At 46.1% G+C, this 144,179-nt stretch overlaps 6 protein-coding genes and 4 long non-coding RNA genes across 11 annotated transcripts; 6 read left to right on the forward strand and 4 right to left on the reverse strand.

Annotated features, from left to right (window-relative positions):
• Positions 1–4,251: 4,251 nt before the first annotated feature.
• LOC135385227 (uncharacterized) lies at positions 4,252–8,090 on the forward strand. Its single transcript, XR_010420361.1, has 3 exons — positions 4,252–7,919; positions 7,979–8,011; positions 8,071–8,090. It is a non-coding gene; the product is annotated as an uncharacterized LOC135385227 (long non-coding RNA).
• A 71-nt stretch (positions 8,091–8,161) lies between these two features.
• LOC135383154 (uncharacterized) lies at positions 8,162–8,443 on the forward strand. The gene is made up of 4 exons (XR_010419699.1): positions 8,162–8,186; positions 8,242–8,271; positions 8,328–8,354; positions 8,413–8,443. It is a non-coding gene; the product is annotated as an uncharacterized LOC135383154 (long non-coding RNA).
• An 8,622-nt stretch (positions 8,444–17,065) lies between these two features.
• On the forward strand, positions 17,066–29,969 carry LOC135385229 (uncharacterized). 2 transcript variants are annotated; one of them, XR_010420365.1, is made up of 4 exons: positions 17,066–18,240; positions 27,944–28,631; positions 28,964–29,165; positions 29,423–29,969. It is a non-coding gene; the product is annotated as an uncharacterized LOC135385229 (long non-coding RNA). The 2 variants fall into 2 exon arrangements; XR_010420364.1 differs by lacking the exon at positions 17,066–18,240 and having other exon boundaries at positions 27,024–28,631.
• A 240-nt stretch (positions 29,970–30,209) lies between these two features.
• On the reverse strand, positions 30,210–30,767 carry LOC135384341 (uncharacterized). The gene has a single exon (XM_064613546.1). The coding sequence runs from the start codon at positions 30,765–30,767 to the stop codon at positions 30,210–30,212; it is 558 nt and encodes a 185-aa protein (XP_064469616.1).
• Positions 30,768–36,344: 5,577 nt separating this feature from the next.
• On the reverse strand, positions 36,345–37,093 carry LOC135383155 (uncharacterized). Its single transcript, XR_010419700.1, has 3 exons — positions 37,043–37,093; positions 36,816–36,935; positions 36,345–36,489 (listed from the first exon to the last, which is right to left on the reverse strand). It is a non-coding gene; the product is annotated as an uncharacterized LOC135383155 (long non-coding RNA).
• Positions 37,094–51,168: 14,075 nt separating this feature from the next.
• On the reverse strand, positions 51,169–51,888 carry LOC135384342 (uncharacterized). Its single transcript, XM_064613548.1, has one exon. The coding sequence runs from the start codon at positions 51,886–51,888 to the stop codon at positions 51,169–51,171; it is 720 nt and encodes a 239-aa protein (XP_064469618.1).
• A 4,650-nt stretch (positions 51,889–56,538) lies between these two features.
• LOC135384343 (uncharacterized) lies at positions 56,539–57,798 on the forward strand. The gene has a single exon (XM_064613549.1). It carries the CDS (start codon positions 56,539–56,541, stop codon positions 57,796–57,798), a length of 1,260 nt encoding a protein of 419 aa, XP_064469619.1.
• A 5,703-nt stretch (positions 57,799–63,501) lies between these two features.
• On the reverse strand, positions 63,502–81,192 carry LOC135384344 (putative nuclease HARBI1). Its single transcript, XM_064613550.1, has 3 exons — positions 80,650–81,192; positions 80,330–80,404; positions 63,502–63,594 (listed from the first exon to the last, which is right to left on the reverse strand). Exons 1-3 carry the CDS (start codon positions 81,190–81,192, stop codon positions 63,502–63,504), a joined length of 711 nt encoding a protein of 236 aa, XP_064469620.1.
• Positions 81,193–84,371: 3,179 nt separating this feature from the next.
• LOC135384345 (uncharacterized) lies at positions 84,372–87,758 on the forward strand. Its single transcript, XM_064613551.1, has one exon. The coding sequence runs from the start codon at positions 84,372–84,374 to the stop codon at positions 87,756–87,758; it is 3,387 nt and encodes a 1,128-aa protein (XP_064469621.1).
• A 39,833-nt stretch (positions 87,759–127,591) lies between these two features.
• LOC135384346 (uncharacterized) lies at positions 127,592–128,650 on the forward strand. The gene has a single exon (XM_064613552.1). The coding sequence runs from the start codon at positions 127,592–127,594 to the stop codon at positions 128,648–128,650; it is 1,059 nt and encodes a 352-aa protein (XP_064469622.1).
• Positions 128,651–144,179: the final 15,529 nt, after the last annotated feature.

Below are 144,179 nucleotides of genomic sequence, written 5' to 3' on the forward strand. Positions count from 1 at the left end.
AATACATCCCCAAGCGGGGAGTTTTAATCGTCATTTACCAACGATCATCTCACCTATCAACTTTCTACACAAAATGGGAGCTGCATGGAAGCTTTTCACTCGATGTTTTGGAAAGGAATATCATGATGAGCGGGAGACGGCGGACGAGAAAAAATGGCGACTTAAACAAGAAATATATGAAGCAAAAGCAGAAGCTGTGAGGAGGTTCCTCGCACACGAGCGTCTTATAGAAATGAAGCGTCGTTCCGCAAAAAGTCAAGACGATCAAATCGATTGGTGAGATGTACAATAAATCCATTTCTCACATCATCACTTATTCATTGTCTCATTTACTTTTGCATCGTGATGTCTGACGCAGGTCGATTTGCTTTTATCCACCCTGCAAGGGTTATTATTTGCGGTCCTTCCATGTCGGGTAAAACCTATCTCGTTCGTAACATTTTAAGAAATCTTACAGTATTCACTGTAGTCCCAGAGCAAATCTTTTACGTTAGCAAATATGATGCGACCTGGCAAAATGAATTCGCAAATGATGTTACATTCCAGAAAGAGCTACCAAAGACATGGGATGAGAGCGTGCCTACTTTGATTATAGTCGACGATCTCATGACTGAGAAGAATGTGATGCAAGAAATGGTTCATCTCTATACGAGAGCATCACATCATAAGAACGCATCCATTGTTTTTCTTTGTCAGTACTTATTTCACAACGACGTCAACTATAGAACATTATCTCACAATAGCACATATATAATATTATTTAATAATTTAAGGTCACGCACGCAGCTGGAACTTTTAGGACGCCAGATCTTCGGCAAAGCTCAATTACCATACTTTATCAGTGCATTTGAGCAGGCAACAGAGAAACCATTTGGTTATCTAGTGATTGACCTACACCCTCTGACGCAGTCTCAATTTCGTCTGCGAACAGGCATTACTGGAAACGTTCGACAGTTTGTTTTCTTGCCAAAATGAAAACTCTGCGTCATCATTTAACTTTTCTAAAAGTCCTTGCAACATGTACACCTAAAGAGCGCGATGAGATTTTAAAGGAGGCGCCACCTCATAGCATAGAAGCTCTTTCTGAAGTCTGTAAGAATATATTGAATGGTAATATTAAGCTACCGCCCAGATTGTTCAAAGAGCTGGAAAAGTATAAACACACCATTCGATACATTGCATATAAAACGCTGCACAAATCACCAAAAAGACTAAGATCATTCCTCTATCGTCAGAGGGGTGGATTAGTGCCACTAATCCCCTTATTACTCACGGGATTAACCAGTGTGCTCGGTGGTGTCGCAGGTCGTGCTCTAGCAAAGACGGTAGGTGTCTAAAAAATGGCTACAAAGGTTGAGGTATTGACTCCTATCGAATCAATTCTGGAATCTAACGAAAGCGATGATATTAAAGTAAAACGAATGTTAACTGCTATGTACTACATTATAAAAAATCATCAGAAACCATCTAATGAAACAGAGCCAGCATCCACAGTACAGGAAGAAAAAAATGATGAGTCACTTCCAATGGGACGCTCATTTGATTACAATTCGCTTCCTTCTAATGTCAACATTAAAAAAGTAAGACGTGTAGTCTCAGTGCTACCTAGGAGCTTGACTTGGAATGATAAGGGAGAAATCATTCATAACAACCAAACAATCGCTGGTTCTAATATAAAAGAATTGGTGTTGCATCTGTCCGGACACAAGAAAGGGAAGCCTGCCTGGTACCGAAAAGTGGCAAAGTTCTTGCAGCCACACAAAATACGTCAGAAGAGGAAAGCAAGGAAACGTATACTCTGGGAAACGTATAAATCGCCCCAAAGAACAAAGTTGCTTTCATCATCATCATCAGATGAATATATCACAGAAGAAGAATGAATTATAGGGATCCAAACGCTGGTTTGGGGGGGGTTGCCCGATACTGCAGAGGTCGAAACATCTCTAAGAAACAGGCAATCGAAGAACTACAGCGAGATGATGTCTACACACTTTACAAAGAAGGAAGACGTAGATTTAAGAGAAGAAAGACCATCTCACTGCACATCGACGATCTTCATCAAGCAGACCTGATTTCATTCCTGCAGTACAAGAAACAAAATAAAGGATTTTCCTTCATACTCATTGTGATAGACTGCTTATCAAGACGACTCATGGCTACACCCATTAAGACCAAGCGTGGTGAAGATGTGAAGAAAGGATTGATCAAGCTCTATAGGAGTCATAAAGCCTATCCAAATCTCTTGCAGGTAGATAGAGGGCGAGAGTTCTATAACAAACATGTGAAAGCATGGTGTAAACGTCACTCAATACATATGTATAGCTCTTTTTCACCCCTGAAGGCTGCGGTCATTGAGAGGGCGATCAGGACTATTAAAGCTAGACTTTATCGTTATTTCGCCAGTAAAGGCCATCACAAGTACATTGCTGTTCTCCCAAAGATCATCGCTGACTACAATTCATCATATCACTCGACTATCAAGATGGCCCCGAACGACGTCGATAAAAATAACGAGATTGAAATATTCAATAGACTTCACAGTAAAAATGACAACAAACCAAACAAGATTACATTGAATATCGGTGATCAGGTGCGCGTACTCACAAGTAGATCAATTTTTGACAAGGGGTACATTGGGCACTGGTCCTTAGTTGTCTACACGATCACACGATACAAGAACTCGGATCCACCAGTGTTTTACATAGCTGGACCAGATGGGGTCGAAGACGATGCAACTTACTATGCCAATGAATTGCAACGTGTAGTGAAATCGCAAGACGACCCATACCCGATTGAACGCATAGTAAGTCGAAAGAAAATAAACGGTGTCACACATTATAAAGTGAAATGGCTAGGTTACGATGACTCATTTAATTCCTGGGTTCCAGCCCAAGATGTCGCGAAGTTCTGATTTTTACATGTATCTCCTATCCAATGATTGCATGGATATGCACCCGAACAACAGTCTCAATGACTTTACAATCACTCTGAGTGCACCACTACAAGTGAATGAAGAATATGAAGTTGGCCTGCATGAACTTTCCATCTCTAATGTATTCTACAACGTTCCACGGACTAACGATGCTACTATACATATTACTTCCAGAAGCATTATTGAGCTGCATAAGGAAGTTGTTGTGATAACGACTTTGGAACATGCGCTGCAAGATTTTTTAAAAGAATTCAACATCGCATTTGGTTATGTTGATGGAAGGTACACATTCCAACTACCTCAAATAATTCGTTCTATTAAGTTTTTGGATGAAGAACTGCAACAAGCCATGGGTGTGTCCACTATACAGGGTTTGAAAGTTGCAGGTGCAAAAGTTCCACGTCAGAACATGTACATGGGAGAGGAAGCTATCTCAAAGATGCTTTTAAAGGAAGAGGTGACTATCATTACACAATATGCTCCAATCATATTCATACCAGGTCGCCCTATCACTGTCACACTAAATCGCTTCTTTAAAAGATATGAAATCGATGGAAAGATACAATTTCAAAACAATACCTATACATTATTGGTCCCACGTCTCTTTGTTATCCCTGAACAACTCAAGAGACTCCTCAAATTAAACTCCAGTAAACTGTTAGAAAATACAACACAATACATTGGAGATCCATTTACATTCAGTTTTAGTGTTGTTCTAGAAAAAGTAATACTTGCAAGGGAAGAAGTCCAAATTCCACCAAATTATTACGAGACACCACGTTCGCTTCTACAAGCTATCAGAGGTGTGATAGGCAGCAATGCTATACTAACATACAATGAAGATACACAGCTGTTTACTTTCACTCCACTTGATGGAGTAACTATAGATCTTTCTGAATATTTGAGTAATATGTTGGGTTTCGCACCAATTCAGTCTATTGCAAACACCACCACCGGAACCACACCACTCAATCTTAAACCATTGTTTCATAATTTCGTGATTTATTGTGATATTATCGAATCATCTCATATAGGTGCAAAAAAGTTTCCCATTTTGAAACTCGTCCCATATTTACATAAAGATGATCCCCAGATTCATTACAGCTTCCATAACGTGCAATATTTGAAGCTGTTACAGAATGAAATCACGTCAATTTCGATTAAGTTGTATGATGAGACAGGTCGTCCACTTCATTTTAGAGGACCAGGTCGTACAGCTCTAGTTCTACACTTCAAAAATGTATCTTAAAGAAGTGCCGGAGATCCATTATGGATTGGGACTTGGTGATTTAGTACCGTATAAAGGACCTCTTTTTCAATCTGGGAATGGCTTCTTTAGTTCTTTGCGTAAGCTAGCATTGCCACTATTGCATCGTGCAAAGCCTTACATAGCCCGTACTGCGATGAGCGCAGCGAAAAATTTGGCGAAAAAGTTATCTGAAGGGCAAAACATCAAGCAAGCACTGAGAGCAAGCTCAAATGAATTAGGCACACAGATTTTGAAGGACATTGCAGGCAGCGGACATCGAAGGAAAAAGAGGAATAGAAGAGACATTTTCGATTAATCCTCTGTAACCATGAAATAAAGAAGACACTTTTTTTTCATATGTTGATGTTTCTTCCTTATAAAGAAAAAAGGTTTTTCTATGGAAAAGGGTCGCACTCCGAAAATGGCGACCAAGAGGGGTTAGAAGTCGGGACAATGGGTCGCCCCCTTTCACCTGTAGAAAGTGTGGCGGACAATGCTTCGAAACGGCCATCGCATTCCGAAATACAGGTGGCCCCAGGTAGGGCTGGCTTGTGAGGGTGTTGTCAAAAGGTAAAAGGGGGATTGGAGGACAATGATTCCAATCGTGAACGGGATCGCATTCAGAAAAGTGGTCGGCGGGGGGTTAGAGGAGTGGAACGGCTGATGGTTAGCAAAAACGGACCATGCTCGCCAGCGGACAATGTCAAATTGTAGGGGGACTGGAGGACAATGATTCCAATTGTGAACAGGATTGCATTCTGAAAACAGCGGGTCAGTGGGGGGTTAAAAGTGTGCATCAGCATCCAAGCTGGTTAGAAGTTGAGCAATGGGGCGCCTTTCACTTGTAGAAAGTGTGGTGGACAATGCTTCGAAACGACCATCGCATTCCGAAATACAGGTGGCCCAGGTAGGGTTGGGTTGAGAGGGCGATGTCAAAAGGTAAAGGGGGATTGGAAGAGTCTTTTTGCTCGGGTAAGATGCTAACAAATAAAGCTATGAGGAAAGCATTGTACCTTTTCATTTGCAAAGATGTCACAGGTCAACGTTGTACACGCACAGTCCCAGCTGGCTTTGAAGGGGGAGTGTGAGTTATTCAACATACCTCCGACCCAAGTTTCAATAGAATCATGCGAGGCGCAAGTTTATTATCCTGTTTCTACAATCAGCGGGGGAGAATCGACGATCGAATGGAACATAACAAATCTCTCAGACTTGTATCTCGATTTATCATCTCTGTATTTTAATATAACTATGCAGATATTGAGGTCGGACGGGAGTGAACCAATTACCCGAAGAGCAGATGGTATCACTGAGGACATTGTATTCCCAGTCAACAACTTGGGTGCCGCTTTATTTAAATATGTAACCATTCACTTGAATCAACGTCTTGCAAGCAGCAACTGTTTGAACTCCTATCGATGTATGATTGATACCCTACTTCATACGAATACTCATCTGCAGAAGACTTTAGATGATTGTGCAATGTATACATATGATACAGGAGAGCATGCAGCAAATGATCCAGTCGCTCGGGATGCAAAGTTGCGCATAGCTAGGACAAGTGGGGGGAAACTATTTGAAATTGTCATGAAAGTTAACACAGACCTCACAAACCAAGGGAGGCTTTTGTTACCCGGTGTGGGGGTTCGAGTGACTGCTCTACATAATACGGATAGCTTTAGATTGCTAACTGGCACCAATGAAACTCATAAGCATCAATTGAAAATCCACAGCGCGGCACTTGTAGCACGCAAAGTCAAAGTTAGCAACTCAAGTTTTATTGCACACCAGAAAGCCCTTAGATCATCCCCGGCATGTTACATCATGCGTGGACTAGAAAGCAAAGTCCGCTCGCTTTCGCCGGGCCTTCATGATGCAATCTTTGAAAACTTATTCCCTGATAGAATTCCTGATCAACTTACTGTATGTCTAGTTCGCACCGAAGCTTATCAGGGTGATTACAAGTCGAGCCCCTTTTGTTTCGAACATTTTAATGTTAGTTCTGTAACACTATCAGTTGATGGACACAGGAAGCAACTATCCTATGACTGGGAAAATGATCTGGGTAGAGCAAGCTACTACGAATTCTTGTATCAACTGAATGAAAAACATGTTGAGTTGAGTTATGAAAAATATAAAAAAAATTCCTTTATCATGCATTGGAACTTGAGTGCTGACGAAAGTTTTGGTTCCTACTTTAATCCATTGCGGAAGGGCAATTGCAGGATTGAAATGAAGTTTGCTAAGCCATTACCTTGCGCAGTGTCGGTTATACTTATTAGTGAAGCACCCAAGATTTTATCAGTTGATGGTGATCTTGTTGTTCGAGTGGACTAAGCATGAATGTGTTTGATCTGGAATTATTGTTTTCTCTGAACCATGAAACTTTGAATCTGTATCGCGGGACCTTCGCAATTGATATGGTACCAAGTTTAACGACAGAAGGGTTTATAGTTATCAATACACACCCACACGACGGTCCAGGAGAACACTGGCTATTGTACATGAGAGACAGGAATGACAAGTACATCTATGTGGACAGCTTTGGTCTACCACCGATTGAAGAAGAGCTGCTAGATCTACCTGTTGATCAGTACTGCGAGAAATGCATTCAAAGCATTTACAGCTCACACTGTGGACTTTTTGTTTGTTTCTTTGCTTCCCGCCTTTGTAAGAATTACCAACTCAAGAGCATTGTTTCCTTATTTGACAATAACCTTGTACACAATGACCTCAAGATAATAAAAATGATTGAAGAGGAATACCTCATTTAAAGAAAAATGTCTCATTTTATTTCTTCAATGTACAGACCTCTTTCAGATAGTCCTCCAGACTCGACACCTTGCGACAACCATCTTTCTTGCGACGCACGATGTATTCCGAGTGTTGGATGTAAAAGTTTCGAATTATTGGTCGCTTGAGTCCAGCATTAAGTATGGTTGGAGAGATATTGTCACCCTGACGATATCGTCGCAACAAGTCACACTTGATGGCGACGAAGCGTTGGAGCCTCCGACTAATCTTTCCTCGTTTCGTCCGCATCGGAAACGGGAGAATTTGCATAATGAGACGAAAATCGGCCTCTGGCCCGTTGCAGTTCAGATAGGAGTTTAATTTCATCAAATCCTTGTACATCAGCCATTGTACCGTCAAAGCAAATCGTTCACTGGGCTTCATGGTTGATCCGAGCTTGGATGGCAACCGAGATAAGGTCGGATGTTATTGTCTAGCCAATGAGATGGATTCGATGACCACAATCCACCACAACGACAGCGTCGCAGATGCTCATCATATTGTATAAAGAAAGTTCTGGGTGGTGGCTTCAATGTCTTCACAAGAGGAAGATCCCCCGTCAGGAGACAATCAGAATCTTAACAAAGAATCACATTTTTAGAGAGGGAAAAACGGGAAAACTTTCTATACATACAATCGTCCTCGGAGACCGCGTAGCACTTCTGCGCTTCCATCGTCGACTGTGAGGGGGATGTTGAAAAGGAATCCGATGGAGAGGATGTGCATACTTTCCCTATTGGTTGCGTTTTTCCTTAGTTTGCAATTGGTTGTTTACTACAAAGACTTTTGCTACATGTGGATTTCTCTAGCCCACCATCTTGTTGCTAAAAGTTGTTTATACAAAGTAGGAGAGGATGTGATATGATAATGAGGATGCGTCAGCTTTAAAAAATGAAGATTTGGTTCCTAGAGCATCACTTGGAAGCAATATGGCCAACGATGGTGGTAAGTTTTGATGGTTTTTACCTTAAAGTTAGGTTTCTTATGAAGGTTGTCTTTCTCAGTTTTCTCCAGTTTTGAAGATGATGATGATAGTGGTGAGTTTTGGTGGTTTTTCTCATCAAGTTCATTTTCTTAAGAATATTATCTTTCTCAGTGTTCACGTCGAGCCCTGTGTTTTACTTCGAAGATGGTAAGGAAATGGTGAATATGAAAAGCGAGAAGTATCTAAAGTTCCATTCTTTTCAGCGCCTGAGTCGCCACCACCAAGCTGTATGTATTAGCGACATTTCATAGATTTCATGTTAATATATGAGTTTCATTTCAGATGAATCAGTTTGTGTGGTATCAAATGAAAGTACGTACCAGCATATGACTTTGATTACTTGATCTTAATAGCAAATATCTTTTTAGATGATCACAGGGTACCACCACCAGACAGTGAGTATAGTTATAGATCCTGTTTCCATGTCTGATCTTAATTGCAAATATCTTTTAGATGATCATCGGGTACCACCTCCTGACAGTGAGTATAGTTATAGATCTCGTTACCATGCTTGATATTAATAGTTGTTGTCTTTGTTTTCAGACTACCCGGCCCCCCCTATGCAGTGTATGTATTAGTGAACATTCTCTTTCAGGATATAGTGTTCCAGTGGCATATCGTTTTTATGTAGCCGATATTAATAGTTGTTGTCTTTGTTTTCAGACTACCCTGGCCCCCCTATGCAGTGTATGTATTAGTGAATGTTCTCTTTCAGGATATAGAGTTCCAGTGGCATATCGTTTTTATGTAGCCGATATTAATAGTTGTTGTCTTTGTTTTCAGACTACCCCGACCCCCCTATGCAGTGTATGTATTAGTGAATGTTCTCTTTCAGGATATAGAGTTCCAGTGGCATATCGTTTTTATGTAGCCGATATTAATAGTTGTTGTCTTTATTTTCAGACTACCCCGGCCCCCCTATGCATCGTATGTATAAGTGAATGTTCTCTTTCAGGATATAGTGTTCCGATGGCATATCGTTTTTTATGTAGCCGATATTCATAGTTGTATTTGTTTTCAGACTACCCTGGCCCCCCATTTTCAGATTACCCTGCCCCCCCTATGCAGTGTATGTATTAGTGAACATTCTCTTTCAGGATATAGTGTTCCAATGGCATATCATTTTATGTACATGATGATATTCATAGTTGTTGTCTTTGTTTTCAGACTACCCCGGACCCCCTATGCATTGTATGTATAAGTGAATGTTCTCTTTCGAGATATAGTGTTCCGGTGGCATATCGTTTTTATGTAGCCGATATTCATAGTTGTTGCATTTGTTTTCAGATTACCCTGCCCCCCCTATGCATCGTACGTATATGTGAATGAAAGTGTGGATGTTGTTCTTTAATATTTAGGTTCTCTTTCAGATCATTGCTGCTACTGCTGCAGTGAGTCATCTGGTTGGGTAAGCAATGTGGCGAATGCTGATTATATGTTATCTTTCAGATCCTGACGCCATTAGGGACATTATTCGAGAAAGTTTATTTCAATCATTATTTGATTTGCTAACTATGGAATAAAAATATTTTCTGTTGTAGAAAATGTGTACTGTCTTGTATGTTTCTTCTGTTTCAGGTGTGAAGGTTTTTCCGCTGGGGTTTTCTCCTTCACGCAGATTGGCAACATAATTGGCAATCCCCAGCACCATTGGCTTTAATTAGCATTACTAAGCATCATTGACTTTAATTGGCATTAATAAAATATTTTTCACTTGTACAAATGTGTATGTCTATTGCTTGCATGTCTTCAGGATGAAAGTATGCTATGTTAAGTGCGGTAGGAAAACTCCCCGCTTGGGGATGTATTAAAAGATGTGGAAAGGGAATAAGATGTATTTTGCATGTTCACGCATGTTCAAACGCGAGAAGGAAACCCCTCTCTACGCGACGCGCGGCCGCGAAACGCGCGGGGCGGTCTTGGTGCGTGCTCCTCCTTGGCGCGAACGCTCTTGCTCCAAATACCTTCCTATCTAGAGCGGTGGGGAATGATGGTCACCATGCTCTTTGGTTACCACGCTCTTCCCCGCTCTACTACTAGATATATATAGCGGCTCTCAAAATGCTTGAGGAAAAAGAAAAGATACATATGCACACACACATCTGAAAAAGTAAAGCACCAGCACAAGGAGGTAGGAATCATTGGTCTACAACAGAGAGCTCCATGTTCTACAGGTTGCGTACCTGCCAAGAGTTTCCTAATGGCACAAACAGTGAAACCAGATTTTGGCAAGCACTGTATTTCTTTAAAGGGAGATATATATATATATATATATAGCGGCTCTCACAATGCTTGAGGAAAAAGAAAAGATACATATGCACACACACATCTGAAAAAGTAAAGCACCAGCACAAGGATGTAGGAATCATTGGTCTACAACAGAGAGCTCCATGTTCTACAGGTTGCGTACTTGCCAAGAGTTTCCTAATGGCAAAAACAGTGAAACCAGATTTTGGCAAGCACTGTATTTCTTTAAAGGGAGAGAGAGATATATATATATATAGCGGCTCTCACAATGCTTGAGGAAAAAGAAAAGATACATATGCACACACACATCTGAAAAAGTAAAGCACCAGCACAAGGAGGTAGGAATCACTGGTCTACAACAGAGCTCCATGTTCTACGGGTGGCGTACCTGCCAAAAGAGTTTCCTAATGGCACAAACAGTGAAACCTGTTTTTGGCAATATACAAATGAGTCACAATAAAAAAACTGTACCAGAAAGGGAAGACACTACACAGGAGGAACTGTTACGGTGTGCAGGCGATGCAAGTGGTAACACAGACTATGCATGCATGTGATGTACAAACTCAGACATACACTAGCTGTGGGTCAGGTGACGACTTGCGCAACAACTGACGGCTCAGCTTTGTTCAGGCATAGTCTGGTATTGCACCTTTTGCACATTCATTATGCCAACTTGTACCCTTGCTTTGTTCCTCTGTTATTTGACCCAGTGACAGCTTTCATTGACTTAACAGGATCAAAGTTGTCATTGGACGAAATTAGAGGGAAAAAAGCTGGGGCACAAGTTGCATAGTGAAAGTGCAGTAGGTGCAGCATCAGATTGGGCATGAATGAAGCTAAGCCGTTGCTTGTTGTATAACACTACACTATACTAACAGTGTACGAGGCAATGATCCATGCTGTCAGTTTTTGCAAATGGGGCCATATACCGTTGTTGACAATCATTCCAACAGTAATTACATGTTGGTCATTTACAACTTGTCTTGTTGATAACTTCTTCACTATCCTCCATGTTTTGAGGAGTAGAATGGTGCTACGGAGTAGAGAATTTGCCAGCCAGCCTTGTCGGCTCTCTCACGTGCATGCCGCAACCAAGTCTGTATTGCCTTTTGAGTCTCTGCCACAGTACCAACATCAGAAGTCTTGCTGACAGCATCTGCAAAAATGAATATATTCACTGAACTGCAAGCACTTTGCAATACTTAGACCACTCAAATAATTACTGTTGGGATACCTGGCAATGAGCGAGCTGATCATGCTGCTACGGCTGTGCTAACAAGTGACATAACCCCTTTAGAAATTCCATATCAAGACCTCAAACTATGTCTAAAAAGATGCATCAATAACGACTGGCAGACATCTTGGGACCAGCAAACCAATAATAAATTACACAGTATTAAGCCCAATGTAGGCACCTGCTCACAAGGTATGTCCAGTCGACTATATGAAGTGCTATCCTCTCGCCTTCGTTTGGGACACACATACTTGACGCATGGGTATCTTCTACGAGGAGAAGACCCACTGGAATGCAACCACTGTGGGGAACAGCTTTCGATCATTCATATCCTCATCACGTGTCCAGCGTACCAACATCTTCGTCAACATCATTTTGCTCCCTCTTATAGAACCTTCTTGCCCCTCCACCCAATGCTTCTGCTGGATGATGACAGCTTTGTTCCTTTTGAGAACGTGTATAGGTGTTTTAAAGATGCTGGGTTTTTAAAACATCTGTAATTTTAAATACTAATGCAACAGTTACTCACATTTTAGTCCTACACATGTACTTTTTAACTAACTAGTCTTCAGTGGTATTTGGCGCATTATGGCCTTTGTGGCTGATGCGCCAATAAAACCCGAATCAAATCAAATCAAATAATTACTGAAGAACACTTTGGCAAAAATTTTTATTGTAAGGGTATACAAATATTGTAGATTCTTGTTCCCACTCTTAGCGCATGCCTTCACTTTTTAGATAACCGTGCCATGTTTCGCTGCAGTGACCTGTAGGATCTTTTAGGTAGGAAACAGCAACATGTTCTGGGCGATTTGGAATTCGAGCACAGTGCCTAATTCTCCAGCGCTTGGACATGCTTCCAACAAATGGAGCGGGTGTTTTCAACACGGATGGAGCATAACCTGCAATCTGGAGCATTCAGAGGCATTCGTAAATGTTAGTGGTCGCGAATGTATCGACTGTGTGTGCCCAATTCACGAAATTTTAGGGGCGTGAAATAATAGGGTTGTACAGTATGTCGACGTACACACCAGTCGTCTCGTCTCACTGGCGTCACCCCCGGCGTCGGGAACTTGGCGCCTCCATCGCCTGGCAACAGCCGCAGTAGCCCCCTCCTGCACCAACGGTTGGGTCGCCGCAGGAGGGAGACCCCCACGTATAGCTGTGCGTGGCTTTCCCGTGTCTGGGGAAAGGGGGATCCTGGCAGTTGAGTAGACTCGGAGGTTGCTTTGGACCCTTCGGGGCCCCTCCGGGAAAACAACACACTGCTTTGGCCCCTGCTTCCCATAGACGGGTGGTCCTGGAAGGCCCGGCCAGGACTATTCAGCTAGTCGCCATCTCTCCTTTCATTGCTTTCTCTTTATCTTCTCCCCCGTTTGCTCCCTTTCTCTTTTCACCTACTTTGGCGGCAAGGGTCAACCTTGGGCAGTCTTTCACCTTCAGAAGCTGCACGTGGGTATAGTGTGAACGTACCTGCTACGGCGCTAAGCGCGGTCCCCTGGTTGGGCTCCGTGGTGGGCGGCAGGACTTTTGCACCGAATAGTTCCATTATATGTATGGCTTCTAATTCTTTATCACCCAATGATCGGAGACTGAAAAGGTCCCGCACCGAGCATAAGAATACTTCCCTATACAGACCCGAACCTGAACCATGGTATACAAAGTTTCTCGGGGTACCCTCCAAAGACGAAACAAAACCACTTTCGAAAATGTCACCATTTGCAGTTCCTAAAGCATTGGAAAGTGTAGTTGGCAAGAACTACAGCGCCAAGAAGCTGAGCAGTGGTGACATTCAAGTCCAAGTGGAGAACCGAAAACAAAGTAATGCACTGTATTCCCTCACCCACATCGGAGAAACAGCTGTAACCGTAAGCTCTCACCGCAGTTTGAACTTCGTAGGTGGTGTGATATTTGAGAGTGAACTACTTGAGTGCTCAGACTCCGAACTTGAGGAAGGGCTGGCTGACGTGGGTGTAGTCTCAGCAAAACGAATCGTGATGCGCAGAGATGGAAAAGAGATTCCCACGAAACACGTAGTCCTGTCTTTCAAGCTCCACAGTCTTCCATCAACAATCAAAGCTGGCTATCTAAACTGTCATGTGAGGGCATATATCCCAATCCAAGACGCTGCTACAAGTGCCAGAAGTTTGGCCACGGTTCGCATGTGTGTCATGGACAGGCTGTCTGTGCAAGGTGTGCTGGCAAAGACCACTCGTCAGAGACATGCTCAAATGATATCCGTTGCACCAACTGTGAAGGTAGCCACCCCGCGTACTCCAGATCCTGTCCTTTCTGGCAGGAGGAGAAACAGGTTCTCAAAATAAAGTTTGAGCAAAACGTCACGTACCGAGCGGCGAGAGCCCAGCTACAGTTCCAGAAGAAAGGAACTTTCTCTGATGTGGTGCGCAGGGGAGTGGCACCACTCAGAGTTTCAGTGGAGACCCAGACCTCTGGGCCTCCACACCACACTCCCCAACTGAAAGAGAGGGTCACAGAGGTGCTTCCTCCAGTGGCCACACAGCCAATCACCCAGGGAGAGGCCGCCACAGCCTCAAAGGAGGTTGTTGTATCTCCCTCCGTTTGGGACGGGATTGCCAAGGGCCTGTCCCAAAGTACAAGCCAAGACATGGATGTCGATGATGACGACTGCTTATCGCAGAAGTCGTCATCGAGTCTTCCAAGTACTACTACTTCGTCCTTGGGCAAAGAGCAGAGAAAGAAAAACACCGGCAGAGGACGGGGTCTGAAAGGCAAAGAACAGCAAAAGGCCCCTCCACCAAGGATACAAGCTCCTTGATTCTTTACATTCATGTTTCCACATTTCACGGGGTCTTCACGTTTTCAGGTTGCATTTCAGTCCTTGGTGATCCCCTTCTTCTGCTTACTCCTAATGAGTTCCAGTTGCAAGAGTATCGTTCAGTGGAACTGTCGTCGTCTTCTGGGGAATCTTGATGACATCGATGATATATCAGTCAGACACAGTGCTGTCTGTTTCTGTCTTCAAGAAACTAATCTGAACTTTGAAAATCCATGCCACCTCCGACGGTGGAACGTATACAGAAAAGACCGAACGAATGCTGCACGTGCTTCTGGAGGTGCGGCCATCCTCACGGCGAGAACACTCCCCACGAGAGATGTCCCACTTTCTACAAATCTTGAGGCTGTTGCAGTGCAGATTTGCACTGACCGTGGGATGACGGTGTGTTCTCTGTACCTGCCACCATCAGCTAAGGTCGAAGAAAAACAACTTCAAGACCTTCTCAGACAGCTGCCACAGCCTTTTGTGCTGCTTGGAGATTTTAATGCACACCATCCCCTGTGGGGTTGTTCAAAAGTTGACACACGAGGTAGGATGTTAGAGAAAATGCTAACATTTGCCAATCTGCCTTCTCAACACATGGAGTGCAACACATGTCAATTCGGCTTCACAGACTTTCTCAGCTATTGACATTTCACTATGTAGTCCATCTGTATTCCAAGACATTTCATGGACAGTTGCCGACGGTCCTTACAGTAGCGACCACTTCCCTCTTGTATTAAAGTCAATCAACTGGCAGCTACCCTCACTACCCGACCACCCCGTTGGAAAACACAATTTGCCGATTGGGGCTCCTTTAAACAAGAAGCCATTCTGTCAGCAGAATCACTTCATGGACTCGGCATTAATGAAGCAAATGACACCATTACAGACATTATTATTAACGCAGCCACTAAATCCATTCCGCAATCTTCAGGTCGTCTCCCTAGACGCTGCAAGCCCTGGTGGACGAGTGATTGTGCGAACACCAGACGGGAGCAGAACCAAGGGGATGAAACTCGCGAGTTCCTTTGCGGACTAAAGTGAGGCGCTGCGAGCCTTTCGCGTCATCAAACGTCATGAAACGTCAAAATTTTTACGTCGAAGCACGAGTTCTCTACCGAGAGCATCCCATTGGCTCCTGCGGCCGCTCCTCTGGTATGCGAGCGCTCATTGGTCGGTTTGAAATTATAACCTCTTCGTGGCGCGGGAAAGCCGGCACCGCCGTGTCTGGGGTGCCGGAGCGGCCGGGGAAGGTCGCCGTAAAGTTTCGAAATATATGGTGCAGCAGGGACGCACGCAAAGCATCTTTGCCGGTGCCGCTTTGGATGGTTTTTAGTGCCCGTCGATACCGACTCTGCAAAAGTCGAATCCTCTTGGATACTTCTGCAAGTAGATTCAGTGATAGATAAGTGGAAGGCAGGACTGCTTCGCTTGCTTGCCGCGACAACGATTCAAGAAGCATCTGTGTTTTTCCACTCCATGGCAGGTAAGTCAGTTCCTATTCCATTCTGCTGCTTAGAGTAACATAGCATAGCACCGCACCTGTGGCATATACGGAACATTTCGGCCGGTAGAATTTTTAGTTTTCACATTTTCTGATCCCTGTTCTGGCCTTTCTTGCTCAGGTATCAACTAGGTACTGCTCAACTCATATCTGCTTCAGAAAAGCATCTGCATGGACGCAATAGAATGGGTATGCCACTCTGAGTGGTTGGAACATCATCTTTTGGTTTAGCAGCAGCACAGGTTCCTTTGTGACGGGTCAGCCTTGACATGTGCCACTACACAAGCAGCAAAGGAATATGGACATGTTTTCAGTCATGCTGGATTTGTGAATGTGTGTGCCTGTGCAGTGAATTTACTGATCTACTGTGAAATCTTCCACGTGAGACATATCAGCTAACAGTGAAGGCGAAGTTGCTTCGGCATATATTACTCGAACTTCAGAAACAATGTTCATGTGAAGTTTGTGTTTCGCGCAGATACAGAAGGCTGCATATGTATGATTTGGAAATACCAATCCCGAAAAATAAAGCACCTTGTGCAACAGAAAGAGCCAACGCTTCCGCGTTTTATTTATTTCACTGGATGCGAACGAAAATGCAGAACCGCCAAAGCGGGGGAGAGAACAGAGGGGAAAGGAAAAAAGAACGCCTCGGTAGCGTCGCTTTACGTCACCCGTCACCCAGGGAGACAAAATGAAAGAAAGCAAAAAACTTCTCTACCGAGGCCCAACGATTGGCCCGACGTCAGAGGTCACGTGAGTTTTTCCCGACAATAGAAATATACTACACGTTCATTCCCCTGGCAGAACCGTGCATGGGATAAGTTTAGACGATACCCAACCCCAGCAAACTTACTCGCTTTTAAAAGAGCCCGTGCGAAAGCAAGGTGGACACGGCAACAAGCGAAACGGCAATCTTGGGAAAATTTTGTATCCACCTTAAATAGTAGCACTCCATCCAAGTTTGTATGGGACAGACTGAAAAAAATCAGAGGCGACTACAGGAGCTTCTCTGTTCCACTTTTGCAAATAAATGTAATCACGTGTCAGAGCATCGAAGACCAGGCTGACGCCTTAGGTGAACATTTCCAAAACGTTTCCTCTTCTGCTCATTACACACGGGAGTTCTTGAAGTTCAAGGATTCTGCCGAGAAGTGCACCCTGTCATGTGATACTGGCGACAACTACACTTACAATAGGCCTTTTACCATAACAGAACTTTTAAGAGCACTGAGCGTTTCAAAACAGACAGCTGCAGGGCCAGATCGCATCACGTACTCTATGCTGCAGCATTTAACACCTTCATCGCTAGAAACTCTTCTATGCTTCTTTAACTCTCTCTGGAATGAGGGCTGTTTCCCGTCCCGCTGGAAGGAGGCGATCATCATTCCACTGCTAAAACCAGGGAAAAGTCCTTCCAGTCCAAGCAGTTACAGGCCTATTGCCCTTACCAGTTGCTTAGGAAAAACTTTTGAACGTATGGTGAACTGCAGGCTTATGTACTACCTTGAAGAAAATGAATGCCTAGACCGATATCAGTGTGGCTTTAGAACTGCATGCTCAACAACAGACCAGCTATTACGTTTGGAGACTGTTATTAGGGAGGCTTTTGTCAGACGGCAGCATTGTGTATCCATCTTTTTCGACCTCGAAAAGGCGTACGATACCGCCTGGCGGTATGGCATCCTTCGTGACCTACACTCTTTTGAGATACGTAGTCGACTCTTCCGTTGCGTTGCAAACTTTCTTCAGGGGAGAACATTTAGGGTGCAGCTGGGAACTGTACAGTCCCGCCTGTTCACACAAGAGAATGGAGTCCCGCAGGGGTCTGTTCTAAGCGTAACACTCTTTATTGTAAAGATGAACTCTGTCGTCCATGCAATTCCACCGTCTGTCACATACTCCTTATATGTGGATGACATTCAAATATCCTGTTCTTCCACAAGCGTTTCTAGGTGTGAGAGACAGCTCCAGCTCACCATAAACAAACTTTCAGACTGGTCCACCAAAAACGGTTTCAAGTTTTCTCCTGAGAAAACTGTTTGTGTTCCATTCTCAAGAGTGAGGGGTGTGTTTCCTGAGCCTACACTCAGAATGAATGGCCAGGATATTACTGTCATACCTGAACACAAATTCCTTGGTGTCATCTTTGACCAAAAGCTCAATTTCGTGTCTCACATAAAAAATCTCAGAGTCAAGTCAATGAAGGCCTTAAATATACTCAAGATCTTGTCGCACAGGTCTTGGGGTGCAGACCGGGAAGTCCTGCGTCGTATTTATATTTCCGTCATTCGCTCAAAGCTTGACTACGGGTCTTTGGTTTATGGCTCTGCACGGAGGTCTGCGCTGGCGATTTTAGACCCGGTTCACCACCATGGTCTCCGTCTGGTGTTGGGAGCTTTTCGAACATCACCAGTTGAAAGCTTTTATGCAGAGTGCAATGAATGGTCGCTGGAAAAACGGAGATTTTGCCTTGCCTCTACGTATGCAATGAAGGTGAGATCTTACCCGCAGCACCCTGCCCTAGCCTGTGCCACAGAAACCCGTTTCCAGCAGCTGTTTTTGAACAGACCTTCTGTCATCCCTCCTTTTAGTATGCGACTGTCCCTGGAAATGGAAGCTTACGGCTTCCCTTACCAGGGCAGGGTGACTCTAGTGGCAAGTGGTGGGAGGCTTCCCCCATGGCAACCACCACCAACACACAACACATCGTTATTAAAATATAAAAAAGCAAGAAACTTCTACAGTTGTGCTCCAGCAGGAGTTCTTATCATTAAAGGACAGTTTTGGAGACCATGTCGCCCTTTACACGGATGGCTCTAAAGCGGGCTCAAAGGTTTCCTGTGCAATGGTCACAGGCACGTCTGTTGTGTCTCGCCGTCTGCCAAACACTTTTTCCATTTTCACTGCAGAGGTATATGCTGTGATCCTTGCTTTTAATCATGTGTTACACTCTCACATTGATACGTCAGTCGTGTACATTGATTCCATGAGCTGTCTACAAGCTATATGTAGCTTACGGAAACAAAAGAACCCGTTTGTGCAACAGGCCCAGCATTTATTCAGCCAAATTGCAAACAAAGGTTTCTCTCTAACACTCTGCTGGGTGCCAAGTCACGTAGGTATACGTGGCAACGAGCAAGCCGACAAGGCCGCTGTCGAGGCACTGTCCGGCGACCTCGCATTTACAGAAGTGGCAGCTGAAGACTTGCGCTCAGTCATACGAAAGACGATTAATGAGAAACGGCAAAAACAATGGAACACACAGAACACTAATAAACTCCATCTAATCAAACATGACATAGGCAACCCCACACATGCTTTCAGTAACCGGCTTCACGAAATTCTGTCAGCTCGGTTGCGTATTGGCCACACCTACCTGACACACGGATTCCTTTTACGGGAGGAGGATCCACCCCAGTGTGTGCCTTGCAGGGAACCGCTTTCTGTTCTGCATATTCTGGTAATGTGCCCACTGCACGAAGTTCACCGTCGCCGCCACTTTCCCGCCTTTTATAAATATAACATTCCCTTCCATTCCGCACTTTTGTTGGGTGATGAGCCCCTGGTTACTTTTAATTGTGTATACAATTTTTGAAACGATGTTGGTTGCATCAAGTACTTTTAAACTACATTTTAACTGAATTATTCCCCTTTTTAAATAGATAACATTTTATCATTGTCTTGGCGCATAATAGCCGTAGTCGCTCATGCGCCAGAAAAACCTTAATCACTCACTCACATTGCTTAACTATCTGAACGTAATCTGTGCTGACTGCAGGTGACTCCGGCTATCCTGCGCAGCCATGGCTGCTCACGCCATTCCAGGCTCCCTCAAACGAGGGAGAGGAAAGATATAATTCAGCGCATATGAGGACACGGCAGGTCATAGAGCGTGCTTTTGGACTCTTGAAGTCACGATTCAGGTGTCTCGACAAGTCAGGAGGGTGCCTCATGTATCCCACGAGAAGGACGTGTGCCATCATCGTGGCATGCATAGTGCTGCACAATTATTGCATGTGTCACAACATCGACCTCACGGATCCTGTTGGTACTTAGCTCTAGTCATGCACTTCCTGTGAACTTAAGGGGACTCTAGAGAAAAGAAAAGACACAAACCAGCCCACATGCCAAACAGTGTCAAGTGGTTCGTTCGCTGAAAAGGACTGAAACTTCAACCCAAGTTTAGGAAATATTAATGGGGTCAAATGCAAACCGGTACTTGTGCAACAAGCCATTAGTTACTGTTGGTTGTTTCCGATCACCCACAAGTGTAACACAAGAACTAACACCCTGTTCTCTTTTTTCGTACATGCAGATTATGATCTTTGTTGCCAATGCGCCATTAAAACTCCAATCATCATCATCATCATCATCAACATGCAGAAATAGAACACAGGGAGAGGCCGGAATATCTTGGACAAGACATGGCTAGTGGTGTTGCTATCCGAGATAACCTTGTGCGACGGGTATTCATGTAGTACCATTATTTTCTACATAAACATTTCAGTGACTAGGAGATGAGTCCTTTAATGTAACAGTTGTATGAATTGAAAATGAACAGAAAACATAATGTACATTTGCAAATGGGAACGTCATTCTTCTTTAAATCATTGAAACTCATTGAAATCTTTATTTCTTTCAATACGTCCCCCTGGAAACGTCTTCACTTTGTATTTATACTCTTTAATGGCCAGTAGCCTTGTTTGAATACTGTATAAGTGCTTAAATTCGCGGTCTCAATAATTCGCGAATTTGTGAGAAGCCAGGATCAGGCAATTATTCGCGGGACCTTAAATTCGCGGTACCGCGCTGCGTCCACCCTGCATCTTAGGGGCCATCCACCTTGAACTTCTTGGAAGAAGCTAATAAGAGGTATCACAACTGGGTAACTCGTTCAATTTGTCTTGCTTTTGAGCACTTCTGACTGCAAGGGATGCGATTAGGGGGTCCTACTCGGCTCGTATCTGTGCCATTGCCCAATTGCCCTGTCTCCCGTCGTTCCTGACATCGCATCGAACAAGTGCGATTGGCACTTGGTAGTGATGCGACAACTTTTCCAAAGGTCTATACGCGTGACAGAGTGCATACGCGCTTTCTGGATGATCCAGGCTTACAAGGAACCGGAATCACGGGAGGCTTACATGCGCGGGATTCGTACGTGAAGCCGAGACTACAGTCGCCAGTAGCGGCGGCGAACTGAACACTTTGTTCACACTTTGAACACTACATAGTTCTTTCACGTATTTTTCTGTCATTGGTTCGAACATTTCGCGGGACTTTAAATTCGCGATAAAAGGGCGTTCGCGAATGTCGCGAAAAATAGGTCCTCGCGAAAATTACTACTTATACAGTATCAACAAGTGTTGCGAGGTGCTGCTCCATTTTTCGGTGTGTCTGCGCAATTTCGCTGGCTTCGCTGTGCCTTGCACTCTGTGAGGCAGTCCCTGGTGGTGTGCATAAAGGACACGATAGCCACAATAAACAGTCCAGGTAAAAAGTAGGTAAAACTCAAAATAGTGTATGTCTATGAATAGTGTCAATACATCTGGTAATATTTCAGAAGGCGATCAGCTTCCACAAAAGACATGACACAAAATATGTCCACCTCTGTGTGGTCGTGTCTCCACAACAAGTGTGCTATCAGCCAACGCCTCCTCTATAAATAGAGGAGGCGTTGTATCAGCACTCTGTGTTGCTGGTGTAGCTGCTGCTTCCTCACGCACAGAGAATAGGCTTGTACCGACGCTTGCCCGTGATGGAGCGGAAGCCAGTTCTGCATGTTAACGATGAAATGTTATTTTGCATGTTATTTTCAGATCACATACACATATGTGTAAGTTGCCTTTGCGCCATTAAAATCCTAATCATCATCATCATCATCATCATCACACATATGTGGGGTAGCTCAGCTCTCACACAACTAGGCTGTGATGGACTGTGCTAAACCCTCCTTCTGCTGCATCCGAGCGTATAAGAACCGCACTGCCTGAAGTGGTGTCTGCAAAAAAAGAAAAAAAAAGAAGCATGTGAGCTTTAAAGGACAAACCATGCATGATATGTCAGCTATAGTGAAATGGGAAGCATGACTTGCCACTGGAGTGGATAGTGTCGTAGTTCAGTATCATATCGCCTGAAATACACAACATTAAAAAAAACATATTACTTGTGCAAAGAGTACGCTGACATCGGGAACCTTCCTGCAATTGATTTTCTTACCTCCCACACCTAAATCGAAGCTACCACCAATTCCAATAACAGTGCTTTGATCCAAGGTGCCCACGACCCTCTCTTCTAGCTGCGTCAGCGGAGGTACTTCAGCAGCACCTCCGCCAGTCTTTCCTTGGCTACGTCTGGCGCTTGTGCCTGTGTTGAAATAAAATATTTGAAAAACGGAAACACCGACTTCTTGAAGTGATGGTGAAGGGGAACTTGCACTTAATGTGTTGCTCTGCTCCCCTGCTCCAATCTTGCACAGTGGTCAATCCACTCATGTATGCCCTCATTCCTTACCTTTTTTTTTGTTCAGACTTTTGTAATCGCTCCATTTCTTTTTCACCTCGGCCGGCGTCCGCTTGATGGCCGACACGGCAAATAAAGTATCGGTAATGCGCGTCCACGCATTACATTTTGCTACAGAGCCATGGGGACCATCCCCCGTAGCGTCAATGGCGCGCTTGTTTGCTTTGTAATCTTCAACAATTGCTTCTATTTCGCGCTCTGTAAAATTGGGTCGTCGAACGCGCTTCGGTTGTGATTGTGCAGAAGCCATTGTCAAGGTTGCCCACCGAAAGACCGAGAGGGCGAACAACTTCGTCTTCTTCTAGCGGGACGACTCTTATTGGTGTGATTGCAAATTTTCGTCATCGTTACCATAGCGAAAACATAGTCTCGCACCCTTTGGCTGTTTCTCTCCGAGGTACACTGACAGGAAGCGAGCAACTTCCTCTTCCTCGTCAAAGGGGGTACCCTCTCCACTACGATAGCTTTGTGAATCGCGCCTACGACGCCGTCGTACGCGCGTCGCAGGCTACGACGTCGTAGCGTATCTTAGCGTAACTTACGATCGCGTTTGTGAATCCGGGGTCTGATGTGCAGTATGTACATCCACAGACGCGCATATGTACGAAGAATCGCTCAATCTCTGGTTTCAGGACGTGGTGCACACACACAGAGAAAATGACAACATCGGAACTGATGTGAAAAATACATGTAGGGTGTACAGGACAGGTGAACAGTTAGTTAGGGTGCTACGGGTTCGTTCTACGTGGACGACAAAGGTCACATATTTTTTGGCTCAGATAAACCTTCATTTTTGCGCTCCTCTTTTTCAGTTCATATTTGTTTTGGGTATTTCTCTTCGTTGACAAGAAATTCAGAAAGGCACCTGTAACAAAATTTGAAGACAATGCATGAGTTCAGTTCTAGAATGAATGAACGACGGAGCCTATATACATTCAATAATTTAGACATATACAACACTATAGCATTCCACTCAAAAGCAAGCGCTCTGTAACGAAACCATGATCAGTGTGCTAGATTTACACGTTTGCAAGATAGACTACACAGAAGGTACACGTTCCCCTATATACCTGCGTTTCAGTTAAATCCTTAGGCTAAATAATTCGCTAATTAATAATTCTTTCCTTTTTACAATTATCTGGCCGATACCACCAACAAACTGCAGACAGTGTGAATGAGTGGCACGCGTTCATTATTTAAATAAAAAATCAAATGAGTTTCATTATAAAAAAAATTCTGAAACAGGATGCTGTCGGCATTTAAGTGGACGCATTTTAGAAAAAATCTGCCCCGAAGCCTTTGTTGCAGTTGTTGTTGCGTTTGTTGTTATTTGTTGCAGTGACTAATTGGTGTCAGTTTACATACTTTTGTTCCCAAGCAGCACAATGTACTGAAAGTCGAGTGCAATAGGGGTGGACGGGTAGGTGGAAGACCTTGAACACACTCTTGAAACTAAGGAACCGTGATAAGACACATACCGTCCACCCCTATTGCACTCGACTTTCGGTACATTGTGCTGCTTGGGTTGCTGCTGGTTGCAGTGAAGCGCAAAAAGAACACTCTTTCACTCCCTTATCCACCACTGAGTTATATCCTTACAACAATGAATTACGTCATTTTCCGCTTGATTGCGATCAGCCGTGACAAGATATGTGAACACAAACACGTAACGGTACCCAATTTAATGCCGACAGTGCCCTGCTTCAGAAGTGATGCTTTTTATGAAAGTCATTTGAATTTTGCTTTAAATAATCACCTCCTCCTACTCATTCACGCGCTGCGCAGCTTGTAGGTGGCATCAGACAGATGCCTGTGAAACAGAAAGTTCGTCGAGTGATGCACTCGTTCGTGAATTATTTAGCCCGGGGATTTAACTGAAACACCCGGTATACGTGTCTCCCTCACTCGCAGGGCACACCCAGAGATTGTGTCAGCTATCACAACGACCTTGTTAGCTAGGGTCTAACACGTGCAAGCTCCAAGTTCCCTTTGAAGAGATACCGATTTACTCCGCATTTGCTTATCCCATATTGAACGCAAGTTAAGGTAATGGAACATTTCAGTAGGGGAAGACAGACATGAAGGGGACGAGCCAAAGCGAGTCAAAATAAACATACCGGGTGTCCCATGCACTGAAATCCCCCGGCTTGGTAATTCGCGAACAGGTGGAGCCATCGAATAAATTTCTTTTTGGTAAAGATCCTTGGGACATCAGCAATAAACTTAGTAGTGAGCAGCTGATTTACATACGCTGACTAATTAAATAAACATCCTAACTTTTAAATTTTACTTTGCACGCCTATGGAACCTCTGTTTTACGCATCAGGACAGAAGAACAAGAAAAAAAAAAACGCATTGACACTTAGTGATTTTTCCGAGTCATTAATCGGTTTCGGCTTACATATTTCTTGCGTGTAGCGGTGCACCAATGCGCTTTCTGGATGAGGTATCCGGCTGTCAATTTTGTGTCCATCCGCCTGGTTGACACACGGGGGTGACGGAAGATAAGGAACTTCCGGAAGACCGCAGGAGACACTTTTGTGTTCCTTCTCGTTCTCTACTGGCTCCGCCTCCCGTTTTCAACAAATTGGGCGTGAACGTTGTGATTCGGGATGATGGTTCTCTAGGAGCGTGCTATGTGGTGTAGTAAACTTATAAGAGGGTACCCCACTAGTTCAGTTCACAGCTCTCGCTGTGCATTCGTTATTATCCGTGATAAGGGCACGCCATCTCACCTACGGAACGACAGAAACGCCAGCGATGTTTACCAATCGCTTTGCTAAGGTGCATTAAAGCATCTCTTGCAGCTCTTCCTAATTTTCCGTCACTGCCGTACGTGAACCAGGCGGATGAACATGAAATCATACATGAAATGAAACCGGGATCGTTACTAAACTACAGCTGTAGTTTAGTAACGATTCCGGAGCTGACGGATGGATGTAGATTGAGCGGGAGTATGGTAACGTCATTGTTATCAGACGATAAGTGTGAATACGGACGGTCAATGCGCGTTACGAAAGTTACGAAATGAATAGGAATACCTGCGTTACGTCATTGTTGCCAGACAACACGAATGAATACGGACCTTCAATGCACGTCACGAAATGAATACCTGATTTTGAAAGGCAGAACAGCGCTATTAGGAGGTTAGGGCCACCTGTGATGTAAAATGGAAAACTGCATAACAAGCAAGGACTTCAGAATAAGACACAGGCGTGTTTTGAGTGTAGGTGTCTGGAGTACAGCATTTAATATTGAAATGCACTGGAATAGTGGAAATTCTTAGCTGAGGGACGAATGAGTTAGAGGGAAAGTTGTGTGTTAGATGAGGAGTATTAACGACAAAGGTTCATGACTGAGGTTATAGGTTAGGTCAAGCGAATTGTATTGTATGTATTCTACGTGTTGAGATGGCCCACGTAGATTGTTAATCTGTCGAGAGTGAGGTTTGGTTAGGTCAGGCGAACACGTATTCCATGTGTCGAGAGGGCTCATGTAGGCTGTTCATCCGTAAAGACTGAGGTTAGGTTAGGTCAGGCGAACACATATTTCATGTGTCGAGAGGGCTCATGTAGACTGTTCATCCATCGAGACTGAGGTTAGGTTAGGTCAGGCGAACACGTATTCCATGTGTCGAGAGGGCTCATGTAGACTGTTCATCCGTCGAGACTGAGGTTAGGTTAGGTCAGGTTGGGCTAGGTTGTTGATGGAAGCGAAACAAAGTAGTGTGGTATTGATAGCTTTTCGTGACAGCAACCGTTTCGCCCTAATTGGGGCTCATCAGTACGGTGCAGGGCAGACTACCCAATCGCATACGGTCCCCGAAAGGGGCATGTCAAATATTTACAATTATTTAGAAGTATTTACAATATATACAGTGTCATTTCAGGTTTAGTTGTCGTGTCCGGGAGTGTAAAGGCGTTTGATGTCGCTGCGGAGCCTTTCAGAAGGGTTTTCATTGTTGTTTGCACAATCCATTCGCCAAAGGTGCTCGGAGAGGTGGTACGCCGTGTTGTCACTGGTGATGCCACCTCCGGCAAGCTGTGACGAAGTGGCCTCCACTGCGACTCAATATGGTTGGTGGTCACACCGGTGTCAGGGTCAACAAACTGATACTGGTGATTTGCAGTTATATGTTGGAAGCCCTCCGCTGACAGTCCTATGTAGCCCTTCCAACAATCGGTGTATATGGTTGTGCCCTTATGCACGTTGGCATCTATGAGAGACAGGAGAGTCTCTTTGTCCCTCTTGTTGTCTCTGAAGATAGCGAGACGTAGTTCTTTCGTGGTGACATCGATTAGCCCAAGAATACACGTCCCTTCCACAATGCGACCGCGTTGGTACTTACGCCGCCCTATCTTACATTCGTCGATATCGACTGTGTGGCCGGTTCCGCCGATTTTTGAAGCTTGGATTGTCGCAAGAGAGTCTGTGCAAACTTCTCTGCAGTAGCTGAACATGTCTGCAACAGTAGCTCTGGTTATAGTGAAGTTCATTGATGCCTCGTCGAGGGCTTGGTCAAAAGTCATTTTCTTCGCAAAACAGTACGAGAGTATCAGTACTTGTTCAGGCGATAGTCTGACATTTTCGAACCATGTGGCGATAGTAGCCGACTGCGTGAATTCGGGATGCTTTTTTTTCGGGCAACGACATCTCCAGATGCAGAGCAGAAGTATTATGCAAACGTGTCACGAAGATCTTTCGTGGACCTGGAATGCATATTTGATCCAGCTTTTTTTTTTTTCCCCCGCAGGGGGCACCGGCTTCGGCTGGTGTTTGGTGAGTGGCGCCACCACGGACCCCAGCCCCCAGTCCCAAGGCGTTAACCGTACCGTGCCGAGGGGATGTGAGGTGAAGGGTAGAAACCTTGAACGGTGGCGGTGAGGGTCTTGGTCAGGCCCTGGCCGACGGGTTTTTGTGCAAACTCCGGGACCTTCCCACATGTGTAGGCATGAAGTGTGGGTGACCTCGTCGAATGCCTAGCAATCAAACCTATATGGTTAAGCACTTCTCTTCCCCTATGATCGGGGGCAGAAAACGCCCCCGGACCGAAATCTCCAGACCAAAAGAGCATTTTTTGTTGTCCAATACACCCTTTTCGAAATTGGATGTTGGTCTGGCAACACTGGCATTCTGCCGCCATAGTGCAGTCGAAAACTGCGTTGCTTCCGTGTTCCCTGCGTTGCGGTTTGGTTACTAAGTGTGGTTTTAGCTAATTTAGGTGCTCGAGCCTGCGATGACTGAGACAGGGGGTCACTCATCCTTCCCCGAAACTGGCTGGGTGAACGATATATCGCGTTTACCGATTGTGACTGAAAACGCGATGAAAGATTTCCACGACGGCAGAAGCGTGGCCTACCGAACCCACCGCCGGAGCTACAAGTTCGTGACAGAGTCCTACGTTGTTCCGGCGACGATTAAAGCTTGCTACACAAGTGAAACGTCAGCTCATATATTTTATCTTAAACCTGTGTGCATTGTCTTGGGCAACAGAAAGCGTTGTAAAGGCGACGGCTGCGCTGCTTCAGGAACATCTTGCTGCAGTCAGATATATAGCTGATTTCCCGTTTTGCTTGTACTGAATACTTCGAATTACAGTGGATACAGCATCATGATTGTCCTTACGTGTTTTTGTCATCGCCATATCTGTTATTGATTGTCATGTTTGGTTTCACAGGGACAACACATTTCATACGAAGTGTCAGTGCTACCGGAGCCTGAAGAAAAGAAGTGACCCGTACAGTATCTGTATCTCTCTTGACAGCGCTGGTACTATTGTGTACACCCGCTGTGGTTGTCCTGCTGGAAAGGCTGTATGTAACCACATCCTGGCATCACTACGCCTGTTGTCCTTGCTACAGCAGAAAGGGTATGCAGAAGCACCCGCCCAGCTTTCTTGTACAGAATTGCCTCAGAGATGGAGGGTGCCAAGGAAGTAGGTTGTGAATGGTACAGCAGTACAAGCAGTAGACTGGAGGAAGATTGAAGAAAATGGAGCAGAAAACAGCCTACCTCTACGGCTTTACGATGCAAGGACTAAACTACAGACGAAGGAAGAGGAAATCCAGGCAGTAGAGAAATTTGCTGAAGCGCTTGCATTACTCGATGGGAAGCAGGGCTTCGCTACCTCTCTTCTGGGGGCCAAATTAGAGTTCCGAGAAACAAAGTTTGGACCGTCGCTAGTAGGAGCTCCTTTGACTTATCACCAGCCAATGACCCCAGCAGGGTCTAAAACCTACCTATGTGCTAATTTTGCGAGCATACGGCATGGGATATCTGATCCATTCGATGCCACATTTTTTGAAGACTGCACTCCATGGCAAGTTCCAAGCAACCTCCCTACAGCGTACCAAAGGACACTGATGGTATTGTAGATATGTTTGTTTCGTTTTTGTTCGATCGTTTAGTTTAGTTTGATTTAGTTCGATCGTTTAGTTCGTTCGATTTTGGCACTGGCAGAGCCCCTTGCGCTTTTCTCCAAGCGCTTTTCTCCAAGCTGTTAATTGTGATTACGACTCGGGTGTTTATTGGTGCATAAACAATAGCGGCCGTAAAGTGCCAAAATTGGTGAATACATGATTGTGATACATGACAGGATTTTCCCAATTAACAAAATGTTAACTGCTAAGATGTGGAAATCTGGCCTTATGTGAAGTGGCTGTAGAGCATGGCATGTTATTGAACTTTATATTTCCAGCCACTTTGTCTCACACAAAGCAGTGCAAGAGAGCTTGAAAGAAGTTCACGCCAGCAGAGTGCCAGCACATTGTGGAGGGATGCACGTGTCCACAGGTTGACTGCGTCGAAGTTTGGAGTTGCCTAAAACGTGACAGTTGGACTAGAAGAGGCTTGGACAACATATTGCGAACCAAAGACCTTTCTCGGGTTCGCGCTATTCAGTACGTACAGACTTGTCACTTTGTTTTCCCCTTCTATTTTCAGATGCAGCGTACAAGCTGATTGTTGTTCAATCATTATTGTTAACGACGTCTCCTACTGGCGATTGGATGCATTTTCCTACTTTGAGAGCCAGTTACTGTCATCTTCCTTCTTTTTCCTCAACAAATGTAGAGCTTTTTGAAGTGAAAGTTAAGAAGTGAAAGACATAGTCCTGCTAACTGACTTTGTTTGAGGTGACGCTATGATGATGTTGCAGGTATGGCATCACTAACGAGCTCACAGCTGTCCAGCGCTACAAGGATACCCTGCACTCACGCGGCCATGATGTTGTGGTCTCCTGTTAAGGACTATTTGTCCACCCTGAAACACCTTGGCTAGGAGCAAGCCCCGACAGAATTGTGTTCGACCCAACAGAGGCAAGCCCATATGGGGTACTAGAGGTCAAATGCCCCTACTAACTACGTGACACAGCAGGCGAGCTACTAAAAGAGCGTAGCTCCTACGTGACATTCAACGAGGACCATCCGTACCTGCGCAGGGATCATGACTACTATTTCCAAGTTGTTGGCCAAATAGGGTTGACAGGACTGCAGTGGGCAGACTTCGTGCTCTACGGTCCTGGCTTCCTAACTGTTGAAAGGATTAGGTTCGATGAAGCGGAATGAAAAACCTTGAGGGCGAAACTCACAAGGTTCTACTTCCGTGATGTTCTGCCATATTTTGCAAGGCAGTGACTTTCATTTTGTATTATCGCTATCAACTGAAATGCACAACCATTCACAATAAACCTTGTAGTTCTTTTATTGTTGCTCATTTTCGAAGGCTGAACTTCCTTTTTTTCATGTTCTTTATCTCACTTTGAAGTAAATTAACAAGACCGACGACAGGACAAATTCGTGCACATGGCTTTAGCATTGCAACACGTAATGTTTATTTACACTGTTATTTTGCTAAAATATGTCATTGCGGTGTGTGTGTGCATTGAATTCAATGTACACAAACCAATCACAGGCATGTTTAAAGTTAAAACTGTCTGTCATAAGCTATTCCACATCCTTCATCAGTGGGCTTTGAAGATTTGACAAGATTGCACAAACAGTCCATATTTGGTTTACAAGTGGTCTAAGTGATATCGGTAGGCTTCTATCAAAGATGTGATAGGTCTTTATCCTTTGTATCCGCCGCTCAACATGGATGCGTAAGGCTGCAATTTCCTGTGTTTCACGCACTTCTGCACTACTGAACTGTCCATTTGTAAGAAATGGGGGGATGTTCAAGCTCACGCCTTTCTTTTCTAGTAGGTCTGCAATCTTGAAGCCTTTGTCTGCCATCACTGTATCGCCTGGTGTGAACTCTAGGTCTAGGAAGCCGCTCTTTACTACGATTTCTCTGTCCGACCCACAGCCTGTGAAGAGTTCAGAAACAAATGTCAATCGTCCACCAGGCGCAACACCAATGAGTGCCTTGAATGTATTCGTAGATTTGTAGTTTGAGTACGTTGCAGTCTGTAATCCGAGTGAACTGTGGACCTCACATCGAACCTCTGTGGCATCAATAATTACCCTGGTTGAAGGGTACTTGACCCTGAACTGTGATGGCATAGTCGCATCTATCACGCTTCTTGGTGGCCAAAGAGGTAGTTTAGCAAGCTTCAGGTACGTAAAGTCAATCCAGGTGGTCAGAATTCTGGATACTGTGGCTGTTGAGACATTGAACAGATGCCCAAGATGCCTGTGGAAAAGACCCAATCGGAGCTTCACAAGCACAAGGAAGAGCTGGTTGTCAGTGCTTAACTTCCGTTTTCGGCGACGGGCTGACTCGTTGCTTGTTGTATTAGAGCCGTGTCATATCATGTTGCATCCTGCAGTGCCGGGGTCCAGAAACTGACATATGGCACTGAAATGTGCATATCTTGGGAGGCCGGTGTAGAAACTTATGTCATCCTTGCTGCTCTTGAATTTCTCCAAGGAGAAGGGAGCGACTAGCTGCTGGAGGCTAGCACATTCTGTCGTCGTGTTAGTAAGTTCCGCTTGTAGTTTCCATATCTCGCCATTTCTATCTGTTATTGTTGCACGAGCACCCTCCAATTCACGTTGAAGCTTTGTTATTTCTGTCTCTCTCAGGGCATTTAGTTTTGCCTTTACTTGCTGTAGCTCTTCGTGGCTGTTGCACCTGCATGGTTCTGGTGGGCAGGGCTCAGGGGTCACTTCCAGCAAGTTTTTGAGGTTTTCGATAGCGCACAGCGGCTGCGATGAGGACAGTGACTGTTGCACAGTTGTTGCTGTCACGACTGGTCTTGATTTCGGTGGCTTTCTCTGTTTTTTTGGTTTGCTAAACGCAAAAACCCATGGAACAGCGTTGTCTGGTAGTATTCTCAAGCCACTTGCGACGTTATTCACGAAATCATCATCTCGGAAGTGGAGTGAACTTTTGTGTTTTTAGTGATTCTAAACTCCTTGCCTGGGTCTCTCTTAATAGCAACGATCCATTGCTTCCGAATCTGAATGCTCTCAGGAAATCTGTGGAAGCTGGTCAGCTTCCACAGATTTCCCGAACTGTGAGAACCTTCCTGGAGGGCTACTACGAGTCCCGGAAGCATACAGAAGTCCAGTCCAAGCTTAGCTTTTGGAACCAAGTGGAATGCCTTAGTGCACGAGTTCCAACCTGGAACTTCGTCCACTTCTCGCACATGCACGCCCTTTTATTGACAGCGGTGGCGCTACGAGCCAACATCACTACATTCCTTCAACCGTTATAATAGTAATAAAATAAATAAGTAAATACGCGTTGCTGAGTCAGGCAAACGCAAAAAGAATGACAGTTCAAATAAAGTTTTGCTTACGACGCGCTATCGCAAGCACGAAGAAACCGAAACGCCCGACCCGTATCGGGTGTCGGTAACTTTTTCTTCGAAAAAAAAACCACAGAAAAACGTATCTGTCTGCGTTGCCTACTCACCTTTTGTCCATTCTCGTCCAAGCAGCCACGCTGTCGGCACACTGGTACGCAGCAGTGACACGGCACAGCTAGGAATATGGTAGGAGCTAACCAAAACAGCAAGCCGCCCGCATGTTTCGACCGCACTATGGCGTCCGACGGGAGTTTCGTATCAATGCCACTAGATGGCGCGAAATTTCGAAAAGGGTGTATAGTGTTCAATAGTGTCCCATAGCGTTGTCTTCTAGTTCTTCGGAAGAAGACAAACGTGTACCACTTAGGAAGATGTCGCCCTTCTTTATTGAGAACCCTGCTGAAAAATGTCACATATGAGATTGCTCACAAAAAATCATATATGTGTTTATTGTATGATTGATTGATTGATTATGTGTTTAATGGCACAAAGGCAACAAAGGCCATAGAGCGCCAAAACTATGGTGAGTGTGTCGGAGATGATTATGGGAAAGATGATGTGAGAGAGAGAGAGTGTGTGGTAGTTAAAACCTATCTACAGGTATGAGCGATGAGATTGACCAGGATAAGAGAGAGAGGAGGATGACGATAACAAGCGAGCATGGCAGTTAAAAGCTATCTACAAGTGTGACAATGAGATATTTACATGAGGAGTTCGGTGATATTGGATAAAAGCGGAGCAATGCTTATCCTCTACATCTGACTAAGAAACCCACACGTGGTCAAAAATTTAATGACGTTATCAAACGGCACAAGAGGGGTGTCACCCAGTAGAAGGGCTGGGTGGAGTGGGACATGGTATCTGTAGAATGCGGTGAAATACTGTTGGCGTTGGTGCTCGAAGTGAGGGCAGGATGCCAGTACGTGCAAGACAGTCAAGCTGTCACCACAGCGCGCACAAGCTGTCGGATCCTGACCTCTGAGTAGGTGGTGATGCGTGAGCCATGTGTGTCCAATCCTCAATCTCGCGTAAAGAACTTCGGCCGATCTGTTGATGTGTTCAGTCCGATGCGGGAGGGAAACGTGTGGCTGTGTGAGGTGTAGCTTGTTATTTTCTTCCATGTCCCATTCCTGCTGCCACTGTGTGCAGACAGCTCTCTTTAACACTGGCAGGATGTCTTGGTAGGGTAGTCCTAGAGCTGACTCCTCTTGTGCCAACGCTCGCCGAGCCTCACGGTCGGCTCGTTCATTCCCCGGGATCCCAGTGTGGCTGGGGACCCAGCAGAGACAGATTGAAAAGCCTCGGGAACAAAGTTGAGTCGCAAGCGCTTGTACTCGCTTGACGAGGTGATTCTTGCTGTCATAGCATGAAAGCAGCGCACGCACAGAGCTTAGCGAATCGGAATAAATTACTGAATTTTGAAGGTCGTTTTGCTGAATGTGCCGCAGAGCCAAGAGAATCGCGTAAAGCTCTGCGGTGAAAACTGTGGCGTTCGTGTTCAGGCGTGCCGTCATAATAGAATCACCTTCAAGGGCAACGGCCGCCACACCATTGCTTACTTTAGTCCCATCAGTGTAGATTGCATGGTGGTTCCCGAAGTTATGGTGAATCTCCAGGAATTCCTGGAGAATGACAGTGTGTGCAGTGGATTGTTTGTCAAACTGTGTCATTTTTAAATTGGATTGTATTAGATGTCTCTGCCAAGGCGCAGCATCGAGGACTGCCTGCTGCAGGGGAACGCCAGAGGGGCTGAATCCCACACGGGAACTCGCCGCCTGCACACGAAGCGGGAACGAGGGTACAACAGAGGGCTTTGCAAGGAAGAGTCGCTCCAGAGTGGGGTTCACACTAGAGTGTACAACTGGGTCATCGCCCTGGCATCTGTACTTTAGCGCAGCCTTCACATGTTCAAATTGTCTCCGTCTCTCGAGCGACCATTCATTGCCCTCAACATACAAACTCTTCACAGGGGACGTCCGGAAGGCACCGGTGGCGACTCGGATGCCTTCGATATGGATGGGATCCAACACCTTCAATGCCGAAGGCCGCGCCGAGCCATACACGACACTCCCGTACTCAATTACTGATCGCACAACCGAGTCGTAGACCCACAACAGTGTGACTTTGTCGGCTCCCCACGATCGATGGGATAAAACTTTCAGTACGTTGGAGGATTTCAGGCACTTCTGTTTTATATAGTTTATGTGTGGCACAAAAGACAGCTTCTTGTCAAACACCACCCCCAGACATTTTTGCTCATCAGAAACTGGTAGTGTGTTGCCACCGAGGAGCAGCGAGGGCTCAGCAAATGTGCCTCGCTTCCTAGTAAAGACAACACACGCTGTCTTTTGCGCGGAAAACCTGAAGCCGTTTTCATCAGCCCACTTAGATAGACGGTTGATCGTGAGCTGCACCTGCCTCTCAGCTGTTGAAAGACTTGATGCCGAGTAGGAAACCTGGACATCGTCTACGTAAAGGGAGTACTGGACGCCAGGTGGGATGGCTCTCGCTATCGTGTTAATTTTCACAACGAATAGCGTAACGCTCAGCACAGATCCCTGTGGAACCCCGTTCTCTTGTACAAAGATGTCAGATAAAGTTGAGCCCAGACTGACACGAAACTTTCTATCTCTGAGGAAATTATCGATGCACCTGTACATGCACCCTGTGATACCACATGCGTGTAGATCTTGCAGAATCCCGAAACGCCATGTGGTATCGTACGCCTTTTCGAGATCAAAAAACACGGATACGCAGAACTGCCCTCGAACAAAAGCCTCTCTGATTTGTGATTCTAGGTGGAGTAGGTTGTCCTGGGTGCTTCGGCCCGAACGAAAACCACTTTGGTGTTTGTCAAAGGTGCCTGCCTCTTCCAAAACATATACGAGCCTTGCATTTACCATGCGCTCGAAAGTCTTCCCAAGACAGCTGGTTAATGCGATGGGGCGATAACTAATAGCAGCAGACGGGTCTTTCCCTGGCTTGAGAACCGGAACCACTTCGGCTAGCTTCCAGGACAACGGAAGAGTTCCTTCTCTCCACACACGGTTAAAAAAGTGGAGTAAGATTTGTTGCGACTGGGGTGTTAAATGCCGCAACATGTCATAGTGTATGCCGTCAGGGCCAGGTGCAGTGTTGGCAAGGAACAGAGAGGGAAAAAAGCTGGCCGAGGACGAGGAGGAAAAGCCAAGGAACAACAACAAAGGGTTCCTCCACCAAGAATACAAGCTCCTTAATCCCTCCGCATTCATGGACAGTTGTTTCACAAGGTCTTTACGCCTTAGAGTAGTCGTTCAGTCCATATTCTTTTTCCTCTTCTGTGCATTTCTTATGGGTTCTCAGAGCATTATTCAGTGGAACTGCCGGGGTTTGCTGAAAAATCTTGATGATGTCCATGATTTGGCAGACAAACATCATGCTGTCTGTTTCTGTCTCCAAGAAACAAATTTGGTTCCAGACACCCCTTTCCACCTCCGACGGTGGAACGTTTACCGTAAGGACCGAACAGACACGGCACGTGCTTCCGGAGGTGTGGCCATTCTCACGGCCAGAACACTTCCCACGAGAGATGTCCAACTTTCTACAAATCTTGAGGCTGTTGCAGTGCAGATTTGCACTGACCGTGTGATGACGGTGTGTTCTCTGTACCTGCCGCCACCAGCTAAGGTTGAAGAAAAGCAACTTCAAGACCTTCTCAGACAGCTGCCACAGCCTTTTCTTCTGCTTGGAGATTTTAATGCACACCATCCTCTGTGGGGTTGCTCAAAAGTTGACACACGAGGTAGGATGTTAGAGAAAATGCTAACATCTTTGCCAATCTGCCTTCTCAACACAGGGAGTGCAACACATGTCAATTCGGCTTCACATACTTTCTCAGCTATTGACATTTCACTATGTAGTCCATCTCTATTCCAAGACATTTCATGGACAGTTGCCGACAGTCCTTACAGTAGCGACCACTTCCCTCTTGTATTAAAACTCAATCAACTGGCCCGGCGTCGGGAAATTGGCGCCCCCATCGCCCGGCAGCAGCCGCAGTAGCCCCCTCCTGCATTCACGGTTGGGTCGCCGCAGGAGGGAGACCCCCACGTATAGCTGTGCGTGGCTTTCCCGTGTCTGGGGAAAGGGGGATCCTGGCGGTTGAGTGGACCCGGAGGTTGTTTTGGACCCTTCGGGGCCCCTCCGGGAAAGCAACACACCGCTTTGGCCCCTGCTTCCCATAGTCGGGTAGTCCTGGAAGGCCCGGCCAGGATTATTCAGCTAGTCGCCATCTCCCTTTTCATTACTTTTTCTTTCTCCACTCCTTCACTGTCTTCCGTTTCCTCCCTTCACCTTCTTTGGCGGCAAGGGTCAACCTTGGGCAGTCTTTTCACTCTCCAGAAGCTGCACTAGGGTATAGTGCAGAGGTAGGTGTTAGCGTGCGGGGCACGTTCCCCAAGTTGGGCTCCATGGTGGGCGACACGCCTGCTGCACTGAACAATAATATCTTCTTACATGGATAACCACCACTCTAAAAAAACTGATCGGCGCCTAAAACGGAGCCGCACCGAGAGACCTGAACCGAATCTGCTTGATCTGTCTCCTGACCCTTGGTTTCCGAAGTTCCTAATAATTCAGTCTAAGGAAGAGGGAAAGCCACTTGCTAAAATTTCTCCTTTTGTTGTGGCGAAGGACCTCGAAAAAGTAATCGGTAAATCTTACAACGCAAGAAAACTGAATGCAGGGGATATCCAGGTCGAAGTACAGAACAAACATCAAACCACGGCACTACAGACACTGTCAAACATCGGGAACATACCTGTAAATGTTAACGTACACCGCACACTGAACATAACCAAAGGTGTAATATCAGAAGATGAACTCATCGAATGCACAGAATCTGAGATTGAAGATGGACTGAGTGAGCAGGGCGTGGTCTCTGCAAAACGGATCATTATGAGGAGGGATGGTAAGGAAATCCCAACCAAGCACATTATTCTTTCTTTTCAACTACATGCGTTACCTTCTAATATAAAGGCTGGTTACCTCAGTTGCAATGTCAGACCATACATTCCAAACCCAAGACGTTGTTTCAAGTGCCAGCATTTTGGGGACAGTTCGCTTGTCTGCCGCGGACACTCCACCTGCCCAAAGTGCTCTGGCAAAGACCATTCGCCAGAGACTTGCAGCAATGAGTACCGTTGTGCCAACTGCCAGGGCAACCACCCGGTGTACTCTCGATCGTGTCCACGTTGGAAAGAAGAAAAAGAAATCATAAAGATCAAAACCGTACAAAACATTCCTTACAGAGCTGCAAAGACACAATACGAATTTCAAATGAAAGGATCTTTCTCCGAAGTGGTGCGCAGGGGAGTGGCACCACCAAGGAAATCTGTGGAAACTCAAACCTGCTCGCAGGTCTCTGAGTTCCCACCCTACACTCCCCAACAGGAGGCTGGAGACACTCAGGTGACTCCTGCAGTTACGGAGGCCAGCCGTTCAACTGGCCACAAAGAAACAGCCATGGCCTCCTCTAAGGTCGATGGCACACAATCAGTTTGGGACGGGGTCGTAAAAACCCCTTCCCAAAGAGGCACCCAAAGTATGGAGGTCGATGATGATGACTGCATGTCGCAGAAGTCATCGTCGAGCCTCCCCAGCATTCCTTCACAACGGAAGGAAAAACGAGAAAAAGGACGAGGAAGGGGTTTCAAAGTGAATGAGCAACAGAAATAACCCCCGCGAAGGGTCCAACCCCCCTAAATGGTACAAGTCCTTTCTAGTCGTTGTCACCAAGTGCTGCGCTTTCTTTTCCTCCTTTTTAGTGTGACCGTTATGAACCACTTCCTCCAGTGGAACTGCCGTGGTTTACTTTCTAACTTAGACGACATTAACGATCTCTTCGACAAGTACAATGCAGCATGTTTCTGCCTCCAAGAAACATACTTAAACACACACACACCAAATCCAATTCGTAGACACAATGTATTTCGAAGAGATCGAACAGACGCCACTCGCGCATCTGGTGGCGTGGCTGTCGTCACACGAGGAACTGTTCCGTCCAAAGAAGTCCACTTAGTTACAGACTTGGAAGCCGTAGCCGTGCAGATGTGTCTGGACAGAATTGTCACTGTCTGCTCGGTCTATTTGCCACCATCAGGAAGTTTTGCACAGAGGGATATAGAACACTTAATCAGCCAACTTCCAACTCCATTTATACTCTTAGGCGACTTTAACGCCCACAATCCGCTTTGGGGCAGTGCAAGAACCGACGGCCGAGGGAAAATGTTGGAAAGGGTCTTGTTATCAACCTCCATCTGTCTTAAATACAGGAACACCTACGTACGTCCACTGTTCAAGTCAGTCTTTTTCGGTCTTAGATTTATCGCTTTGCAGTCCATCTCTATATCAAAATATAGAATGGAGTGTGGAAGAAAACCCACTTGGGAGTGATCACTTTCCAGTGGTCCTGAAGTATATGTGTGCAGTCAATAGTCTGACAGCATGCCGCCCTAGATGGAAGCTCCAACATGCTGACTGGAATGCTTTCTCTAAAAAATGTGACCTGTCGTTAATCCCTGTGGAGAGGATGACGATTGAAGAGGCCAACAATGTAATTACCAACGTCATCCTCGATGCAGCAACACAATCCATTCCCCAGACTTCCGGTCGTCTACCGAAACGACCGAAGCCATGGTGGAACAGCGAGTGCAAGGAAACTCGTAAACTTCAAAATCGTGCGTGGGGTACATTTCGGAGGTACCCCACATCACAAAATCTTCTTTTGTTTAAAAAGGCGAGAGCCAAGGCCAGATGGACGCGGAAACAGGCAAAGCGGTCATCTTGGCACAACTTCGTGTCTTCTCTATCTCACAGTACCCCCTCCAAAGTAGTGTGGGACAGACTTCGCAAAATCAGAGGAGAACACCCCAGTTATACAATCCCTCTTTTAGAAGTCAATGGGCAGGTGTGCGGAAGCCTACAAGAACAGGCGGATGCGCTCGGACAACATTTTGAACGCATCTCTGATTCATCCCATTACAGTCCCGAATTTCTTAGAGTAAAAAGAAACACTGAGAAACGAAAAATTCCAATGAGTGGTGGTGATGAGTACGTGTACAATCAGCCGTTCACGATGGTGGAGCTTCAGCGATCTCTATTCGCTGCTAAAGCCACTGCCCCGGGCCCAGACAGAGTAACCTACTCTATGCTGTGCCACTTGTCCGATGACTCAAAAAAATTGTTGCTCCTTTTCTTTAACCGCGTTTGGGCAGAGGGAACATTACCATTATTATGGAAGACTGCGACTGTCATTCCCCTTCTCAAGCCAAGAAAGGAAGCATCGAACCCAGCCAGTTACAGACCTATCGCCCTTACGAGTTGTATTGGGAAGACATTTGAGCGAATGGTCAATAACCGGCTGGTTCATCATTTGGAAGAAAATAATTGCCTTTCTGAATTTCAATGTGGTTTCCGAACGGGGTGCTCCACTATGGATCACCTTGTTCGGCTAGAAACCACAATCCGTGAAGCCTTCGTCAGAAGACAACATTGCCTATCCGTTTTCTTTGATTTAGAGAAGGCGTATGACACTGCGTGGCGACACGGTATTCTGCAGGATCTTTACTCCTTTGGCGTGGAGGGCAGACTCCTTAGATGCATTTCAAACTTCCTCCAGCACAGATCCTTTAGAGTGCGATTGGGAACCACTCTATCCCGCCCCTTCGTACAAGAGAATGGTGTCCCGCAGGGATCCGTTCTCAGTGTTGTCTTATTTATTGTGAAAATCAACTCTGTGACCAATGTCATCCCACGCTCCATATCTTTCTCCTTGTACGTGGATGACATTCAAATATCTTGTTGCTCCGCGAACCTGTCAATATGCGAACGACAGATGCAGGTAGCCATCAATAATATGGTCAAGTGGTCTTCATCAAATGGATTTAAATTTTCAGCTGAGAAAACTGTGTGTGTCCATTTCTCTAGGATTAGAGGACTCTTTTCACCACCTACACTGCAGCTTAACCGACGAGATATCCTTGTTCAACCAGAAGCCAAATTTCTTGGCATCACTTTCGACTCGAAGCTGACCTTCAAGGCTCATGTCCAAAACCTAAAGATAAAGTGTGTCAAATCATTAAACATTCTAAAAATAATTTCTCACAGATCTTGGGGTGCAGACCAGGAGACACTGCACAAAGTGTATACTGCATGTATTCGCTCGAAACTTGATTATGGGTCCTTTGTCTACGGCTCTGCTCGCGAGTCGGTGTTGAAAGCCCTGGACCCTGTCCATCACCAGGGGCTCAGGCTCGTGCTTGGCGCCTTCCGAACGTCTCCAGTACAGAGTCTATACGTTGAATCAAAGGAATGCTCCTTGAAAAGACGGCGTTCTTACCTCGGTACGTCGTACGCACTTAGAATACATAGTCAACCCCAAAATCCAGCCTCGACTTGCGTCAAGCACACACGCTTTAAACAGCTGTTTATTAACAAGCCCTCTGTGGTCCCTCCATTCTCCTTGCGAATTGCATCGGAGTTTGATTGCCACGGTTTCACGTCCTGTGACCTACAAGTTGTAGAGTGTAGCAGAAAGCTCCCACCCTGGGAACCACCTCCAAGGTCTGACACCTCTTTGTCAAAATACAAGAAACAAGACAGTGCCTCATCAGTACTTCAACAAGAGTTTGCACACTTGAAAGGCAGCTTTGATACCCATACTGAGATTTACACAGATGGGTCCAAGTCTAGTGCAGGAGTGACTTGTGCCATGATTTGTGGCGCGCACACAAGGTCTCATCGTATAAAAACATTTGCATCAATTTTTACTGCCGAGGTTTACGCCATTATCTTGGCTCTCAACTACATCCTTCAAGATTCCATAAAGTCCTCTGTTATATATACAGACTCCTTGAGTTCCATTAACGCAATTTGTAGTCAGCACTCAACAAAGAACTTTCTTGTGCAGCGAGCAAGATCTTTAGCCAGTTTGGTAAGGACAAAGGGGTACTCCCTTATCTTGTGCTGGGTGCCCAGCCACGTAGGCATCAAAGGCAATGAGTTAGCAGATAAAGCAGCTGCAGCTGCTCTCCCAAATGACATCACACCTTTTGAGATGTCCGTGCAAGACATGAGATCGGCACTCAAGAAATCACTGCACAGAATATGGCAAGCCTTTTGGAACACACAAACAAATAACAAGCTCCACTTAATTAAACCTCACATTCAAGATACAGGAGACCGGCTGGAAAACCGCCTGTTGTGCACTGTACGGGCAAGGTTACGTATAGGCCATACGTACCTTACACACGGTTTCTTACTTCGGGGAGAGGAGCCACCTCAGTGTGCGCACTGTGGTCAGCTCCTGTCTGTTGTACACATACTCATCACATGCACACATCATGAAATCCATCGCAAACATCACTTCAAGGAATTTTATAAATACTTCTTACCTCTTCACCCAGCCCTATTGCTTGGTGAGGAGGCTCTCGTCCCTTTTACAAGCGTCTTTGATTTCCTGAGAGACGTTGGCGTTATTAGCCTTTTGTAGTCGCAGAGTAATGTTTTACACGTATACGCTCATCTTTTATTAGTCATCATGTTTACTCTTAAATAACCATAACATCACCACTGTCTCAATCATACCTCAGTTTGTGGCGCATTATGATCTTTGTTGTCAATGCGCCATTAAACTCCAATCATCATCATCATCATCAATCAACTGGCAGCTACCCTCACTACCCGACCACCCCGTTGGAAAACACAATTTGCCGATTGGGGCTCCTTTAAACAATAAGCCATTCTGTCAGCAGAATCACTCCATGGACTCGGCAACAATGAAGCAAATGACATTATTACAGACATTATTATTGACGCAGCCACTAAATCCATTCCGCAATCTTCAGGTCGTCTTCCTAGACGCTGCAAGCCCTGGTGGACGAGTGATTGTGCGAACACCAGACGGGAGCAGAACCGTGCATGGGGTAAGTTTAGACGATACCCAACCCCAGCAAACTTACTCGCTTTTAAAAGAGCCCGTGCGAAAGCAAGGTGGACACGGCAACAAGCGAAACGGCAATCTTGGGAAAATTTCGTATCCACCCTAAATAGTAGCACTCCATCCAACCCGGCGTCGGGAAATTGGCGCCCCCATCGCCCGGCAGCAGCCGCAGTAGCCCCCTCCTGCACTCACGGTTGGGTCGCCGCAGGAGGGAGACCCCCACGTATAGCTGTGCGTGGCTTTCCCGTGTCTGGGGAAAGGGGGATCCTGGCGGTTGAGTGGACCCGGAGGTTGTTTTGGACTCTTCGGGGCCCCTCCGGGAAAGCAACACACCGCTTTGGCCCCTGCTTCCCATAGTCGGGTGGTCCTGGAAGACCCGGCCAGGATTATTCAGCCAGTCGCCACCCCCCTTTTCATTACTTTCTCTTCCTTGGTCTCCTTCTTTCTCTCCTTTTCCCCTTTCACCTTCTTTGGCGGCAAGGGTCAACCTTGGGCAGTCTTTCACTCTCCAGAAGCTGCACTAGGGTATAGTGCAGAGGCAAGTGTTGGCGTGTGGGGCACGTTCCCTCGTTGGGCTCGATGGTGGGCGACACACCTGCTGCACCGAACCACATCTTTCTTTGTATGGATACTTCACGTTCAAAAAAACATGATCAGCGCCATAAGCGGCGCTGCACCGAAGCACCAGTAAACTCATTCAACCTATCTCCAGAACCATGGTTTCCGAAATTCCTGGTACTCCATTCTGAAGACGAGGCAAAACCACTCTCTAAGATGTCACCGTTTGTCATTGCCAGGGAAATAGAAAAATCAATTGGAAAGACCTACACTGCAAAAAAACTGTCATCTGGGGACCTTCAAATCGAGGTTCAAACCAGGGAGCAAAGCTCGGCCCTCCAAGCTGTCAGGAAAGTTCGGGACATACCGGTGTCCATTGCAAAACACAGAAACCTCAACATTGTCAGGGGCGTGATCTCGGAAATTGAGCTTCTCGAGTGCACCGACTCTGAGATTGAGGAAGGCTTGCGGGAAGAGGGTGTCGTGGCAGCAAAGCGAATAGTGATGCGTCGGGACGGTAAAGAAATCTCAACAAAGCACATTGTCTTATCATTTGAACTACACAAGCTTCCTACAACCATCAAGGCTGGTTACCTCAACTGCCACGTGCGACCCTATGTCCCTAATCCGCGGCGTTGTTTCAAGTGTCAACGCTTCGGGCACGGGTCTCAGGTCTGCCGTGGACAGGAAACATGTCCCAAATGCTCTGGTACAGATCACCCAGCAGAATCCTGCCGAAATCAAGTGCGGTGTGCAAATTGTAAAGGGGACCATCCTGTCTACTCCAGGTCATGTCCCCGATGGAAAGATGAAAAAGAAATCCTTAAAATCAAGGTAGAGCAAAATGTCTCGTACAAAGACGCAAAGGCGCAAGCAGAGTTCAGGAAAAAGGGCACTTTCTCCGAAGTGGTGCGCAGGGGAGTGGCACCACAGAGGAGGTCTGTGGAGACCCAAACTGCTGGGCCTCCACCCTACACTCCCCCCCAGAGGGATGGAGATACGGAAGTATCTCTTTCTCCTTCTGTTTCCATTACTTCCCCCATGCCTGCAGCGGCCTCAGCTGAGGTTGCTTGCACGGCATCCGTCTGGGATGGATTGCTCAAAGATCCATCCCAGATACCTGTTGTTAACATGGAGCTCGACGACGAAGACCGTGCTTCACAGAAGTCGTCTTCGAGTCTCCCAGGCACTTTCTCGCAATCAAAAGAGAAACGCGAAAGATCAAGTGGTAGAGGCAGAGGCAACAGACCCACGGACCAGCAAAAACAGCCCCCACCAAGGGTGCTGCCTCCTTAAATGCACATAATGGTCAAAGTCTCTTTGTTTTTCTTAACCACAATCCTTTTCATGGGACAGGTCCTTCTACAATGGAACTGTCGAGGCCTCTTCACCAACATAGATGACATACATGACCTTCTTGAAAAGTATAAAGCTGTCTGTTTCTGTTTGCAAGAGACATACTTGAACAAGCAAAGTATTAACCCATTTCAAAGATATAATGTTTTTCGAAAGGACCGTACGGACACCTCACGTTCATCTGGAGGTGTGGCTCTGATCACTCCGCAGTCCATTCCTTCCAATTCCGTTCCAGTTGTTACAGACCTTGAGGCTGTAGCTGTACAAATATGTCTCGACAGGGTCATTACAGTGTGTTCATTGTACCTGCCCCCTTCAGGAGTAATCCACCAAAGAGACTTTGAGCATCTTTGCGACCAGCTGCCTCAACCTTTCCTTATTCTTGGGGACCTGAATGCTCACAACCCCCTGTGGGGCAGCAGAAGGTTAGACGTCAGAGGGAAAATGTTGGAAAGGGTTTTGATGTCTAGGTCAATTTGCTTGCTCAACACAGGGCAAGCTACTTACGTCAATGCAGCGACACAAAGCTTTTCTTCTTTAGATATCTCGCTGTGCAGTCCCTCCCTGTTTAACTGTTTAGACTGGGCAGTTGAACACAATCCTCGAGGGAGTGACCACTTTCCTGTCATCGTGAAATTGTGTGGTGCTACAAATACACTCACAACACGACCACCCCGATGGAAACTAGCACAGGCTGACTGGAGTTTGTTCCAAAGGGAAGCCAACCTCCAGTCCTCTTCTTTTCAACACATGTCAGTCGAAGAGGCAAACACTTTAGTTACAAGCACAATCATAGATGCCGCAAAACAATCTATTCCACAGACATTGGGTCGGCTCCCCAAGCGTCCGAAACCTTGGTGGACTGATGATTGCGCAAAGACTAGAAAGGAACAGAATCGTGCCTGGGGTACCTTTCGTAGATACCCCACATCACAGAATCTTCTTGCCTTCAAAAAAGCACGTGCCAAAGCAAGGTGGACACGAAAGCAAGCAAAAAGGTCTTCTTGGCACAACTTTGTTTCTTCTTTAACACATGGAACCCCATCAAAGGAAGTATGGGATAGGCTTCGGAAAATTAAAGGAGACTACCAGAGTTTTTCCATTCCCCTCCTTCAAGTCAATGGTGTTCCATGTCAGAGTTTAGACGAACAGGCGGACCTCCTAGGTGAACATTTCCAAAATGTTTCCAGTTCTGCACATTACAGCAAAACGTTCCTGTCTGTAAAGAACCGTGCAGAAAAGCAAGTTATTTCAACTGTGGGTGGTGAAAATTATCCATACAACCAGCCGTTCACTATGGTAGAGCTCCAGCGAGCAATGTCCTCAGTGAAGGTCAGTGCTCCTGGTCCAGACAGGGTCACCTATTCCATGATCACCCACTTATCAGAGGAATCCAAAGGGTGTCTTCTAAACTTCTTCAACAAGGTCTGGGATAAGGGGCAGATGCCAACAGCATGGAAGGTAGCAACTGTAATTCCACTTCTCAAACCTGGCAAAGAAGCGTCAAATCCCACCAGCTACAGGCCCATTGCCCTCACCAGCTGTTTGGGAAAAACATTCGAAAGAATGGTGAACAACCGACTAGTGTATTATCTTGAATGCAATAACTGTCTTGATAAGTACCAATGTGGATTCCGAGCTGCACGTTCAACGACAGACCATCTTGTTCGTTTGGAGACCACAATCCGAGAAGCGTTTGTCAGGCGGAGTCACTGTGCCTCTGTATTCTTCGATTTAGAAAAGGCATATGATACCGCTTGGAGGTATGGGATCATCCAGGATCTATACCTTTTAGGGATACGAGGCCGGCTTTTACGTTGTATCATTAACTTTCTCCAAGATCGAACTTTCAGGGTCCAACTGGGCAGCACTCTATCACAACCATTTCTTCAGGAGAATGGAGTTCCTCAGGGCTCCGTGCTCAGTGTGACATTATTCATTGTGAAAATGAACTCCATAGCCACTGCAATTCCTCCGTCTATATCGTATTCGTTGTACGTTGATGACATTCAAATTTCATACTCCTCTGCAAATTTGGCAACTTGTGAGAGGCAACTACAACTGGCGATAAACAGACTGGTTAAATGGGCAGACCAGAACGGATTCAAGTTCTCCTCAGAAAAGACTATCAGTGTTCTGTTCACGAGAAAAAAGGGACTATTTCCGAACCCTACACTTTACATGAATGGTGAGAACATTGCTGTCCGAGAAGAACACAAATTTCTGGGAGTGGTATTTGATAGAAAGCTTACGTTTTTGCCGCACATCAAGCAACTAAAAGCAAAATGCATAAAGTCTTTAAGTCTCATGAAAGTTATCGCTCACAAGTCTTGGGGAGCAGACAGAACAACCCTCCACAAAATATATGCATCAGTAATTCGGTCGAAGATGGACTATGGTTGTATTGTTTACAGTTCTGCTCGTACATCAGTCCTCAGGTTAATTGACCCAGTACACCATCAGGGCCTCCGGTTAGCACTTGGAGCTTTCCGCACCTCACCAGTGGAAAGTTTGTACGTCGAGTCTAATGAGTGGTCTCTGGACAGACGACGGTCTTACCTTACTATTCTTTATAGTCTTAAAGTCAAAAGCCATTGTCAGAATCCCGCCATGCTTTGTGTCCAAGGCACACGGCTTCAGCGACTATTTGTAAACAGACCATTAGTGGTACGGCCTTTTAGCATGCGAGCCCTGCAGTATCAAGAGTTTTATAACTTTTTCTATCAGGACTCCTGGATCCTAGAACAGGGTGACGAATGTGCTCCTTGGCAATCACAGCCACAGTTCAACTACTCCTTAACTAAGTACAATAAAAATGATACGTCGCCCCTAGCCCTTCAGCAAGAGTTCTTCGAAGTAAAACATTCCTTTGGTGACCACACTGAAATATACACAGATGGGTCACGGACTGCTGACAGCGTTTCCTGCGCCATGGTATCTGCAGCGGTGACGCGGTCACACCGTTTAAATCCAGCAGCATCCATTTTTACTGCTGAAGTATATGCACTCATCTTGGCGCTTAATTTCATATTGCAAACGCATGTTAAATCTGGAGTAATTTACACAGACTCTCTTAGCTCTCTGCATGCTCTGAGTAGTCTGCAGCGGGCTAAGAACCTTTTAGTCCATAGAGCACGTTCTTTGGCCAGTAGGATAATAAACAGAGGTTATAACTTAACATTTTGCTGGGTGCCCAGTCACGTTGGTATCCCAGGAAATGAACTTGCAGACCGAGCCGCAGCAACAGCTCTTTCATCAGAAATTAGCCCATTCGACATCCCTTTCCATGACTTCAGACGTACATTAAAGAAGGCCATTAACGCGAAATGGCAGCAGTTTTGGGATGAACAAGCTCTGAACAAGCTTCATCTCATAAAACCACACGTAGGGCATAAAGTACATACAATTCAACAACGTCTCCAGGAGGTGCTGAGACACAGGCTCAGAATTGGGCACACATATTTATCGCACAGCCACCTACTTCGAGGAGAGGAGCCACCGTGGTGCACCAATTGTAACGAGCAACTCTCCATCCTTCACATTCTCATCACATGCCCACAACACGAACCTTATCGCCAGCGCTACTTCACTGAATGCTACAAGCATTTTACACCTCTTCACCCAGCACTCTTGTTGGGTGATGAGCCTGTCATTTCGTTTGATAATGTCGAGAACTTTTTTAGGGACATAGGCCTGCTTGGGAGCCTATAACTTTTTAGTTACTTTCTGCAAGAAAACTTTACAGACACTTCTTTTAATTACATCAGTATATTTTTAGGTTGAATTTCATTCACTTTATTCTTATAACTTAATTCATCTGTGTTCATAACCAGGTTTGGCGCATTTTGACCTTTGTAGTCGCTGCGCCAGAAAAATCCTAATCATCATCAGCACTCCATCCAAGTTTGTATGGGACAGACTGAAAAAAATCAGAGGCGACTACAGGAGCTTCTCTGTTCCACTTCTGCAAATAAATGGAAGCACGTGTCAGAGCATCGAAGACCAGGCTGACGCCTTAGGTGAACATTTCCAAAACATTTCCTCTTCTACTCATTACACACGGGAGTTCTTGAAGATCAAGGATTCTGCCGATAAGTGCACCCTGTCATGTGGTACTGGCGACAACTACGCTTACAATAGGCCTTTTACCATAACAGAACTTTTAAGAGCACTGAGCGTTTCAAAACAGACAGCTCCAGGGCCAGATCGCATCACGTACTCTATGCTGCAGCATTTAACACCTTCATCGCTAGAAACCCTTCTATGCTTCTTTAACTCTCTCTGGAATGAGGGCTGCCTCCCGTCCCGCTGGAAGGAGGCGATCATCATTCCACTGCTAAAACCAGGGAAAAGTCCTTCCAATCCAAGCAGTTACAGGCCTATTGCCCTTACCAGTTGCTTAGGAAAAACTTTTGAACGTATGGTGAACTGCAGGCTTATGTACTACCTTGAAGAAAATGAATGCCTAGACCGATATCAGTGTGGCTTTAGAACTGCATGCTCAACAACAGACCAGCTATTACGTTTGGAGACTGTTATTAGGGAGGCCTTTGTCAGACGGCAGCATTGTGTATCCATCTTTTTCGACCTCGAAAAGGCGTACGATACCGCCTGGCGGTATGGCATCCTTCGTGACCTACACTCTTTTGGGATACGTGGTCGGCTCTTCCGTTGCGTTGCAAACTTTCTTCAGGGGAGAACATTTAGGGTGCAGCTGGGAACTGTACAGTCCCGCCTGTTCACACAAGAGAATGGAGTCCCGCAGGGGTCTGTTCTAAGCGTAACACTCTTTACTGTAAAGATGAACTCTGTCGTCCATGCAATTCCACCGTCTGTCACATACTCCTTATATGTGGATGACATTCAAATATCCTGTTCTTCCACAAGCGTTTCTAGGTGTGAGAGACAGCTCCAGCTCACCATAAACAAACTTTCAGACTGGTCCACCAAAAACGGTTTCAAGTTTTCTCCTGAGAAAACTGTTTGTGTCCCATTCTCAAGAGTGAGGGGTGTGTTTCCTGAGCCCACACTCAAAATGAATGGCCAGGATATTACTGTCATGCATGAACACAAATTCCTTGGTGTCATCTTTGACCAAAAGCTCAATTTCGTGTCTCACATAAAAAATCTCAGAGTCAAGTCAATGAAGGCCTTAAATATACTCAAGATCTTGTCGCACAGGTCTTGGGGTGCAGACCGCGAAGTCCTGCGTCGTATTTATATTTCCGTCATTCGCTCAAAGCTTGACTACGGGTCTTTGGTTTATGGCTCTGCACGGAGGTCTGCCCTGGCGATTTTAGACCCAGTTCACCACCAGGGTCTCCGTCTGGTGTTAGGAGCTTTTCGAACATCACCAGTTGAAAGCTTGTATGCAGAGTGCAATGAATGGTCGCTGGAAAAACGGAGATTTTATCTTGCCTTTACATATGCAATGAAGGTGAGATCTTACCCGCAGCACCCTGCCCTAGCCTGTGCCACAGAAACCCGTTTCCAGCAGCTGTTTTTGAACAGACCTTCTGTCATTCCTCCTTTTAATATGCGACTGTCCCTGGAAATGGAAGCTTACGGCTTCCCTGACCAGGGCAGGGTGACTCTAGTAGCAAGTGGTGGGAGGCTTCCCCCATGGCAACCACCACCAACACACAACACATCGTTATTAAAATATAAAAAGCAAGAAACTTCTACAGTTGTGCTCCAGCAGGAGTTCTTATCATTAAAGGACAGTTTTGGAGACCATGTCGCCCTTTACACGGATGGCTCTAAAGCGGGCTCAAAGGTTTCCTGTGCAATGGTCACAGGCACGTCTGTTGTGTCTCGCCGTCTGCCAAACACTTTTTCCATTTTCAGTGCAGAGGTATATGCTGTGATCCTTGCTTTTAATCATGTGTTACACTCTCACATTGATACGTCAGTTGTGTACATTGATTCCCTGAGCTGTCTACAAGCTATATGTAGCTTACGGAAACAAAAGAACCCGTTTGTGCAACAGGCCCAGCATTTATTCAGCCGAATTACAAACAAAGGTTTCTCTCTAACACTCTGCTGGGTGCCAAGTCACGTAGGTATACGTGGCAACGAGCAAGCCGACAAGGCCGCTGTCGAGGCACTGTCCGGCGACCTCGCATTTACAGAAGTGGCAGCTGAAGACTTGCGCTCAGTCATACAAAAGACGATTAATGAGAAATGGCAAAAACAATGGAACACACAGAACACTAATAAACTTCATCTAATCAAACATGACATAGGCAAGCCCACACATGCTTTCAGTAACCGGCTTCACGAAATTCTGTCAGCTCGGTTGCGTATTGGCCACACCTACCTGACACACGGATTCCTTTTACGGGAGGAGGATCCACCCCAGTGTGTGCCTTGCAGGGAACCGCTTTCTGTTCTGCATATTCTGGTAATGTGCCCACTGCACGAAGCTCACCGTCGCCGCCACTTTCCCGTCTTTTATAAATATAACATTCCCTTCCATCCCGCACTTTTGCTGGGTGATGAGCCCCTGGTTACTTTTAATTGTGTATACAATTTTTTAAACGATGTCGGTTGCATCAAATACCTTTAAACTACATTTTAATTGAATTATTTCCCTTTTTAAATAGATAACATTTTATCATTGTCTTGGCGCATAATAGCCGTAGTTGCTCATGCGCCAGAAAAACCTTAATCACTCACTCACCCAGGTGCAGTGTTCTTTCTTGCCTGTAAGGCTCTCTGAAGTTCATGTGCGTTGAAGGGTACATTGTAAGGTGCTGTATCTTGTTTAGGTTGTTTAATGATGCGTTTTTCAGCAGCAGTTTTGTGTGACAGGAAACGCTGGCTGTAATGCGAGGAGCTAGACACGTGTTCAAAGCGTTTAGACACGTTTATTGTATGAGCAGCTATGAGCTTTACTCATAGGGGTGATCTATGAGCAGCTATGACCTTTGTTGTAACGTTGCCGCCAGCAAGAAAGGGCTGGATGTGGCGCCGGAGGGGACCCTGGTCATGCGCCACTCCTCAGTTTGCGGGCTCTCATGGGCGGCGACGTCCTGCACCCATAGGAAGCGGAGGAGATCTCTATCATCTGCTCGAATACTGAATTGTAGATACGCCTTTCTTATATCTGCCGTGAGGACGACGGTGCTGCAGCGAAACACCAGTAATAGATGTATGAGGTCGGCGTTCAGCTTGGGTCCTTTCATGAGGAGACCGTTTAGAGACGGTTGGCCGGGGCAGTGAGACGAGGAATCGAAGACGACGCGGAGCTTTGTCGTTACGGAAAGGCACGTCGAAGGCACCGCGTGATGACGCGTTCAAGGATAACAGCGTAGTGCTCCTTGGGGACGTCCAACGCCGCCAACGCAGACGTGCGAAATGAGACCTCGCCAAGCACATGCCTTAACTGGAATACCTGTTCAGAACAAGTCACCGGACGAAGAGCTAGTAGCCCATCGATGTGCTCGGACGTCAATAAACCTGGCCGGCCGTACCTGAGCTTGAGGGCCGCGATGGCGGTGGGGTAATTATCCCCATTGATGCGTATGCCTTCGATAGTGCGCTTCGCGCCGTCGACGAGGGAGGACGCTAGATATTTGAACTTCTCGACAGTGGCCAGCGCCTGGTTGGAATGAATTGACACGTCGAAATGCTCCCAAAACTGTTGCCGTTCCTGAAGTTTGCTGGAGAACTTTGGGATCTGGAGTTTCGGAAGTGCGACAGACTTCGAGGCTTCAGAGCGCTGCTGGACAACGGGCGCCGAACTCGGGATGCGTCGCAGCGACCGACGTGCTCGTGCGATGGCCTCTTCGAGGTTCTGTTCGTATTCCAACGCGACGCTGAGTTCTGCGTCCAACTCGTCTTCTGGGGTTGCCTCTAAGATGGAGCGATCAAGGTCGTATAGAGCTTGTCGTTTCGTGATGAGATATTCGAGAACAACTTCCATGTCTTCGCCCGATGGATTGGGCTGAGCCAACAGGTCGGTCAGGCGAACCATGGTCCTTGTTAAGAAACCACGGGTTCCACCTCGGGTTCGTTTAAGGCGTTCCATGGCTGGCTGCTGGAGCTTTCGGAGTAATCCGGCTTCGATGTGGAGGGCGGGGGGCTCACGGGTTTCGGCACCAAAATGTATTACGTAAATGAGTCAGACAGACCGAAGCTCCAGGTGACCAACCCCAACAAGGTTTAATCCACAAGTGCCCAGAATCCCAACTCGAGCCAGGAGCCGCGCGCTCATCGCAATCTCATGCACCTGGTCGCCCATCGTCCTCTTCTAAGTTATGCAACACGCTTCACTCATAGGGATGACATATGAGCAGCTATGAGCTTTGCTCGTAGGGATTAGGTATCAGCACACCTGTGACCTTTGCTCATAGATGCTCATTGCTCGCAGGGCCCTATAAGCTAATCACCCCCAGCTGGAGCACAATGACCCCAAATGAAATGAGGCAAAACTATGAAGGCGGTTCTTGGCTGGACTAAGGTGACGAAGGCGACGAAGGCTTGGCTGGAGCTCTTCTCAAGTCCCTTAAGAAGTTCGCCAGATGCTTCCTCACTTGCTTGGCCCGTGTCTGTGGTGGCACTACTGCCGAGGGCCTGACCTCCACGTAGCGGTTGCATATGTCATTGGGAACACAGAATGAGCAATATTACATGTCACAAGAATGTTTTTAGAATCCAATGAAGTTACAAGGGCCGTTCAATACGAAACCAGAAAAGTAGTGCTAAAAATCGCAATCAAGGCCGACGCCGTCGTGCCTCGACCGTGCGAGTTCAGTGGCTATGAGCTACCATTTCATGTGTCAGCAAGCCTCGGAGTGCATGGTTAGCTGGAAACTTCATTAACTAACTGAAATTAATTCTCTAACTTTTTAATTACAATTATTTCAGCAAAGGTGTCAATGTGTCAATGGTGAAGTTGTAGATCATGACACGAGACAACGAATGTCGTATGTTCAGACTTTCTGACATTTACAAACCGTTATTTTTGGGTGCAAAAATGCAGTCTGAAAAAAGTATCTTGTCACCTGGCTTCGTCCCACGACAAGCGAGCCTGCCATTCATGAAACAACACAAATAGGAAAGGGTACCTTATCTGTTGACAGAGCAGCCGGCCTACGGTATCCATGTACAAAGTAGAGGAAAGACAGCGCTGCTGACAGGCTCGCTTGTTGTGTAGCGAATGCCATATCATGCGGTACTTTCAGAACTCCACGCGTATTTCTTCAAACCCGACAGAAAAAAAGGCCTTGTAAATGTTAGAGTTGGAAGTAGTGGCATTCACTGTCTCATGTCATCATGTACAATAGCTGTATTGACAGCTGGGTGATTCCATTTCAATTCAGGCAAGGCGGTCCGGCGACCACCGCCGATTTTTTCTGAAAAAATATATATTGTAGCCCAGCGCCCGGCAGGAATGAAATGACAAATATTTTGGCTCTAAGTGTTTGCACTCGCGAGTAAAAAATTCGCAAAGAAAATGACCCGGGAAAAGAGTTTTCAGATGAAGTGTTTTTGAGATTTTATAACTCGCCAAAGGAAGCGTGCAAAGCATTGAAATTTTTTGTGGATTACGACAGGTGTGCGACCTCTCGGAAGGCGTAAACAAAACAAGAAAATATTTTTTAGATTTTTAGACAAAAATGGCCAAACTTGCTCTTTAAGGCAGAATTTACTCACCTTCCTCGCTGCGCCGTGCCCATCGTATACAAGTTAGAGATATATGCCGCATACCACTGCGTAGAGCAAAGCTTGGGCTACAATTTGGTACCAAATTTGCAGCTCTGAACAAAGTTGCTGTTCCGTACGGGGCCGTCAAATAGGGGTCACTCTCGAAAAAAAGCGATATTTGGGTGCTTATATCTCAAAAACCCCAGTCTCGATTTTCTTCAAACTTAGCACATGTCTAGAACGATATATATTCTCCTCCTACACCGGAAATGAAGGTTTTTTTCCTAGCACAACGAAAACTACAACGCGTCAAAGTTGGAGACCCGGACAGCTATCTTCCTTGCAGACTATCGCAGCGCTCCTGACCTTCGTTGCCCAGCAAACACTTTTCCTTTTATTCTCCTTCCTCTTCACTTTTTTTGCAACATTCTCTTGGTTCCGCACAGCTTATTTTGACAACTTTCCTCCAACCTTCTCACGCGAAAGTTAATATGCGTCGGCAACTACTTTGTTGTCCCAGCGAACCGACCACCCATGGTCGGAGCCGACGAACATTGCCTGCCACTAACAAGATTAGCGTTGTCATCATTTCCGGCTTTGGACGTTCACACTAAAGGCTGAGACGAAAAAGTGGGTGTGTGCTGGGTCTTGGTAGATCTGATTGCTACCAAGGCTAGGTGTAGGATGCTCCCAAGGTCTTGTTCCAGGGCGCCGGGCGTCAGAGACTCTCGTTTACTTTACTTTCGCTGTTTCACACTCCTCTGCTTTCACCCTTGCCCACTCTACACACACGTCACAGTGGTTCTGCAATCATTATTCACTGAGTTTACAAATTTCGTATCCCCAGCGTTGTTTTTGCTTCATGCTGTGTCTGAGCCATGAGCGCGAAGTACAGTAAGGACCTTCGCCTTCAACGGACACCATAAATTCCGCGACCACAATGGTCTCTAAACTGAGTACTAGAATTGAAAAGACGAAGCTTCTTCACTTGGACAGCTCGAAGCTAGAGGTGTTCCGCGGCGCGTAGGAGGAGGAGTGGGCCACACTGCGACCAGTACCTGGAATCCAATCTTCCCACCTGTGGTCAAAGGAAGTGAACGCGAGTGGTCAAGCCGTTTCGAAGATGTCAAGAACTGCTTGATAGTATAGACCGTACTAAGCCTGTACTGTACTGTAAGCATTACGAGGCTCTACTGTGTGCTGTACGAGCTACAAGGGAAATTCCCATCGCCTGCTTTTTTGTTTTTCGCCTTCGGCGCCATGGAGAATCAACGGTGCTCTTATCAGCAAAGCCACAGTCAGTGTAAATAAATACAGTGAATGATTCACGTAAACTGCTTGAATTAACTCGTTAAATAAACACCACTTGGCGACTGTTTTCTCTTGCACGCACGTAAGGCTCACGAGCTTATTCAATCCTCTCTTTCATCACATTTTACGACACTTGTTGAGTAGTGCTGAGAGGTAGTGCAGCAACCGTTTTCGTGTCCTTCTACGGTTTTTATACTGCTCACCGTTACATTACTGCAAGAAGAGGGCAGAAAACAGGCAAACGCATGCATTTCTTGACTTTTTCTTGCCTGTACTTGTTCCGTCTTTTTCATACGTTGTGCCTCAGTGTTAGAAAACATTGTACAAAGGAGGGGTACGCTAACGTACAGAGCACACGTTCACCCTTCACAGCATCCGTACACCGCAAACAGGCATAAAGTCTGCTTGCGGCATACCGAGAATCATGATTCCATGGTAAACTGATATTGGCGTTATCTGTCCGGGTCTCCAACTTTGACGCGTTGTAGTTTTCGTTGTGCTAGGAAAAAAACCCTCCATTTGTCGTTTACGAGGAGAATATATATCCTTCTAGTGCTAAGTTTGAAGAAAATCGAGACTGGGGTTTTTGAGATACAAGCGCCCAAATATCGCTTTTTTTCGAGAGTGACCCCTATTTGACGGCCCCGTTCGGAAAAGTAACGTAGTTCAGAGCTGCAAATTTGGTACCAAATTGTAGCCCAAGCTTTGCTCTATGCAGTGGTATGCGGCATGTCTCTCTATCTTGTATAGAATGGGCACGGCGCGGCGAGGAAGGTGAGTAAATTCTGATTTAAAGAGCAAGTTTGGCCATTTTTGACTAAAAATCTAAAAAATATTTTCTTGTTTTGTTTACGCCTTCCGAGCGGTCGCACACCTGCCGTAATCCACAAAAAATTTCAATGCTTTGCACGCTTCCTTTGGCGAGCTATAAAATCCCAAAAACGCTTCATCTGAAAACTCTTTTCCCGGGTCATTTTCTTTCCGAATTTTTTACTCGCGAGTGCAAACACTTAGAGCCAAAATATTTTTCATTTCATTCCTGCCGGGCGTTGGGCTACAACATATATTTTTTCAGAAAAAATCGGCGGCGGTCGCCGGACCGCCTTGCCTGAGTTGAAACGGAATCACCCAGCTTTGCTTTAATCATCGCAATTAAAAAGTTACAAAATTAAATTCAAACTGTAAAATGAAAAATACACAGAAACGGTCCATGCTACTTGTGCCCCGGCGTCGGGAACTTGCCGCCCCCATCGCCCGGCAGCAGCCGCAGTAGCCCCCTCCTGCACTCACGGTTGGGTCACCGCAGGAGGGAGACCCCACGCATAGCTGTTCGTGTCTGGGGAAAGGCGGATCCTGGCGGTTGAGTGGACCCCGAGGTTGTTTAGGACCCCTTGGGCCCCTCCGGGAAAGCAACACACCGTTTTGGCCCCTGCTTCCCATAGTCGGGTGGTCCTGGAAGGCCCGGCCAGGATTATTCAGCTAGTCGCCATCTCCCCCTTCATTACGTTTTCTTTCTCCACTCCTTCACTATCTTCTTTTTCCTCCCTTCACCTTCTTTGGCGGCAAGTGTCAACCTTGGGCAGTCCTTTCACTCTCCAGAAGCTGCACTAGGGTATAGTGCAGAGGCAGGCATTAGCGTGTGGGACACGTTCCCTTGCTGGGCTCCATGGTGGGCGACGCACCTACTGCACTGAACCACAACATTCCTTTTATGTATTCTTCAAACTCAAAAAAACATGATCGGTACCGAAAGCGGCACCGCACCGATGTACTAGTATCGCAATCACTGGACCTCACACCAGAACCATGGCTTGCAAAGGTCCTGATCATCCACGGAGAAGACGAGTCTAAGCCCCTGAGCAAAGTATCACCATTTGCGATCGCGAAGGAACTGGAAAAAGCCATAGGGAAGTCCTATTCCGCGAAAAAGTTGACTACAGGAGACTTGCAGATCGAAGTCCAGACACGACAGCAAAGCTCGACTCTGCTTTCCCTGAACAGAGTTGCTGATGTACCTGTTACGGTTTCGAGGCATCGTACGCTGAACATAGTGAAGGGCGTGATATCTGAGCATGAACTTCTTGATTGTTCAGATGCTGAGATCGAAGAAGGTCTAAAGGATGAAGGTGTTGTGACAGCGCGGCGAATAACTATGCGTCGAGACGGTAAGGAGATTGCCACTAAGCACATTGTCCTCTCATTTCAATTACATAAGCTTCCCACTACCATTAAAGCAGGGTACATCAACTGTCACGTCCGGCCATATATCCCAAATCCGCGGAGGTGCTTTAAGTGCCAACGTTTTGGCCACGGCTCGCAGGCCTGTCGTGGACAGGCCACCTGTCCGAAATGCGCAGGCACGGATCACGCTGCGGAGACCTGTGAGAAGGATGTCAGATGTGCAAACTGTAAAGGTAACCATCCTGTCTACTCTCGCTCCTGTCCACGGTGGAAGGAAGAGAAAGACATACTGAAGGTCAAAGTGTCACAGAATCTTTCGTACAGAGATGCAAAAGCGCAGGTTGAGTTTTCAAAAAAGGGAACCTTCTCCGAAGTGGTGCGCAGGGGAGTAGCACCACCGAGGAAATCTGTAGAGACCCAGACTTCTGGGTCTCTACCCAATACTCCCCAACAAAAGGGAAATGACACCCAGGTGTCTCTTCCTGTTTCTGGATCTCCTCCGGAGACAGCCACAACTTCTACTGAAGTTGATGGCACTGCCTCCATCTGGGATGGGGCCACACCATGCCAATCCCAGGCCACATTGCAAGACATGGACATGGACGACAACGACTGCTTATCGCAGAAGTCGTCGTCTAGTATCCCAGGCGCACTCTCTCAGGGGAAAGAAGAGAGAGAGAGGACATCTAGCCGAGGTAGGGGCAGCAGACCAAAAAGTCCACAGAAAGTGCTTCCACCAAGATAAACTCCTCCCTAAATAACACTCATGTCCAAACAGTCCACGGGATTCTGTATTAGCGACCACGTGATAAGGATTTTGCTGCTTCTCCCTCCCATCCTTTTTATGGGTGCACAGGTTATAATCCAATGGAATTGTCGAGGTCTTTTTTCAAACTTGGACGACGTTCATGACGTGTTTGAGGAGAACAGCGCAATGTGTTTCTGTTTACAGGAAACGTACCTAACTTCGGAAACTTTAAATCCTTTTCGTAAGTACACTATCTTCCGCAAGGACCGTGCGCACACAGCACGGGCATCTGGTGGTGTGGCTGTTGTCGTACCACTCTCTGTCCCTGCAAGGAACATTCCACTGGTAACAGACCTTGAGGCTGTAGCCATACAAATTTGCCTAGACCAGATCATTAGAGTCTGCTCTTTGTACTTGCCTCCCTCAGCTAGGGTACGTCAGAGGGACTTTGAGCAGCTTTGCGACAAGCTGCCTCAACCATTTATGATTTTGGTTGATCTTAATGCCCACAATTCTTTGTGGAGCAGTGCAAAAACTGACAACCGTGGTAATATGTTGGAAAGAATACTCTTTTCCCGGTCAATTTGTTTGTTAAATAGAGGGTTGCTGACCTACATGAACTCTGCAACCCAGTCACTCTCTGCAATTGACATCTCATTATGCAGCCCCACTCTTTACCCCTTTGTTCACTGGAAAGTCGACCAAAACCCTCGAGGTAGCGATCACTTTCCGGTTATCCTTAAATTCTCTGGTACCAGTAATAAAAGAGCACGGCCACCCCGGTGGAGGCTATCTGAAGCAGACTGGGAGTTATTTACCAAAGAGGCAGAACTTGCACCTTCATCGTTTGATCGTCTCTGTGTGGAGGAGGCCAACAAGGTGATCACAGACAAAATTATTCATGCTGCTACACTATCCATACCACTTACAAAAGGAAATTTCCCCAGGCGTCCTAAACCCTGGTGGACCAGTGAATGTGAGAAAACACGCAGGGAGCAGAACCGAGCGTGGGGACTACGCCAGCTTTTCCGTACCTCTGCTACAGGTTAATGGCACAGTTTGTAAGAGCATAGATGAACAGGCAAATGCTCTTGATGAGCACTTCTCAAACGTTTCGAGCTCATCCCATTGCACACCTGACTTTTTAAGGTTCAAGGAGCATGCGGAAAAACAAATACTCTCAAGCGTATCAGGTGACAGATGTGGCTACAATAAGCCATTTACAAAAACAGAACTTCTTCAAGCCTTGTTTTCTCGTAAAGCCACGGCACCTGGACCAGACAACATCACTTATTCTATGCTCAGCCATCTGTCAGACACCTCCCTTGACAGTCTTCCTGCCCTCTGATGTTTTGACATGCTTGATAGAGTTGTAAAACCTGCAACAAAATAAACAAGAGACGTATAAACAGTTTTGTCTTTCCCTTTTAACAAGAAAGTTATATTTTACCATTTGTGCACTTTTGTATTCTGGGTTGATGAAAAGACTACAGGAACAATAATGCTGCAGATAGATCCAACAATGACCTGTCATCTTGATGACCCAGGCAAAAATTTTTTGAACTGGTACCAGTTGAACTGTGTTATCGAACAGGGACCAGTTCAACCGGCCCCAGATCAACTGGTACCAGTTGGGACAACTGGTCCCTGTTCGATAACACAGTTCACCCAGTCCCAGTTGCAACCGGTCCCATTTGAGACTGGGACCGGTTAGAAACCAGTAGGGCCAACTGGTACCAGTTGAGACTGGAACCGGCCAGAAACCAGTTGGGCCAACTGGTCCCTGTTCGATAACACAGCTCACCCAGTCCCAGTTGAAGTGGTCCAGTTGCAACTGGGACTGGGTGAACTGTGTTATCGAACAGGGACCAGTGCGATCAACTGGTACCAGTTGGCCCAACTGGTTTCTGGCCGGTCCCAGTCTCAACTGGTACCAGTTGGCCCAACTGGTTTCTAACCGGTCGCAGTCTCGACTGGAACTGGTTGCAAACCTCATTGTTGAGCTGGGACTGGTTGAAGTGGCTTCACTTAGAGCGGCCGCTTTGGACAAAGGTTAGCTTGTATGTAACCGGTGCCCCTTTGCAGAATCACTGTTCCCAGCAATAGCAGATCCAAAGAACTGCAATGCAAAATTGCATTTTATTTGTAGTCAAACATTACACATATTCTAATGTACATGTAGCGTAACTATAACATAAATTATAGCAGTAGATGAACTACAGAGTTACATGGAATAGATAATTCTTCATGGTTGATTGGTCCCTTGCTTGACTGCCTTGTGGACATCTTGAATCATTCAACAGAGTATCTGAGATGTTCTTAATAGCACACGATGGATCGATATTTTCCTTTAAGCCCCAGCAGCTTAAGGTTTCTGGAAAGTTGAAAAGGCACAAGTGATTATGCATTTAATTGCAACATGTAATTGTGGTGTGTGCCTGGACAGTCACTCAATTTGAGCAGTCGTGGCCCTGGAAAGGAGGAGGAGGAGGAGTGTCGTTGGGAGGAACCCGAGAGGTCTGCCTGCCTGAATAGGCGGCATGTTTCTCGGGAAGGGAAAGGTGGTGGAGAGGAGGAGAGGAAAGGGTGAAGTGGAAGACCGAGCGGAATCCGCTCGGGGGGAGGATAGCTGCGTCCATGGGCCGACTTCAGGGGAACTGTGCCGGCATACGCCTATTACACATCTGAGGGAAACCCAGGAAAAACCCCAGACGGCACAGCCAGCCCGCGGATTCGAACCGCGGACCTCCAAGTCTCCAAGCGCACGCGTTACCGCTGCGCCACCGGAGCTGGTGCCCTGGAAAGTACGCGAATCTCTCAACATTTCCGTTGTGCAGTAGTTGGACCTTTCAACTAAGAGATTCGCCGGCTTTCGGGGGCAATGAATACTACTCTGCGCACCACGCTAGTTCGACAACATCCGTGGTGCGAAGGATCTAAAACACGAGAGTGAACGAAAAAAAAAACAAAAACATGAATGAAAAAAGCTGCTGGTAACGTTAACATAAACCGGATGTTACTCGTAAAACGGCACACACTTGCAGGTGCCACGAATGTGGCGCAGAACAAAGAGAAGCGGTTGTAGTGGAAGTAATATTTCTAAATGGTGCACAAGAGAAAAGCACTTAAGCATGTAGTACTCACGATATAAAGCAGTCTCCACAGTTGTAGTCGAGCTGTAATCCTATAACACCCACCCGCCCGGCCGCTGGCGCTCATTGTACTGTCGCACTGTCGTAACTTGCAGACAAATCCTTCACATTATAAAAGCAACGCCTATGTCGCCTATGTCACACATCACGCGAAGAACACAACGGGCAAAAATCGCTGTACAAGCATGCTGCTAAGCAAGCGACCGTTGCAGAGTAAACGCATGATTCATCGTGGGAGCAGGAACGCACAAAATACAACTACAAGAGTTCCAAAATAACTTTCGTTAACACTAACGAACTTTACCAAAAATTGAAATATGATTATTTCTACTAATAAAGTTACTTTCTGATCGTTTTTATAACTTCATCTTGCAATCTTCATATTAACCTGTCCTGGCATTGAAACCGAAACTTCCCCCAAATATGTAAACTGGTCCAGTTCGCCCGGCGTCGGGAACTTGGCGCCCCCATCGCCCGGCAGCAGCCGCAGTAGCCCCCTCCTGCACTCACGGTTGGGTCGCCGCAGGAGGGAGACCCCCACGTATAGCTGTGCGTGGCTTTCCCGTGTCTGGGGAAAGGGGGATCCTGGCGGTTGAGTGGACCCGGAGGTTGTTTAGGACCCTTCGGGGCCCCTCCGGGAAAGCAACACACCGCTTTGGCCCCTGCTTCCCATAGTTGGGTGGTCCTGGAAGACCCGGCCAGGATTATTCAGCTAGTCGCCATCTCCCTTTTCATTACTTTCTCTTCCTTGGTCTCCTTCTTTCTCTCCTTTTCCTCTTTTCATCTTCTTTGGCGGCAAGGGCCAACCTTGGGCAGTCTTTCACTCTCCAGAAGCTGCACTAGGGTATAGTGCAGAGGCAAGTGTTAGCGTGTGGGACACGTTCCCTGGTTGGGCTCGATGGTGGGCGACACACCTGCTGCACCGAACCACATCTTCTTTTGTATGGATACTTCACGTTCAAAAAAACATGATCAGCGCCATAAGCGGCGCTGCACCGAAGCACCAGTAAGCTCATTCAGCCTGTCTCCAGAACCATGGTTTCCAAAATTTCTGGTACTCCATGCTGAAGATGAGACAAAGCCACTCACTAAGATATCACCTTTTGTCATTGCCAGAGAAATAGAGAAATTAATCGGAAGGACCTACAATGCAAAGAAACTGTCATCTGGGGACCTTCAAGTCGAGGTTCAAACCAGGGAGCAAAGCTCGGCCCTCCAAGCGGTCAAGAAAATTGGGGACATATCGGTGTCTATCGCAAAACACAGAAACCTCAATATTGTTAGAGGCGTGATCTCCGAAAGTGAGCTTCTCGAGTGCACCGATTCCGAGATTGAGGAAGGCCTGCTGGAAGAGGGTGTCGTGGCAGCAAAGCGAATAGTGATGCGTCGGGACGGCAAAGAAATCTCAACAAAGCACATTGTTCTATCCTTTCAACTACACAAGCTTCCTACAACCATCAAGGCTGGTTACCTCAACTGCCACGTGCGATCCTATGTCCCTAATCCGCGGCGTTGTTTCAAGTGTCAACGCTTCGGACACGGGTCTCAGGTCTGCCGTGGACAGGAAACATGTCCCAAATGCTCAGGTAGAGACCACACAGCAGAATCCTGCCAAAATGAAGTACGGTGTGCAAATTGTAAAGGTGATCATCCTGTCTACTCCAGGTCATGCCCCCGATGGAAAGATGAAAAAGAAATTCTTAGAATCAAGGCAGAACAAAATATATCGTACAAAGATGCAAAGGCACAAGCAGAGTTCAGGAAAAAGGGCACTTTCTCCGAAGTGGTGCGCAGGGGAGTGGCACCACAGAGGAGGTCTGTGGAGACCCAAACTGCTGGGCCTCCACCCCACACTCCCCCTCAGAGGGAGGGAGATACGGAAGTGTCTCCTTCTCCTTCTGGTCTAATTACTTCCTCTATGCCTGCAGCGGCCTCAGCTGAGGTTGCTTGCACGGCATCCGTCTGGGATGGATTGCTCAAAGATCCATCCCAAGTACCTGTTATTAACATGGAGCTCGACGACGAAGACCGTGCTTCACAAAAGTCGTCTTCGAGTCTCCCAGGCACTTTCTCGCAATCAAAAGAGAAACGCGAGAGATCGAGTGGTAGAGGCAGAGGCAACAGACCCACGGACCAGCAGAAACAGCCCCCACCAAGGGTGCTGCCTCCTTAAATGCACATAATGGTCAAAGTCTCTTTGTTTTTCTTAACCACAATCCTTTTCATGGGACAGGTCCTTCTACAATGGAACTGTCGAGGCCTCTTCACCAACATAGATGACATACATGACCTTCTTGAAAAGTATAAAGCTGTCTGTTTCTGTTTGCAAGAGACATACTTGAACAAGCAAAGTATTAACCCATTTCGAAGATATAATGTTTTTCGAAAGGATCGTACGGAAACCTCACGTTCATCTGAGGGTGTGGCTCTGATTACTCCGCAGTCCATTCCTTCCAATTCTGTTCCACTTGTTACAGACCTTGAGGCTGTAGCTGCACAAATATGCCTCGACAGGGTCATTACAGTGTGTTCATTGTACCTGCCCCCTTCAGTAGTAATCCACCAAAGGGACTTTGATCATCTTTGTGACCAGCTGCCTCAACCTTTCCTTATTCTTGGGGACCTGAATGCTCACAGCCCCCTGTGGGGCAGCAGAAGGTTAGACGTCAGAGGGAAAATGCTGGAAAGCGTTTTGATGTCAAGGTCAATTTGCTTGCTCAACACGGGACAAGCTACTTACGTTAATGCAGCGACACAAAGCTTTTCTTCTCTAGATATCTCGCTGTGCAGTCCCTCGCTGTTTAGCAGTTTAGACTGGGCAGTTGAACAAAACCCACGAGGGAGTGACCACTTTCCTGTTATCGTGAAATTGTGTGGTGCTACAAATACACTCACAACACGACCACCCCGGTGGAAACTAGCTCAGGCTGACTGGAGCTTATTCCAAAGGGAAGTCAAACTCCAGTCCTCTTCTTTCCAACACATGTCAGTCGAAGAGGCAAACACTTTAGTTACAAGCACAATCATAGATGCCGCCAAACAATCTATTCCACAGACATTGGGTCGGCTCCCCAAGCGTCCGAAACCTTGGTGGACTGACGATTGCGCAAAGACTAGAAAGGAACAGAATCGTGCCTGGGGTACCTTTCGTAGATACCCCACATCACAGAATCTTCTTGCCTTCAAAAAAGCACGTGCCAAAGCAAGGTGGACACGAAAGCAAGCAAAAAGGTCTTCTTGGCACAACTTTGTTTCTTCTTTAACACATGGAACCCCATCAAAGAAAGTATGGGATAGGCTTCGGAAAATTAAAGGAGACTACCAGAGTTTTTCCATTCCCCTCCTTCAAGTCAATGGTGTTCCATGTCAGAGTTTAGACGAACAGGCGGACCTCCTAGGTGAACATTTCCAAAATGTTTCCAGTTCTGCACATTACAGCAAAACGTTCCTGTCTGTAAAGAACCGTGCAGAAAAGCAAGTTATTTCAACTGTGGGTGGTGAAAATTATCCATACAACCAGCCGTTCACTATGGTAGAGCTCCAGCGAGCAATGTCCTCAGTGAAGGTCAGTGCTCCTGGTCCAGACAGGGTCACCTATTCCATGATCACCCACTTATCAGAGGAATCCAAAGGGTGTCTTCTAAACTTCTTCAACAAAGTCTGGGATAAGGGGCAGATGCCAACAGCATGGAAGGTAGCAACTGTAATTCCACTTCTCAAACCTGGCAAAGAAGCGTCAAATCCCACCAGCTACAGGCCCATTGCCCTCACCAGCTGTTTGGGAAAAACATTCGAAAGAATGGTGAACAACCGACTAGTGTATTATCTTGAATGCAATAACTGTCTTGATAAGTACCAATGTGGATTCCGAGCTGCACGTTCAACGACAGACCATCTTGTTCGTTTGGAGACCACAATCCGAGAAGCGTTTGTCAGGCGGAGTCACTGTGCCTCTGTATTCTTCGATTTAGAAAAGGCATATGATACCGCTTGGAGGTATGGGATCATCCAGGATCTATACCTTTTAGGGGTACGAGGCCGGCTTTTACGCTGTATCATTAACTTTCTCCAAGATCGAACTTTCAGGGTCCAACTGGGCAGCACTCTATCACAACCATTTCTTCAGGAGAATGGAGTTCCTCAGGGCTCCGTGCTCAGTGTGACATTATTCATTGTGAAAATGAACTCCATAGCCACTGCAATTCCTCCGTCTATATCGTATTCGTTGTACGTTGATGACATTCAAATTTCATACTCTTCTGCAAATTTGGCAACTTGTGAGAGGCAACTACAACTGGCGATAAACAGACTGGTTAAATGGGCAGACCAGAACGGATTCAAGTTCTCCTCAGAAAAGACTATCAGTGTTCTGTTCACGAGAAAAAAGGGACTATTTCCGAACCCTACACTTTACATGAATGGTGAGCACATTGCTGTCCGAGAAGAACACAAATTTCTGGGAGTGGTATTTGATAGAAAGCTTACGTTTTTGCCGCACATCAAGCAACTAAAAGCAAAATGCATAAAGTCTTTAAGTCTCATGAAAGTTATCGCTCACAAGTCTTGGGGAGCAGACAGAACAACCCTCCACAAAATATATGCATCAGTAATTCGGTCGAAGATGGACTATGGTTGTGTTGTTTACAGTTCTGCTCGTACATCAGTCCTCAGGGTAATTGACCCAGTACACCATCAGGGCCTCCGGTTAGCACTTGGAGCTTTCCGCACCTCTCCAGTGGAAAGTTTGTACGTCGAGTCTAATGAGTGGTCTCTGGACAGACGACGGTCTTACCTTACTATTCTTTATAGTCTTAAAGTCAAAAGCCATTGTCAGAATCCCGCCATGCTTTGTGTCCAAGGCACACGGCTTCAGCGACTATTTGTAAACAGACCATCAGTAGTACGGCCTTTTAGCATGCGAGCCTTGCAGTATCAAGAGTTTTATAACTTTTTGTATCAGGACTCCTGGATCCTAGAACAGGGTGACGAATGTGCTCCTTGGCAATCACAGCCACAGTTCAACTACTCCTTAACTAAGTACAATAAAAAGGATACGTCGCCCCTAGCCCTTCAGCAAGAGTTCTTCGAAGTAAAACATTCCTTTGGTGACCACTCTGAAATATACACAGATGGGTCACGGACTGCTGACAGCGTTTCCTGCGCCATGGTATCTGCAGCGGTGACGCGGTCACACCGTTTAAATCCAGCAGCATCCATTTTTACTGCTGAAGTATATGCACTCATCTTGGCGCTTAATTTCATATTGCAAACGCATGTTAAATCTGGAGTAATTTACACAGACTCTCTTAGCTCTCTGCATGTTCTGAGTAGTCTGCAGCGGGCTAAGAACCTTTTAGTCCATAGAGCACGTTCTTTGGCCAGTAGGATAATAAACAGAGGTTATAACTTAACATTTTGCTGGGTGCCCAGTCACGTTGGTATCCCAGGAAATGAACTTGCAGACCGAGCCGCAGCAACAGCTCTTTCATCAGAAATTAGCCCATTCGACATCCCTTTCCATGACTTCAGACGTACATTAAAGAAGGCCATTAACGCAAAATGGCAGCAGTTTTGGCATGAACAAGCTCTGAACAAGCTTCATCTCATAAAACCACACGTAGGGCATAAAGTACATACAATTCAACAACGTCTCCAGGAGGTGCTGAGACACAGGCTCAGAATTGGGCACACATATTTATCGCACGGCCACCTACTTCGAGGAGAGGAGCCACCGTGGTGCACCAATTGTAACGAGCAACTCTCCATCCTTCACATTCTCATCACGTGCCCACAACACGAACCTTATCGCCAGCGCTACTTCACTGAATGCTACAAGCATTTTACACCTCTTCACCCAGCCCCCGCAGGGGGCACCGGCTTCGGCTGGTGTTTGGTGAGTGGCGCCACCACGGACCCCAGCCCCCAGTCCTAAGGTGTTATCCGTACCGTGCCGAGGGGATGCAAGGTGAAGGGTCAGAAACCTTGAACGGTGGCGGTCGGGGTCTTGGTCAAGCTCCGGCCGATGGGTTTTCCTTAAAACTCCGGGACCTTCCCACATGTATGAATGTGAAGTGTGGGTGACCAATGGGAACATTCATTTTCTTACACCCCATATGGTTAAAAATTCTATTTCTTCCTCGATCGCGGGCGGCAAGCGCCCGCGGACCGAAGTCTTCAAACAGGCGTTCGACGCCTTTCAAGCAAAATACGTTGTCATTAGCAGTGCAAGCACTGATAATGAACAGAACACTCCACTTGGAAAAATGTCACCGTTTTTCATTGAGAAGGCGGTGGCATCGCTGTCAAAAAATGTGACTGAAATTAAGCGCCTCAGATCAGGTGACTTATTGCTTAAATGTACCTCGGAAGCCGACTGTGAGCAAATTTTGAACACACAGCAGATGCTCGGTATCAAAATATCATCAACTTTACATAGGACTCTGAATACCTCCCGTGGTGTTGTGTCGTTAGCTGAACTCATTGATGTTCCGTCAGAAGAGATTCTTGAAAATCTGAAAAGCCAAAAAGTGATCGACGTAAGAAAAATTAAAATCAGGAAGAACAATGAGTACATAACGACACGCAACACAATCCTCACATTTGACTGCCCGACTTTACCAGAAAGGCTGAAGGTAGGGTATCTGACCGCAGAGGTGCGGCCATATATCCCTAATCCACTCAGATGCTTCAAGTGTAACCGTTTTGGCCATCCTTCCGATACTTGCAGAGGTTCTGCATGCTGTGCCCGCTGCAGCAAGCAGGACCACAACTCTAAGGAGTGCAGAGGGCCGGATCATTGCGTCAACTGCGCAGGTGACCACCCTTCATACTCTAGGTCTTGTCCAAAGTGGAAGTTTGAGAAAGAGGTTATGCACATCAAAGTTACACAGAAACTAAGTTATCCAGAAGCAAGGAAGAAGGCATCTCCCTTCCTGTTCCAGAAATCCTTTTCATCTGTCGTTAAAGAGAAACCAAAGATGATTTCATGTGCAACGCAGACAGAAAAGTCAACACAAAGTGAAGAAACACATACACCTCTTTCTCAAACACCACCTCCCGTAACAGTAACAAAAGTTTCGCAATCCTCTTCTGTGGCGTCATTTTCACAGACGCCGCCGTCATCATCGCAAACTGTGGAGGCAAGCTCCATGGAATGCGATGATGACACGAGCTCGCAAGGCTCATTCACGAGCGTGAGCTCACAATCTCAAAGGAAGCCTAAGGGAGATGTTTCACGAAGTGGCTCACTTCCTGATATATCTCCAAAAGAACTAGCGGCTGCTCGGAAGAAAACTCCGAGACAGCCAATAATGGCCCCAAAGAAAAAATAATGAAACTTTCCTCAAACAGTACACTGTTCTTCATAGTGCAGACATGTCTTGTACACATCTCCCTAATTTTCTCTATTATGGCGATCCTTCAGTGGAATTGTCGAGGGCTGCTCTCCAATTTTGACGATGTCAATGATCTTTCGGACAGGTACGATGCACTCTGTTTTGCATTGCAAGAGACCTATCTGAATCCACAACACACACAAACATTCCGGCGATGGAACCTGTTCCGAAAAGATCGAGTAGGCGCAACACGTGCATCTGGTGGTGTTGCTATTCTCACATCAAAGACCATCCCTGCAAAACACCTTCCACTGAAAACAACACTTGAGGCAGTTGCTGTTCAGATATGTCTTCATGGGGTCCTAACCATATGTTCCTTATATCTACCGCCGTCAGGCCTGGTAGGACAAAAACAAATCGAAAGTCTGTTAGATGAGCTCCCACCACCCTTTCTTTTATTGGGAGATTTCAATGCCCATAACTACTTATGGGGCAGTACAAGGGCGGATAGTCGTGGCAAAATGTTAGAACGGCTATTACTCTCAAGGCCAGTGTGTCTACTCAATACTGGTACACCAACATATGTGAACGCTGCTACACAGACATTCTCTGCAATAGATCTCTCTCTGTGTAGCCCATCCATTTTCCAAATGCTAGACTGGGTAGTGGATGAAAATCCTCGTGGAAGTGACCACTTCCCAGTTACCTTAAAATTACACCTGCCCTCAAATACCCTTGCAACACGTCCACCTCGTTGGAAATTATCAGAGGCAGATTGGGGCATGTTTCAAAGAGAAGCCGATCTTTCACTGTCTTCTACTCAAGGTATGGCTGTTGAACAGATGAGCAACATGATTACAGACACGATCATAAGGGCAGCTACTAATTCCATTCCGCAAACATCCGGTCGTCTCCCCAAGTGCCCAAAGCCTTGGTGGACAAGTGATTGCGACGTAGCTCGTAAAGAACAAAACCGTGCATGGGGTACCTTTCGAAGGTACCCTACAACAACAAATTTAATTATATTTAAAAAAGCCAGGGCAAAAGCAAGGCGGATACGAAGAGAAGCAAAACGTGAATCCTGGAGAAATTTTGTATCCTCTTTAAGTACGAAGACTCCCACAAAAACTGTATGGGACAGACTCAGGAAAATCAAGGGCGAATATGCCAGTTTTACTGTCCCATTGTTACAAATAAATGGCACAACGTGTCAGAACATGGATGAACAGGCTAATGCTCTTGGTGAGCATTTTCAGGGGGTTTCGAGCTCCTTGCATTATAGTAGCGACTTCTTAAAAATCAAACAACAGAAGGAGAAACAGAATTTTCCTAGTGGAGCTTACGACAAGTATTCTTACAATATGCCTTTTACAATGATAGAATTGTTAAGGGCAATGTCATCATCAAAAATCACAGCGCCTGGACCAGATCGAATAACTTACTCCATGCTACAGCATTTGTCAAACACTTCTCTGGAAAGTCTTCTTGATTTCTTTAATACTGTATGGCAAAGGGGACATATCCCTTCTCGCTGGAAGGTTGCAACCGTTATCCCGCTTTTAAAACCAGGAAAAGATGCATCAAATCCATCAAGCTACAGGCCTGTAGCACTCACAAGTTGTCTCGGGAAGACTTTTGAGCGAATGGTGAATAACCGTCTCATACACTATCTTGAGGAAAATGAGTGCATTGACCAATATCAGTGCGGATTTCGGACAGGGTGTTCCACTACGGATCATCTTGTTCGTTTAGAAACATTCATACGCGAAGCCTTTGTACGAAAACAACATTGTGTGTCTGTTTTTTTCGACCTTGAAAAGGCCTATGATACCGCATGGCGATATGGAATCTTGCTTGATTTGCATTCATGTGGAATACGTGGTCGTATGTTCCACTGCATCGCCGACTTCCTTCAAGGAAGATCATTCAGGGTCCAACTCGGCACAACCCTTTCGCGTCCTTTTGTACAGGAGAATGGTGTTCCACAAGGATCTGTTTTGAGCGTTACTCTATTTATTCTTAAAATGAACACTATCGCTAAGGTTATACCCACTTCAGTCAAGTACTCGCTCTATGTTGATGATGTCCAAATATCTTATTCTTCCTGCAACCTAGCCATGTGCGAAAGACAGCTGCAGCTCACAATTAACAGGCTAACTAAATGGTCCAGTGAAAATGGCTTTAAATTCTCCCCAGACAAGACCGTATGTGTGCCATTCTCAAGAGTTCGAGGAATGTCTCCCGAGCCATCACTTAAAATGAACGGCAGTGATCTTGTTGTAGGGACAGAATGTAAATTTCTAGGTCTAGTCTTTGACAAAAAGCTTACCTTCCTTCCCCACATAAAAATATTGAAGGCTAAATGTGTGAAATCTTTGAACCTTTTAAAAGTTCTGTCTCACAGGTCTTGGGGGGCAGACAGAGAAACATTGTACAGGATCTACATGTCTACAGTTCGGTCCAGGCTGGACTACGGATGTGCAGTTTATGGATCGGCACGGCAATCTGTCCTAAAGTGCTTAGATCCTATACATCATCAGGGCTTGCGACTGGTCCTCGGAGCATTCCGAACGTCACCCGTTCAAAGCTTATACGTCGAATGCAATGAGTGGTCTCTAGCAAGGCGACGAGCTTATCTTAGTGTCATGTACGCACTGAAGATTCGTACTTATCCACAACATGCGGCTCTCTCATGCGTTACAAGGACGTCTTTTGAACAACTGTTCCTAAGCAAGTCTTCAGTCGTTCCTCCTTTTAGCATGCGAGTTTTACGAGAAGTTGAATTTTATGATTTTACCCACTACAACACTCCGCTTTTGCAATCTGGTGGGAGCCTGCCTCCATGGCAACCACCACCACATTCCAACTCTTCACTGACCAAGTACAGAAAAAGCGACACTTCCACGGCTGTGCTGCAGCAGGAGTTCGAGGGTTTAAGAGAAAGCTTTGGAAAGCATGTGGCGTTTTACACGGACGGATCGAAGACAAATGCTGGTGTATCTTGCGCCATGGTAACTGGGACAGTCACAATAACTCACCGTTTACACAAAGTCGTGTCGATATTCAGTGCAGAGGTTTATGCGATCATCATTACACTCAACTACATTTTACAATATTGCATTGTGTCATCAGTCATCTATACAGATTCCCTCAGCTCTTTGCAGGCAATATGTTCAGTCCAAAAAACAAAAAATTTTCTTGTGCAGCGAGCACGACGTCTAGCTAATACAATAACTAACAAGGGCTATCGTTTAACCCTTTGCTGGGTGCCAAGCCACGTGGGCATACAGGGTAACGAAAATGCGGATCGTGCAGCTGCAGCTGCACTTTCAGCTGACATAACAGTCTTTGATGTCCCTGTTCAAGACCTCAGGTTATTTTTGATGAATGCTATCAACATAAAATGGCAGCAGTTTTGGAGCACACAAGAGCAGAATAAGCTACACCTGGTGAAGCCTCAAACAGGAAATCGCTCACAAAGTCTTGAAAATAGGCTACAAGATGTCTTAAGATGCAGGTTAAGGGTTGGACACACATACATGACTCACGGGTTTTTGCTGCGTGGGGAGGACCCACCTGAGTGCGTGCGCTGCAGAGAGCCCCTTTCGGTCCAACACATTCTAATTACATGCCCATTACATGAAAGTTATCGTCAGCGTCACTTCACTGGATTTTATCGTTACTCTTTACCTCTTCATCCAGCTCTTTTGCTGGGTGATGAGGCTATTGTTCCTTTTACTGCGGTACATAATTTTTTAAAAAACATTGGGTATCTTAACAAACTGTGAATTTTACAGTGAGCTCTTTTCTTACCCTTTCATGTGTTTTTAAGCCACCACTAGCCAAGTTGTTTTAATATGAGCATTTCAATTTTTAACTGGGTTCATCACATTACCTTGATGTTTGGCGCATTATAGCCCTAGTAGCTTTTGCGCCAAAAAAACCCAAATCATCATCATCATCATCTTCACCCAGCACTCTTGTTGGGTGATGAGCTTGTCATTTCGTTTGATAATGTCGAGAACTTTTTTAGGGACATAGGCCTGCTTGGGAGCCTATAACTTCTTAGTTACTTTCTGCAAGAAAACTTTACAGACACTTCTTTTAATTACATCAGTATATTTTTAGGTTGAATTTCATTCACTTTATTCTTATAACTTAATTCATCTGTGTTCATAACCATGTTTGGCGCATTATGACCTTTGTAGTCGCTGCGCCAGAAAAATCCTAATCATCATCATCATCATGGTCCCGTTCGAACTGGCACCACCTCACTTCCAGTTGCTACCAGTCCAGTTCGAACTGGTACCAGTTCACTTTCCAGTTGCCACCATCCCAGCTTGAACTGGTTGCACACAGTGCCCACTTGCCACCAGCCCAGCTTAAACTGGTACCAGTTCACTTTCCAGTTGCCGCCAGCCCAGCTTGAACTGGTACCTGTTCACTTCCCAGTTGCTACCAGTCCAGTTTGAACTGGTACCACAAAGTGCCCAGTTGCCACCAGCCCAGCTTGAACTGGTACCAGTTTACTTTCCAGCTGCCACCAGTTTGGTACCAGTTGGTTCCAGTTGACCACCAGTTGGTGCGAACTGGGAACGAGCTGGTACCAGTTGACTTCCCAGCTCAAATTTTCGCCTGGGGAAGATGAGAACTTTTCTTCACGTGTGCTAAGTGAGACAAAAGAAATGTACAATGAAGATTGTACTAAAACAGCAAATCTACGTCGACTAAAATTTTATATATGTGGATGCACCACATGTAGTTTCCATCCAAAAGTAGGACTAGGCAAGGTTGTTTAGGTTGTTGGCATGTTGATGTGCTATACCGTTATAGCACGTTACCGTTATTGAAGATTTATTCAACACAACAAGACACTGAAAGCATGAGTAGAAAAAGGCAGTGCCAATGCAATGCGTGGAGAACCACATTAATCCCTGAGAAGGTAGGATCGGGAGAGCAATAAAGAGAAATGACAGTTGTGTCCGAGATAGGGGAACTCTGCAAATTTAGGACCATATGATGTGGTAACCTTGCATGGCTCACTCCAGCTGTGACATACTTTGAAAAATTCCAGTAGTGGGGCTTCAAAGACAATGAACTTCCCCTGTTTCACTGGGAATTCAAGTGTAGAGGATGCATCTCTAGAAAATTGATTAGCGTTCCTTAGTCTACCTCAACAGGAAGTATTCCTCTACCCTTCAAAGAATCTAGTAGTTCTCATCGGTTTCTCCTCCTACTGTTGACGTCATACTAATGTTCTGCACCTGTCCAAAGACCCAAAAAATGTCACAAAGTCTGCAACACGTAAAAGATCTAGTGCTTCCATCTGTGGGCCCGGCGTCGGGAACTTGGCGCCCCCATCGCCCGGCAGTAGCCGCAGTAGCCCCCTCCTGCACTCACGGTTGGGTTGCCGCAGGAGGGAGACCCCCACGTATAGCTGTGCGTGGCTTTCCCGTGTCTGGGGAGAGGGGGATCCTGGCGGTTGAGCGGACCCCGAGGTTGTTTAGGACCCTTCGGGGCCCCTCCGGGAAAGCAACACACCGCTTTGGCCCCTGCTTCCCATAGTCGGGTGGTCCTGGAAGGCCCGGCCAGGATTATTCAGCTAGTCGCCATCTCACCTTTCATTGCTTTTTCTTTCTCCACTCCCTTCACTATCTTCTTTTTCCTCTCTTCACCTTCTTTGGCGGCAAGGGTCAACCTTGGGCAGTTCTTTCAATCTCCGTTGATGCTGCACTTGGGTATAGTGCAGAAGGATGTGTTAGTGTGCAGAGCACGTTCCCTTGGTTGGGGTCGGTGGTGGCCGACACACCTACTGCACTGAATGTAAAACCAAAATATATGGATAACGAAAACTAAAAAAAAAAAAACTGATCGGCACCTGAAAAGGAGCCGCACCGAAAGGCTTACGCAGAATTTTCTTGACCATACCCCAGGTCCCTGGTTCCCCAAGTTTCTTGTCATTCAGTCAAATGAAGGCGGAAAATCACTGACAAAAATCTCCCCTTTTGCCGTGGCAAAGGAGCTGGAAAAACTCATAGGAAAATCATATAAGGCAAAAAAACTGAACACTGGGGACATCCAGGTTGAAGTTCAGAACTAACGACAAAGCACTGCATTGCAAACATTGAAAAACATTGGGGATGTTGCTGTAACTGTTACCACACATCGTACACTGAACATGACGAAGGGCGTGATCTCGGAGGACGAGCTGATCGAATGTACAGAGGCTGAGATTCAAGAGGGTTTGAGTGAGCAAGGCGTAATATGCGCAAAACGAATCACGATCAGAAGGGACGGCAAGGAAATTGCCACAAAACACATTATTCTGTCCTTCAAACTGCACACGATACCCACTAACATAAAGGCAGGTTACCTGAGTTGTAATGTCAGACCCTACGTGCCAAATCCGAGGCGTTGTTTCAAATGCCAGCGTTTTGGGCACAGCTCACTTGCGTGTCGCGGACATCTGACATGCCCAAAGTGCGCTGGCAAAGACCACACAGGAGAGTCTTGCAGTAATGAATACCGTTGTGCTAACTGCCAAGGTAACCATCCAGTATACTCAAGATCATGCCCACGCTGGAAAGATGAGAAAGAAGTAATCAGAATCAAAACAGAGCAGAATATTTCCTATAAAGCGGCTAGAACGCAACACGAATTTTAAAAAAAAGGCAGTTTCTCCGAAGTGGTGCGCAGGGGAGTGGCACCACAGAGGAAATCCGTGGAGACTCAAACCTGCTCGCAGGTTATTGAGCCTCCACCCCACACTCCCCAAGAGGAAGCTGGGGGCACTCAGGTGTCTCCTGCTGCAACGGAGGTCAGCCGTCCAACTGGCCAAAAAGAAGCAGTCACGGCTCCTTCTAAAGCCGATGGTCTGCAGTCGATTTGGGATGGAGGCGTGACAACCCCCACCCAAAAAAGCACTCAAAGCATGGAGGTTGATGATGACGACAGAATGTCGCAAAAGTCATCATCAAGCCTCCCTGAAATGCATCCAAGAGAAAAACGAGAAAAAGGCAGAGGAAGAGGAGTAAAGACAGGTGAACCACAGAAGCCACCCCCGCGAAGGGTCCAACCGCCTAAATGAAACAAGTGTTACTTAGTCGGCATAACCAAGTGCTGCGCTTCGTTTTCTTTCTTCTTGGAATAAGCGCGACTATGAACCACTTCCTCCAATGGAATTGCCGAGGTTTGTTTTCAAACTTAGATGACGTAAATGATCTTTTCGATACCTATAATGCAGCATGCTTTTGTCTACAGGAAACTTATTTGAATACTACCTCTCCAACTCCTTTACGTAGACACAACATATTCCGAAAGGATCGAAATGACACGAATCGTTCATCAGGAGGTGTGGCGATTGTCACCAACACACAGTTGGAGGCTGTAGCAGTGCAGGTGTGCCTGGACAGAGTAATCACTGTCTGCTCCGTTTATCTACCCCCAACAGCATCCATCACGCAAAACGACATAGAAGATCTATGTAGCCAACTTCAAAATCATTTCATTCTTTTAGGCGATTTTAACGCGCACAACCCACTCTGGGGTAGTACAAGGACCGACTGTCGGGGAAAGATGATAGAAAAGGTCTTGCTATCATCTTCCATCTGTCTTTTGAATACAGGGTCACCTACGTACGTACATTCCGCTACACAATCTTTCTCGGCATTAGATCTGTCTTTATGTAGTCCATCTCTTTTTGGAGTTTTAGAGTGGTCAGTAAAAGAAAATCCAATGGGAAGTGATCATTTTCCAGTGGTATTGAAGTATCTGCCTCAAGTAGGTATCTTAATGTGTCCCCCTAGATGGAAACTGGAACAAGCCGACTGGAAGACTTTTTCTGAGAAATGCGACCTGTCTTTAATCCCTGTTGATAGGGTGACAACTGACGAAGCAAACGATGTCATAACTAATGTCATCCTTGACGCAGCAACACAATGCATTCCTGAAACTTCTGGTCGCTTGCCTAAGCGACCAAAGCCCTGGTGGAACAAGGAGTGTCAAGAAACACGAAAATCTCAAAATCGTGCGTGGGGTAGATTTCGAAGATACCCCACCAGTGAAAACCTTGTTCTCTTTAAAAAGGCGAGAGCCAAAGCAAGGTGGACGCGCAAGCAAGCCAAGCGGTCCTCTTGGCAGAGCTTCGTTTCATCCCTGTCTTCCAATTTTCCTTCTAAACTTATTTGGGATCGCCTTCATAAGATCAGAGGTGTACACATGAACCGCGCTACCCCTCTTTTAGTAGTGAATGGTCAGCCATGTGAAAGCCTACAGGAACAAGCCGACGTTCTCGGTGAGCATTTTGAAAGCGTTTCCTCTTCCTGCAACTACACCAGTGAGTTCCTTAAATTAAAGAGTAGTGCAGAGAAGAGGAAAATTCCAATGCATTCTGGAGACAATCTTATGTATAATCAACCTTTCACGAAAATAGAGCTTCATCGTTCCTTAAAGTGTACAAAAGCAACTTCACCAGGCCCAGACAGGGTGATGTATTCTATGTTGAGTCATCTGTCTGATGCATCTAAAGAGGTTTTACTCAAGTTTTTAACCAAGTTTGGACCCAGTGTGCATTACCCTCAGCCTGGAAAATTTCAACTGTAATTCCTCTGTTAAAACCCGGAAAGGAACCTTCAAGCCCGTCCAGTTACCGACCAATCGCTCTCACGAGCTGCATTGGCAAAACGTTTGAGCGTATGGTCAATGCTCGACTCGTCCACTTCCTAGAGGAAAATAAGTGCCTTTCAGAACTACAGTGTGGTTTTCGCGTTGGACGTTCCACAACAGACCACCTCGTTCGAGTGGAAACAATGATTCGTGAAGCGTTCGTCCGAAGACAACACTGCCTGTCAGTATTTTTTTATCTTGAAAGGGCATATGACACCACTTGGCGGTATGGCATTCTACAAGATCTATACTCTTTCGGAATCAAGGGGCGCCTTCTTAGGTGTATAACAAACTTCCTTCAAAGCAGGACATTCCGAGTACGGCTTGGAATGATACTATCCCGTCCTTTCATCCAAGCAAACGGGGTGCCGCAGGGATCTGTCCTTAGCGTCACTCTGTTTCTCGTGAAAATCAACTCAGTAGCTAGCATAATTCCACCTTCCATGTCTTATTCATTGTACGTGGATGACATTCAGATTTCCTTCTCTTCCACGAATCTAGCAACATGTGAGCGACAGGTGCAGCTAGCTTTAAATAAACTTACCAAATGGTCTCTCGAGAATGGGTTCAAGTTCTCACATGACAAAACCGTATGTGTTCACTTCTCGAGGGTCAGAGGGCTGTTTCCTTCACCTACTCTTAAGCTGAACAGACAGGACCTTGCTGTTAGGGGTGAACACAAATTTCTTGGGGTCATCTTTGATAGCAAGCTCACTTTCTTACCCCACATCAAGAGCCTTAAAACAAAATGCATGAAGTCACTTAACCTGTTGAAGGTGCTGTCCCACAAATCTTGGGGAGCAGATCGTGACACCCTGCACAGGGTTTATGTGTCCACAGTGCTGTCTAGAATGGACTATGGATGTGTTGTTTTTGGGTCTGCGCGGAAATCTGTCCTGAAGATTTTAGACCCAGTACATCATCAGGGACTGCGTTTGATAACTGGTGCTTTCCGCACGTCGCCAGTGGAAAGCCTCTATGTCGAGAGCAACGAATGGTCACTCGAAAGAAGGAGGTTTTACTTATCTGTTTCGTACTCCTTGAGGGTAAGAGGTTATCCCAATAACCCAGTTATTACCTGCATTGGAGGCACGCGCTTCAAACAGCTGTTTCTTAATAAGCCCAGCGTTGTTCCCCCATTTAGCATGCGTGTTCTTCAGGGATGTGAGGATTACAGTTTCCCATATAATGATTTCACCATAGTAGAGGCTAGTCCTCGGGTCCCGCCATGGCAATCACCTCCATGTTTCAGTAGCTCCCTGACTATGTTTAAGAAACAGAACACACCACCTGTTGTGCTCCAGCAGGAGTTCGAGTCCCTTAAAGAAAGTCTTGGGCAACACAGAGCTTTTTACACTGACGGTTCCAAAACACGCACCTCAGTCTCATGCGCAATGGTAACCAATGGACTCACACAGTCATATCGTCTACCTCACGTGCTCTCCGTTTTTAATGCCGAAGTATACGGAATAATCCTCGCACTGAACTGCATCTCAGAAAGTCACACCAAGTCGTCAGTCATTTACACAGATTCTCTGAGCTCTTTTCAAGCAATAGGCAACATAGTGATGTCCAAAAACCTCCTTGTGCAGAAGGCACAGTGCCTTGCTGGTAAAGTAATTAAAAAGGGTCTCTCTTTAACATTCTGCTGGGTACCCAGTCATGTGGGTATTCCCGGGAATGAACTTGCTGATGCGGCTGCTACAGGTGCTCTTTGATCTGAGGTGAATCCATTTGCTGTACCGTCCCAAGACCTCCGACCTACACTTATGAGGGCCATAAATAGCAGATGGCAGCAGCACTGGGATACACTACACACCAACAAACTTCACCTGGCTAAGCCCACCATTGTTAAACTGACACAGATTTTTAACAGTCGTCTTCATGAAGTTGTTTCTGCCAGGTTGAGAATTGGGCACACTCATTTGACCCACAGTCAGCTCCCCTGCAATGAAGAGGCTCCACATTGCACTCGATGCGACGAGATAAAGTCTGTCCTCCACATGCTTATTACATGTCCATCACATGAAACATACAGACTTCACCATTTCCATGAGCTCTACACATACCACACACCTCTACATCCATCCCTTTTGCTGGGGGATGAGGCTCTTCTGCCATTTGAACGGGTGTTTAGTTTCTTTGAAGACGTTGGTGTTTTAAACGCATTGTAGTTTTAGCTTCATGTCCTTTTATTCTCTAACTGTACAGTTTTATCTTAGCTGAATCGCTATACTTTTAACAGTACTTTCCTTATCATTGTCTTGGCGCATTATGGCCTTCGTTGCTTATGCGCCAAGAAAACCTGAATCATCATCATCACCATCTGTGGACTTTGCATACCTGTTTTCAGCTATTTCTGCCATGTCAACTTGAGTGCCTGGATCACACACACACGAAGCAGTCTGGTGCCACTTCAACACTGGAAGGCCCCTAAAATTAAATTTGTTGATGTTGACAATGTTCAGCACGGGACAAGTAGGATAACATAAGTTAAATAGAATACGTCATCGCTATATTATAATTTATACATGTGTGACACCTGTACATACCTAAGACGTTGTGTTGAACTCATCACCTCGGTGAAGCAAAATCACTGATTACTGAACTGCAGTTTGCTTCGGACCTTCTTCGCAATTCGCCTTCTACGGCATCTTCGTATTCATCGGCAGCAAAATGAGCTCAGCACACACGACACGACTGATGTATCTAATAGCCGAGTGCTTCGAACCACATTCGTTTTCGCGCACTGTCCTGAGGAATCTTGTGCTAGAACACGCCCGTCGTCGAAGATGAACGAAGATGATTTTTGCATCCCGGAACACCAAAACCACACCAGGCGTATGTAGGTCTCTCTAATACGTGACACAGAAGCCACAGACATGTCATTCACTTCCATTTTCCTTTTAATTGTGTATACAATTTTTTAAAGGATGTCGGTTGCATCAAGTACCTTTAAACTAAATTTTAACTGAATTCCCCTTTTTAAATAGATAACATTTTATCATTGTCTTGGCGCATAATAGCCCTAGTCGCTCATGCGCCAGAAAAACCTCACTCACTCACTCACTCACTCACTCACTTCCATTTTCTGCTTCGCGCGACCAACACGACCACCCACGAAGTAGACAATAAACGCGATAACACACAGACGTCCTTGCAGATGGCGCGGCGGATCGTAGCTCGTAGCGGCGAAGTAGCTGAATGCTTTATTAATGCTTTATCAATGCTTTATCAATGTAGAAACTATGGAAGTGAGCGTTATTTTTGAAATGGCGTTTGGCTGTAAGATAATGCGTGTCAGCTTTGTTCTCTACAAAATTAACTCTCACGTGGTAAGGGTTGACCAATCCCATCACACCATTGACCATCACACACCAGCTGGAAGTGAGAGACAAACCCAGTTGCACCAAGACCATATGGTTGATGCGTATTGACATCAGCTTCTGGAACCTGTCAACCAAAGTGGAGAGGTTTTACATGTGTGCAGTTTTGCCACCACTGTGCCCCGGCCTAGTATATGTATTAATTTTTAGAGCCATCGTGTACAGTGATATGTCACATGTACCTCTAGAGAACTGTACTGTACTGAACTGAAATACTTCTTGTTTTTCTGAGCACACAGCCGTGTTGCTAGCCATGCCGGTTCAGCACAACACTTGCATCTTTGAACACTGCTACTCTGCAGAGTAACCTACCTGCACATTTAAGGAATGGTACCCTTTCCTGTTCACATACATCTGTGCTGTCTGTCCGCTAGGGCTCTTAATCCGGACATGGGTGCCATCTATAACACCCAAGATCAATGGGAAGCCAAATCTTCTCTGGAATTTATTCTTTGCCTTTTCTTCCTCAACTAGGGAGAGGGGAAATTTTATGAAATTTGACCGCCTGCTGGCTAGGGCTACGGCAACTCTTTGGACGATCCCTGACTGTATGGGGTGACTGAATCGGTCCATGTCGGAGGCGTTGTACTGGTAGCAGCCCTTTGCGAAGAATCGCAATGCGCTAAGCACTTGCAGCTCCGGTGCGATCGCACAGTTCAATTCGCTCGCCTGCACATCAGGCCGCATAGTCTCGATAATGAACCGTACGGTGTCCTTCGAAAAGCGGTATCGGCGCTTGAAACCGGTACCGCTCCATATTCTAAATCGATCTAGACGGTCTCCGATAGTTCTCGTCCATGAGTAGCTTTCAAAATCGTCGAGCTGTCCGAGTTTGTTCAGTTCCCGCAGCTCCATCATAAATTCTCGATACTCGGCTTCGTAGCAGACGACAACGGTGCACGTTGCGTGAGCGCAACTTTAAACTTTGAGTAACGAAATCCCCCTATTTTTGCCGAAATACATATCTTTTTCTACTGTCACTAAATGTGTCTTTAGTACTGTTGGTTTTACGTTGATAATGTGCCATGCTAGACGACCATTGCATAGCAAACGACACCTGAGCGCGAAATGGCAGCGAAGCGAGTAAGGTAAGAAAACTGGGAGTTTTCCGACAAGCTTTATGTAGCAGAACTTGTGTTAGAGTATGTCCGCATTGTCGAGGACAAGTCTGAAACATACACACACTGAGAAAGAAAAACGATGCGTGGGAGGCCATAACCGAGCGCTTGAATGCCATGACCGCGTTTGCGCCCCGATCAGCAGACTCCATCAAGGGACAGTGGAAGCGCCTGAAATGGGCCGCAAAACAAAAAGTTCGAATGTATCGGAAGGAGCACTGCGGCACTGGCAGGGGCCCTGAAATTGAGCTGTTCGCGATAGACAAGGCCATTTGAGAGGCCCTGCCGCAAGAATTTCACAAAGACACGAACGACTACGACGACGATGCTGTTGTGGATTAAAGGAGGTCGATGTGGGTCTCGTGGTCACGGGCCTATATTCGCCATTTTGCTTTTCGGTTTTTGGTTCATTAAACCTTTTCCTCTCGGAAGCAGAGCGGGCGTCTCGTTCTTCCTTCACACATTTCAGGTGCCGAGACCCAGGAACGTAGGCCGCCTGTTCCTTCGCTTTCCCTTCGACTTGCCATGGAACGCTTGAAGCGTACAAGAGGTGGACTACGTGCACACTTGACGCGCACCATGACACGGCTCTCCGACCTGCTGGGGCAGCAGGACTCGTCCGTCGAAGAGGTTGAAGCTGCGTTGGACTATTTGGTGGCAAAACGGCAATCGCTCTACGACCTCCTCCTGTGCCATGGTATCCCGTTCATGTACTAGGATGCACCGCTTAAAGAGCATCACGTCCATCTTCACCGCTGAGGTTTATGCCATCATTTTAGCACTGAACTTTATTTTAGAAAGTAACATCGAATCATCTGTCATATATACAGATTCTCTTAGTGCTTTAGAATCCATATGTAATATCCAACCCCAGAAGAACCACCTTGTGCAGCGAGCTCAGTACATAGCCAGCAGGGTCGTAAACAGAGGTCTCTCTCTTATCATCTGTTGGGTGCCTAGCCACAGAGGGATAGCAGGCAACGAGCTTGCTGACAAAGCTGCCGCTGCTGCGCTCTCTGCTGATGTGACGCCATTTGATGTACCTTTTCAGGACTTGAAGCCCCATCTCAAGAAGACGATAAACAAAAGATGGCAGGAATATTGGGACACACAGATACGCAATAAACTTCACCTGGTTAAAAATAACATAGGACACCCTATACAGAGCTTGGAAAAGAGAGCACATGAAGTAACCCGTACACGGTTAAGACTCGGTCACACTCACCTCACCCATAGTTTCCTTCTTCACAGAGAGGAGCCACCTGAGTGCACGCACTGTGGGGAACTCCTTTCTGTCCTACACATCCTTATTTCTTGTGCATCGTATGAACCCCTTCGCCATCGTCACTTCCAGGAGTTTTATAGAAATCACCTACCGCTCCACCCAACCCTACTGCTGGGTGATGACGCTCTTTTACCGTTTAGTAGAGTTTATAATTTTATTAGAGACAGTGGTTTTTTAAGCGCCTTGTAATTTTAACGATATTTTCTGAAAACACAGTATACTTGAGCTAATTTGTATCATGCAATGGTTGTAACCTTATCATTTCATTTTTAACTAGTGACATTTTTAACAATGTTTTGGCGCATTATAGCATCCGTTGCTGCTGCGCCATTAAAATACCAATCATCATCATCTACGACCTCGATAGCAGCATTGCCCAGGAAACCCCCGAAGATCAGCTGGGAGCGGAACTTGACAGTGCGCTCCAGTACGAGGAAGGTCTCGAGGGAATGATCACAAGGGCACGTCGTAGGCTTCGCCAGCAGCAGAATGTTGCACCTTTGGATCAACAGCGTCCTGCGGGGCAAAAATCCCTCGCTCTCCCTAAGCTTCAGATACCCAAGTTTTCGGGAAAATTACAGGAATGGCAACAATTCTGGCAGCATTTTGATGCCACCATCCACTCCAACCAAGCACTGGCTCCGGTCGAGAAGTTTAAGTACTTGGTCTCCTACCTCACTGACGACGCGAAGCGATCCATCGAAAGCATCAGGATCAGTGGCGACAACTACGACTCTGCGGTCACTCTGCTCACACACAGGTACGGTAGACCGGAACTCCTTACGGCGGAGCACATCGACCATTTTCTTGCTCTTCGTCCCAGGTGCGGCAAATCCGGACATTTTTCACGGGTTTGCCGATCTGCGGCTGGGTTGTCTTGTGCGAAGTGCCACGGACATCACCTTTCCATATTGTGTGACATTCAAAGACGTCCGGAGGCTCAGCATTGTTCGACCACTCTCCCCGCGACTGCAGACATGGAGGCACCGCGCGAAGTGTTGGACGACGTCGTCTCACAGACTGTCATGTCTTCATCACCCTCGAACGTGCATGCAAAATCTGGAATGGCACGCCTTCAGACAGTCTCGGTTTGGGCAGAAGGACCTGCAGGCAAGAAGCGAATTCGGCTGCTTCTTGACACGGGTAGTCAACAAACGTTTATACGTCGCAATCTGTTGAAGGAGCTAGGGTGCCAAATCACTGGTGAGGAGGAAGTGTTCTCTTTCGCACGTACGCGCCACCCCAGAAGATTCCACTGCGAACGGGTGCAAGTCCGCCTCGAAGCCATCTCGGATCCGCGGTCGTTCATCGAGCTTGAAGCCCTCGGCATTTCTGAACTATGCCGCGTGTCTACGCCAGCCTTGGACGACGTAACCATGAGCCTTCTCTCGCTGCGAGGCCTTGAAGTGGCCGATACGAGCTGCACCACGGACATCGCTCTGCTGGTGGGTTCCGATTACTATTGGAAGCTGGTCACCGGCCGAGTGGAACGTCTCCCTGGCGATCTTGTTGCGGTGGAGACCATTTTCGGATGGGTCGTTCAATGAGTCCAGCTGTCACCCAGTCGAACGCTGTCCACCGTGGTATCAGTCCTCTCCCTTTCCTGCGAGGAACAAGAATTCTTCGACCACATGGACCCTTCGGAAGCGTGGCGATTGGATGCCCTTGGCATAAGCGATCCGGTTCCTGATCCCGACGATGACTTTGCGGCCGCCTACTTTACAAGCCATGTACGGCAATGTGACGGTCGCTACGTCGTCCCGCTAATGGTTAAACCAGAACTAGGGCTCCCTGCTTGCGCCAATAACAGGAATACGGCTCTACAGCGCCTCCTCTCGCAACTACGTCGGTTTCGTTTCGACCCAGAATTGCTGTCTCAGTATGACAAGGTCATACGTGAGTATTTTGACGAAGGTCATGCTGAGAAGGTAATGGGGATCACCAGCCGCCAAGAAAACGTTTATTACATGCCCCATCACGCGGTTGTGCGACAAGAGGCGATCACCACGAAACTCAGCGTTGTATATGATGCGTCGTCCCACTTGCCAGGTCAGCAATCGTTGAATACTCTCCTGATGAAAGGGCCGAAGCTAAACGCAGATCTGCTCCATCTTCTGTTGCAGTTCCGCTGCAGCTCCACGGTTTTAACCGCCGACATCAGGAAGGCATACCTGCAAATCATCATTCGCCCCGAAGACAGAGATTTCCTTCGCTTTCTGTGGGTAAAGGATGTACGGCAGGCATCCAACGACAGCAATCTCGAACTTGTCGAGTGGCGGATGACTAGAGTCCCTTTCGGAGCTACTTCGAGTCCATTTTTGCTAGCAGCAACGCTGCAACACCACTTTGAGGTAGTTTGCTCGGATTATCCCAACACCGTATCCCGCATCCGGACGGGGTTTCATGTCGACGATCTGGTCGTCGGCTGCACGTCAGGCGGTGATGCGTTGCAGGTATACCAAGAAACGGTAGAAATACTGAAATCCGCTGGAATGGATATTCGCAAGTGGACCTCAAACTCTCCGGTTCTGCGGGAGAGGTTTCTCATGGACGGCACGCCCTATGACAATGCCTCCGACGGCGACCCCATCGTCAAGGTTCTCGGCCTATATTGGGATCGCAGCACGGACGGTCTTCTTCTCAACACGACTCGAGCAGCAGACTTCGCCGTCGCACACCCTGCCACGAAGCGCACTGTCCTGAAAGCATTTTCACTTGTGTATGACCCCTTGGGGTACATCGCACCTGTCATTATATCTGCGAGAATTCTGTTTCAAGACCTGTGGCACAATGGCCTATCGTGGGACCAACCAGTTAGCGAATCAGACAACGTAATCTGGGAGAAGTGGAAGGTCAGCCTGGGAGAATTGAACCTGCTCAGACTCCCGCGCTGCGCTCTCCCTGAAGATAACTCACCCGTCGATGTGCACTGTTTCGCAGATGCCAGTCCGAAAGCCTATGGCACTGCCATACACTTGCGGAGTCTTTCTCCCAACGGCTCTCTTCTGGTCCATTTGCTCATAGCACGGGCTCGTCTGGCACCATTAAAACAGGTGTCGTTGCCTCGTCTCGAGCTCCTCGCCTGCCTCTTGGCTACACGTCTCTACCGTCACGTTTCCGCGATGAAGACTCTCAGTCAAGTGCCAGTACATTTTTGGACAGATTCCACCATCGCTCTTCAGTGGATTCATGGATCTGGCAGCAAAACCCAGCAATTTGTTCAGTCTCGAATAACCGAAATCTTGTCTTCATCGCGCGCTGATCAATGGTTCCACTGCAGCGGTAGTGACAACCCCGCGGATTTGCTCACTCGGGGCGTATCCGCTACCACTCTGAAGTGCTGCAGATTGTGGTGGACAGGTCCCGGCTGGCTCTCGTCGTCGTTTGGCACCTTCGTGAGTACAGAAAACCAGCTTTGCCAACCAGGGACTCGATTAACCGATGACAGAGCCTCTCCAGCAAGTGAATGTCCAGCTGTGCTCAAACATGACTTCGTTTTGGCAGTCGTCGCAATTGAAGAATGGATGGAGATCACGGACTACGGGACGTCATCCAGGCTCCTTCGGGTCACCGCCTGGATGCTGAGATTTGCGAACAACGTTAGATCTGCGAGACCATCCGTGTCTGGTCCACTCACACTTGAGGAAATCACGCATGTTGAGAACTTTTGGATCCGTCGCGTGCAGGCTGAGGCTTTCCCCCATGAGGTTGCCGCTCTCAGCAAAGGAAACGTCGTCAAACCATCATCGTCCCTACATGCGTTCCAACTGTTTTTGGACGCCAACGGCATCATGCGCGTCGGCGGCCGTCTTCATCAACTGAACGTGGTCGACGCCATAAAGCACCCCATTCTTCTGCCATCGAAGCATCACTTTACGCATCTCGTAATACTCGACGTTCACCGACAAGCCCTGCACGCCGGAGTACAAGATACTATCACCCAAGTCAGGAACCGATTTTGGGTCCTCCGGGCACGCCAGACGGTTCGTCGCGTCCTACACTCCTGCCTCAGCTGCCGCCGGCAGCGCGCCGAACTCGCAAGCGTTCCAACGGCCCCCCTCCCCCGCGAGAGAATCACACAGGCCAACCCTTTCTCGGTAGTTGGTCTGGATTTCGCAGGGCCGCTGTTCATCACGAACGCCGCATCAGGAAAAGCATACATCGTCCTTTTCTCGTGTGGCGTCACCCGAGCCATCCACCTAGAGCTCGCATCTTCTATGAACGCTGTAGACTTTCTACTGGCCTTCCGTCGCTTCGTTTCAAGACGTGGTGTGCCCACCCTGGTCTATTCAGACAACGCCCGAACGTTTCACACGTGCGCAGCCATCTTGTCTGCGCCCACCACAGCTGAAGTACAAGATTTTGCAACTCAGCACCGTATACAGTGGCGGTTCATCGTCGAGCGAGCACCTTGGTGGGGCGGATGGTGGGAACGCCTCATCGGCACCGTGAAGGCTGCTCTAAGGCGATGTCTCGGTAGAAGCCGCCTTACTTTCGAGCAACTAACTACAGCCCTATGCGATGTGGAAGCTCTCGTAAATTCCCGCCCGTTAACCCACGTCGCATCTGATGTCGAGGAACTCGTACCCCTCACGCCAAGCCACTTTCTGATAGGCAAACGAGCCATCTCTCTACCGGGCGAACACGCTGCCATCTCACAGCCTGACGCGGAGGACCTCCGGCACAACTTCAGAGAAATGCTGAAGGCGAAGGAACTCTTCTGGAAGCGCTGGAGATACGAGTACCTTCTGCAGCTGAGGTCTGCCCACGTGACTGCGTCTCCTACCCAAAGTCGTTTCAAGAAAGGGGATGTGGTGGTGCTTCAGGAAGATAATGTCCGTCCCCCTTTTTGGAAGCTCGGACGCATAGCGAAGTTAATACGAGGGAGAGATGGGTTAGTGCGGGCATGCTCAGTACGTCTCGCAAGCGGCACTACCGTAACCCGTCCAGTTCAAAGGCTTTGCCGTTTGGAAGCAGACGTCTCGTCACCCGCGGCCGGGGATGATGTTGCGGATTAAAGGAGGTCGATGTGGGTCTCGTGGTCACGGGCCTATATTCGCCATTTTTCTTTTCGGTTTTTGGTTCATTAAACCTTTTCCTCTCGGAAGCAGAGCGTTCTTCCTTCGTTCCTTCGTTCTTCCTTCGTTCTTCCTTCCTCGCGTTCTTCCTTCGTTCTTCCTTCACAGATGCAACTGCGGCAGAATCTGAACCATAAGATAATGCACAAGGACAGCGTTCCTTCACAAAATAACGTTTCTTTTTCTCTTGCTTTTTTTTTTCCTGCAGACGAGCCTCAGACGTGGCAGGAGAAACCCAGGAAGGTCCCAGGTTTGTAAACAGTTTTGTCATCACAGGAGGCGGTACCTACTGCAAGGGTGTGATTGCTGCGCTGACTGCGCATTTTTGCGCCGCACACGAGGTCCTGCTACATTGTGCTACAAAAAGCCGATTGTTGAATTTTCTGCGCCATTGTGCGCCCACTCCGATTTCTTTCATCATTTTGAACAACAAAATGCAAAAACAAAGTGGTATTCGCTTGTACTGGCTTATTTACGGCAGACAGCTAACACAACTGCCGTGGTACCAGCCAGTTCAAGCCATGCTGAGCCATCTAACTCATCCAATCAGAGTCGAGCGCTCTGCCATGCGTTGTGGTCACACGGCTGCGGTTGTGCTTGTGGCATGTGGTAACGTATTGGCTTACTCAAACTCAACGACGAAACTCAAAGGAAATCAACTCGTAGAGGAGTTCATTGTGACGTTACTTTCCTGATATTACGGCCGAACACGAGGCGAGGGTACGCGTCGTACATCTCTGTCAGGCTTTCTGGGGAGATATTCTCGTCAAAAGTAATCGAGCTCGATTACTTTACGTCACGAACTGCTGAGCAGAGCGAACAGAACACGCAGCGGCCATAGGCTCCCCTTATTTATCCCTAGCCGGTATCGTCGTCAATGGCTGTGCGTGTCTTCTGAACAAGGCCCTGGCGAGTTCGTCTGTTGGCGATGTCGGCATGATATAATTGGTAGTACACTTGAACAGGAATCAGAGAGGTATGGGTTCGAGTCTCGCTACCGACACTTAGGTGACCCTTTACCGATTGCAGCTTTGTAGGAATATTATTCTTTTAATTACACTATGATTGCGTGCTTCTTAATTCCTACGTTCTTTTAGTATAATCGTCTGATTTTCAACTGGTCACAATTTTACCATGGTTTTGGCGTATCATAGCTTGAGTTGGTTTTGCTCCAATAAAACTCAATCATCATCATCATTTACCGATTGTCTTATACCCCAGTCAGACGGCATGCTCGAAGGACTTCGGGGAATTGTCATTTGCAAAAAATGACCTCTGACAGCCGTGTCAGACGGCAGCTCAAAGGACCTTTCTAAGAAATGACCATCAACGCGAAAGGAGGCCCCCAACGACATTTGAGGAGCAGAAAGGAGCAATCTCGACAACAGTGTTATGCCATTGTACCCTCGCTACCTTCGCAGCTGAATGTAGGAAAACCTATGAAATGCGGATAATGGAGTGAAACTGTGTAAACGTATTTAGATCCTATTTAGAGAAGTGCATATGGCTTCTGCATCTTGATTTGTGGCGCACAGACCATTTTCAAATTTCCGCATCAGACAGGGAAAACGAAACCGAAAAAGGGAGCCGGAGGGGGCAGTCAGTTGAGGAGCACTCCTTTCCCGCCTGTCGCAGGCGCCCCCGAACAAAGGTTATTTGAGAGTCCGACGGCCATTTCTCGCAATTGACATTTGAAATGCTGTCTGACTAGGGTATTACTTTCTATCTTGAGCTGCTTGCACGTTGACGAGGGCTGTGTTTGTGTAGTCCTAATTCTTCTCTAGCCTCATCCATCTGCGTAACTATCATGTAATTTGTGGTTCGCCCTTAATTTGATGAGGGCATTTCACAGTTTTTTTTTTGTTTTTTTCACTACAGAGGCCGGACTTTTCTTGGTCTCACCGTTATACCTTCATCTTCGTCGCTATGTTGGTGGACACTTTTATGTTTTATATTGTGCGGTGACTATGTAATTCTTATTGCAGTGCATGCAGTGTATTATAGGTAATCCAAAAAAAGAATATGCCTGTTATTTTAACCGTTGTGTTTCTGCTGCCCTCGGCTTAACACCCTTACTGAAGGGTGTTGTCTCGCCTAAGGGTGTAGACGTACACCAAAAAGGAAGTCAGTTAGGGTACCGCTAGATTACACCAAAAGTGGTGTTCAGAGAACACCCTTTCTGAGGGGTGTAGTTTTGTCAGACGGTGTGCATATACACCAAAAAGGGAGTCAGTTAGGGTATCGTCAAATTACACCCAAAAAGGAGTTATATTTTTTAGAGTGTACGGCATTGTCCAAGCTATTGGAAGCGTTCTGGTAGCGACCCTACACGCTTTAAAGTCACTCAAGCTGTTGTGAAAGCGGTGAAAAACTCTTTAAATTAAAAGATATTGTGAACAACTTGCTACCGAAGTCTCTTGACGAAAAGCGTCGCAGAGGTACAGAAGGAGCGGAGCAGCAAGCTACCAAGAAAAATGCGGAGCGAAAGCAAAAGGATGACGTTGAAAACGTTAGAAGAATGCTGTGTCATGCTGAGGATCTCATTGCAAACAATATGAAAGGAAAAAGACTTTGGGGACACAGAGAGCGGGCAGGCCCTCCTACCACAAGGGAGAACCAAGCTTGCAGCGACCGTGGCAAGTCTGTAAAAGAAAACAAAGCATAGTGCAATAGAAATAGCCACCTAGTAGGTCCCTAGTCAATTCATTGCCACAACTGTAGTTTGTTGTTGTGTCAGACTTGTTATGTTGTTTACCACTTTATAAACGTTTCTTCGTTAATACATTAATCTGACTGCCCTAATGTCGGTTTATCGAGCTGCTGCGAAAATGCTTTTTGATGCTCCAAACAGGATTTTTCTCTGCTCCAATTTCTGCTCCAAATCGGCGAAGTCCAGTCACACCCCTGCGCTGTCATGGTCATTACCAACAGGAAGACTAACATGCCCGTTCTGTTCAGCAGTCCTATCGTGTGTCATTCTGGTAGCATCACAGTAGCTCAGCCAACGACACCAGTGGTCACTGAAGTGGCCAGCAATACCACTACACCTTCACAAACTTCAACACAGGGAAACAGGTAAGCACCTTGCAGCGCTGTCAAGTGGTGCTGTCAAGTTCTTGGTCAGTCAGTTTCATATATGTCGTTAGCTCCCTGACTTATATGTAGGGCCTGAGGTGTAATAAAAGAAACACATAAACACAGCTGCCTTGAATGATATTGTGCCGGTTCCTGCAATCCACTACAGTAACAAATGCCTCACAGATGATGTCAAAGCTTTGAATGACATGAACATATAAACTTAACATCACATCGAATGCCATGCGGACCTTGCACATAGGGTATGTGCTTTAGCAGTGCAAAGCAGTATATGTCGCCATGTGCATGTAGCAAACCGCCTTTGTCACACTTGCATAGCCATAAAAAAGAGCCACACTCAGGAAAGGCTCGTGTATGTCTGTACTGATGCGCTAGCAAAGGATGTTCCTCAAAAGCTATTTACCTAACATGCCCACTTAAATAAGAATGACTTCAACAACAAGGTGCTATTGCCAATTATCCCTTTGTCTTTGACAAATATATTCAGCCTGTACTCCGCGTCTTATACTGTACCCAAATGTGCCTACATGTACAGGCTACACCACTGCTCTGGCTTCTATCTAGCATGAGCTGCACATCGTTGTGTCAATTATGATATCGCTGCAGCAATAGGGTGTACCTGACACGATCTGGATGGCAACTATACAGAATAGACCATTTCATCGGCCATAGGCCTCATTTTTGTGAGAACACAAACAAAGTGTATGGTGTGTCTGCTGCACTTGCATCTGACCACTCAATATACTGTAGAAGAAGACGGCGTGGCAGAGCTAGAGCAGGGCCTACTGCTACCCCAGCAGCTGCGTACGCGCAGCAACTGGAACGCCAGCAGCAGTATGATGACGAGCAGCACATATTACAAATAGAAATCCTGCACATGCAACTGGAACGAGAAAGGAAGATCAGCTCCCTTCTGCATACCTATGAGCTTGAAGCTGCTAAAGACAAATAAACATACTGGGAAAAAAAAGTAAGGCTAGAGGCACTTCACGACAGCAGTTAGAAATTTGAAATGTTTTACTTCATTTAACCACGGCAAACAGTATTGCCTGGAAACAGGGTATATTCTGCATGTACGTTCCACACGTTTTATTTTTCCTGTGCATGCACACATATTTATATATGTCCATTGAATATATACAGATATTCATGGAGTGCTTTCTTTTTCATACATTACTGACAACATCACTGTTGTAGATGACATTGTTGTAGATGGCTGTATTTCTATGACAGACTTGTAATGATGTTAATACTAATACTAATTCATTTTAGGCGCGGTCCCCCAAAACGACCAATGGGGTCTTCTGATTGGTTGTTGTCAATACGTAATATAACATAAGTATAACGTAATATAACGACCATATACATTGATAACAAATATATATGAACAATTGTGATATTTGGAAAATGTAACCACATTAATGTTAGCAACAAACTGATGCAAAATATGAATGACATGCTGCTGCGACAGATTGTTTAACATTAAGAAGAAGTGATTCATACGATTAAGCTTGGAGAAAGAGTACGGATAAAAACAAGTTACATCTTAGAGCATGTGACGGTACTTGGAACAGTACGCAAGTATGACATACTTCCGAATAATTTATATATGTTGAAATCTTAATATGCACTGTTACATTTCTGTAGCATAGAAATATACTCCTCTCAACATAACGCATACCTGCTTTCTATTTTTGGCGGCTGTCATAACATGATGGCGCACTGCAGCCTTACAGAGGGGTGATCTGTGCACCCTTGTTGTGTAGCCTCATATCCTGTGAAGGTAATTCTTAAGAATCGAAAACACATCTCTGTGTAGTCAGGTCACATGATTTATCATATACACCCACATCCACAATTCAATTATGCCTATTACTCATGAATGCCACAATGCCTCTAATTTGGCTGTGTTGTGCCTGTCTTCAGCGTGTTCTGAATAGCTTAGTTCTAACAATAAGTACAGATTAGTAGAAATTGTAGTAACACAGCATAAACCAAGCCAATGACCACTTCTAATATACGTTGAGTACTTTGCTATATGCCAGGTATGTTACAATGTGTTCTCCTTACATCAGCTCAGATGCATGCTAAGTGTCCAAAGTTTTTCCTTTGTGACGTGTCCTGTACATTACTTGTGCGGAACAGGGACTCTCATTTCACACCAGCTCTCCTCTGCTTTGACTTGCACTCCACCCCTAAGTGTACAGTAGTGAGTGGAGGATGAGCAGAATACAGGCATACTATGACCACAAAGTTCTAATGTAATTAAGAGTGTGTCATCAGAGTCATGGCAAATGATTCTAACATCTATAGCTCTGTCCCTCGGATGCCTACAGGAAAGAGTGCATAAATGGTGTTGTAGTGCAAGACACCATCACGCACATGTACATTTGGAAAGAAGCTTCCTTCCCATCATCACCACCAGGAGAACATGTGGCATCTCATGCACACACTGCATGACCGGCACCAAATGCATGTATTAATTTCCAGATGTCTCCTGAAGACCTTGCACTCGTTATTGAAGTTAGGTGGTCAGTCATGCAGATGAATCTAAGTTATTTTGCTACACATTCAGCAATGTGTCCCATCACCCATCCCAGACTTCGTCCGTGACGATGCAGTACACCATGCTCACTACATCAACTGTGCAGTTGCATGGATTTGTGCTGACAGAACTAGATGACCATGTCGGCTTCTACAAATAACTGAAACTGTGGAAGAAAGATATACAATCGTGTAAATTATAACAAAAATGATATAGCACATTGTAGCTAAGGTGCACCTGATTTCAAGTTGCATTCTTTTCTTTGTATGAGCTTATTTGCATTGCGTCCATTTGTCCATTGCGGACTTCCTCTTACTGTCTGGTATATATCAATACAGAAAGCGAGCAGACAGTGATCAGCCCTGCTGCTTGCTGTGGAACTGAGATTTCATGCTAGAATGAGCACCTCTAGCTGTGCCTTGCTTTGATATTCCACCGTGTTGTTTCTCAAGAAATAGCACAATTTCTCAGTACAAAGCTGTACTGTAAAAGTGCGTAACTACAGAGTGCAGAAATGCAGCCTGTGCAATAATTTTTCAGAGCTTTATCATCTGTGTAAATAACGAGAATTAGCCGAGGCAGGCCACAAATATGGACGATATAAATATGTAAGCCTCAAACGCCTAGCTGCTTGAATTATCGTCTGTATTTCTGGATGTCTGCAACCCAGTAAAGCAGGGAAAACTGGAAATAGTCTGAGAACTATTGCATGGCTGGAAAACTGAAAAAAAAAAAAAAAATTGTCAAGAAACCGGTGAAGAGCTGCTGAAGTAAAATTTCACTAAATAAGTTTACACAATTGTACAGCGCCAGTTATGTTTCTCATGGCATCACACAGACCTCTTATGTCATTTCACAGCCAAAATAGAGTGATATGTGTCAGAGTGGAGCGATAACTGTAACTGCATCATTATGCAAGTTCTTTCTGAAGAAGGAGACTGAATTAAAAACTTTAATAAGGAGTGATTTCACAGAGCGTACAGCATGATGCAGTTGTCCTTGTCGGCGTGTTTTTGCGTCTACGCACCATGAATTCGTACCAACTACCCCGCCTTCATACGCTAGTGCATGATGCGCTGCTGGCAGCAGTATTATAGCATGGCATGAGCTGTAGGGAGTTTTTAGGCATTATTGGTGGTGATGGTCTGGCATGTAATAGTGCGATCATAATGCTAGTGACATTGTTTACAGTGCCAGTACGAAGTCAAGAGAGAAGCTTGTAAAGAATGAGCATGGAAAAATAGATAAGTCCCCAACAAAGTGTGTAAAAGTGTTTCCTCAATAATATATGATTTCGAACAAATAAGCACAATGCAATTATTGAATAAGGTAGCAGCACAGGCTTGTTTGTAGCTGATGTTGCAACTGTTGCTGCGTGTGCTCTCTGATTGATTGGTTGGGAGGTTTCTGACGCAGCGGCAACGAATGTGTGCTCTCTTTGGTCCATTCCTGTTCGTTCCATCCTTGAAACACCACTATTGAAACTGGTATCAGACCCCCTTTATGCGATGTTTGGTTCATTTTCACATCATGTAGAAGATTGTTTATATTTTGTTTACATGGTCTCAATAAACAACAAATTCTGAATGGCTCGGATGTGGTGCAATGGCATTAATGTGTGGCCTTTTATTTTCGCAGTTATGACGTCTGTGATGTCAAGTGCGTCATATCAGATGACAACTATGCTCAATAACTGTAATGACAAGTATGTACATTAGGTACATTACGTAGATTTTGTGAAATTTCATCAGAGCAAGAGACAGTCACAACATAATGATGAATCTTTGACAGGTGAGCAGGGTGAGTCTTCGACAGGTGAGTGACAGGTCACACTGGCAACTTCCACGCTCACAAGCAGGGACGCCCTGGGTAAAATAACGAAAACCGCACCAAACAAACAAACAAATAAAAAAAACACACACAGGACGAGGACATAAACAAGGCAGCACCCTGAGTATGTTCTCCGTATGAGTCACGCTCCAGAGAAACACGGCCAGCAAAGGGATGCATAACGCGTTGCAGATTTGTGACACGTTGAAAGCACCACGTCGATTTCTTAAAACCACAACACCGTAAAAGTTATGTGCGTGGGAGTCCTATGCAGGAGAAGGCCACCTTCACTTGCACTTGCACACACGTTGCGAAGTATCTAGTCTGTTGCTTCTTGCTAGCGCCCTCTGTGTCTCTCAGTTGTTGGAGGTCTGTCCAGACCCTTTCCCTTGACCCATGTTGTTGCTTGCTAGCATTACGAGTTTTCCTAGTCGCACGTCAACGTGCACATGTTTTGTCGTTCACTCAGCCTAATAACGCAGTGCGTATAATAAACATTCAAGTTGTTGCTCTCTGCTCTGACGGTCGCCGCTCTAGACTATGACATGGTGTCAGAAGTGAGATTGACAAGATGGCAACGTTCTTAAAGCAGGTACGCCCCTTTGAAACTTCGTGGAACCCTGCTGAAGCATGGTCGGAGTGGCGCCGCGAGTATGAGACGTATGAACGTGCGCTAAAATGCCACCAGGAAGATGATGAAACACGACTATCTCTTCTGCTTCATGTGGGAGGAAAAGAACTTAACAGTGTTTATCACACGTTGGAGTTCCCGAAAGAGGAGTCAAAAAAGGTTGGTGGCAAAGAACAGGAAGGAAAGGCGAGGACGATGAAGAGCGTCTGGGACGCATTCGACAAGTGCTTCAGGGCGTACAGGAATCCCACGCATGCATCGTTTGCATGCATTTAATAACTTGTGTCAGAAGCCTGGACAGCCATTTGATCAATTCCTCCAGAAGGTCAGGCTGCAAGCGGAGCTTTGCGAGTTTGGGCCGGCGTACGAGCGCAATGTCAAGGACCGCCTTATTCTTGGCATAAGGGATAACGCCCTTTGAGAGCGTTTGCTACGTGATGCCGCCATTACGTTACAAAACGTGGTTCGTCAGTGCAAATCTGCGGAACTTTAGAAGAGTCACTCTCAGGCCATTTACCCTCCAGGAAGATCACGTCGATGGACTCTGTACGTCAGGTCAAAAGAAAGGAGCCTACAAACGCTGGCGTGGAAGATACCCGGGCAGAGTACTAATAACGAGACCCCAGCAGGGCAACACAGAACCGTGTGGAAGATGTGGCAGGACTCATCCCCCTTGCAACTGTCCAGCGTATGGGCAGCGTTGTGGAAAGTGTGGAAAATTGAACCACTTCGCGCAAGCCTGCAGGGGAGGACAACATAACCCTCATCAAGTGCAGGCCTGTGGTTCGAACCGTCCAGACCGTGGCCATAACAAGCATGACTCTTGGCTGCACGCTGTCACAGGTGACCACATGCAAGGGACGTTGGGCGACTTCGTGTCCCTTGACGTCCTGACCGTTGACAGCCTTGAAGGGTCTGCATTCTGGACAGAAGATGTCAGTAGAACGCCACCTTATCAGCTTCAAACTCGATACAGGGTCCGAGATGAATGTAATATCGAAAGAGGTTGTCGGAGCTTGGAGTCCTAGACCTCTTGTCAGAAGGTCGCAACGCCGTGTCACAACGTATTCTGGGAGCAGCTTCCTGTGGTCGGAGTGACAGTCTTGAACTGCACCGCCAATGGACTTGCGTGCCCTGTGACGTTTCTGGTCGTCGACTTGTCTTCGTCGCCCATACTGGGTCTTCAAGCATGTCAGAAGTTTAACCTTGTCAAGAGAGTTTGCGAGGTTAAAGGTGAAGTGGCCAGACATGAGGGTAGCAAGGAGACACCAGAGCAAGTTGTTGCAGAATATGAGGACGTTTTTCAAGGCGTTGGACGACTACCAGGAACCCATAAGGTCATACTAAAGGAAGACGCGAAGCCGTGAAGTCGCCCAGGAATGTGCCTTTGGCCCTTGAGGAGAAGCTCAAGCTAGAGCTCGAGAAAATGGAGCGAGACGGTATCATTGCAAGAATGTCGGAACCTACTGGTTGGTGCAGTCCGCTTATAATTGTGTCAAAACCTAATGGAGACATTCGTGTATGTCTGGATCCCAGGAAGTTAAACGAGGCAATCGAGAGGCCTCATTACTAGATCCCAACACAGGAAAGGCAGTTTGCAATACTCCATGGAGCTACAGTATTCACGGTCATGGATGCATCATACGCCTTTCACCACCTGCAGCTGGATGAAGGAAGTTCTCGGTTATGTACGTTTGCCACGCCTTACGGTCGCTACCGTTTGTTGGTGATGCCCTACGCGTTGAACTGTGCCCCTGAAGTATTTCAACAGTCTGTGGACAAACTGTTTGCTGAGCTTCCAGATGTTCACCCATATTTTGACGACATTCTGCTGGCGTCTCGAGACATGGAGGAGCACTGCCAACAGCTTCGAATGGTTCTTGAAGTTGCAAGGAAATCTTAACAAGGATAAGCTACAGCTCGCAGTGCAAAAAGTTAAATACATTGGGCGTGTGCTGACACCTCAGGTCGGGGAACCTGATCCACAGACGTTGCAGGCCATTACGGACTATCCTGTGCCGACAAGTAAGCAGCAGCTGCAACGGTTCATCTGAATGGTGACGTACCTCACTAGATTTGTTCCAAATATGTCGGAAAGTACTCGTGTGCTAAGTCAGCTGCTACGAAAAGACGTTGAGTGGGTCTGTGATGAAAACTGTCAACAGTGTTTTGAGCATCTTAAAGGAACTGTGAAGTGAAATTTGATCCCCCTGTTTCTGTCTGCGACCTGGTAGTGTTTGCATGAGTGATGCCTCACATAGAGCCTAAGCACTCAAAGCGCTTTAATTATTACACATCATAAATTATAAAAGTTAAATCGGACGGTAGGTTGCGCCCCGCAACAGCTAAAAAAGTCATGATGTGAGTACTCCCGTCACGTGATACCTAAGTAATACACAATGAACTTGTGACCGGCTACTAACTACCAATGAACACTACTTTTAGAATCATAAGAATTACTGGGACAATTCTTCAAAATATCGAAGAAACAGTATCCCAAAATACTGTCACCGCCCTCCGTTTGCTGTCCTCCCAACTATATCGCACGGCGTGTATTCCGTTCTGGCGAGGTTTGTGTATGCAAAAAAGTTCATTTCCTGCCGAAATTGAACAGAACTTCACCTGACAGCGATGCCAGGTATCTACTGTAATGTTCGGGAATACACCAAGTGTGCTCTTTCGACAAGGGACGTTGTGTACCACAAGATTCCAACGGAAAATGCGCGGAAACGAAAGTGCGCTTGGTCGCGCTTGGTCAAGACATTCGTGATCCACGCCGTATTTGCTCAACCCATTTCTCTGACGAGTCGTACGAAATGGTAGCAGCGGACGGTCGAAAACGTCTCAAACGGACCGCAGTCTCGACACCAGTGTTTCTCCTTGTGACGTCTGATGATGCGAAAATCAGTGCACAGAAGGTATGTACGAGGGATGTTCACCACCTTTACAGGTGTAGTTCCAATTCTGAGGGAAATGCAGAGCTTCTGCTTAGCATGTGGAGAGGTATGAGCTTACGTATACAAACGTGTTGTCATTCATGCAACAGTGCGTACTAACTTCGAGATAATGTGTCTAGGTTTGACCCGACAATGTATCAACATCCATGACAGTCATGAGGGACCACGTTTTGATATAAAGAGCATAGGGAAGACACTTAGCCATGACCATATTATCTTATCTTCGCAGAGGATGTGGATCATCTCCTGAGCGAAACACCGACAACTTGCAAAGATGTGAGTTACAGTGAAATAGTAGCGGTCTGCAAAAGCCCTGAGCCCGCTCCAATGACTGCATTTGGACTGTTATGAGGGAAAACATGGGAAATTTATAATGATAAATTGAGAAAGGGTTGCAAAGATGGATGTGCACAGAAAAGGTGTAAAATTTTGTAAGTGGGATGCCTCTGAAGAAAAGCCTCCGTTGAAGACATTGGCATGTCCCCACCTGAGGCCTTCTTATATTGATGAAGTCATGAACCCGAGATGTTTGATAGGCAAGGTGATAGCCTATGTTCTCTTAGAGCTTATGGACTAGAACATGTTTGTGGCAAACACATGTGCACTGAACAGAAGAAAAAAAAAAGCATGCATACATTGCGTTACTGGTTTTTGGGAGGTGAAGCACTTGCAAGTTGATATGGACACATTATGGGGGTGTCGTTCCATGTCATACTCCTTATGCGTAGATGACATTCAAATATCATATTCTTCTACAAATCTAGCAATATGCGAGCGTCAGATGCAGCTAGCTCTAAACAAGCTTACCACATGGTCCCACGAAAATGGGTTTAAGTTCTCGCACGAGAAAACTGTCTGTGTTCACTTCTCTAGGGTCAGAGGAATGCTTCCTCCACCTACTCTTAAGCTGAATAGACAGGACCTCACTGTTAAGAGTGAGCACAAATTTCTTGAGGTCACGTTTGATAGCAAACTTATTTTTCTACCGCACATCAAGAGCCTTAAAACTAAATGCATCAAGTCCCTAAGCCTCTTAAAGGTGCTGTCACACAGATCCTGGGGCGCAGATCGTGACACGTTGCATAGAATTTACATTTCGACAGTGAGGTCAAGATTGGACTATGGGTGCATTGTATATGGATCTGCCCGCGAATCTGCTCTCAATGTTTTGAACCCAGTTCACCACCAGGGGTTGCGTTTAATAACTGGTGCCTTTCGTACATCACCAGTTGAGAGTCTATATGTCGAATCCAAGGAGTGGTCATTGGAGAGACGTAGGTTCTACCTCTCAGCATCATATGCGCTTAGAGTGAAAGGCTATCCAGAACATCCTGCACTCCAGTCTGGGAGGGAGACACGGTTTAAGCAGTTCTTTCTCAGCAAACCCACAGTTATACCTCCTTTTAGTATGCGTGTGCTACGGGGAATCGAAACGTATGAGTTCATTGAGTATCACACACCAATTTTGCAAGCGTGTGTGGGAGCTCCGCCGTGGGACGTACTTCCAGAATGCAATTACTGTTTAGCTAAATATAACAAACATGGCACTCCACCATGTGTGCTCCAACAAGAATTCAGTTATGTAGCCGAAAGCTTTGGAGATCACACTGCTTTTTATACCGATGGGTCAAAGACACACACATCCGTTTCTTGTGCAATGGTTACTGAATCTTGCACGAAGTCTCAGCGGCTTCCAAACTCTGCATCAGTTTTTACTGCAGAGCTATATGCAATAATCATGGCGCTTAGCTTCATCCTAGACCGTCAGATCAAGTCTTCGATCATCTACAGCGATTCACTCAGTTCTCTTAAAGCCATCTGTACAATACAGAAACAGAAAAATCACCTTGTATTAAGGGCCCTATATCTTGCAACGAAGGTAATCAAAAAATGTCTCTGTTTAGGATTTTGCTGGGTTCCCAGCCATGTTGGGATACCCGGCAATGAACTCGCAGATGCAGCAGCTGCAGCTGCGCTCTCTTCTGAAGTGAGCCTATTGGAGAGTCCCTCTCAAGACCTTAGGTCAGTCCTGAGGAGGAAAATTAATGTGAAATGGCAACGAGAGTGGGCTACACGAGAAAACAACAAGCTTTGGATGTCAAAAAACACAATTTTAGGAAGCATACCGAGTTTTAAAAATCGTCTCCATTCAGTAGTTTTTAGTCGCTTACGCATTGGTCACACACACCTCACACATGGTCTTTTACTGCGCCAGGAGGAACCACCGGAATGTACGCAGCTGTCTGTGCTGCACATCCTAATCACGTGTCCTGCATATGAACCTCATCGTGAGTATCACTTTAAAGAGCTTTACAGATATCAGTTGCCACTTCATCCAGCCTTGTTGTTGGGTGATGAGACTCTTTTACCCTTCATGATAGTTTTTAACTATTTTAAAGATATTGGCTATTTAAATGCAATATAGTTTTACCCAGCTGCTCATGTATCTTGTTTTACTGTCTAAACATTTCTAAAACTATGGTTTTAGTTTAATCTTGTTGCTTTTACATAGTCACCAACCATCCCCATTGTCTTTTCACCATAGCTTGGCGCACTATGACCTTAGTTGTCCGTGCGCCATAAAAACCTGAATAATCATCATCAACATTATGGGGGTGTTCTCCTTCCTTGTTTGTTTGTTTACTGCTATCACTTGTATGTTCATTCATAAACACACTGATCAATAGGGCAGCATTACAAGCTTTGATGTCTGTAGAATGTATTTTACTGTGTAGTGGCTGTCTGGTTACTCCAGAAGGGTATATGGCAGACCTCTATTGTGCATGAGAGGTATACTGTTGCGATCAAGCAGTGTTCACGACCAAACCATCCAGTACACCTCTGTCAAGATGGGAGGCATTCAATGCTGCCCACGAGCACCTGAAAGAAAAGTGAGAGCCTCATCTCAGCGAACGCGAATAAACATACACATAGTCAGACAGCACCTACTGTATCACACGTCAAAAAGGCAAAAACCTTTGTATGCTTTAGAAAGAAAGTTTTGCCTTATGACATGTACAGCACAGGCTTTGAGGACGTTTCTGCAGTGCTTTCCTAATGGTCCCCAGAGCCACCTGGTAAACTGTTTGTAGGCAACGTACCGAAACTTCCTGCATGTACCATGGACAGCGTAAACTATGTAACTTTATATATATATATATATGTAACTTTACTGATAACAAATCGAAGGCACACATGAATGGACTCATTTGTTCACTTCGTTGTTCCTGATAAGGGCGTAGTCGTCGCTTTCTCTCACGTAGCAGTAGGACACCTGGGGCACATCAGTCTCCAGCCACAGTATTTCAAAGTATAGATTTCTTGAAATGCAACCGCTGCGCTGCTTCAGTAACGTCTCATTTCGCGGCAACAAAGGCATTCTGCTGTCGTCATCGGCACGTATTTGCCGCAAGGACACCTGAGCCGAAAGAGCAATGCCATATTTCCGCTGTGAGGTTCTCAACGTTTTCATTACACATGAAGACTGTTTCCCACGGCCGGGTGACGACGGTGACAGCAATTCATCCTCCGTCGACGATTCTGAGGATGATATGGTGTCATGCTGTGTCTCCGGCGTGCCCTCGTAAGAACAAAAGTTTTGCCGGCGTGACTGCTGGACTATCCCAAGCTCGACGGCATTCAAGTTTTGAAAAATCGACATCACACGACGTGGACCCCAAAACATTTCGGCCATTACGGTTTCGCCACAGACCGCGGGACGCGGATGAGAAAGGTGAGACTAGCCGTAGCCGACACGAGGCGACCCAGTGTTGTTCCTGAGGGAGTACTGAGCTTTGCGCTCGAATGCAATCTTTGAAATTCGATTACTCAAAGAAAAAAGGGATTCAAAAAGAAATATTTCGTAACTGAGATGTACTCTTCCTAGGCTTTCATAAAATCATACGATTACCCTGGGTTGAAATTCACTTTACAGTTCCTTTAAGCAACTTCTTGTGACAGCTCCACTCAGAGTATCCGTGGAGACCCAAACTTGTGGGCCTCCACTCCACACTCCCCATACACAAGAAATGTCTGCGGAGAGTTCGCCTCCGCCGGCTCCCGCCACAATCTCTACGGAGGTTGATGGCACGTTTTCAGTCTGGGATGGGCTCACTGGGAGCTCATCCCAGACTGCCACACACTCAATGGAGCTTGACGATGATGACTGCATGTCGCAGAAATCATCGTCAAGTCTTCCAAGTACACTGGACCAGAGAGCCCCTTCCCAAGGGAAGGAGCAAAGAGAAAAACATGGAGGTCGAGGTAGAGGCAAGTCAAAGGATAAACAGAGGCCCCCCCCGCCAAGGGTCACACCCCCTTAACACACAATGTACAGAGTCCCTCTGCTCTTTCCAATTTCCATTCTCTTTATGGGACAGGTATTCCTTCAGTGGAACTGTCGAGGCCTCTACAGTAACATTGACGATGTACACGATCTTTTTGAAAAGTACAGAGCTGTCTGTTTCTGCCTACAAGAAACATACCTACACGAAAAACACTTAAATCCTTTCCGCAGACATAATATTTTCAGGAAGGACCGGACAGACAGCGCACGTGCATCCGGTGGTGTGGCTGTAGTCCTTCCACAGTGCATACCTGCAAAACACTTTCCGCTCGTTACAGACTTGGAGGCAGTAGCAGTCGAAGTGTCCCTCGACAGGACTCTCACGGTATGTTCACTGTACCTGCCCCCATCAGTGGTAATAGAGCAAAGAGATTTCGAAGACTTATGCAATCAACTTCCCCAGCCGTTTATGATTTTAGGCGACTTGAATGCCCACAATCCTTTGTGGGGAAGTTCAAAACTAGATGCACGGGGGAAAATGTTGGAGAGGGTCCTCCTTTCGGGGTCACTCTGTCTTCTGAATACTGGGCTACCTACTTATGTGAACGCTTCAACACAAACTTTTTCTTGCATAGACATTTCACTATGCAGCCCATCCATTTTCCAGTTTCTTGACTGGACAGTCGAACAGAATCCTCGGGGGAGTGATCACTTCCCTGTAGTCTTACATTTCCGAGGCCCTACAAACAGTCTCATGACACGACCACCACGGTGGAAACTGTCGGAGGCAGACTGGAATGTGTTCAGAGAAGAAGCCAATTTGGCGCCCTTGTCTTTTGAGATAATGTCGATCGAGGAATCAAATAATCTTGTCACCCAAATAATTATAGGCGCTGCTGAGCGAGCCATTCCACAAACATCTGGATGTCTTCCCAAACACCCCAAGCCTTGGTGGACTCATGAATGCAAGGAAACACGCAAGGAACAAAACCGTGCATGGGGCATCTTTCGTCGATACCCAACACCAGCAAACCTTCTTTCATTTAAGAAGGCACGTGCAAAGGCCAAATGGACCAGAAAGCAGGCGAAGCGATCGTCCTGGTGTAGCTTTGTTTCCTCTTTGACACAAAGAACTCCATCCAAAATAGTATGGGATAGGCTTCGAAAGATTAAAGGAGACTACAATGGCTTTTCAGTTCCTCTGCTTGAGGTCAATGGTATTCCATGTAGTAACTTGGGTGAGCAGGCTGACGTGCTTGGTCAACATTTTCATGATGTATCAAGTAGTTCTCAGTACAGCAAGAACTTTCTGCTCGTGAAGCAACAATCCGAAAGACACGTTTTTCCAGTCAAAGGTGGGGAGAGACATTCGTATAACCAGCCTCTTACAATGGTGGAACTCCTGCGAGCACTGTCTTCAGTAAAAATCAGTGCTCCTGGATTAGACCGTATCACATATTCCATGCTTATGCACCTGTCAGAAGGATCAAAACAAGGTCTGCTCAAACTCTTCAATAAGATCTGGGACAAGGGGCAGATGCCATCATCATGGAAGATGGCTACAGTTATCCCATTGCTGAAACAAGGCAAAGATCCCTCAAACCCATCCAATTACAGACCTGTAGCCCTCACAAGTTGCTTAGGGAAAACGTTTGAGCGAATTGTCAACCATCGTCTGGTACACTACCTCGAACAAAATGGGTTATTAGACAAATACCAGTGTGGGTTCAGAGCGGGGTGTTCCACTATTGACCATCTTATTCGATTGGAAACATCCATCAGAGAAGCCTTTGTAAGAAGGCAGCACTGCATGTCAGTTTTCTTCGATCTGCGGAAGGCTTACGATACCACTTGGCGGTATGGTATCCTTCGGGATTTGTACTCTGTTGGAATACGTGGTAAACTGTTGCAATGTATCACTGACTTCCTTCGGGGACGCACCTTCAAGGTCAAACTTGGCACAACACTGTCACGCCCATTTGTACAAGAAAATGGCGTCCCGCAGGGATCTGTGCTCAGTGTTACTCTGTTTATTCTTAAAATGAATTCCATTGCAAATGTCATTCCTCCTTCGGTTACATACTCGCTATATGTGGATGATGTTCAAATTTCATGCTCTTCTGCTAGCATATTGAGATGTGAAAGACAACTTCAAATCACCATCAATAATCTCGTAAAATGGGCAAATGAGAACGGCTTCAAATTCTCAGCTGAAAAAACTGTCTGTGTCCCATTTTCGAGAGTCAGAGGGATGTTCCCCGATCCCTCGCTTAGAATGAACCGTCAAGAACTTGTTGTGAAGAGCGAACACAAATTCCTTGGTGTCATCTTTGACAAAAAGCTTACATTTGTTCCCCACATCAAGGACTTGAAAACTAGATGTGTGAGGGCATTGAATCTTCTTAAGATTATCGCCCACAGATCCTGGGGTGCAGACCGTGAAACGCTGCACCGCATCTACAACTGTGTTGTCAGGGCTAAACTTGACTATGGGTGCATAGTGTACGGGTCAGCCCGACAATCTGCTCTGAAATGCATAGATCCTGTTCACCACCACGCCTTGCGATTAATCCTGGGAGCATTCCGAACATCGCCTGTGCAAAGTCTCTATGTGCAATGCAATGAGTGGTCTCTCGAGAGACGACGGGCCTACCTTGGAATCCTCTATGCAATAAAAATTTCTAGCTACACAGAGCACGCTGCACTCTCATGTGTTACGGAGACTCGTTTTGAGCAAATGTTCTTGAACAAGCCAAGAGTAATTCGCCCATTTAGCTTGCGAACACGGCAAAATGCTGAATTGTACAGTTTTACACTCGATTATTCTTCACTTTCGAAATGTAATGAAAGAATACCACCTTGGCAGCTAGTTATACCGTCAAACGTTTCCTTAACAAGGTACAACAAGAGAAACACAAACACTGTAGTTTTGAAGCAGGAGTTTGAGACTTTGAGGGAAAGCTTCGGCGACCATACTGCCTTCTATACAGATGGATCAAAGAGTGAAGCCGGTGTATCGTGCGCTATGGTAACGGAGAACGTCACAAGGGCTAGCCGCTTACAACAGAAATTTTCAATTTTCAGCGCTGAGATCATTGGCCTGATGCTTGCATTGCGCTTCATCCTTGAAAATGGAATTAAATCATCCGTAGTCTACACAGATTCGCTCAGCGCTCTGTATGCTATTTGTGGACTGCAACGAACAAAAAACACTCTGGTCCAGCAAGCGCGATATCTTGCCAACACAGTTCTCAACAGGGGTTATCGCCTGACCCTTTGTTGGGTGCCCAGCCATGTAGGCATACAGGGGAATGAAAAAGCTGACCGGGCTGCTGCAGAGGCCGCGGCCTCGGGTGAGATCACCCCTACTGCCTTCCCTCATCAGGATTTGAGACCCCTGCTGAGGAGGGCGATCAATCACAAGTGGCAGGAATTTTGGACCACACAAAAGGATAACAAGTTGCACGTGATAAAACCCTATGTGAGAAGTCCCGGGTCAAGTCCATCAAACCGTTTACAAGATACATTAGCCTCCCGACTGAGAATTGGACACACGTACTTGACACATGGCTTCTTACTTCGACATGAGGACCCTCCTATATGTGTGCAGTGTGGTGTCCAGCTGACCATTTTACACATTCTCTGTACATGTCCTTTTTTTGAGGAGCAACGCAAGAAACACTTTCAACAATTTTATAAGTATTGCCTGCCTTTCCACCCGACCCTGTTAATCGGTGACGAACCAGCTGTGCCTTTCCAAAAAGTGCTGCACTTTTTAGAAGACATTAATATTCTCAATAAGCTTTGAGGTTTTAACTTGTCCATTTTAGACTGCCACAGCTTGTTTTATTTACAAACATAGTCTTTGTTTAATTACATCAGTATATTTTTAACTCAGTTTTATGCACTCACCAGCATTTGGCGCATTATGGCCATAGTTGTCGATGCGCCATGAAAATCCTAATCATCATCATCATCATCTTGTGACAGCTCCTGTGTTATCATACTTCGATGCGAACTGTCCGGTGACACTGTTAGTGGATGCTAGCTCTTACGGGTTGGGCGCTGTACCACTTCAAAATGACCACCCTGTGGCCTATGCTCCTCCCTCCTCTCTTTTCCTTACTCACCTTCTTTGGCGGCAAGGGTCAACCTTGGGCAGTTCTTTCATCTCTCGGTGAAGCTGCACTTGGGTATAGTGCAGGGGAAGTGTTAACGTGCAGACCGTGCGTTCCCCTGGTTGGGCTCGGTGGTGGGCGACACCCCACTGCACTGAATGACACACATTTCTTCATGGATACAGCCAACAGAAAAATACATGATCGGCCCTGGAAAAGGGGTCGCACCGATAGAGTGACTCTTGATTTTGTGGGTTTGAACCCTGAACCCTGGTTTCCGAAAGTACTGGTGATAAAATCTGAGAATGAATCCAGACCTCTTGCGAAACTATCGCCATTTCTGGTCGCAAAGGAACTTGAGAAGCTTCTAGGCAGGTCCTACAATGCTAAAAAGCTAAACACTGGGGATCTTCAGGTCGAAGTTCACACAAAACAACAGAGTGAATCACTGCAAGCAATGAAAGAGGTTGGAGAAATCAAAGTCATGGTCACAACACACCGTACCTTAAACATAGTGAAGGGAGTGATCTCCGAGGATGAACTCCTCTCGTGTTCTGAAGCGGAGATCGAGGAAGGATTAAGGGATGAAGGGGTTGTATGTGCAAAGCGCATTGTGATGAGAAGGGATGGTAAGGAAGTCCAAACAAAGCATGTAATACTCTCTTTTCAGTTACACAAACTCCCATCAGAGATCAAAGCTGGCTACATTAACTGTCGTGTACGACCATTCATTCCAAACCCCAGACGATGCTTTAAATGTCAACGTTTCGGCCACAGCTCCCAGATGTGTCGCGGACAACAAGTTTGCCCAAAGTGTGCCGGTAATGACCACACGCCGGAGTCATGTAGCAAAGAATTTCACTGTGTCAATTGTCAAGGCAGCCATCCGGCATATTCAAGGTCATGCCCACGCTGGAAAGACGAAAAAGATATACTTAGAATCAGGACCGAACAAAAACTAACATATAAGGCAGCAAAAGCACAGCTGGACTTTCGAAAGAAAGGAACGTTTTCTGAGGTGGTGCGTAGGGGAGTGGCACCACTCAGAGTATCCGTGGAGACCCAGACTCCTGGGCCTCCACTCCACAATCCCCAAACACAAGAAAAGTCTGCGGAGAGTTCGCCTCCGCCGGCTCCCGCCACAATCTCTACGGAGGTTGATGGCACGTTTTCAGTTTGGGATGGGCTCACTGGGAGCTCATCACAGACAATGGAGCTTGACGACGATGACTGCATGTCGTAGAAATCGTCGTCAAGTCTTCCAAGTACACTGGACCAGAGAGCTCCTTCCCAAGGGAAGGAGCAAAGAGAAAAACATAGAGGTCGAGGTAGAGGCAAGACAAAGGAGAAACAGAGACTCCCCCCGCCAAGGGTCACACCCCCTTAACACACAATGTGCAGAGCCCCTTTGCTCTTTCCTATTTCCATTCTAATTATGGGACAGGTTTTCCTTCAGTGGAACTGCCGAGGCGTCTGCAGTAACATTGATGATGTACACGACCTTTTTGAAAAATACAGAGCTGTCTGTTTCTGCCTACAAGAAACATACCTACACGAAAAACACTTAAACCCTTTCCGCCGACATAATATTTTCAGGAAGGACCGCACAGACAGCGCACGTGCATCCGGTGGTGTGGATGTAGTACTTCCACGGTGCATACCTGCAAAACACTTTCCACTTGTTACAGACTTGGAAGCAATAGCAGTCGAAGTGTGCCTCGACAGGACTTTGACAATATGTTCACTCTACCTGCCCCCATCAGTAGTAATAGAGCAAAGAGATTTGGACAGTGATGGCCGCTAACTACTTCTACAGTAGTTTAACTGTAACTACTAACTACTTCGTGATGGAGTAGTTTAACTAGTAGTTCAACTACTTTTCAGGGGAGTAGTTAAAACTACTTCTTTAACTACTTCAATGTAGTTTAACTACACCTATAACTACTTAACGTTGTCTATCAACACCAATCCCTTGTAGTGTTCTTGGACTCCTAAATATAAATCACAAGCAATGATAAACTTTGGCTCAAGCCACTGCTACGACCGTGAAATACAAAGCTTGCGGCGGGATTCTTTCTGTGCTTCCACGATAAACTGAGTTGCATAATTATTTCACAGCAAATGAGGCTTCACTGGACAACGGTGTTGCGGATTTATATCCGGGGATTTGATTTAAATCCATCAAAGGGCTCGTGGATTTGATTTGGGATTTGGTTTACGGGGAAAATATGACGACGATTTGGATTTGGATTGAATCACATTTTTGACAGATGATTTGGATTTGGATTGAATCACAATTTTGGCAGATGATTTGGATTTGGATTGAATCACGTTTTTTTTTTTCGACGGAATTGGATGTGTATTTGGTCAAGCTTCTGAAGGGAAATGGTTGGATTTTGACTGCTACGAAATTTGACGTTGACGGGCGGGCAGATTCTTTGTCAGTCGTATCTGAGGCCGTCTCTGTAATTACGTTTTTACAAGAGATTTGACTGAATTGCATTTCACATATGTTTACACATGATGCAATGCAACTCTTAATGAGAAGAAGGTCTAAAAAGTGTTTGGATTTGAGATGGCTTGCCTTGCATCCCGCCATCTCGGTTCCCAATGTCCCGCTAAAAGTTGTGTTTCGTTTAAAAAGAAATGCCACGATTTTTTGATTGCGTGAAGCAGTATACGGATACTGTTTGTAGACTGCTTCAAGTTTAAGAGGTGGTTTGTCTGTCAGACAGACCACCTCTAAGGCATATAGCCATCTTCCCTTCCGAGCACTAAAGGTACGTCATGCAATACTCTCACATATAATCACATGGGCAGTTCGATGTCTAATTCACAACGGTATCACAGCTTTCTATAATTTCTCAGAAATGGAACGCATTGGAGAAAGCGCACCACTGGTCCACTGAGCTCAAACAATGTACGTTCGAGAAAAGGACTACCATACACGTATTTTGCCTGTTTTATTGGCTCTGAACTGCGACTGATGTCGCGTTCTGGTGTCCCAGAGATTGCTAAAATAAGTCCCGAAATGTCCACATGAGAACCAGTCGTATGAGGTCATTGTGTCCAGGAACAGGAATGTGAATGTTGGTTGCCCTTTTTCATAGAGGCTTGCTTATGGTCCACTCGGTGCCACCGCAGAACTCTTACCGCAAAAACGAACGACGAAATCCTCTATTTAAGCGAGTGTACAGTAAAGGATGATGTTGTTTCCCCTCTCTGCTATTGGATGTCCGCAGTGGCCCGCTACCCGCTGCTTTCGGAAGTAGCGAAACATGTATTTGCAGTACCTGCAAGTTCTGTAGCAGTCGTACGAGTGCTCTCTGCAGCCAGCCTGATCAAGACCGCGAAAAGAAACAGACTGCACCAAGCTACATTGGAGTAGCTGGTCTTTCTAAACAAGAACTTGAGAGAATAAGACCGCTTACGCGTGTTGGGCGGATGCACTACTGAGTTTGTTATAACACAACTGCGGTGTGCAGCACGCAGCCGTCACATTTAACGCAACATAATTCCCGGCAGTTGGCTTTATCTTATGTGCCGAGTAAGCGTATTTGACAAATATGTTACTCCGATATCCACGTGAAAATAAATAAAATGTCAGTGTCAACCTTCGCATCGCTATGTTGGCTGTTCATACTCTTCGGTGCAGGTGAGATTTATATGTGTTTATACCATGTCACGGGTATTATCCAGCGAATGCATTCAGTAACTGTATCTTGTAGACATGGTCAGCTGCATGCTACAGTTATTTCGGGAACTTTAGCCCTCGGATTCGTTGACGGATTTGATGAATCTTGATTTAAAACCGGATTTGATTTAGCACACCAAAAACAAATCCGAATTTAAAATGATATTTGTCGCCTCAAGTTTAAATGCAGACTTGATTTGGATTTGATTTTCGCTGTTCCGAAAAACATGGATTTGATTTAAATCCAATTTGACTCGTTAAATCCGCAACACTGCTGGACAAGCATTAAAAGTAAAGATTTAGTACACATGCACGACACCGTTCTCATCAAACAAGTAGCTCAAGGTAAAAGTCGGAAGCACAATCGTGCCGTAAAGCTTGCGGCCAAATCGGAAGTAGTTCGCGCCTTCAGTAACCTAACTACTGTAGTTAACTACTTAAAATAGTAGTTTAACTAGTAGTTTCCACTACATTTCTGCAAGTAGTTGATAACTACTTTTTAACTACAGTCTGGTAGTTTAACTAGTAGTTTAACTACATGTAGTTAACTACTGGCCGTCACTGGATTTGGAAGACCTATGCAATCAACTACCACAGCCGTTTATGATTCTAGGTGACCTGAATGCCCACAATCCTTTATCTCTGTTGTCCGATCAAGGCTAGACTATGGAAGCATCATCTACGGATCGGCACGGCCCTCCACATTGAAACGTCTGGACCCCATACACCACCAAGGGCTACGACTAGTCCTCGGGGCCTTCCGGACTTCACCAGTACAAAGCCTATATGTTGAATGTGATGAGATGTCCCTCGAGAGGCGACGCACTTATCTCGCTATCCGTTATGCGTTGAGGACGAAAAGTTACCCTCAACATGCGGCGCTTCCATGTGTCAAAAGTACACGTCTTAGACAGCTGTTTCTTAACAGACCCTCTGCTACATGTCCCTTGTCCATGCGTATTGCACACCAGGTTCAATGTTATGATTTCAATGAATACAATTCCTTGGTATCCGAATCTGGCAAAGATCTTCCTCCATGGTCAGCACCAACACAGTCCAACTGCTCATTAACCAAGTACAGGAAAACCGATACTTCCTCAGTTGTGCTACAACAAGAATTTCAACAACTGAGGAACAGTTTTGGTGATCATGTGGACCTTTACACAGACGGATCAAAAACAAGCACAGGCGTATCGTGCGCAATGGTAACGACGACATCGACAAGGGCACATCGTCTAAATCTGGTGATGTCGATATTCAGCGCTGAAGTTTATGCTATTATTTTGGCGCTTAACTTTATCTTGCAGAACCATATCACATCATCAGTCATCTACACTGACTCTCTTAGTGCCTTGCAAGCGATATGTAGTTTCCACAAAACAAAAAACTTCCTTATTCAACGTGCAAGACACTTAGCATCATTGATCACTAGCAAAGGATACAAGTTAACCATTTGCTGGGTGCCCAGCCATGTGGGCATTGCAGGAAATGAATGTGCTGACCGGGCTGCAGCTGCCATCCTGCAGTCCGATGATGTTACTCCTTTTGATGTGCCGTTTGGGGATTTAGTTCGCGTGCTAAAATACAAAATGAAGGCAAAGTGGCAGCAATTTTGGGGAACTCAAGACAATAATAAACTCCGTCTCATAAAAGGTAAAATTGGGAGGTGTATTTATCCTCTTGAAAACCGGCTTCAAGAGAGAACACGCTGCCGGCTAAGGATAGGACACACACATATCACACATGGGTTCCTACTTGAGGGAGAGGAGCCGCCGCATTGTATGAACTGCGACACACAACTTTCCATCATACACATTCTCATAGAATGCCCATTGTACAACACTCATCGCCAACGGTACTTTCAACACTTCTATAAGAACTTTATTCCTCTTCACCCAGCTCTTTTACTGGGTGATGAACCTCTTGTTCAATTTGAGAACGTTTTTAAGTTTTTTAGAGATATAGGTATTCTCGACAAGTTGTAAATTTTTAATCCCCTTTGTTCTTATTCTAATTCCGTTATTTTATCTATGCTACCTTGTGGTTTTAAGTACATCATTACAGTTTTAACTTAAGTTACATTACATCACCAAGCTTGGCGCATTATGACCTTCGTTGTCGCTGCGCCAAAAAAATCCCAATCATCATCATCATCACCTTTGTGGGGAAGTGCAAAAGTAGATGCACGGGGGAAAATGTTGGAAAGAGTCCTCCTTTCAGGGTCACTCTGTCTTCTGAACACTGGGTTATCTACGTATGTGAACTCTGCAACACAAAATTTTTCTTCCATAGACATTTCGTTATGCAGCCCATCCATTTTCCAGTTTCTTGTCTGGACAGTCGAACAGAATCCTCGGGGGAGTGATCACTTCCCTGTAGTCTTACATTTCCGAGGCCCTACAAACAGTCTCATGACACGACCACCACGGTGGAAACTGTCGGAGGCAGACTGGAATGTGTTCAGAGAAGAAGCCAATTTGGCGCCCTTGTCTTTTGAGATAATGTCGATCGAGGAATCAAATAATCTTGTCACCCAAATAATTATAGGCGCTGCTGAGCGAGCCATTCCACAAACATCTGGATGTCTTCCCAAACACCCCAAGCCTTGGTGGACTCATGAATGCAAGGAAACACGCAAGGAACAAAACCGTGCATGGGGCATCTTTCGTCGATACCCAACACCAGCAAACCTTCTTTCATTTAAGAAGGCACGTGCAAAGGCCAAATGGACCAGAAAGCAGGCGAAGCGATCGTCCTGGTGTAGCTTTGTTTCCTCTTTGACACAAAGAACTCCATCCAAAATAATATGGGATAGGCTTCGAAAGATTAAAGGAGACTACAATGGCTTTTCAGTTCCTCTGCTTGAGGTCAATGGTATTCCATGTAGTAACTTGGGTGAGCAGGCTGACGTGCTTGGTCAACATTTTCATGATGTATCAAGTAGTTCTCAGTACAGCAAGAACTTTCTGCTCGTGAAGCAACAATCCGAAAGACACGTTTTTCCAGTCAAAGGTGGGGAGAGACATTCGTATAACCAGCCTCTTACAATTGTGGAACTCCTGCGAGCACTGTCTTCAGTAAAAATCAGTGCTCCTGGATTAGACCGTATCACATATTCCATGCTTATGCACCTGTCAGAAGGATCAAAACAAGGTCTGCTCAAACTCTTCAATAAGATCTGGGACAAGGGGCAGATGCCATCATCTGGAAGATGGCTACAGTTATCCCATTGCTGAAACAAGGCAAAGATCCCTCAAACCCATCCAATTACAGACCTGTAGCCCTCACAAGCTGCTTAGGGAAAACGTTTGAGCGAATTGTCAACCATCGTCTGGTACACTACCTCGAACAAAATGGGTTATTAGACAAATACCAGTGTGGGTTCAGGCGTTCCACTGTTGACCATCTTATTCGATTGGAAACATCCATCAGAGAAGCCTTTGTAAGAAGTACCTGTACATTAAACAAGTAAGCAACGACATCCTTCGCAGTATTTCCCAAAGCTCGCGTGGTCACAACCTCACTAAAACACAGCGTGACATCATCAAAGCGCTAGCTGACAGAGATGATATCATTATCAAGCCCGCAGATAAGGGTGGGAGTGTCGTCATCTGGCCCACAGATAAATATATTTCTGACGCTCATAGGCAACTCAACAATACGCAACACTACCTCAAACTGGACCATGACCCAACAAAGGAGTACACAGCGCTAATAACCCATACCATACAGGACCTCCACGAACGAAAGCTCATCACACGTGATGACCTCAGATATCTCACCCCATCAAACACAAGCGCAGGTCGTTTCTATTTACTGCCCAAAATCCACAAGGTACACGCCAACGAGCTCTATACGGCTGACATCCCCGGCAGGCCAATTGTATCTAATAACAACACACCAACAGAAAGACTCTCGAAATTCCTGGACCACTATTTAAACCATATTCCGACAACACTGCCATCGCATGTACAAGACACACCCCACCTCCTCAGAATAATCAGAGATATAAACAACACTCGTACATTTGGTAGGGACACAATACTAGCCACCCTGGATGTGACATCACTGTATACTAACATCCCACACAACGACGGAATCACAGCCCCCTGCAATACCCTTTCTACAACAAACATCAGAAAAGACACGGAAACCATACTCGCTGTAATGGACTTGGTCCTTAAACTGAACTACTTCGAGTTCAATGGCGAATACTACCTACAAGTACACGGTACAAGTATGGGCACACCTGTTGCACCCACATACGCAAATATATTCATGGGCTTCTTGGAAAACAAAGTTCTCAGCGCCCTCTCATTAAAGTCCACTGTGTACCTTCGATACATCGATGATATACTGATAATATGGGAACACGGGGAACATGAATTTCAAAAGTTCGTAGATCTACTGAACACCGCGCATAGCACCATAAAGTTCACATCACAACAGTCAACTCACTTAATTAACTTCCTCGACACCACAATATCACTAGACAACGGCAACCTCATCACCACCCTGTACAAAAAGCCAACTGACAAACAACAATACCTTCACTTCAAGAGTCACCACCCGCGCCACTGTAAGGTTGGAATTCCTAATGGGCAGAGTGTAAGACTACGCAGAATTTGTTCAAACGACACAGATTACGCTGAGAAGCTTGACGAACTCTGCAGTACACTTGCCCAAAGGGACTATCCAGACTCCCTCCTAACCGAATTCCGTCGCAAGGCACTCACACTCGATCGAAACGAGGTTCTGGAAAACCGAAAAAATCCTGACGCGTGCCAAATAAGCTTCATCACAAGATATTCCAACGCACTTCCAAACATCAAAGCCATTCTACAGAAGCACGAGCCCCTCCTCCAAAGCAGTGACCGACTTAGCAATATATTCACCCATCCCATACAGGTGACATACCGACGCGCAAAAAACCTAGCAGACTCCTTGGTCAATGCCAAAATCAGCAAAACGAGCGCCCCGTACACGGGAACACGGCCCTGCAACCTCCCGCGCTGCAAAACATGCAAGCACGTTCAACGCGCTAACTCCATCAAAAGCACTGCGAGCAATTACACCCACCCCGTTAACCACGCATTCACATGCACAAGCTCCAATGTCATATATTGCATTGAATGCGGCGACTGCTCTATGCAATACATTGGTGAAACCGGCCAACAAATGAACAACCGCCTTACCGGACACAGAACCGACACGTCCAACAAACTCCCCAAAGCAGTCGCGGAACACTTTAACGTTCCTGGTCACAATTTTGACAACATTAAACTATATATTCTACAAACCGGGTTTAGATCCACACGTGACAGACGTGATAGGGAGTCCTATCTCATATACAAGTTCAACGCTCTTCACCCGTCCGGTATCAACAAATCACAAGGCACCCTAGAAACACTTCACAAATAAAATATGCTTTTCCCTTTTACCCCCATCATCTGTTATGTTCTGGATGGCCACTGCTTTCTGCATTCTTTATTGCATGCCACAACTTTGTATTACAAATATTAATAAAAAAAAGAACTTTGCTTGTTCTGGAATTTTCCCCACGTAACCACTAACCTCCTTATCTTTCGCTATGCTTGCCAATTCTTGCCTGTTGTCCCGTTTCGTCCACGTGTTCGTGAACCTTCCATTTTCTGTAACCGGTCTGTAGCCTAGATCACTACGTTCACATAATCCCCTCCACACCCTAACAAAGCAGCCATTCACTCCGGCCGTAGAAGCCCGCAGGGATCCTTTCTTCCCTCCGGGCTGTTGACCCACAATTCGCATGAACCTTTAAACACGTCACACCTAACCCTTTAAATACCATGCCAATGATGAGGACGGTGCCCAGAAGAAGAACAGTCTCGGTTCGAAATATCGGCGGCTTCTGTCCTGAGGCAACTTCCTTCCTACATCTCTACCGGTTCGCTGGATTTCTACCCATCTTTGTAAGAAGGCAGCACTGCATGTCAGTTTTCTTCGATCTGCGGAAGGCTTACGATACCACTTGGCGGTATGGTATCCTTCGGGATTTGTACTCTGTTGGAATACGTGGTAAACTGTTGCAATGTATCACTGACTTCCTTCGGGGACGCACCTTCAAGGTCAAACTTGGCACAACACTGTCACGCCCATTTGTACAAGAAAATGGCGTCCCGCAGGGATCTGTGCTCAGTGTCACTCTGTTTATTCTTAAAATGAATTCCATTGCAAATGTCATTCCCCCTTCGGTTACACACTCGCTATATGTGGATGATGTTCAAATTTCATGCTCGTCTGCTAGCATATCGAGATGTGAAAGACAACTTCAAATCACCATCAATAATCTCGTAAAATGGGCAAATGAGAACGGCTTCAAATTCTCAGCTGAAAAAACTGTCTGTGTCCCATTTTCGAGAGTCAGAGGGATGTTCCCCGATCCCTCGCTTAGAATGAACCGTCAAGAACTTGTTGTGAAGAGCGAATACAAATTCCTTGGTGTCATCTTTGACAAAAAGCTTACATTTGTTCCCCACATCAAGGACTTGAAAACTAGATGTGTGAGGGCATTGAACCTTCTTAAGATTATCGCCCACAGATCCTGGGGTGCAGACCGTGAAACGCTGCACCGCATCTACAACTCCCCGCAGGGGGCACCCGCTTCGGCTGGTGTTTGGTGAGTGGCGCCACCACGGACCCCAGCCCCCAGTCCCAAGGTGTTATCCGTACCGTGCCGAGGGGATGCAAGGTGAAGGGTCAGAAACCTTGAACGGTGGCGGTCAGGGTCTTGGTCAAGCTCTGGCCGATGGGTTTTCCTTAAAACTCCGGGACCTTCCCACATGTATGAATGTGAAGTGTGGGCGACCAATAGGAACATTCTTTTCTTAAACCTCGCATGGTAAAACACTCAAACTCTCTTCCGATCGGGGGCGGTAAGCGTCCCCGGACCGAAGTTCCCATACTCAAAGCCAATCTATTTAGTGCCAAATATATTGTATTATCTGCCTTGTCTTCAGAAAATGAAAAAACTGTACCTCTTGGAAAGATGTCACCTTTCTTTATTAAAAGAGCAGTGACAACTTTATCGACAAACATTTCAGAAATAAAGAAGCTGCGATCAGGAGATCTTCTACTAAAATGTACGTCTGAGGCTGATTGCGAGCGGATCCTGAACTCTCGTGAAATGCTTGACACACGAATTTCTGCATCGCTTCACAAGACTTTGAACAGTTGTCGTGGAGTAGTTGCAGTTCCTGAGCTAATTGATGTACCGGTGGAGGAGATCCTTGCCAACTTGAAAGAGCAGCAAGTGATTGATGTGCGCAAGATAAAAGTAAGGAGAAATAATGAGTACATGACAACCAGGAACATCGTGCTTACATTTGACCAGCCTACACTACCCGAGAAACTGAAAGTCGGATACCTCTCAGCTGATGTCCGTCCCTATATTCCAAACCCTCTCCGGTGTTTCCGTTGTAATAGGTTTGGCCATGCTGCGGACTCGTGCCGTGGCTCCGCCTGTTGTGCACGATGTGGTCAGTCTGGCCACGAGACTAAAGAATGTAAAGGCCCAGACTGCTGCATCAACTGCTCCAAGGACCATCCATCATACTCCAGATCATGTGCGAAGTGGAAGTATGAAAAGGAAGTTTTGCATGTTAAGGTTACTCAAAACTTAAGCTACCCAGAAGCCAGAAAAAAAGTATCGCCCATCTTTTTTGAGAAGTCATTTACAGCAGCAGTCAAACAAAAAGCAAAATTGATCACACAGTGCACACAGACAGAAGCAATAGTATTTACAGACTCAAACACAAGTGAAGACCAAGGAGGTAATGACCCACCTCTAACCACCCAAACTTCCGTGGCGTCACCGTCATCGACGCCACTCCTGTCATCGCCACCCATAGGAACGACTTCTATGGAGTGCGATGACGACACAAGCTCGCAAAGCTCATTCACGAGCGCGAGCTCCCAGTCAAAACGAAAGCCGAAAGGTGGTCTATCGGGGAGTGGCTCACTCCCTGATATATCACCTAAGGAACTGGCGGCTGCTCGGAAGAAAGCACCGAGACAGCCCATAATGCCCCCAAAGAAAAAGTTATAGTACTTTGCTTGAATAGTACACTTTTCTCCATAATGCAGACACGTTTTGTATATATTCCTCTTAGTTTCTTCCTTATGGCTATCGTACAGTGGAATTGTCGAGGGCTTTTCACAAATCTGGATGATGTCAACGATCTTTCGGACAGGTATGATGCATTCTGTGTCGCACTACAAGAAACTTACCTGCACCCCCAACAGACACACACACTCAGGCGGTGGAACCTCTTCCGAAAAGATCGTTTAGATGCAACACGTACATCTGGCGGTGTTGCAGTCCTCACACGAAATTCTGTTCCTACGAAGCACCTACCACTGAAAACAAGTCTTGAAGCAGTTGCTGTTCAAATTTGTCTTAATAGGGTCTTAACAGTTTGCTCTTTATATTTACCTCCATCAGTGGTGGTAGAGCAAAAACAACTAGAAGATTTACTGGATGAACTGCCGTCACCATATCTTATACTTGGAGATTTCAATGCCCATAACTTTTTATGGGGCAGTCGAAAGATCGATAGACGGGGGAAGATGGTAGAAAGGATTTTGCTTAAAAGGTCAATTTGCATGCTCAACACAGGAGCTGCAACCTACGTAAATAGTGCCACACAGTCCTTTTCAGCAATTGACCTCTCTTTCTGCAGTCCATCTCTGTTCCAGGACATAGACTGGACAGTAGAAGACAACCCTCGAGGAAGTGATCACTTCCCTTTAGTCCTAAAGTTAAGCAATACACCAGACACTGTGACTACACGATCACCACGGTGGAAACTATCTTTAGCTGATTGGAACCTCTTTCAAGAGAAAGCCACACTTCCATGGGAGTCTTTATTTGATATGGATGTCAACCAGGCTAATGACTTTATTACAACCACAATCTTAGAGGCAGCTATTGAGTCCATTCCACAAACATCTGGTCGCATCCCCAAGCGCCCCAAGCCTTGGTGGACGAGCGACTGTGACAAAACACGAAAGGAACAAAATCGAACATGGGGTATCTTTCGTAGGTACCCCACTGCACAGAATTTACTTAACTTCAAGAACGCACGGGCGAAAGCGAGATGGACACGGAGGCAAGCTCAAAAAGAATCATGGAGAGGCTTTGTCTCATCATTGACATCAAATACACCCTCAAAGAAAGTTTGGGAGAGGCTGAGAAATATTAAAGGCGACTATCGTAACTTTTCTACCCCTCTTCTGCAAATCAATGGGTCTCCCTGTGACAGTTTGGAAGACCAAGCCAACGTCCTGGGGGAACACTTTCAGAGCGTTTCCAGTTCTGAACATTACAGTAAGGAATTCTTGAAGGTGAAAACATCTGCTGAAAAGAAGAGTATATCTGCAGGTCATGGTGAACATTTCGCATATAATAAGTCTTTTAATATGACTGAGCTTCTTAGGGCCTTGCCATCGAAAGACACGGCCCCAGGACCGGATCGCATCACATACTCGATGCTAAGGCACCTGTCAGCTGAAGCACGAGGATGTCTTCTCCATTTCTTTAACCTAGTTTGGAAAGAAGGGCAACTTCCTTCTCGCTGGAAACTAGCTACAATTCTTCCTTTTTTAAAACCAGGAAAAGACGCCTCTAACCCAAGCAGTTACAGGCCTATAGCTCTCACGAGTTGCCTCGGCAAAACGTTTGAACGGATGGTAAACAACCGCCTTGTCTATTATCTAGAAGAAAATCAGTGTCTTAGTAAGTATCAGTGTGGTTTTCGAGTCGGATGTTCTACACATGACCATCTCGTCCGTCTAGAAACTATCATTCGGGAGGCACTTGTAAGAAAACAGCACTGTTTGTCGGTCTTTTTTGATCTAGAAAAGGCCTACGATACGGCATGGCGGTATGGTATCCTCCGGGACCTGCACGATTTTGGAATACGTGGACGTCTGTTTCACTGCATTTCTAATTTCCTTCAGGGAAGGACTTTTAGGGTACAGCTGGGCACATCACTCTCTCGTCTCTTCATACAAGAAAATGGTGTGCCACAAGGATCAGTACTGAGTGTTACACTTTTTATTATCAAAATGAACTCTATTGCCAATGCGATTCCACCCTCAATTATGTACTCTTTGTATGTAGATTATCTCCAGATAGCATATTCGTCTACGAACTTGGCCATGTGTGAGAGGCAAATCCAGCTCACAATTAATAAGCTTGCCAAATGGTCGTCTCAAAATGGGTTTAAGTTTTCAGCTGCAAAGACAGTCTGTGTACCATTTTCTAGGGTAAGGGGGTTATTCCCGGAGCCCAAGCTAGGCATAAACGGATGCGAACTGGCTGTCCAATCAGAACACAAATTCCTTGGTGTCATTTTCGATACAAAGCTCACCTTTGGAGCCCACATAAAGAGCTTAAAAGTGAAATCTTTAAATATCCTTAAAATCCTCTCACACAGATCTTGGGGTGCAGATCGCGAAACACTATACCGCGTGTACACATGTACAGTCAGATCACGACTAGATTATGGATGCCTTGTGTACGGGTCTGCACGCCAATCTGTGCTGGGGGCTCTGAATCCGGTACATCACCAGGGACTGCGACTCGTGCTGGGGGCTTTCCGTACATCACCTGTTGAAAGTCTGTATGTGGAAGCAAACGAGTGGTCCTTAGCAAAACGTCGTTTCTTTCTTGGGACTCTGTATGCACTAAGGATAAGAGGCTACTCTCAACATCCTTCTTTATCCTGCATTAGGAACAGTCGTTGTAATCAACTCTTCCTAAACAAACCAGCAGTAATCCCTCCCTTTAGCATGCGAATATCAGATGAGATTCAACTCTATGGCTTTACTGCTTACAGTTATATGATCGCAGAAAATAGTCCGAGGGTACCTCCATGGCAACCACCGCTAAAATATAACTGCTACCTTACAAAGTACAAAAAACATGTGACCCCTTCCTTAGTGCTACAACAGGAATTTGAGCACCTGAAGAGTAGTTTTCAGAACCACACTGAAATTTATACAGATGGGTCCAAAACAAGCACAGGTGTCTCCTGTGCCATGGTATCCGGTTCATCTACTAGGATGCACCGCTTAAAGAGCATCACGTCCATCTTTACCGCTGAGGTTTATGCCATCATTTTAGCACTGAACTTCATTTTAGAAAGTAACATCGAATCATCTGTCATATATACAGATTCTCTTAGTGCTTTAGAATCCATATGTAATATCCAACCCCAGAAAAACCACCTTGTGCAGCGAGCTCAGTACATAGCCAGCAGAGTAGTAAACAGAGGTCTTTCTCTTATCATCTGTTGGGTGCCTAGCCACAGAGGGATAGCAGGCAACGAGCTTGCCGACAAAGCTGCCGCTACTGCGCTCTCTGCTGATGTGACGCCGTTTGATGTACCTTTTCAGGACTTGAAGCCCCATCTCAAGAGGACGATAAACAAAAGATGGCAGGAATATTGGGACACACAGATACACAATAAACTTCACCTGGTAAAAAATAACATAGGACACCCTATACAGAGCTTGGAAAAGAGAGCACATGAAGTAACCCGTACACGGCTAAGACTTGGCCACACTCACCTCACCCATAGTTTCCTCCTTCACAGAGAGGAGCCACCCGAGTGCGCGCACTGTGGGGAACCCCTTTCTGTTCTACACATCCTTATTTCTTGTGCATCGTATGAACCTCTTCGCCATAGTCACTTCCAGGAGTTTTATAGAAATCACCTACCGCTCCACCCAGCCCTACTGCTGGGTGATGACGCTCTTTTACCGTTTAGTAGAGTCTATAATTTTATTAGAGACACTGGTTTTTTAAACGCCTTGTAATTTTAACGATATTCTTCTGAAACCACAGTACTTAAGCTAATTTGTATCATTTACTGGTTTTAACCTTAGCATTCCTTTTTTAACTAGTGACATTTTTAACAATGTTTTGGCGCATTATAGCCTCTGTTGCTGCTGCGCCATTAAAATACTAATCATCATCATCAGCATCAGCATCTACAACTGTGTTGTCAGGGCTAAACTTGACTATGGGTGCATAGTGTACGGGTCAGCCCGACAATCTGCTCTGAAATGCATAGATCCTGTTCACCACCACGCCTTGCGATTAATCCTGGGAGCATTCCGAACATCGCCTGTGCAAAGTCTCTATGTGCAATGCAATGAGTGGTCTCTCGAGAGACGACGGGCCTACCATGGAATCCTCTATGCAATAAAAAGTTCTAGCTACACAGAGCACGCTGCACTCTCATGTGTTACGGAGACTCGTTTTCAGCAAATGTTCTTGAACAAGCCAAGAGTAATTCGCCCATTTAGCTTGCGAACACGGCAAAATGCTGAATTGTACAGTTTTACACTCGATTATTCTTCACTTTCAAAATGTAATGAAAGAATACCACCTTGGCAGCTAGTTATACCGTCAAACGTTTCCTTAACAAGGTACAACAAGAGAAACACAAACACTGTAGTTTTGAAGCAGGAGTTTGAGACTTTGAGGGAAAGCTTCGGCGACCATACTGCCTTCTATACAGATGGATCAAAGAGCGAAGCCGGTGTATCGTGCGCTATGGTAACGGAGAACGTCACAAGGGCTAGCCGCTTAGAACAGAAATTTTCAATTTTCAGCGCTGAGATCATTGGCCTGATGCTAGCATTGCGCTTCATCCTTGAAAATGGAATTAAATCATCCGTAGTCTACACAGATTCGCTCAGCGCTCTGTATGCTATTTGTGGACTGCGACGAACAAAAAACACTCTTGTCCAGCAAGCGCGATATCTTGCCAACACAGTTCTCAACAGGGGTTATCGCCTGACCCTTTGTTGGGTGCCCAGCCATGTAGGCATACAGGGGAATGAAAAAGCTGACCGGGCTGCTGCAGAGGCCGCGGCCTCGGGTGAGACCACCCCTACTGCCTTCCCTCATCAGGATTTGAGACCCCTGCTGAGGAGGGCGATCAATCATAAGTGGCAGGAATTTTGGACCGCACAAAAGGATAACAAGTTGCACGTGATAAAACCCTATGTGAGAAGTCCCGGGTCAAGTCCATCAAACCGTTTACAAGATACATTAGCCTCCCGACTGAGAATTGGACACACGTACTTGACACATGGCTTCTTACTTCGACGTGAGGACCCTCCTATATGTGTGCAGTGTGGTGTCCAGCTGACCATTTTACACATTCTCTGTACATGTCCTTTTTTTGAGGAGCAACGCAAGAAACACTTTCAACAATTTTATAAGTACTGCCTGCCTTTCCACCCGACCCTGTTAATCGGTGACGAACCAGCTGTGCCTTTCCAAAAAGTGTTGCACTTTTTAGAAGACATTAATATTCTCAATAAGCTTTGAGGTTTTAACTTGTCCATTTTAGACTGCCACAGCTTGTTTTATTTACAAACATAATCTTTGTTTAATTACATCAGTATATTTTTAACTCAGTTTTATGCACTCACCAGCATTTGGCGCATTATGGCCATAGTTGTCGATGCGCCATGAAAATCCTAATCATCATCATCATCATGTGGCCTATGCGTCCGTGTCGCTGACGGAGACACAACGATATTCACAGACAGAAAAACAACTTTTGGCAGTCGTGTTTGCGGCGGAACATTTTCATTATTTCACCTGTGGCAGGGGTGTCGAAGTACAGACAGACCATAAGCCCCTGATCGGACTCTCACAAAAGCCTTTCGACTCCATATCGACTAGATTGCAACGGCTGCTACTGCGGCTACAACGTTATCAAGTGCACCATGTTTATGTTCCTGGGAAGGATCTTGCTGTTGCTGATGCGTTGTCGCGTGCACCACTGCAGGAAGTGACTGGGAAGGCGAGTTATGAGGCGCCAGCCTTGTTGTGTCTTCTTGTGCAAGCATCGTGATTTGCTTTGGACACCGTCAGAGATGCAACAGCGAAAGATGAGACGTTGCAGCAGGTGGCTAGATATTGCCGACAGGGCTGGCCACCGAGCCGCAAGCAGGTCCAGCTTGGAGCAAAGCCGTACTGGGATTGTAGAGATGAGTTGCACGTGGAGGAAGGGCTACTTTGCCGAGGAAGACGTCTGGTGATACCCAAGAGTTGCAAGGAACATACCATAAAGATACTTCATGAAGGTCATCGGGGTATGGTAGCATGCAAGACACGGGCACGAGAAGCAACAGTGTACGACGTGCCAAGTAAACTACAGGAGCAACCCTCATGAGACACTGCTTAGTCTATCCTTACCGTCGCTTACAGAAGCTTGCACTTGACTTTTTCTATCACAAAGGCCTCACTTATCTACTCGTCAATGACTATTATTCCAAGTACGTTGAGTTGAAGGAGATGCCAAATGTGACTGCCAAGTGTGTCGTAATCTTTTTGAAGTCCGTGTATGCGCGCCACGGGATTCCGTCTGAAGTGACTTCCGACAATGGACCTCCTCTTAGTTCTACATTATTTGCTTCCTTCAACAAGGAGTGGGGGCATCTGTCGCATAACCTCTAGCCCACAGTTTTCAAGATCCAATGGACTAGTGGACAGAAGTGTGCAGACCATTAAGTCCACCTTCACGAAAACGTTGGATGATGAACAAGATGTTCATGTTGCTCTACTTAATTATCGTGCGACACCGACAGAACACTTGCTGTCTCCCGCAGATATGTTCATGGGACGAAGAGTTAGAACTTTGCTGCCAGCACTTCCGACCCTGTACAAGCCAAATTACCCCTGTGAAAGCTATCAGAAAGGCCTAGAATTGAGACAGAAGCAGCAGCACCGCTATGATAGAAGTGCACAGTTGTATCTACTGTATGCAGGAGAACCTGTGCGGGTGAGGCAAGGTACCAAGTGGCTGGCTGCTGTCGTTGTAAGGGTTGGGCCCCAACCAAGAAGTTACTTGGTTAAGTTTCTTATGACCTGTGTTGTCGCTGCGCCACAAAACCCCAAATCATCATCATCATCATCATCATCAACTTGGTTAAGTTTTCAAGTGGTGATGTCCGTAGAAGAAATGCATATCATCTGAGGCCGCGTAAGGTGGACTGTGGTGCTGAGGAAGAAATGAGTGCAGAGCAATATTGTTCTCCACTTTCACAAGAGGCTGGAGTTCCAGAGCACTGTCCTTGGAGCAGGCCGAGCCGCCGCCGTCATCTACACAGCATGCTGGACCTACAGATCAGGCAGTGCTGCTGCCACTTTCGGAACCACGCTTTCTCCTTTGGAACGCTCGGAGAAGCAGAAGGGTCAAAAAGTCGAACCCGGAGAGCGATTATGTGTGTTTCCATTTTACACGTTGATTAACACTTAAAGCACGACTGAAGCGAAAATAAGCTGCAAAGCTGTTAACCTCATATTGCGGTGTGTACCAAAACAATGCGGAATTCGACTAAGATTTACGCACATTCGTTGAAATGCCGCTATAATCGCGATATAAAAGAGGGCCGAGGAGCACTCTGAGCCCGTGGTGAGCGTCGCCGCACCGCCGTAGCAGACCACGGAAGTGACGCACGTTGTCTCTCCTGTTGGAGTTCCGGACTTTCATTTCGCGGTTGTTTTGCGATCGGAGATTGGTTTTCAGGACAAGAAAAATTTTACATGCTTGTGAAGTGTTTCCTGGCTGCTGTGAAGTGCTACAGCATGTTGCCGACTTCCTTTCGTCAACGCGAGGACAGATTGTTCCTTGGACGAACGACGCACGCGTAGACAGCACAAACACAGCGTCAAACATCGACTGACGTTTATTACAAAGACAACCGAGGCCCTCATTCTGAGCTGGAGCTCATTCTCTCTAGGAGTGAGAGTCTGCTGCTGCTTAGATTGTTAGCTGTCTTGCCTTGCGTTCGGCCAGGATATGTTTCAGAACAAACACGCTGTAAGTCTGTGGTTGTTTCCATGGCCGTATTGACCATCGGCGCTCGACTGGCAATCGAGAGAGGCGTAGTTCAAATTCCGCCGATGTCTCACTTTGTTTATAACTCATATTTCAATTGTTTCCAAAAGACAGGAAACTTATTCTCGCCGTGAATCCGTCTATGCCTACTGCGATACAGGTGAAAGAAGACAAGTAGTGCGCAGACATATATTGACGAATGGTTCAAAACAAATCCGGAGATTCTCATTACCCTTGGCTTGTCAACGAAGTACATCAAGCTGAAAGAAGGAACGGTTCCTTCTGTATTTTCACGTAAATGTAAGGCACAAATCCCCCGCAGGGGGCACCGGCTTCGGCTGGTGTTTGGTGAGTGGCGCCACCACGGACCCCAGCCCCCTGTCCTAAGGTGTTATCCGTACCGTGCCGAGGGGATTTAAGGTGAAGGGTAGAAACCGTGAACGGTGGCAGTCGGGGACTTGGTCAAGCCCCGGCTGATGGGTTGTCAAACTCCGGGACCTTCCCGTATGTATGAGTATGAAATACGGGTGACCTTTTTGGAATACTCATTGATCAAACCTACATGGGTAAATATTCTTCTTCTAATGAGATCGTGGCCGCAAAGCGTCCACGGACCGAAGCCGTAAGGACTGTAACAAAACAGTTCACTTCAAAATACATCGTACTTTCTTCTTCAGATACAGAGAAAGAGAAAAGCACACCACTGGGAAAGATGTCACCCTTTTTCATTGAGAAAGCGGTGGCATCACTGTCTAAGTACATTACTGAAATCAAACGCATCAGATCTGGCGACCTTCTCGTAAAATGCTCCAATGAAATAGACTGTGAACGCATTCTAAACACACATGAGATGATGGGTAAAAATATTTCAGCTTCCTTGCACAAAACACTGAACACTTGCAGGGGCGTCATCGCAGTATCAGAACTGATTGACGTGCCTGTGGAAGAAATCCTAGAAAACTTAAAGGACCAGGATGTCATTGATGTACGCAAAATCAAAATCCGTAAAAATGGGGAGTACATCACCACACGAAATATAGTACTGACTTTTGACAGGCCCACACTTCCAACAAAACTAAAAGTAGGCTACCTGTCAGCAGATGTCCGACCTTACATTCCGAACCCGTTGCGCTGTTTTCGGTGCAACAGGTTTGGACATGCTGCAGACGGGTGCCGTGGCTCCGCCTGTTGTGCACGATGTGGAAAGTCTGACCATGAGACTAAAGAATGCAAAGGGCCAGACTGCTGTGTCAACTGTTCTTCCAACCACCCATCCTACTCGAGGTCTTGTACAAAGTGGAAATATGAAAAAGAAGTCCTGCACGTTAAGGTTACACAGAACATCAGTTACCCAGAAGCCAGAAAAAAAGTAGCTCCCATCTTTTTCGAAAAATCCTTTGCCACAGCCGTAAAACAGAAAGTAAAACTAGTAACACAGTTCACACAGACAGAACAATCACTGCTGATAGAGACAACCACAAAAGAAGTCCAGGGAGGTGCACGTCCACCTCCAGTCCCCGAAACTCCAGTGGCGTCCCTAACACCGACGCCACTTCTGTCCTCACAGTCCACGGAGACCACATCCATGGACTGCGAGGACGAGACGAGCTCTGAGCGCTCCTTCGCGAGCACGAGCTCCCAAGTCCCCCAAAAGAATAGAGCTAGTCTGTCGGGGAGTGGGTCACTCCCTGACATATCTGACAAGGAGCTTGCGGCTGCGCGGAAGAAACCCACAAGGCCGCGGGTCACACCTCCAACAAAAAATAGGTAATGAAAGCTTTTCAAAGTCGGCAAAACTTTCTGACACACTTACTACTACTTCTTAGTACTGCAACTATTATGCAGCACACGATCCTCCAATGGAATTGTCGTGGGTTCCTTTCTAACTTAGATGATGTGAAGGATCTCTTCGAGACGTATAATGCTACATGTTTTTGTCTTCAGGAAACATATTTGAACAACCAAACACAAAATCCATTGTGTAGACACAACACATTTCGAAGAGATCGAAGTGATGCCACCCGAGCATCTGGTGGTGTAGCGATCATCACACGACGATCTCTCCCAACAAAAGCAATTCACCTAGTTACAAACTTGGAAGCTGTAGCTGTGCAGGTGTGTTTAGACAGGATCGTCACCATCTGCTCGGTATACTTGCCGCCATCAGACACTATTACACAAAAAGAATTAGAAGATTTATGCAGCCAACTTCCAAGTCCTTTTATAGTTCTAGGTGACTTTAATGCTCATAATCCACTTTGGGGCAGTACAAGAACTGACACTCGAGGGAAAATGTTAGAGAAATTTTTATTATCAACATCCATCTGTCTTTTAAACACAGGGGCACCTACATACATACATTCTTCAAGTCAGACTCTCTCAGCCTTAGACCTGTCTTTTTGCAGTCCATCCTTGTTTCAGGAGATAGAATGGACTGTAAAACAAAACCCACTTGGAAGTGACCACTTCCCAGTGGTGTTAAAATACCTTACTCTAGTCGACACTCTGACGACACGCCCTCCCAGGTGGAAATTTGAAATAGCCGACTGGAATCAGTTTTCTGAAAAATGTGACCTCTCTCTGATTCCTATTGATACGGTGACGATCGAGGAAGCTAGCAATCTTATTAGTAACATCATCCTCGATGCAGCAACGCAATTCATTCCCCAGGCTTCTGGTCGTCTCCCAAAGCGACCTAAACCCTGGTGGAACAGTGAATGCGAGGAAACTCGCAAACTGCAAAATCGGGCATGGGGCACATTTCGGAGGTACCCCACATCACAAAATCTCCTACTTTTTAAAAAGGCAAGAGCAAAGGCCAGGTGGACACGCAAACAAGCTAAGCGGTCCTCTTGGCACGCCTCTGTATCGTCTCTGTCTTGTAACACCCCATCCAAAGTGGTATGGGACAGACTTCGCAAAATCAGAGGAGAACACATCAGTCATTCCGTCCCTCTTTTAGAAGTTAACGGTCAGGTATGTGAAAGCCTAGAAGAGCAGGCGAATGCGCTTGGGGAGCATTTCCAAAGAATTTCTGACTCATCTCATTATAGTAAAAACTTTCTTAAGATCAAAGACACTGCAGAAAAGAAGACAATTCGAATGAGTGGCGGGGACGACCATGGATATAATCAGCCGTTTACTATGATAGAGCTGCAGAGGTCATTATCTTCAGCAAAGGCTACCTCACCTGGTCCAGACCGAGTGACATATTCCATGCTTCAGCACTTGTCCGAAACATCGAAAGAATGCTTGCTTCGTTTCTTCAACCGAATCTGGGCAGACAGCACATTACCATCCGCATGGAAAACTGCCACCGTTGTTCCACTGTTAAAACCTGGAAAAGACGCTTCAAATCCAACTAGCTATCGACCTATCGCTCTCAAAAGCTGCATCGGCAAAACATTTGAGCGTATGGTCAATGGTCGGCTCCTCCATTTTCTAGAGGAAAACAAATGTCTCTCTGAACTTCAGTGTGGTTTTCGTGCCGGGCGGTCCACAACGGACCACCTGGTTCGAGTAGAAACAATGATACGTGAAGCTTTCGTCCGAAGACAACACTGCCTCTCTGTTTTCTTTGATCTTGAGAAGGCATACGATACCGCTTGGCGGTATGGTATCCTACAAGATCTGTACTCTTTTGGGATCAGGGGGCGCATACTCAGGTGCGTCATGAACTTCCTACAAAACAGGACATTCCAAGTACGACTTGGAACGACGCTATCTGGTGTTCTGGTTCTAGAGAATGGAGTGCCACAGGGATCTGTCCTGAGTGTTACTCTCTTCCTTGTGAAAATCAATTCAGTAGCCAATGTAATTCCTCGTTCCATGTCATGCTCCTTATACGTAGATGACATTCAAATATCATATTCTTCTACAAATCTAGCAATATGCGAGCGTCAGATGCAGCTAGCTCTAAACAAGCTTACCACATGGTCCCTCGAAAATGGGTTTAAGTTCTCGCACGAGAAAACTGTCTGTGTTCACTTCTCTAGGGTCAGAGGAATGCTTCCTTCACCTACTCTTAAGCTGAATGGGCAGGACCTCGCTGTTAAGAGTGAGCACAAATTTCTTGGGGTCACGTTTGATAGCAAACTTACTTTCCTACCGCACATTAAGAGCCTTAAAACTAAATGCATCAAGTCCCTAAGCCTCTTAAAGGTGCTGTCACACAGATCCTGGGGCGCAGATCGTGACACGTTACATAGAATTTACATTTCGACAGTGAGGTCAAGATTGGACTATGGGTGCATTGTCTATGGATCTGCCCGCGAATCTGCTCTCAAGATGTTGAACCCAGTTCACCACCAGGGGTTGCGTTTAATAACTGGTGCCTTTCGTACATCACCAGTTGAGAGTCTATATGTCGAATCCAAGGAGTGGTCATTGGAGAGACGTAGGTTCTACCTCTCAGCATCATATGCGCTTAGAGTGAAAGGCTATCCAGAACATCCTGCACTCCAGTCTGTGAGGGAGACACGGTTTAAGCAGTTCTTTCTCAGCAAACCCACAGTTATACCTCCTTTTAGTATGCGTGTGCTACAGGGAATCGAAACGTATGAGTTCATTGAGTATCACACACCAATTTTGCAAGCGTATGCGGGAGCTCCGCCGTGGAACGTACTTCCAGAATGCAATTACTCTTTAGCTAAATATAACAAACATGGCACTCCACCATGTGTGCTCCAACAAGAATTCAGTTATGTAGCCGAAAGCTTTGGAGATCACACTGCTTTTTATACCGATGGGTCAAAGACACACACATCCGTTTCTTGTGCAATGGTTACTGAATCTTGCACGAAGTCTCAGAATCTTCCAAACTCTGCATCAGTTTTTACTGCAGAGCTATATGCAATAATCATGGCACTTAGCTTCATCCTAGACCGTCAGATCAAGTCTTCGATCATCTACAGCGATTCACTCAGTTCTCTTAAAGCCATCTGTACAATACAGAAACAGAAAAATCACCTTGTATTAAGGGCCCGATATCTTGCAACCAAGGTAATCAAAAAAGGTCTCTGTTTAGGTTTTTGCTGGGTTCCCAGCCACGTTGGGATACCCGGCAATGAACTCGCAGATGCAGCAGCTGCAGCTGCGCTCTCTTCTGAAGTGAGCCTATTGGAGAGTCCCTCTCAAGACCTTAGGTCAGTCCTGAGGAGGAAAATTAATGTGAAATGGCAACGAGAGTGGGCTACACGAGAAAACAACAAGCTTTGGATGTCAAAAAACACAATTTTAGGAAGCATACCGAGTTTTAAAAATCGTCTCCATTCAGTAGTTTTTAGTCGCTTACGCATTGGTCACACACACCTCACACATGGTTTTTTACTGCGCCGGGAGGAACGACCGGAATGTACGCAGTGTGGGGAGCAGCTGTCTGTGCTGCACATCCTAATCACGTGTCCTGCACATGAACCTCATCGTCAGTATCACTTTAAAGAGCTTTACAGATATCAGTTGCCACTTCATCCAGCCTTGTTGTTGGGTGATGAGCCTCTTTTACCCTTCATGAGAGTTTTTAACTATTTTAAACATATTGGCTATTTAAATGCAATATAGTTTTACCCAGCTGCTCATGTATCTTGTTTTACTGTCTAAACATTTCTAAAACTATGGTTTTAGTTTAATCTTGCTGCTTTTACATAGTCACCAACCATCCCCATTGTCTTTTCACCATAGCTTTGGCGCACTATGACCCTAGTTGTCCGTGCGCCATAAAAACCTGAATAATCATCATAAGGCACAAATCTTTACCTCCACTTGGCCTTTCGGAGTACGTCTGATTCCGGCTGCGGGGAAAAAAAGAATGAGTAGAAGAAACATAGGTACGAACCCATCTCTCATCGGATATATCACCTTCAGACTTCCACGAGATCTCCGAATCGAACATCTTGAGTCGTTGTTCGGAATTCGCCGTGTTTATCCCGTTCACCTGGCACCCGCACATGGAGCTCGAGAGGTATTTGACGTTACGCGCTCCTCACATTCTCCCGCAATGCTTTATGGCAGCGGGCGCGCTCCATGGGCGATCGTGTCGGGTGGGCGGCCCAGCGGGCTCGTAATCGTTAAAAATATGCCCATCCGTACACCGTACTCACAAAATATTGGTGGCACCATAATTCTACGTAATATTTATACCTTGTTCGAGTCTTTCTTGCAATTGACGAATTTCGCTTCTGTTGTGCTTTAAACTGAGAGTGAGGACCTTGGGAATTTAAGTTAGCACTCGGCAAACTCAGCTAACACCGGATAGCGGAGTCTTCTGTCGAAGTGCTTACCCCGTCATCTTTTTTATGGCGTTCGATGTCGGTCGGTTAACTATGGATGACACTGTTGCCTATGGACATTTGCATTGTTATTGCAGCGGAGCTGACTGTCTTACATGGCACAATACGCTGTGGCTGAGTCGTTAGCCTGCTGGCCCTGTCACGACTGGACTGGGAGGTTCCCGGCTTCGAATCCCCAGAGCATTCCCAGCGGGAAAAGCGATATTGGCGAAACACTGGGCCGACGTCTGCTTCCAACCTGAAAGTTGTCGGGCCAAGCTTGCAAAAAAAGCTTGGGCCAAGGTTGGGGATTGGCAATTGCCTCACTCTGGCCGACTTAACCGGCACAAGCTCGGGCCAATGTAGAGGGCCGACCTGACAGATGTAGGGCCGATGTCTGGCCAATAAGCAACCAAGCTTGGGTACTGATTGGGTAAGCGTGGGCCCTATAATGGCCCATGAAACAGCACCTGTGCATGGGCCAACCACGGCCCGTTGCAAAAAAAAATGTATGGCCCAACTATTAAGCAGCGCGCCGCACCATGCAGCTTTGGCTGCCCCCCAAGGAGAAAAACAACGTCGGCAAAATGCCGGGCCGACGTGTGCTTCCGACCTAAAAGTCGTTGGGCCGTCCTTGCAAAAAAGATTGGACGAAGCTTGGCAATAGCTAGGCTGGTCTACTCGGCCTTGGTTGGTGCATTATCGGCCAACAAGACCAGATCCCGTGGCATAGTGGTTAGGATGATCGCTTTCCACGCCGAGACTGGGAGGTGACACGGGTTCGAATCCTGTCACCGGCTGTGCTGTCTGAGGTTTTGCCCTGGGTTTTCCGAAGACTTTCCAGACGAATGTCGGCACAGTTCCCATGAAGTCGGCCCAGGACGCATACTAACCCCCTGTCCCCCACTCCTTCTTGCTATCCTCTCTCCATCTGTCCACGTCTGTACGCCACTTATAGCCACAGTTGCTTCGCGGCGCTAACACGGAATTTAAAACAAAACTATCGGCCAACAAGCTTGTTTCTTGATACGGATCTGCATCCTGGCCAATGACTTCCAAGTTAGGCCAAAGCAGTCCTGTGGCGTCGCTCGTATTCATACTCAATTGTCTCGCGGCGTAGGGTAACGGCGTAGGGGGAGAATCATAAAAGCTCGTAATACGCCCGAGATCACTAGAATCAAACAGCTCACAATAAAGAAAAGAAATTGCATTTCTTTCCTCAGGAAGAACAGCAGATACTATACATAGGTTTGTCTTGCGAGCTTCCACAAATTCGAGAGTCCTGCTCGCGTGTGAGTCAAAATCAAGGGTGAGGTGTCTACGTTTAATTTGTCGCGTAGACAAACAACACTGAAATGAGGAATTGCTTGTCGTATTAGCTCACCATGAAGATAATGTCTCTGTTTCTTACTGCTTTTGGTTTGAGACAATTACTTTGCCAATCGAAAGTTGAAGTTATGCAGTGCTACACCATTCCGCGTTTCCCTCTCCCAAAGGCACCATACCGAGATTAAACTAAGCTTGGCAAGAGCTTGGCTGGCCAACCGAGCCGTGCTCGGCAAGTGCTTGGCCAACGAGCTCGTATATTGGTACAGATCTGCCCCCTATCCGGCGGCTTGCCAAACCTCGCTCTGCCTATCACTATGCAACATTGCACCGACGTTGGCTGGCCGAAAGAGTCCTTGGCCAACTGTCATCCGACTTTTTGCCAACCGTCAAAGCGTCTTTTCTTTCTTTTTGTTTTGAGTAGCAGCTGCATTGTTTTCGGGTTTGTTTGCCCCAGCGCAGGGCCGACATTGGCCCGTCTTCATTATACCGAACTCTCAATAGCACGCGCGCAACACGTCGCACAATGTTCTCGGCCCAACGACGTTCACCAACTACCACAGTGAGCGACATGAGACCGGCGTTGGTCCAAGGTGCAGTGGCCGACTTAATCGCTTGCCGACCAAAAACTGACCACTGACTGATGGTTGGCAGTCGGCAATTTCCACTTGGGTTCATCGTCACGTTGCGACAAGGGCGTACTCTTTTACTAGCTCGTCGCTAATGCGCCAAAAAAACCTTAATCATCATCATCATCTTTTACTAGCTCCACCACGTTGCTTCATCTTTTTTTCACCGTAATGTCGTGGCCCGTTTGCGAACGCCCCCTTATTGCTGCATTCTCAGTGCAGAGACGCTTTGTCACGTGCTTTCTCCAGCCCCTTCTTTCTTCATGCGCAGAAACGTACTGTCGCAGTGTATACCATTTTGAATCATTAAAATTGCACGCAAATGACAGGCGTGTACGTAGACATACTCGAAGACGTACTCGGATAAAATAATATCACAGTCTACTATAGTAACTCCAGACCCCAGAACGAAAGGAATTCTTTCTTATAGTAGTCTTCAAAGATCGATCCACCTAGAGGAACGTCTTGTAACTTTGATTTAGTTTTATCGACCTGTAATTATCTGTCAGGAAAAAAAGAAAAAAACAACGTAGATTTTACAGCACTCCGATATCTCGCTTTTTTTTAGTAGTAGTACAGGAGACAGGCTACGAATCCAGTAGCTCTCCTGAAATATCTGTATATCTCGCGACACAAAACTTTTCAACACAACGAACAAACAATCAAAAATAAGACGAGCAAATAATCTTCACTGTCAACGGGTAGTAGGCAGCGTAATTTGCCCGTTTGTTGTCGAAATCTTTTAGGGTGTGTTTCGAAGAACGCGCCACTTGCGCCACGGTTACTTGCATCAGGACTGTTCTTTGCGTTTGCGATAGGTGGCGACACTTACGAACAAATTCTCAAAGTGAGCCACGGCGGTTCTTTCAACCCGGGTCTTTCACACGGAAAGCTCTAACGGAGCATTAAAGTGACCCCCAATATTTTTTTTTTAGTTTTCCGTTGTTTTGTATTGCGCTGCCAAAAATATGAATCTCTGCAAAAGATTTATGGCAGAATCTCAAATGTGGACTGCGAGGCGCGTGCTCGAATATCGGTTTTGCCACGCGCGCTAACCACCTGTAGGTGTTTTTGACGTTTCGCTGATGACGTGGTTTTATGGCCTTTGTAGCTGATGCGCCAATAAAACCACAATCAAATCAAGCAATCAAAATGATGACGTAGTTTGTGTTCGCGGATCAGGTAACTGGCAGCGGAGAGCTGCCACATCAGGAGCTGACGGTTCGAACCTACATCCCAAGCAGCAAAATATACTGAAAGTCGGATGCAATAGGGGTGGACGGGTAAGTGGAAGACCTTGAACAGACTCGTGAAACTAAGGAACATCGATAAGACACATACCGTCCACCCCTATTGCACTCGACTTTCAGTACATTGTGCTGCTTGGGATGGATCGAACATGGATTGTATCGAACGATTTTTCTGAAGGTCGCTGAAGGGGTGCAGACTGTTGAATCCATGTCTGAAGACGACAATGAGTCATCACCTGCCTCCGTCTCACGTGACGCAATTTGTGAAGACCAGACAGCGAGGCAGGTTGACGCCGTGTTTGTTGCCGCGAATGAGATAAGAATGATATGAACGATATTCTCGTCACGTGAGAGGGAGGCAGGTGATGACTTATTGTCGTACTGGCTCGGTTGGAGCTACCCAAGCAGCACAATGTACCGAAAGTCGAGTGCAATAGGGGTGGACGGTATGTGTCTTATCAATGTTCTTTAGTTTCAACAGTTCGTTCAAGGTCTTCCACCTACCCGTCCACCCCTATTGCACTCGACTTTCAGTACATTGTGCTGCTTGGGTAATGGTGATGATGATGATGATGATTGGGAGTTTTGTGGCGCAGCGACAACCGGTTGGAGCTAATGGGAGCACTGATGTCTTCCAGGCTTTCTAACTACGTGAATATTAACTTCCAAGTAACGGGCTATGCACCACCTTTGGACCGACTCCACCATCACTCTCCAGTGGATACGAGGAGATTCAACGCGCTGGATACCGTTCGTGCGTAATAGAGTGGAAGAAATACAAAAGAACGTTGGCACTGAACCCTTGCATTACGTACCTACACACTGCAACCCGGCTGATCTTCTCACGAGAGGGATTTCAGCGCAGCAGCTATTAGCATCCCAGTTGTGGTGGAAAGGACCGATCTGGCTACAAGGTCCCACAAACACTTGGCCAACTCACGATATCCACCTTACGACAGTCCTGAGCCATTGCTCAGAAACACCCACTGAAACGCACACTGTGTTGCAAACGACTAACGAACGTGTACAGCCACTGCTAGACATGGAACGCTTTAGTAGCATAACGCGACTTCATCGAGTGACAGCGTGGGTCATCCGTTTCTCAAAAAACGGTAGACGAATGAGACAGGAAGGTCCGCTGTCATCAGAAGAAATTCATACTGCCGAACTGTACTGGATCAAGGAAGCACAACGCTCAGCATTCATACATGAAATAACATGTTTGAGCGAACAAAAATCGTTACCTACAACTTCCAAAATACGGGATATGAGGCCATTTCTGGATCAGGACGACGTTTTGAGAGTTGGTGGACGTATGCGTGCAAGTCAACAATCCTTCGCCGAGCGTCACCCCATCCTCATCCCGACCAAGTCACACTACAGCAGACTTCCGGTTGATGCATCTCATCGACAAGTGATGCATTCTGGAATGCGTGACACCCTCGTTCAACTAAGAGAGAGTTTCTGGGTGGTCCGTTCCCGTCAGCAGATCAAGCACATGATACGAGACTGGGCTGTATGCAAAAAGATCGACTCCAGGCATGTAGATCAAGTCGACGGGCAGCTACCAGCAGACCGCGTGACGATGTGTCACCCCTTCCAGGTGGTGGGCATAGATTCCGCGGGGCCAATAACACTCAAACGAACAAGGGGGGTGTGCGAGAAAGGTCGCCTTGTTTACGTGCGCTGTCACCAATTCAGTACATCTGGAGCCCTGCGAAGACATGTCCGCTGCTAAATTTCTACGGGCTTTCCGCATGTTTATATCCGGAAGAGGCATATGCCACACCGTGCACTCAGACAACGCGAAGATTTTCAAGTGCGTGGCGAAAGGACTTCAAACACCGCGGAAAGCCCTCAGAGATCCGTTAACACAAGACTTCTCCACACAGAATAGAATTCAATGGAATTTCATAGCAAAGAGAGCCCCATGGGTGCGATTCTATGGACGATTGGTAAGGTCAGTAAAATCTGCCATCCGAAAAACTCTCTCGAAGAACGTGCTATACACCGACATCCAAACATTACTTACAGAGGTCGAGGCGGTGATCAACTCCAGACCGCTAACCTTTGTCTACAACGAGCACAGGGAACCCGTACCTCTTAACACCGGCCGACATGATAATAGGACGTCATTTGACAGCACGACCGTCAACTCACTTGGCGCTACCTTCAGCGAGTCTTCTAAGGAACTCCGCCCAATCCATAGATCTGCTAGGAGCCACGTGGAAGAGCCAGCAAGCATACCTCAAACAGATTTTGAACAGGTGGCAAAAGAATACCTGGCCGAACTGCGCTCCGCATACCATTCGAAGGGCTTGAGAGCCACCGACGTCAAAGTGGGAGACGTGGTCCTAATTAAGGATTCCAACCGTACTAGACTACAGTGGCAGATGGGAATCGTCGAGAAAGTCTCCCCAAGCACAGATGGGAGGGTTCGAGTGGGGTTGATCCGAAACGTGCATCTGTAAATATCTGGAGACCTTGCATATTTTTGTAATTTCAAGAAACACAGAGCAGCTGACAGCAACACTTCCTTGAGGATGACGAGACACACAAAATATCCCACGCAACGACAAACTCACTTGTCCTTGTGTGTTGTGTGTCTCCTTATCCTCAAGGAAACGCTGCCGTCAACTACAGATGTCGGGCATCAGCTTGCTTTGCTCTTACTCCTCTGGTCAACAATATGCAATATATTTCAATTGTAGCAGCTTACAGGGCACAACAAACCGGGCAGAAGTGTAGGTTGAAGCATTAAAACATTAGACTTTGCAGCATTAAGGTTAATTCAATTCCTAGAGGTAGGTAAGTGTCATAAAAGCAATATTCACATTCAAAAACTGCACTTGATTCTTAAAGGGACTATCGCATCTGGGAACGTATGTATGATACCGATAGGGTAATGTTCCTCACCGCTTCAGAGTCAACTTTGCCAAATTTCTCCTCCGAAAACAGCTTACATATTAAGTAAACGAGTTTTAAAGGTCCGCATTCCATCTGCAGCCAACAGGATGATGACGTAAGCCAGGCGCACGAATGGGAGCGCAGCGCTGGCGATTGTCTTCGAGATCGTCTGCTTGGCGTTCGCATCGCACTATACTAAGTGAAAAGTCCTCGGTAAATACGCTGACTTTCGCTTACCAGTGTGAGTACAGACGTAACCATGTTACGTGAAACACGGCGTTACGCTCCTGACTGTACGAAAACGTTCAACGTTAACCAGAAACAACATTCCGCGAGCCGGTAACAGAGAAGACGCCGTCCCCTAGAATTCCGCCTCGCCCGCCCGCCTGTCGGTCGGTTGCCAAGGCTACCAAGGTCCCTCCGGCCGCTCCGTGTTTGGTATTCTCCATGTGATAGGGCGCGCAGTGATTGGCCTCGTCCGCGTGACGTTTTCAGAGAGGGAATCCAGGAATGCGTCGTCTGCTCTTGCCAAGCTTTATATCAAACTACACAGGAACGACGCTGCCAATTCGCGTCGAGTTTTCGGCGTTATTATCAGTGATGAACGCGGAATAAAAAAGCACTACAGTTTCGGAATCGACCGGGATGGATGCGATAGTCCCTTTAAAGTGGCTATGAACTCTATCAAACTAGCCCGCCGACTGTGCCGGCACCAAACGGCGATTTAACTTGCTATTTGTGACAACTTTTGTACATATGTATTCGATAGGTCCTTATCCAACCAATGCAATCGGTTACCTCGGCTAGGTCCCGCGGTCGGTCAGTTCGCCACTTTTTTCAACGTGAGCACGCATCTCTTCTTATCTTCATATTTTAGGCTTTATCGCAGAAAGCGTGTACAGCAAGAAAGAAAAGGGCTCGCGTGCTTTGTGGGCGAAATGCCCACTGATCTCGATTGTAAAAGACAGATTTTAAAAGACTAGATTTAAAAGACCTTTATACATAGAGATCAGTGGAAATGCCTATGCTGTGGGCTGTCGTCGTCGTCGTCAGAAGCAGAAAGAAAGTGAATTGCACCACATCGTAGAAGACAAGGCGCGTCAAACGAATGGCGCGCAGAAGTACAGTGCACGGTCCCACGTTTTCTGTCTAGCATTTCAGGTCATATTACCAACTCGCGTAAGTTCTTCACTTTTTCTCGCTTCTTCTAGACTGCTCTCCGACCTAGAGCAGACGACGTTATGTGAATCTACGACGTTGGCGTCTGATTGGGCGCTACAATTCTTCAAATGACGTAACAATGGATATAGGTATCTGGATGGAGGCTAATCGCCCGTATCCGAAAAAAGTGCACTTTTGTATTAACGCTGCACCCGTTATGAAGGAGAAGTATTGAACAATAACTTGTAAATAGTATCACGAAGTGTAGAAGAACAATATTATATTATACCTATATTACAGGGATGGGCATAAATACATTTTTGAGTATTTAAATATAAATACAAAATACTTTGTTGACAGGGGTATTTATGACAGGCAACGTTTGCCTGCCTGCGTACTGTTGATGAGGCCCAACAAGGCCGAAACAGCTGTCCAGTACTGGCATGGCGACGTTTGAGTTACGAACATATGCTATACGTGCAGCCAAAGAGTTCCGGCTATTTTTTTCCTTATTATAACATTATATATAATATTATATATATTATATATTATAATATATGTATTATATATTATAACAATTTATACATATTGCACTCGTAACTAAATAGCTGCTTATAGGAGTTCTTACCTCCGTTATCTCTAGTACTAAAAAGCATCTGGCAATTCACACTAGACAGCAGTGAACCGTGTTGAAGATAAACGTTGGAGAGACAGCAACAATCCGGTACGAGGGTCGTTGAAAAAGTTCTAAGCCTCACCCAGAAGGAGTTGCAGAAACAAGACAGTTTTTCACAATTTTTGTATATAGTCCCCCTTGACGTCAATGCACTTGGTCCAACGATGCCCAAACATTGCATTGCCATCACGGAAAAAGGTGGCGTCCTGGTCCTTCAAAAACTCCTCCACGGCACATATGACCTCATTATTGTTTCGAAAATGGTGACCACGTATATGGGATTTGAGTTTAAGAAACTGGTAGAAGTCTGATAGAGCAAAATCTGGTGAGTTTGGAGGACGGGGTAGCAATTCAAAGCCGCAGTTGGCTGCTTCAGCTATTGCAACCTGAGCAGAGTGAACGGGCGCATTGTCCTGGAACAAGAGCGCACCTGCCCTCAGCTTCCCTCTGCATTTCGACTTGATTGCTTCCTTCATGCGTGTTAATTCTGATGCATAGTATTATCCATTAATAGTTTTTCTCTTTTCCAGGTAGTCTATCATGATTATGCCTTCATAATAATAAAAAAAAAGAAAAGGAAAGAGAGAGAACAGAAGCCATGACCTTGTCGACAGACGCTGCCCGCTTGAACTTCTTGGTGGTGAACCAGCGTGTTTCCACTGTTTCCTTTGAATCTTTGATTCAGGTTCGAAGTGATGACCCCAGGTTTCATCTAGAGTTACTAATCTGCGGTGGGAATTCTCAGGGTCATCCTGGAAGCGAGTCAAAAGTGTCCCGGAAATGTCAACCCTTTGCAGCTTCTGCTCTGGCGTCAGCATTCTTGGGACCCATCTTGCAGAGAGATTGCTCATCCCTAAAATATCAGTTAAAACAGTGTGAACTGAACCAGAACTAATGCCATGGACTTAGCTATCTGCTGTACAGTAAGACGTCTGTCATCCAAAGCCATACGGTGAATGGCATCAACTTGATCATCGGTGGTTGAGGTTTTTGGACGACCTGACCGAGGGTCATCTTCTGTGCTCACCCTGCCACTCTTGAATTCAGCAGCCCACTTCTTCACAGTTGCATAGGAAGGGGAGTCCTCAGCTGGTGTCTGTACCATGTCCTCATGGATTTCCTTAGGTGTCATACCTTTCTTTTGCAAATACTTTATGACCGCTCGGGCCTCTGTATTGCCTATTTTTCGACCACCCTTCACCTTTATATGGGCCTCACCTGCACACAGATTAAAACAGAATTCTGTATTAGTTTTTCCCGTTTTATAAAAAGTCGTAGTGTGTTACAACAACAAAACTGTTCAGCTATGGTTCTTCTTTCTGGTGAGGCTTATAACTTTTTGAGCGACCCTTGTACGTAATAATAATAATATTAATAATAATTTTATTTTTCCCGTTCTATACACAATTGAAAAATACAGCAGGCCCGTCTAAGCCGAAAGGCTTGTGACACTGGGCCTGAGGCAGTCTAGCGACGTTCACGGAACAATTCACGGGGAGTTCAAACAGGCAGTAAAGAAAACAATTCACTTCATACACTGCTGGCAATAATACAGCCTACGTAATTATTTTTTCAGCCTGAACCTAGAATCGATTAGCAAAAATTCGGGAATGAGCTGGTTAAACAGACGTGGAACATAACCCATTCTGTAAAATTGCATCAGTGTAGTTACGCAGGAAGGAAAAGACATTATGGGAAAGTGTTAGGCCTCAAAAGCAAGGACTCAAATGGGACAGCAAGCAAGGACTCAACTGCAAGGACTCAAATGTTGCCTCAGCATCCCGAGGGTACTGAACCCCAAATAGAAAGTATGCTGCCACAAGATAGCAGACATCATAAAAAAAAGATACTATCTGAGTGAATGATTTGCTTGTGAACCGCCAACTTGAAAGACGATGCATGAAAGACAGTCCCTTCAGAAGCAAGAGCTCCACTGTTGCATTATGGGGGTGCTAGTGAAAAAAGGCCGCAACACAGAATGAAGTGACTAGATGCACCACTTGAAATCATAACTGTGTGATTGGAAGTTCAGAAAGTCGACTTTGAGGGTCGTCTATATTGCGGTAGACGTTCAAGTGATACAAATGCAAAGTAAAATGTAACCGGCACACTAGTGGCTTCAGAGTACCCTATAAAGAACTCACACATTCTTGAAGTACAATGCATTTCAAGTCCTCACTAAAATAGGCTGTCAGCCCTCCAAGAAGTCCAATAAGCTTTGTGTAGCCTATGCGATTCGATTGTTAAGGTCTTTTTGCACTTTGTATGTGTTCCTTGACAGGTGCTCTGTCAGATTCGGCAATAAACCACATAATAAATTCGCCTTTTTCTTCGAATATAAGCTTTAGTGTTTCAGTACAGTTAAACTCAGTGAGCTGCTCAAACTGGTCATAGAAGCACACTGTGATGAAGAGCCAAGGTCACTTTGTTTGTAGGTCCGGAACTGGTGTTTTTGTGATCTTTATAGTGTCTCTGCGCTGAAGGCAGTGTGTTCTCTTCATTAGACTTTGTACTTGGTTAATGTCGCATGTCAAGTTGTCAGCCATATTTTGCAGCTTAAGTTGTGCGACTTCCAACTGTGTCATGTTTTCCCTTCTTGAACACCCGTATTTACTGCTATGCAGACATGAGAATCAGACGGCTGGTCCTGGCAGCGCCCTTTTCTCGATTCGTGCGGGTTTTGTGTAGTCAGTGCCTGCACGTGTTCCCTATTTTCGTTGTATATGCGGTATTCAAGCATTTGCGAAAGGCTGTTGTACCTTTTACCTACAATGGTACCATCAATATGGTCGAGCAAATAATCAGGGTATGCCAATACTGTTCGTTTCGCTGCAACAACGAGGCTCTTTCTACCTGGTTGTCGCACAAACTGTTGGTCAGTGCTAAAACTCGTTGTTGATACCACCTGTGCAGTTACGATTAGTTTAATTATGCTTTCGCGTTGCCGGCCTGCGGTAAACTGGCGAAGATCACCATGAACGCCACGTATTCAACCCATATGTGTTACACCTACATACGAAAAATATATTTTCGTTGAAATTGTAGTTAGCTTTGATAAAGTAAGTCGATTGCTTCCTTAATTGCG

The sequence above is a fragment of the Ornithodoros turicata genome, chromosome 2 (assembly GCF_037126465.1).
Source record: "Ornithodoros turicata isolate Travis chromosome 2, ASM3712646v1, whole genome shotgun sequence".
NCBI lineage: Eukaryota > Metazoa > Arthropoda > Arachnida > Ixodida > Argasidae > Ornithodoros > Ornithodoros turicata.

Coding starts and splice junctions, on each gene's coding strand:
- LOC135384341 (XM_064613546.1), bottom strand. CDS start 30,767: ATGCCATCACAGTTCAGGGTCAAGTACCCTTCAACCAGGGTAATTATT.
- LOC135384344 (XM_064613550.1), bottom strand. CDS start 81,192: ATGGAGCTGCGGGAACTGAACAAACTCGGACAGCTCGACGATTTTGAA. Junction 80,405..80,649: donor ACCATTCCTTAAATGTGCAG/GTAGGTTACTCT, acceptor TTTGGTTGACAG/GTTCCAGAAGCTGATGTCAA. Junction 63,595..80,329: donor TTGTCTCTCACTTCCAGCTG/GTGTGTGATGGT, acceptor GCTGCCCCACAG/GGGGCTGTGAGCATTCAGGT.
- LOC135384342 (XM_064613548.1), bottom strand. CDS start 51,888: ATGGTTCGCCTGACCGACCTGTTGGCTCAGCCCAATCCATCGGGCGAA.
- LOC135384346 (XM_064613552.1), top strand. CDS start 127,592: ATGTCACCCTTTTTCATTGAGAAAGCGGTGGCATCACTGTCTAAGTAC.
- LOC135384343 (XM_064613549.1), top strand. CDS start 56,539: ATGGTGGGCGACGCACCTACTGCACTGAACCACAACATTCCTTTTATG.
- LOC135384345 (XM_064613551.1), top strand. CDS start 84,372: ATGGACCCTTCGGAAGCGTGGCGATTGGATGCCCTTGGCATAAGCGAT.